General features: G+C 36.8%; 2 protein-coding genes across 2 annotated transcripts; one reads left to right on the plus strand and one right to left on the minus strand.

The window, feature by feature from the left end:
- Positions 1-13,276: 13,276 nt before the first annotated feature.
- Positions 13,277-67,688, minus strand: LOC140165133 (uncharacterized). Its single transcript, XM_072188568.1, has 14 exons — positions 67,362-67,688; positions 64,823-64,919; positions 63,945-64,088; positions 62,762-62,869; positions 61,441-61,575; positions 61,025-61,119; positions 59,380-59,449; positions 57,023-58,915; positions 55,572-55,682; positions 54,511-54,585; positions 31,909-31,963; positions 28,517-28,625; positions 13,687-13,870; positions 13,277-13,319 (listed from the first exon to the last, which is right to left on the minus strand). The coding sequence occupies exons 1-13, from the start codon at positions 67,433-67,435 to the stop codon at positions 13,696-13,698; spliced, it is 3,141 nt and encodes a 1,046-aa protein (XP_072044669.1). The 5' UTR covers positions 67,436-67,688; the 3' UTR covers positions 13,277-13,319; positions 13,687-13,695.
- A 112-nt stretch (positions 67,689-67,800) lies between these two features.
- Positions 67,801-114,860, plus strand: LOC140163839 (unconventional myosin-XIX-like). The gene is made up of 24 exons (XM_072187154.1): positions 67,801-67,977; positions 68,651-68,701; positions 72,056-72,166; positions 72,576-72,684; positions 73,460-73,605; positions 74,125-74,238; positions 74,659-74,720; positions 75,465-75,538; positions 78,062-78,131; positions 80,398-80,500; positions 96,932-97,129; positions 98,821-98,908; positions 99,531-99,720; positions 100,348-100,537; positions 101,080-101,190; positions 102,202-102,378; positions 103,447-103,539; positions 104,243-104,305; positions 105,281-105,400; positions 108,673-108,851; positions 110,611-110,803; positions 111,716-111,845; positions 112,814-112,935; positions 114,342-114,860. Exons 1-24 carry the CDS (start codon positions 67,906-67,908, stop codon positions 114,765-114,767), a joined length of 3,192 nt encoding a protein of 1,063 aa, XP_072043255.1. The 5' UTR covers positions 67,801-67,905; the 3' UTR covers positions 114,768-114,860.
- The last annotated feature ends 29,319 nt before the right edge of the window (positions 114,861-144,179 follow it).

Raw genomic sequence — 144,179 nt, forward strand, 5'->3', positions numbered from 1 at the left:
GGCTATCTTGAAATTACACTAAAATATCACTGGTGAATTTTTCACAAACATATTTTCTATGATTTAAGCAAAATAAACGGGTTTTTTTTAATTCTCAAAAACACAAATTCCAGGTCGGTTGGGCCCATAGAGAAGGGTTTTAAGTAGCCTTTGATACTATTAGTTAGTTTTTTTTAATTTATTAATTTTGCAACATTTTATAAAACTTAACTAAATATTAACAAAAACTGATGCTAAACTTAAAATTTGTATCCATCATTGAAAATCAATCAATCCCTGAAATTAAACCTGTTATTAAAACCCCAAGCCACGATTGATGGGTTGATTTGTCTTTAATACACAGAATAATATTTTCCCTCAGCTACGGTAGCACCCAAATCTGCTATCCTAAAATATTCTAAAAGCACAGAGTAACACAGGGCTACATTTTGTATACTGCATGGATGGAAGCCAGAGGATGATTTAAGCACTTCCCACCATGCCACTGTGTTGACTTGCGGTTAGCACAGCTGTGTGAGTGAACATGACACGACTGCTCGCACATAGCATTGACGGCCATGGTTAAATTTGAATTTGGACTGATATATTTACAATAAAAAACGCATTCACAATGCTGGTCGATTTCACATTTTATGTTACCTACAGAAGGTGTGAATTATCCTTCATGCATACATCACTTTAGATCTGAAATCGACCAACTAATAATGACACACGCACAATTCTTAAACAACATCTTTTGCACAGAATTCAATGGGATTTGAAAAGTAAAGTGGCAGTTGAAACTCTAGTGATAACACGTTTGCAGTGCATGATGGGGCTTCCTTAAATCATCCTCTGGATGGAAGCGAGGTTTATGACCAATTCGTGTGTGCAAAGTGTGTGTGTGCACTATCTATGGTGTGCAATGTACCATGAACAAACAATTACGTAATAGTATTGACTTTTGTTGAACCTCATCACTCCAACCAGAGAGTTTCTCTGCTCCTGGTAATTACTGTTTATAAGTGGTAATTTTCGCGTACAGTTATTTTCGCGATTTGGAGTTACAGAGACATTTTGCAATTGTTATTTTTATGATGCTATGTCTTGCCCTATACTTGCAATACATTATTATATATATTCAGCGAGGTGTTAATTTCGTGGATGGAACTCTATTTGCGAAATCAGCGAAAATAAAACCCTCGCGAAGTGCGCTTGCTTTCTGTGAACTTGTTTTCATTAAGGTAGTGCACTTGCTAGCTGTTTAAACTTTCATTGAGTAAAGAAACAGCTTATTTTCAAGGCAACTTTTTTTTTTGGGGGGTTGACTTCATTTGAAATCTACACCCCCTGTGTGAGAGACTAAAGTAATGTATTCCATACAGGGTGTATGTCTTTCAACTGACAAGACAAATTTTAAGGGGGCACCTTTTGGCGACAAAATCAGTTAATGTTACAAATGCTTGGCGTGAAGCTGAAAACTTTGGCATATTGAAGCTAAACTGGTGAAATATGGTACAAAAAATGGAATAAAGTCATGCAAGCCGCAAAAATTGGCACTTTTTAGGTTAAAATGGCAAAATATTAATGTCAATTTGGTCAGAAACACAAAAAGTCTTAAATGTCGGGTGCCACCCCATCCCACAGGTGGGGGGGTAAGACTTTTCAAAGGGGGGGGGGGGAAGCCGTCCCCCCTCCCCCTGGCTACGCCACTGAATGGCTTTATCGAGTTGCGCGCCAAGCGCGGCAATTTGGCATTTTAATACTAAATGGGCCAAACTAGGGTTAATTTTGGTCTAAAATAGACCAAAAGGGAGATGCAAATTGTAAATTTTGTCACAACATATCTGTCAACTGAGCAGGGAGGGTCTGATTAGCCACCCTGCGACTTGTTTCAAATCAAGTTGATGTACCTAGCTCTTTTTCTTTCCTATTAATAATTAGGGCTTACTCAACAAGAAAGTTGGTTGTCATGGTCATCACTTGGGCTGTCAATCATGATGATTATAACTAGTACCCACCACCAACTTGTGGGTGATGGGAGAACCCCCCACCAACATACATATGCGTATACATAATGACAAATTGCATTGAACTGGAAGAGAATGGAATTCCTGATTGCACAAAAGGCTGGAAATCCCGACAAATTATTAATAAAACGATCTGGAATTCCAGCACCTCAATGGACAAAAATGTGGATTATTTTGTTGACCAGAGGCAAAAAAGTCTGGAAATCCAACCAAGGATAAACACAATAAACCTGGAATTCCAAAACCCTCTATGCCTTCAGACTAACAAAATGGTGGAAAAATCTGGAAATTTTGTTGACCAGAGGCAAAAAAGTCTGGAAATCCAACCAAGGATAAACACAATAAACCTGGAATTCCAAAACCCTCTATGCCTTCAGACTAACAAAACGGTGGAAAAATCTGGAAATTTTGCGCCAAGCATAGGCAAAATAGGCTGGAATTTGGAACAGCATAAGTAGAATAGGCTGGAATTCCGAGCCCCAAAGACCACCAAAAAATCTGGATTTCCGTTGCCCTCTATAGGGGGGGTGCATGTTTTATCTGGAATAGCCCAATACACGATGACAAAACTGATGTTCAAGAATTGTGGCACTATTTTGATAAAGTAATGTTAATTAAACACTATTTGAACTTCAATCTTAAACATGTAAATACTAATCAGTTTTAAATTTAAAGACTTGTTGATAGTTCATTTGTTCATATATTGTGAGTTCCATAACTTATATAAACTTCTGAAAATGAAGTAAAATTCCTTAAATTTTGTGAATATATACCAAATATGAAATACAATATGGTATCTTATTGCCACAATATTATGTCTATACTTTAAAATTATTCTGTATATTTTATTTAGTAGGAGAAGAATGATATGACCAAAGTGCAAAACCGTTTCTGTTTTAAAAACTACATATTATTATAATACATTATCATACATGTTTAATTATAGTTATGTATATTATGTTTAAAATTTATTTTAAAGAGGTGTTAGTTTCCGAATTTGTAGTATCAATAAAGTGTTCCTAAACTCAATGAACTCTGCTTTCACCTTGTTACACACCCTCTCCTCTTTTATAATTTAACCTCAAGCTTGGGGTTTCCAATCGTGGTGTTTCATACACCCACATTCTAACCGGGGAGCTCAACCGAGGAGTCTTATACAAACAAGTACATAATTGACTTACTGTGGAGGTATTCGTATCACAAAATGAAGGGTGTTAAGTGCGCTTCAGACTCCGAGTATTGTACGTACAATATTGTATGTACAATATGTACGTTATTTAATCTATTGCCATTCTATTTCCAGTACTGTTTAAGTTCTAACGAATGTTTGATGACGAAAAATCGATAATATGTTACATACAATATCTAGCAGAAATATATTATCGATTTTACGTCATCAAACATTCGTTAGAACTTAAACAGTACTGGAAATAGAATGGCAATAGATTAAATAACGTACATATTGTACATACAATATTGTACGTACAATAAAAAGTCTGTATACTGCTTTATACCCCTTGGTCATGTTTTTTATGTTGGGCACCAGTTGCGTTGCATGTGTATTTTTCAAACAAATCACATGCTTTTACAGGTTTGGTACTATAACTTCAAAAGTTTACATTAGAACCCAATAAAAGTATATATATTCTGAGAGCATATACTCAGACGATTTTAGAAACGATACAATGGGAGTCATTATACAAGGTGACCCATATAATATACAGGGTGTAAGAAGCAAAATAAGGATGAAAATATTAATTCAGTTAGGGGTGTCACCCCTCGACGTACATTAATAATGTAAAGTTTTGACACATGTTTAATATAGTTAACTTAATTGCCCACCCAGCCATATGGGACTTTTAGCGGTCAAGTACTTCAATTATGTAGATACAGGGTGGTCAAAAATATATCAATATTTATATGAATTTCTTCAAAACACCCCTTATCTGGCAGTGGAGATGCAAATTTTCATGATTGAGGCATCTAACTAGATGTAAAATAAGCTCAACAAATCCAGTTTTGAAAGTTAAAAGAGAATTAAACAAAGCGTTTTAAGTAAAAATGGACTTTTGGATCAAAATTGAGCATGAGGGCGCTCTTTCAGATTTGTCGCAAACTTTCTATGTTTTACTAGTTTTTAGTTTACTGAAGTAAAGAGGATCACAATCAAGGTCTGCTTAAGAAATTTGAACCATTTATCATGTTTTGTTTGTCCGTGGCACCCTTTTGAATGTTGCCTACATTAAATCCCTATTCAAATACATAGAGGTCAACGAACTTTATTAATGAAGAAACAAGTAATTAGTAATTTTTAATTATCTAATTAACAAATTAATACTGAGGCAATGAATACTAAACATGATATCACTTGGCTGAGATCAAGTACAGAAACAAGTAGAAATCCATTGTACAGCATTGTGATCCTCCGCCACATGATCACCATTGTACAGCATTGTGATCCTCCGCCACATGATCCTCCGCCACATGAGCCACCCCTGACTAATTAGACTTAACGAGTTATAGTAATTAGTACAAATGAAAATCATTAATTTCTGTTTCAGAAATTGAAAGACCAATGTCTAAGGAAAAAAATAGTACTAAACAAGCTCATAATAAATATCAAATAAACAAGCTACATGCATGTAAACGCGTTTTGATGAGTAAGAATGCTACAAAGCCACCCTTTTTAGGTGCCCAGTATAAAAAACATGACCCCTTCTCTGACTCAAAAACAGTTTTGAAGCTTACTCAACCATGGAGCTCCACAGTTGGATCAGGCTTGACAGTTAGTATGCCTGTAAATATGCAAAACTCCAGTTGAACTGCGGATACAAATGCACCCCACACATACACCCCCCACACAAAAGGAATACAGCATGACATTATTTATGGCTAAAGCCATGAGGTAAACAGAAGCACTATCATGATAAAAAGGTACAACACGAAACTATCTTCAGTAGATAGCAAGGTTTGTACTTAAACTATATACAGTATATAGCATAAATTATCTTCAGTGGATAGCATAAACTATCTTCAGTAATAAATAGCATAAACTAATCTTCAGTGGGTAGCATAACATATCTTCAGTAGATAAAACAATCTTCAGTGAATATTATAAGCTATCTTCAGTAGATAGCATAAGCTATCTTCAGTACATAGCATAAACTGTCTATAACAGATGGCATAAACCATCTTCAGTAGATAGCACAAACCATCTTCAGTGGATAGCATAAATTATCTTCAGTAGATAGCATAAACCATCTTTAGTAAATAGCATAAAACATCTTCAGAAGACAGCATAAACTATATTCAGTAGCTAGCTTATCTATCTTCAGTAGATAGCATAAACTATCTTCAGTAGATAGCATAAACTATCTTCAGTAGATAACACACGCCAACTTCAGTAGAAAGCATAAACTGTCTTCAGTAGATAGCATAAAACATCTTCAGTAGATAGCATAAACCATCTTCAGTGGAAAGCATAAATTATCTTCAGTAGATAGCATAAACTATCTTCAGCGGATAGCATATAAACTATCTTCAGTAGATTACATAAACTATCTTCAGTAGATAGCATAAAATATCTTCAGAAGATAGCATAAATCATCTTCAATAGATAGCAAAGTGTGTTTAATTCATCTTTAGTTTTAGGGCGTGTTCACATTACACAATGTGGGTTCGTACCTAGGTAGTGAAGTGGTGTCGATCCACATCGAATCCACATTGAGTTCGCGTTCACACTAGCAAGCTAATCTACATCGAAAGTGGGTTATGACGTAAGTGGAGCGAATCCACATACCCGGATGTTACATGTAGAACGACTCACATGTAGTACCACGCAGCATAGATACCAAATTTCGTAAAGCCATCACCTCAGAAGCGATTTATAGACCTTTTTCTGATGATGTCACCTATCGATATTGGGGTCTGAGATGTAAACAAACAACACGTGCGTTTCTCACGTGTCCACGGTGTAAAAATACCAAATTCCAGCGTATTTTCTCCTCTGTTTTGTCATATTTCACTTTAGCTTCCATAAAATAATTGTTTAAACGGGAACTGTATACTAGTTACCTTTGTTCCAGTTTGTTTTGATGCCATAAAATACAAAAGATATATACGGAAAAAAAGCGATGCTATTTAAAATTCAATCCTAATTTTGTTTCACAATTTTGTTTACTTTTTACACCGTGAAGAACTACACGCGTATCTGCGAGCTGGCAATTCAGCGCGGGACGCCTAGCGTGGCATAAAGTTGATCGCAGCTGACGGGCGCGTAATTGCGTTTGGGTGCGGATGACTCGAATGCTGGACCCCAATATCGATTGATTGGTGCCGTCTTCAGTTCGTTTTGTTCCATTGCGTTCACCATTTCGGTCCGGTATATGTGGATCGACTCCACATTATCGTGTTCACATTACTTAAATTTAACCCACCTCCTAGGGTGAAACTACCTCAACCAGGTAGTTTCGATCCACATTGTTGATGTAGGGTCGAATCCACTTACTTTGTGTTCACACTACACTGGGAAGTGGTTTCGATGTAGGGTCGACTCCACGTCCCTACATCAAAAGTGCCTGATGTGATCACGCCCTTAGTAAATGTCTTCCTCCTCTTTTCCAGGAAAAATGATTCTTTTAATTCCCACATTCCCCCTAAAACTAATCTATAGTAGATAGCAAAGTGTGTTCACTTCATCTTAAGCCTCAGTAGATAGTATAAACTATCTTCAGTAGATAGCATAAACTGTCTTCAGTAGATGGCTTAAACTATCTGCCATAGATAGCAAAGACGTGTTTAGTTCATCTTTAGCTTCAGTAAATGTCTTCCTCCTCTTTATCAGGAAAAATTTAATTTAATTCTCACATTCCCCCTGTACTGCAAAAATATGACCAACCCCCTGTCAGCTCCAAGCCATCTATCTGATCCGAGGAATAAAGTGCATTAAATTTAACAAGATACCTGAGGCGGCTATAGAAAATACAATTCTTGCATCGCAGTAACTTACTCTTACTGTGTACAGCTACAAAGTGTAGCTGGTGATAGCTCAATACTGTACATTACCCTTAAACTAGAGTCCGAAGTTTTCCGTTTTACGGAAAATGGAAAAAAATCACGGAATCGGAGGTACAACACGGAAAATGACATTTTTGTATGATGTGACAAAAATTGTTAAAAGATAAGAGAAATAAATGTTAAAAACAATAATGAGTTGTGTGTGTCAATTTTTCTGTTTAATAATACCAAAATAAAGGTATATTACCAAGGCATGAACCCCATATATCCCTCCAAACATCGTAATAGTCGGCCTATTATCGTGAGAATATTCCAATCAGAGCATATTGATCGCGATATTGAACACTTTATTGTGACAATAATATCATTTTAAGCTTTATTCATGACACAGATTTACAAATTTTACAACACGGATTACAACACGGAAAATGGATTTTAGAAAACGGTAAACTTCGGACTCTACCTTAAACTAATGACACTTGAATGCAGAAATAAAGTGCATCAAATTTAACAAGATACCTGAGGCGGCTATAGAAAATACAATTTTCACATCGCTGTACTTACTCTACTGTGTACAGCTACAAAGTGTAGCTGGTGATAGCTCAATACTTTACCCTTAAACTAATCAGTCCCAGAACAACGCCAAATATGGATTAAAAGACCTTTGACCTTGGATGTACAACAGCATGTTATGATCTAATGGGAAACTGTGCACATCAACAAACACCATTTCTATCAAAAAGGCAACGTCTGATATAATTTGAAACCACATAAATAACTAGAGTTGGTTCTTCTCTTGGATTTGGACCAAGCTTTAGAATATCGAATGTTGCGTTTTGAAATAAAACAAACCAGAAATTTATCACCCATTGTAAAAGATATGACACATGTACCGAATACATGTACATACATTGGCTAACCTTGTGGATTTCCTGGCCCAGACATGCTAACCACAAAAGGAGATTATACGATTAACCTAGTGCAGCTATTGTCATAGCAGGGTATTATTATGTAATACTCCTGATCCATATTTGGCGTTCTCTTGGACTGCTAATGACACTTGAATGCAGAAATCAATAAACAGAAGATTTCAAAGATTCTTCATTTCTTTATTAAAATATTGACTGGAGGCAATTTTTACATTTGCATTGATTTGAAAATTATGAGCAACAAATGTTAACTGGAAGTACACTTCAGGTGAGCAGTAACCAATTCAAACTGAAAACTCACTATTGGCAAAGGGAGTGCACAGAGTTGCCATTTAAATACAGACTATTAAAAATAGCTGCTTGGTATCCATCAGTTCCAGTGCTTACAGATATGATACACATTATGAATCTGCAATTCTATAAAAGATGCACATAATTTGTAAATTTGTCGTCTGCATCACAAACTGTCATATCTCAAAAGGCTGCCTTGTGTGATTTTTATTATCATTGTTGTATTTCATATTCACTTTACATTTCAGCATGCTTCTATGAACAGACATCAGATTGTAAAATTGTTTTAATACCTCAAAATTAATACTTAAAAAAGTTAATTTTACAGTGCATCACATCACAATTTAATGACAATAGTAAGAAAAATTACACAAGGGAGCCTTGAATACGACAGTATGTGATGCAGACAACATATTGTCATAAGGTCATAAAAATATAAATTTTGGGATCCAATGTTCATTTGGAAGAAATTAATTTGTACATTAACATCAATAGGGTCATAGAGCTATAGACCACTTGACATCATTGTTTATCAACAAAGGCGAGGGACTGGTTTATCGAGATGCTTGACCGAACCGCCACACTGTTCAGTGGCTTTCTTGTACTTTATGAAATGTGGTGGGTGATTTAAAATGCACGTGCCCTGAACAAACTACGATGCGTACGCACACCGCAGGGCAAAGAACAATGGAAATTGCCATAATTCGCGCGCATACTGCCGGGCAATGACGTCACATGTCAAGTGGTCTATAAATTCTGAATTCAATATTGCATTTGGAAGCAGCACACTTTTCAGTAGACGTGAAAACTGAATGCGTACAAATACAGCAGATACAGCGTAGTTGTTCTACTATGCGCCCAAGCTATAAAGTGGGTCCCAGAGGGCAAGTTTCTCAAAACTCAGCTAGGCAAGGCCAAGTAGGTTATGTGAATTTTCATGTATTTCCCTTTATTCTTTGCATCATTAAAGCAAAAGATTAAAATGATCTCAATTTTGAACAATACCATTTTACATGAGGGATGACGGACCACTTCGCGGCTAGCTTCATTGGCAGATAACAATGAAAGAAGATGGAAAAATATAAAGAAAATGAAAAGAATTCTGAGCTTGTTTTGCCTCATAAAACATTTTTACTGTATCTGATTTCAACAAGTAAGGTGTCATTTTCAAGCTAAAAAGCAGCAGTTTATCCTAGTGTTTAAATCTCCATTTTCATTTCTGCTGCGAGGTGGTCTGTTTCGATGTGATGGGTCACATATAGTATTATTGGTATTATTCCAGCTTGGTCACTGCCCTACAGTAAGTTGAGCTTTGAGAAACCAGTCCATGTTTTTACCCTGTAACTGCTATCACACAATTCATTTTTTAATCTTTGGATGTGCTGTAAGAATTATTGCTTGGTAACGATATTTTTGCAAAAAAAACAAAGCATTGATAGGTCTAATTTGATATTATGGTCTGCATCACCTTTCATAAAATCATTCAAGCAGAGTGAATAACAGTTTTGCAAATATGGCAGCGTATGGTAATATATAATGTTACATACAGTTACATATGTACATTGATGCAAGAAAAGATAGTTGAATACAGGGCATATCCAGGGGGCATGATGTGCTCCCCTGCATATTGACAAAAAGATCCAATTTCCAGGAAAACAAAACCCACGAAAGTCTAAACTATAAAAAAAAAAAACTCCTCCTGATCTTCTTGGGTATAGCCAGCAACGCACCAGGATTTTTTTTGGAAGAGGGGAGGCTGAGGGGAAGAAAATTTTAAGGAAACAAATATACAGAAATTTGCCCTAAATTTGGTTTATCCTGTGTGTAAAACTGCACAGAATTGGCGCAGCACAGAAATCTTCTATTGAAAGATATCTTACACCCAAGGATACACTAAAAATTTAACTCTTTCCAATTCTTATTTTGATGAGGGAAGTGTGTGTGTGCTTTTTTTTGGGGGGGGGGGGGTAAAGCCTACAATAGATATTTTCAAATCAAAGATTTTTGAAGACAGCTGCTTTGTTTATGATGACCCAGTTTATAATATTTTGGGTCATCCAGTGGCGTGCGCAGCACATTGAAAGTGGGGGGGGTTAGGTTGTTCAGTTCCCCTGAATGGAGTCTGGTTTAGGTGTGTAAGGTGCGGTTTTAGCGTTTTCCCCCAAATTTCCCCCGAATGACCAACATGCCCCCCCCCCCTTTGCGCATGCCACTGGGGTCATCACGCAGTCGCTAGTAACGCTTTGTGTAATGCTCGTCACTGATGCGGCAAGTGCATCTGTGAATTTTGACGCTTGCTTACTCTTTATTACGCTCCTTATGCATCAGGTTTTACTGTTGTTGATTTGAAAATGTCTAAGATACATATCAGATCATACAACATTAAGTATAGAATATCCAACCATTTTCTCTCTCTGTATTAGATATATAAAAATACTTCATAGTTTGATCATAAAAGAAATATATATTCTCAGCCTTTTGACTTAAATTTAGATTAGAATAACATAAAACTATAGTTTGATCAGCTCATAATCGGTGGAACTTATAACATCGCTGATTAATATCAATATAGTTTACTTTGAGAATTGTCTTGTGACATCTCGCCAGAAACATCACAAATTATTAATTGAAATCCTATAATTTGTATACTTTCTTTAACACAAAAAATATAGACCAGACAGGTCAACTATATCACTCTTTAACTCGGTATACTTCCATGACTTTTTGGCATAGTGGCGAAAGCCTACCAATTTCTGCCGATTACAAGCTGATCAAATTGTATATGGTTGTCACTCATTTTAGGTGAGTGAAACATGTTTCACACCTGGTAAATTGCTTGAGTTTGCAACTTTTTGCACCAAATTACATTCATTCATTGATTTTTAGATCATACTGATATCTTTTACACAAATTTTAGTTTAAAAGCAATAATTTTAGTATCGTACTGCAGTTAACAAAGTGCTACTCACTTTCATATCAATTTCTGCTTTCATATCAATTTTACTTGTGCTCATAGTTAATATGTGACACGATCTGGTCCATGGGGGCCAAAGGCGGCAAATTTGAAACTGAGATAAAGGTAAAAATATGGAGTAAAAGAACACTAAAATACATAAGAAAATAGGCATCACAAAACTTCATAACTTTAGAACCAATTATGCTAGACCTTTGGCATTTTACAGTAACTCAATTTTCAAAAATGCCTCCTTTGGCCCCCATTCAAATCGTGTCACATATGTCCACTGAAACATGACAGAACTTTTTTTGAGTTGTTTTATATGCAGACAGCTGACAAAGTCAATTAACCCATAGACCCGTGTGTTCACTCAGTTTCACAAAATAGATTTGCTTGGGGTTCCCTGGGAGACCCATTCTTGTGGTGTAGCATCATAGAGGCACAAGGGGGGAAATGCCCCCCCAAAAAAAAAAAAAAAAAAAAATTGATAAAATCCCATAGGAAAACTGCTGAAAAACGGCTTGTCCTCCCGTTGCCACTCGATCATGGTTAGTGCCCCCCAATAGGATGACTCATGCTATATCACTGACCCATGCTTGAGAATGACCAAAATCTTGTCCAATTTTTGAGTTGTAAAAATTTTAACTTTTTGAGTTGTGACAAGTTTCAGAGCCAGAGTATTACCTTCTGTCCTAATATAAGCCCATCCCTTTTTGCAGTCTCACATCTTTGTGAGGATAATACCACCGTGGTTAGAGTATTCACTAAGCAATTTGATTGAAGTATAGTATGGTGGAACACTCGGCATATTTGTTGCTCTGCAACAAATACACAGGCATACAATACTATCCAAAGATTGCATGCACATGCCTTACACTGTGTACACACTTAGTAGTAGGTTGCATGAATACAATGGATACATTCTACCAGGGCCAAGAATTACTTGAAATATCTATAGTATAATCTCATACCCTCTTTCTTGCATGGAGTCCCACATCTTTGTGTGGACTAATACCTACCATGGTTATGGTAATTTATGATTTAAGTAGCTCTGTTTTACAAAACCAATTGCAAGGCAGTGGTTGATCACTGCATGTTGCTTTATATCCATAATATTTAAGCAATAATTTGGTGACTGACATTATGGCTTGATAAACAAATCTGATGAAGTATAAACAACTGGCAGTTACATAATTTCAGCTTTGTCATATAATGTACATTTGATACAACTGAGTACTGCATCACATAGCTCCCTATATACATATTATATTGACTCATTTTGCTGCTCTTTCTTGGAAGTATACATGTGTAAAAGTCATTTTCTGGGAACATTAATTTTTGGTGCTTTTCACACTAAAAATGGGCAAAAATTTTCTTTTATATACACATGTATATATCTATGTATACTACAATCAGCTTGTAACAGGCGAGAATTATTCAATTTTTATTACTGTGTGAGTCAATAAAGTCCCCAACTTGGGCCCCCATAAATTTTAAAATCGCATGTTAGTCACACAATACGCAAAGGACTTTTTACTTTGAAGACCTATATGGGCAGCACACGATGCATTAAATCACTGATATTGCATTTGAGTTTTTACATTTTGGAGTTGTCCAAACTAGTAGATTCTTAGGTCAAAAAAAAAAAAAGAAATTGTTTGTTTGTCCATAGATCACTTTCAGAAGTTGGATTGGTCATACAGGAAAAGTTTTTTTTTCTTGTATCTTTTTTTTTTTCAAGTACCAAAAGTGTGTTAAATGTGAAATACTTGTTTTTATGTAAAACTGACCACAGAATTTCCACCAAAGACAAATTCAAGGTAAACCCTTTCAAAGTTCAACAATGTTTTAGTTGTGTAGACGCTGATGATGATAATACGAAATATCGAAATTGTCAGCCAGGTACGACTGGACAGGGGGAAACATGCAGGAAATGGTATTTTACAACATTTCTTTTATATCTTCAGTTTTTCAGACGAAAAGTTCATGACATATTTGGGAAAATTGTGAAAAAAAAGTTCTACGGTCGGCACTACTGAGATGTTCGGTTGGACGAGGACAAGCAAACAATTTGGTAACTGATGACATCATATGATGAGTTTCCATGGTTATCCATACCTAAGAAAAACAAACAAACAAACAAATTAAATCTTATCAGTTTGATAATTGAAACTTTAAATTGTCAGTCCAAATATTTTACTTTTTGAAAGAAAATAAATGTACTTGTCAGTCAGTGTAAATTTTATCAAATGATTTTAAATTATCTACCTTTAAATCCCCTTCCAGGGTCAGAATTTTGGCGAGATTGCAAGAATAGATTCTTGCAAAGATTTTCGTAAACAGATTTTTGTGAATCAAATTTTAGTCTCGCATACTTTTGTAGTTTACACAGTAGTTGATTGGCAAGAATCAAATGATTCCTACAAATTCACTCTGCAAGAATCAAGATTGATTCCTGCATGACGCATATTTGTATCAAACTCACCTGGTCAATTCAGATTAAGTTGATTCCATGATCTCTATAGAGCAGTTTCTGTGCAGGTGCATCCAGGAAGAAAGCCATGTCGTCTCGCTGTGGTATGCCACTGCTGTTTGGAGGATAATGTTTATTCTGCGCAAATACTTGGTGAGAGGCATTCTGGTGAGCACACACAGCACTTCTATGGTTTCTGGTAATAAAATTGATACAGAAATTAAAGAGAAAGTTACACGACTGTAAGAAAGAAAGCCATGTCATCTTGCTGTGGTATGCCACTGTTGTTTTAATATGAGGATAGTGTTTATTCTGTGCAAATATTTGGTGAGAGGCATTCTGATGAGCACACACAGCACTTCTGTGGTTTCTAAGAATAAAATTGATACAGATATAGAAGAAGAAAGTTACGCTACTGTAAGGAAGAAAGCCATGTCATCTTGCTGTGGTATGCCACTGTTGTTTTAATATGAGGATAGTGTTTATTCTGAGCAAATATTTGGTGAGAGGCATTCTGATGAGCACATACAGCATTTCTTTGGTTTCTATAATATAAATTGATACAAAAATTAAAGAGAAAGTTACACGACTGTAAGAAAGAAAGCCATGTCATCTTGCTGTGGTATGCCACTGTTGTTTTAATATGAGGATAGTGTTTATTCTGTGCAAATACTTGGTGAGAGGCATTCTGGTGAGCACCCACAGCACTTCTGTGGTTTCTAATAATAAATTGATATAGAAATTAAAGGGGGTAACCCTATTGGTTTTGGATATGGATTGTCTTTAAAATTACATAATAATATCAAATATCGCCCCTTTATGCTGCTTTGTGAAAAAAACGAGAGCATTTTCAGCGTAAATGTGAATAAATAGCCAAATTTGCAATCCAATACCTTGGTATACGTGAATTGCATTCTAGGCAGGCAAGCAACAACAACAATTCCCGTTTGTATGACGAATGCTGACATGCTGTACAATTTTGAATGCCCGGTCCGTATTGAACGGAAAATATTTGTTGTTGTTTTCGTATCGTTTCAGAAAAAAAAGGAAACAAAATATATTTCCCTTGCAATATGTACATTTCAAATGAATATAAAAGGTTTTGGTTAAAAATAGAGAGGAAAAAAATCTTCCGATCCCGGATTTTGAACCGGGTACCTCACGGGTGAAGCATGATGCGCTAACTAATTGAGCTATTCGGCCCACTACGTTCGACGTGGAAGTTTTATAATTATATACGGCGCACCGTCTCCTCAGCAGTTAGTGTGGTTCGCTTTTTTCACAGAATGTGTATGACGCGAAACCAAAGTAGCTGTTGAGGAGACTCATGATTCGCAATTCATTCCGCACCCACAAATCCAAGTAAGTTCTAGTATTTACAAACTGGTAACCTGTAAAAGCCGCTGTGTTTCATGATTTCTCCGAAATACATCGACTTGGAGCGCCAAATTTCAGGATAGTAATGAGAAAAATAGTATCTATCATGTGATACCCAAACCTCATCAACAATGAAAAAAATCGGGAGGATGATGCTGTCGATCGGGTTACGGACCTTTAAAGAAGAAAATTAAACTATATGGTAAAAGTGGAAATGTTCACAGAACTAAAATTTTCACACTTTTTGAACTCGACACAGTTACCGAAAAAATAAAAACTTGTGAATTTGTCTTTATGCATCAGGGTCTATGTAAAAAGATACAAAATTACATATTTAAAAACAAGTAAAGTATTCAAAATTGGCAAAGCACGATAAAATGACATACAAGAAAATGACCACTTTTACAATTCAAGAAGAAAGCATACATATATTGTAACTGTAAACACGATAATTTCATGTGATTATTTTTTGTGCGGTAAAGATTTCAACAACAAAATTTTTGTTTTTAAGGTTGGTCTGAACCCTGGAATTATGGAAACTTTCGGGCCTCATAACTTCTAAATTGTTGGTCTAAAGTATATAAAAGTATACATATTTAGAATGGCAAGGACTTGATAAGTTCATTTGTGAGGTCAAATTTGGCCCAAAATGGCACTTTTGGCCCAAAATCCACAAAATAATGGTTTTGGCCCACTTCTTTTTCGTGCATCATAACAAAAAAATTCTTGGGCCAAAATCTTTTTTATTAATTTTTAAAAACTAGATCAAAATATCTAGGACCCGTTTTTTCATTTTTTTGAATTTCACCAATTTCACCAAAAATATTTGAAATTTGGGCCCAAATCGGGCTTTTTTTATGATTTTTTTGAAAAATCAGCATTTTTTTTACCATTTTTGGCGAAAATTTCTCAAAGTTGGTCAAAATTCAAAAAAATGAAAAAACGGGTCCTAGATATTTTGATCTAGTTTTTAAAAATAAATAAAAAAAAAATTTTGGCCCAAGAATTTTTTTGTTATGATTAACGAAAAAGAAGTGGGCCAAAATTTGACCTCACAGATGAACTTATCAAGTCTTTGCCATTCTAAATATGTATACTTTTATATACTTTGGACCAACAATTTAGAAGTTGAGAGGCCTGAAAGTTTCCATATTTCCAGGGTTCAGACCAACCTTAATTGGGCTAATTTCAAGATTTACACAAACCGTTTCATGCATTTAAAAAAAATTGTGCAAGTTTAAAAGAGCACATAAAGTTAAAAATAAGGTTAGCACAAATTTGTCAAATAAAGCAAGTGAAAATTAAGGAAGAAAGTTTATGGTGTATCTGTAAACATGGTTATTTTGTGCGATTATTTTTTGTGCTGCAAAAATTCTTATTTTTCCCCTTGTTTTAAATTTGGCCAATTTCACATTTTCTACATAACCTTGCACACAAGAAGCTTAAGACACATAAAGTTTAAAAACAATTTCAAACATGTTTGCATGTTTTCAATTTTGCAAAATTCAAGTTTTTAACATATAAATTTATATTTAAAAATTCCATTTTTGCAACATTTTAAATTTCAACCATTCTTAAGTTAGAGGGTATCAAAAGTGTAAACATTTATTTAGCATAAAATTTTCCACTTCATTACAACTTCTTCCACTGGTTTTATTTACCACTAGCAATTGTGTGTGGGTGGTGAACTGTGCCTGCCTCTGGCACTTTTCTAGATCCGGAATGCATAGGTACAGTACGCGAATGGTATGCTATGCGTATAGACAATGGGACTATCCATATGTTGGTTTAGATTCAAGAAAATGGATTAACTTTTGAACTGGATTGAAATTTAGGTGCATTTCAGCGTAAATAAAATTGGCCCAGACAGTGTTTGAATACAAAAGTCTCACGTTCGTGAAGTTATAGTAGTTCCTGAAGTTAATTTAAAGGTGTAAATGATCCTTCATAGTTAGACTTATATGTAAGTCCTAGTTTAATCTAGAACTGTGCAATAAGTTAGTGCCCTTATGTGAATACCCACCATACATACCATACTTTTCGAACCAGATTCATGTGGTTTGTAAAGATTTTTATCTGGTACGCATTGGTTTATGATGCGTAACTTTACACATTTGTGCCATCATGCAGTTGCACATACTACCCATAGACATGTAACCTGATATTCAATCACAACTTGCCTGTGGTGAGGACAGATTTGTTACCAGTACATAATTACAAACCAAAATTGCTCTGAATCAATCCAGATTTAGAACATTGTATGGATTGTTTGGATAATACTAGAATAGATACATGTACATTTTATTCAAAAGTAATGAATTAAAGTGAAAGCATTAAGTGTGTGTAGTACCTACTGTACATGTCTACAGTGCCAAGATTTCAAAGTTGAATGGCAAACCACATGTGATAGCAATAACAAGTGTATAAAACTTTGAGCGGTGACATAGAAGCACATTGGACATTTGGAAGAAGCTAAAGACATAAATTTCTGCAAGATCAAAGCTCTGTCAGTGAAGTCATTGAGTCACATAAATTGTAGGTTGAGAAGCATATCTGGATGGCAAAGACCAAGTAGGTATAACAAGAAAGTGTGATACCACTAATACCACAAGACAACTGAGGTGGAAATTATATTACAGGGTGGAACTGCTATTGTGGAATCTAGTTGGATATAGTTGCATATTGATAATAACAACAGACTACATTATCTCTGCAATGCAATGGCGCTACTTTGGAACTATACAGATGGGTGCTTTTTTTGTATTGAAGAATTTGTACTGTATCCAATTCGACTATAGCCATTTTAGCAAAGGCTTAGTGTGTGAGCTCGCTCTCAACAAACAAGTAAAAACGATTATTCCTTGAAATATTTCTCTGACAAAATTGTACGACTGCTTACATCTTGTAGGTCTCGTGTGTACTCTGCAGAATCTCAGAAAGACTACCTGAATACAACATTGTGCGGCTTGTGATTGGTCAGTGGAAACAGGTGGGTCATGCATAGAACTACAATTTTTATGGGGTTGTATGCTTAAAGCACCTGACGCGATCAAATGTACATGTGCTGTCCGAGAATTTATTATGTGAATAGTACGCTCCGCTCTTCATGGATACTAATCTCTTGCGCTCTGCTCTTCACAGACAAAGCCACAATCGAGTCTTTAACAAAGACTAATTCAACTAATGAGCTTAAACAAGTGTAATTCACTCATCAGCAGCTAGCCTAGAAGAGCTACCAAAACAGCTTATCTACTGTAAGTGTGTATGGAATCAACTTTGGAAGTAATCTGAAATACAATCGATCAACCTACACCACTAAATGAGGTTTCCATGTGTAATGTGGATCAAAAAATTCACGGTAAAGCTGGATCACTTTGGAGTAAGACTAAATCCAAACTGGGATTCTCTTGATCTTGCCCATGGATAATATCATACATATATAGAGCAAGTCGTAAACTACAACATCGATAAACAGGTATGATATCAGAATTTCTATGAACCACAAAACAGTGAGTTGGTGGCAAAAAAGCAAACCACAGAATAATTCATGAGATCGCGAATCCTTGCGAGTGCAACTATTTTCATTTGCATTGTATGTCTATAAAAGGCCAGCAGTTGCTTTCACTAAGGAATTGATACCTAATAAAACATAAAAATTAATCAAGTCCAAGATTGATATTGACAGCCATCTGTGTTCAGCTCAAATAAATTCTGTTTTCTGCATGATAGCGTTTCTGACTGTTTCACGATGCTATGCCGATTATATAATCACCTTCTCTTATCTGCCTTTGTGATACTCTGCGTATATTTACCAGCATCGGCAAATGAAACCAACGATACTGTCAGATGCTATGGCCACGATCGCCATTTCATTCTCCCCAGAAATAGCTCACTTGCAATTCAGACGTATGAGAATGAGACCTGTAACTTTGTGGTGTCCTCATCCAATTACCAAGAAATTACTGTGAATATTCTTTCGTTATCATCAAGGTCTTCTTTTGATTACCTTGTCCTGCAAGAATCTGGAGCCCAGTGCTTCAATCGATCTTTTGCCTGGATTGGATCTATGGTGACAGATTCGTGCGCGGTAGTTCTTAACTGTAGTATGATCCGTATTGACATTACAGCATCATCTAAGTTGGACATATGGGAGGGCAGTATGATTTCATCTTCAAGTGATGTTGAACAGTTTGATCCAGCTCATCTACCTGCATCAGCGAGCTTCAATTTCCACCAGTGTGAAAATGTCCACATCATTGATGAGATCTACCACATTCCATATAATGACATTCGCTACACAACACTACAAGAGTTATGCCCATCTCTCAAGATAACATTAGAAGGTGATCCATACTTCAATCCAGATGAGCTACCTGGATTTGATCTTGGACTTCCAGATGAAATCATTCTTGCTGAATTCCCAGAATGTCCGGATAACTGCTTCTGTACCCTACACTTCCAGGTGTTTCTCATTGACTGTCCTGGTGTATTTGTGCAGAAGAAATATCTATTGGTTGGCAGATCTCCTGCATCAATCGCAAACTCAACCGCTATAGATATCTCTGGCAGGCAACTTGCTCACTTAGAAACCAACAGCTTCTTCAATCTACCGGATCCGGATGTCATCATTTTGTTGCTGAGCAAGAATGAGATAAACACCATTGGAGCAGGTATTTTCAAAGGTTTAAGAAACATTCATACTTTGGACTTGTCATTTAACCAAATCTCAAGTTTAAAAGATGACTCATTCTCACATTTGTATGAATTAAAGCAATTATTGTTAAATGTAAATAAGTTGACTTACATTTCACATAGTTGGTTTGACAATTTAGTGAATGTACAAGTACTAAATTTAGGGGGAAATCCTATCCGGGAGGTAGAACCAGATACATTTTCAGACATGCAAAATCTACAAGTCTTGTCTTTATCTCATTGCCATCTATCCAAAATGAAAAACCTCGCTAACAATCTGCTTTTATTGGATCTTGCATCAAATACTTTCCCAAATTTTCCCACGGCTGTGCCACAGAATTTAACCCATTTATCATTCGATAGCAATCAACTATCCATTCTTAATCAATCAATATTTGATGATCAATCCTCATTGGTGTCACTAGTCCTATCAAAAAATAACATTTCTTTTATACCAAAACACCTGTTCAGTGATCTTCATAGTTTGAAACGCTTATACTTGGACTTTAATACATTGAATCAAATACAAAGCGACCTTTTCATTGGAGTTACAAAGTTAGAGATACTAGACCTAGGTAACAATGACATTGAATCATTACAGTCCACAGTATTCAGAGATCTTTTTCAATTACAAGTGCTTTGGCTGAATGGCAATTACATTAACCTGATTCAAATGGACCTTTTCAATGAATTGACAAAGTTGACGGTACTAGATCTGGGTAACAATAACATTGAATCATTACAATCGGGAGTATTCAGAGATCTCCAATTATTGCAAGAGCTTTGGTTGAATGACAATCAACTAAAGGTGATTCAAATGGACCTTTTTAATGGGTTGACAAAGTTACAAATACTACGTCTGAATAACAATAGCATTGAATTGTTACAATCGGGAGAGCTTTGGCTGAATGGTAATAAACTCACAGGGATTCAAGTGGGCCTTTTCAATGGGTTGAAAGAGTTAGGGCTATTAGACCTGCATAACAATAACATTGAATCATTACAGTCGGGTGTATTCAAAGATCTCAATAATTTGCAAGGGCTTAGTCTTTTTGGCAACAGACTAAAGGTGATTCCGGTGGACCTTTTCAATGAATTGACAAAGTTAGAGAAACTAGGTCTGGGTAACAATAACATTGAATCATTACAGTCGGGTGTATTCAGAGATCTCCATCTATTGCAAGAGCTTTGGCTAAAGGGCAATAAACTTACAGAAATTCAAGTAGGCCTTTTCAATGGCTTAACAAAGTTAGAGCTATTAGACTTGCATATTAATAACATTGAATGGTTACAGTCAGGCGTGTTCAGAGACCTTCATCAATTGCAAGAACTTTCCATGAATGGCAATAAATTCAAGGACGGGGTTCAAATGGGTCTTTTTGATGGACTAACAAAGTTACAAATATTATATCTGGGTATCAACCACATTGACGCATTACCATCAGGTATATTCAGAGACCTTCATCAGTTACAAGAACTTTCATTGCATAACACCAGGCTTAATGTAATACAAATTGACATTTTCAATGGGTTGACACAGTTAAAGATATTAAATTTAGGTAATAATACCATAAAATCATTCTCATCCGGTATATTTAGAGACTGTCATCAAATGCAAGAGCTTTGGCTATATGACAACGAACTTAAGGTGATTCAAATTAACCTTTTCAATGGATTGACCAAGTTAGAGATATTAAGTCTGGAAGAAAATAGCATTGAATCAATGGAGCTGGGTGTATTTAGAGACCTTTATCTATTGCAAGAGCTTCGTCTGCATGGCAACAAACTTAAGGTAATTCAAATGGACCTTTTTACTGGGTTGACAAAGTTAGAGAAGTTACGTCTGAACAACAATGAAATTGAATCATTACCATTAGGTGTATTCAAGTATCTTACCAAGTTAGCCATATTAAGTTTGGAAAACAATAGAATTGAATCTTTAGAGCTAGGTGTATTTAGAGACCTTTATCTATTGCAAGAACTTCGTCTGCATGGTAACAAACTTAAGGTAGTTCAAAGGGACCTTTTCAATGGATTAACAAAGTTAGAGATATTAAATATGCATAACAATGAAATTGAATCATTACCATCAGGTGTATTCACATATCTTCATTTATTAAAACAAATTTGGTTGAGTGGCAACAAACTTAAGGTGATTAAAACTGACCTCTTCAATCAATTGACAAAGCTAGAGAAGTTGCACTTGTTTAACAATAGCATTGAATCACTACCTTCCACTGTATTCAAAGACCTCACTAACTTGAAAGAGCTTAGTCTCTCCAACAATGGCTTGACTGAAATACCAGAAGACATTTTTCACCAATTTAATGGAATGTCATTACAGCTATTAGAAATGCATTCAAATAAAATTAAGAAACTTTATCCATATCAGTTTTCAAACTTGAGAGAGTTAGTAGTTCTGAACCTTTATAATAATGAATTGAAGATAATCCACAGTAAATCACTGTCTGGTCAGTTCACTAAACTGAAATATCTAGGCCTTGGGAAAAATGATCTAAGTAAGGTAACAAAAAAGTCTTTCACAGGTTTGACTTTGCAAAACAATAGTTATGTTAAAATAGACAATCCAGCCACATGTTGTTTTCTCAAAATACCAAGTAAAAACCATTGTCTTTCTACAGATATGGAATCTCCTTACTTAACATGTAAACAGCTTCTTCCTTCCACCATGGTTAAATTCTGTACATGGATTTTCGGTTTTACTGCTTTGTTTGCAAACAGTGTGGTTTTTGTTTGGGGATGCGAAAAGATCAGATCTAAATCAGCAGATAAAAAGCAGGTGAAGCAAGTTGTTTTCATCACCAACTTAGCTCTAGCAGATTTACTTATGGGTCTGTATTTGTTAGTTATTGCATCTGTTGATCAATACTATAATGAGTATTTTCCTTCATATGCTGAACTTTGGAGAAACAGCAAACTTTGCAAATTTGCAGGATTTCTATCAGTCTTATCAAGTGAAGCATCCCTCCTTTTGCTTGGACTGATAGCTGTTGATAGACTTTGGACTTTTCGAAAAATATTTATAATACGCAAGCTGTTCGGCAAAAGGACACAAATATTGATGACATCAATTGCATGGATTATTGCTCTTGCATTAAGCATTGCAAATATTTTCTTTCACAATGATAAATTGTATCAATATTCGGATATATGCATTGGGTTACCATTAACTAGAAGCAAAATATATCTGGAGGGATATACAAATGTTACAATAACATACAACTTTGATAGGCCAGATGATCATGGAAAGTTCAAAACTTTCACAGAAATTGACTCAAAATTAGGAAGCTATTTCTCAATTGGGCTCTTTCTTGGACTCAACTTTTTGTTATGTTCGATGGTTGCAATGTGTTATATCCTTTTATTCATATATATTTGTAAATCAGGATTCTCCTTGCTCAAAACTGAATTGAAAATGGCCATAAAGATGGGTACCATCGCACTGACTGACCTCATGTGTTGGCTTCCCATTGTCGTCTTGGGTATTCTAGCGCAGACTGGAGTAAAAGAACTCCCCCCTGAATGGTTTCCATGGATTACAGCTTTTGCTTTACCAATCAATTCTGTACTCAATCCATTTTTATATGCCACTGTTGATCGTGTATCTAATCACTTTGTTGATCGGTTAAAGGCACAACCCAATTTTTACAATGAAATGGAGACAATGATGTAGTAGGTCTTAAAAAACTGTTGCATTGCTGTCACCTGACCAACCCTAAAAACGTTTTGTTTTGTTTGCCCCCTAAAAAAATAATAATAAAATTTGGTTATTCTCCAGTTCGGTAGTGATGTCAATGTTTTTTCACGGTTGTACCGCAAGCGTGCTGACAAACTGCCCCCGTACGCGTGCGTGAATACTCAGGGCATTTAACTTTACGTGCGCGATTTGATACTGTGGCAAGCGAAATACGCACATACGTCACTACCAAACTTCAGATGAACCAAATTCCAGTAATATCGTGCTACTGTACTCCTCACAAAAAAGAATTGCTGTAACATTTTTTGTGTCAATGCTTGGAAAATGCTAATTCTCTAATTTAGTCAATTCATTTATTGTGAAGGATCAATCTGAATGGCATGATTCATGTAAACATCTCAAAAAAAGTAACTAACCCCTCTTAAATAATGACCATTATCAAAAACGGGTGATTGTATTATAAATCTGTAAAATGCGTTGGAAGCAGAATTTATTTCTGCATATATTGACACCTCAATTGTAGCAATTGACTAAATATTGACGTCACAGCGTACATTTAAATCAATGTAACCCAAGATTTGAAAGTTGCAGTAAATTGTATTGATTTTGTATTCAGTGTAATGGAAGGAAATCTGTGTAATGATATCTGAGTGTTTTTGTATTGTAAAAATTTGTATGTAAGTGCAACTTTCAAATCTGGACCTCACTACATTAAATTGAACACTGTATCATTATTTTCTGGACTATCATATCAAATGAGGTGTCAAAATGTGCAGAAATAAATTCTGCTTCCAATGCATTTTACAGATTTGTAATACAATAGCCCCTTTTTGAATAATGGCCATTATTTAAGGGGAGTTAGTTACTTTTTTGAGATGTTTATGTGTGACATGAGATCTCTATTGGGCTATTCCAGTTGAAATCCATACCCCCTATGGAAGACATGACCATAATCTTCCACACATGGAGTGTGAATTTAAAATGGTGTTACCTGGATGGATGACTCCTTTTGAAATCTACACACACTCCTGTGTGGGAGATAGAGGTCATGTCTTCCATAGGGGTGTATGGGTTTTCAACTTGAATAGATGATAAAACTTAGCATTTTGCACTCCGGCTCATTATACAGTGTTTGAAAGCTATGTATACATATTTGAATGAGCTGTAAAAAAGACAGAAAATCAATTTATACAACAAAAAAAATGAAGCCTTATTTGTTGACAATGATGTACTTATTACTTGTTTAGTTGAAACAAAAGCCAATTTTTACATTTTAATTTTAATTTTTTTTTTAAACTATAAAACTATATTTAGTTATTGGTGGGTATCTTCTGTAGATAGCAAGATGTACAATACGTACATTGTATATAACTACCTTCAGTAGATAGATTAGTAAGCTGTAGGTATAAAACCATAGACTAATACTAGAGACTGACCGATCAGATCGGTAGCTTCCATATCGGGCCGATTATTAGCTTATCGGTAGTGATCTGCATCGGCCGATTTTTCCTTCATCCGCCGATGTAATGCACCGATCACCCAATATCATGAAAGTAATTGTTGAAGCTTAACAAGTATTCATTTATTGGTATATTTCTTTGAATTAGACTAGTTAAATCAAGCGAAATTTAGCAAAAGAACAAGCTTTGTAGGCGATAAACATATATAAAATCATACCGTGATTCAGGCATGCAGCGCAGCTGAGATAATCAGGTAATTCCCCGCATGCTGCATGCACATTACAATTGTAGTTCTTACTTCCGGGTTACTCACGTGCGTACGGGCCGCGTGCAAAACTCAACACTTCCGGGTTACACACGTGCGTGTCAGATTGGAAAGAGCTACGGGTCGCGTGCAAAACTCGACACTTCCGGGTTACACACGTGCGTTTCAGATTGGAGAGAGCTACGGGCCGTGTCCAAAACTCACACTGACTTGAACGTAAACACAATATTAAAATGGGGCGATCGAATGATTCGATGGACTGGGACATCAGGGGGAAACGGTAAATTGAGCTTATAATAATCATGGTCAAATTCAGTATTTTAAATGCATATGGGAGTGTGTTTTTTTGTGCTCAGAGCATACATAATTGTGGTAATACTTATGCATAAGTACCCTTTCAACATACGGGTGAAATTTACTCACGGTGATGGCAGCCATTGTTTACAATTGGGGAACTGGTAATCGGCGATCGGCGATCGAATCGGCAGATTAAAGAGATAATTGATCGGCCAATCGGCCGATTCAGATAAGGACCTGATCGGTCAGTCTCTAACTAATACAGACTATTCTCCAACAGTCAAAGTTCCTGTGCTTTGTATGCTATGAATTCTTGCATATTCATGAGGGCCGATTGTTCGACCCTGAATGTCTAACAATCAATTTGTGTATAAATACGATAGAGCGTTGTGTGTCTTTGCTTATACACAAAAGACCATACAAATATGTGGTATGTGCGTAGCAATTTCGCCTGTCGCACTTCATGGAACGATCGGCCCTCATTATCCGGTGATGCTGAGATTTTAGGTGTTTGTGGTTACTCTGTATCTCTTTAGTCCATATGTGACATGATCAAGGGGAATGAGTCACATGACGGCCCTGCTCAAAAATGAGTTTTACACAGGTTTCTAAAGAGGACATCTAGAGCTTTCAGAAACTGAAAACCCCATGTTGATACGACTTTTCTTTGTGAAGTTACGTCAGTTTATCAATCGCTGAAAACAATATAAAACAAAAGAATTTTAACACTTTCTTTGCCAATATCTCAAAATCAATATTAGCGACATCCGACTCATTTCCCTTGATCGTGTCACATATATAAAACTATCTACAGTAAAGTAGTATTTCTAACATGTTGATGACACAAAAGCACATACACTACAACATTGAGGTCATATTTTGATCTACATTTATGAAGAAGTTATTATTGAAATTCCATTCAAAATGAGACAATATTGGCCCATAGTGCTTGATTTAATTGCAATTTACAAATATTTCAAAATGTATATATAAAAGTTATTCAAAATTGAATGTATTTAGGTGTTAATTATAAATCATTAAAATATGATATAATATTAAACTATGACTGGATGTTTATATTTGTTTGTTGTACATAAATTGTATAAAGTTTCTATGTAGTGAGGCAGTAAGGATTTTTGTGATTAAGACCTGCAGTCAAGTTATAGGTTAGCTGAATACTTTGAAATACCAAAACATTTTGGTGGCAAAAATGCACCTTGCTATGAAAAGAGTTATGACCTTATACTCTGATCAGTTCTTAATTGGCGAGGCTCGTAACATCGTGGATTGATATAGAATTGCGTACAAACAGCTTGGCGCACCATCTACGCGAACCGCGGTTTGCCTATTGCTTGACTGACACACTCTTTTGAGAATTTACGCAGGCGTAAGTTGGAACTTTATTGATGCGCGCAGTAATAAAAACCGAATAATACTCGCCTATTACGAGCTGATCATAGTATAGAAGGTCATACAGGGCCAATCTTGCTTTCAACCACACCACAGCACACCATATGGGTCAAAACATGAAAATGGTATGTTTTTAACCAAAATGGTGCCAAATTGTTCAGCATGCAAAAGCAATTAAATAAAGGATACTTAACAATGCCAATGACTCCTGTAGAAGAGAAAATTGACCTTTGATTTTTTTACTCAGATACGCCAGTCTTGTAGAGCAGGTGCCTATTAGAGAGTCTGAATTCTCCTGTTAAATCCCTAATGTATAACATACAGTAAACACTACACAGCACAAAAAGGAAGTCCACACTTCTTTGGGGATCATAAGTTTTATTGCAAATAAGTAAATTCATAAGGTTGATATATAAAATGTATGGAGAATTTTGTTTGCTGCAGTTTGATACCTCACTTATGTAAACAGAATGAATTTATTTAATTATGCAAGTTTCAAAAGTTGCACCTTATGTTATTACTGTGTAAAAAGTAACCCTTTAATGGGTAGCAACTATGCACAATAAATTGAAAAACTGCAGTCAATGCAGGGGTCATTACCAATCAACGACACATGTTGACCGCCACTCGCTTCAGTGAGTACAACCTCTCAAGCTAAGCCAATGGGCTATTCCATTTGAAATACATAAACCCCTGTGGAAGAATGGCCTTAGTCTTCCACACAGGGAGTGTAAATTTCAAATGTGATTACCTGAATGGGTGACTCCATTTGAAATCTACACCTAATCCCCTGTGTAGGGGATTCAGGGGCAATAACTTCCATATGGGGTGTATCATGGACATGGATTTGAACTGGAATAGCCCATTTTACATCATGTAATCCAATTGAATTTAAAACTTTTCAAATCACACTAATTTTCATAAATCTGAAAGGTTTAATTAGGGATTCAATCATGTTTCACGTTTCACAATGATGCATCTACGTCGTCTGTGTAGTTTATTTCACGAGGGCAGCTTTAGCTTTAGCTGCCTGAGCGAAGTAAGCCACACAGATGCACCAGACACGAGTTGTTAAACGGTGATGAACAATGATGAAACATGATTGAATCCCTTTCAACAACGAAAACAAGCTAAAGATCATCTAATTTACACAATTATTTCATTAGGACTGTCCGTTATTAGTCATTGCCATTAAACTTTACCAGAAAATCGGTGATTTCTCTGTTGATATCAGCAATAAAACTAAAGAATAAAGCAGCAATGTTTAGCTGCTCCCTCCAAAAATACAGAATTCAATACTATCAATAGAACGTGTTTACACATATAAAGTTCCAGGCATGACAAATTTTACGCGCTCACCCCTACACATTAACTTGTGTTCGTGTACACACTCAGGAAAAGTGTGGATTCATCACCGATTAACAACGCTTGGCTCTTGTACAAAGGTATAGGAAGAGTTGTTGAATTCTTTTGACAAAGGTGATGTATCAAACTCTAGCTAACAATATTCTTCATACAATCTTATCGATATTAATATTTTGAATTGATCATTTAAATATTATGACTCCTCATCAAACAAGTGTGGACTTCCTGTTAATGTGTTTTTTACTAATAGCTCCCTACCTGACTAAAACATCTGTTATGCTGTCATCCTTGGTAAACTGATGATGTAACATGTCTGATGCCCGGCAGAATTCTGATTGCATAGGAGTAACAGGGTTTTCCAAACTACCTATACACAATGCAAACAAAAATCAGTTACAGGTCGATAATCAGTTCTAAGTGTCATTAGTCCAAAAACCCAGTAACTTGATTGTAAACCGTACCCCTTACCCTAACCTTCACCCTCACCTAAGTCCTAATTCTAACACTAAACATGACCCAACCGTAACATAAAATGCCTTAAATCCTAACTTTAACAATTTTTGAACTAATGACCCTTTGGACTAATCCCCCAAAATCAAGTCAACATCCTATTCTGATTTCACACACACTGAAGGCATCCAACTGCACACAATGAAGTCGCTGAGTTAAAGGTGTTCTCGGAGTGTTCACTCGCATACTAAAGTGGTACCCATGCTTGTCACAGCATCTCAAATTTTGATCCTAAACAGCGTATTCTGGGGTTGCAAATTTCACCCCTTATTGGCGTAAGATATTAGAAATTTTACCCCCTAAATGGTGTAAGACACTAAAATGGACCCCTAAATGGCATGTGTATGACAATTTTCTCACTTAATATGAGTAGGCCTGCCAATAAATTGAGAGATAAAACTGGAACCATACATATTCATTTTCTTTGTTTTGGTTTAATACATCTCCAGAACCACCTTTGCAAATAAGTGACCCTTAATGTCGAAGATGGGTTGAAATGACAGCAGGTCAAAATTTGACCCTTTTTCGACGTTTTTTGTGATGAGCATGCGTACCAAATAATATCCCAAGTGAACCCACCGGGAAGGTGTGTCACCTGATTGACAGCCTCACACCCCCACTATATGCAATACAGATTTTGGCATTGGGTAATAAGGTGAAAGCTCATATTTTTCTCATACCCCCTATGGACCGTTGTGTTACACATTTTACTTCTGGAATCCAAACTGCTGAAGCAAGCTCCGTCCGTGGACACTTTCAAAAAACTTTTTGAATATGATCTTATTGATATGTGTATATTCTGTGTTTTGTTTGTGTCCTAACCCTAACCTGCCAGGGGCTTTTTGGCGATGGGAAGGGAAAGAAGGAAGGAATAAAAAGAGAAAAGAAAGAAAGAAGTTGTTTGCTCTGGGTGGGATTCGAACCTGAGACCCTTCGCATGCCAAGCAGATGTTCGGCGACACTTTGCCACGGGTCTTGGGCTTCGCTGGCCAGCGAAACCGTGCCTAAATATCACTTGGGGCGATTGCATCATCACACCACGTGGGATGCACGCACGAACATCGCATATATCAAGTAATATTTTGTAGTACTCGGGCGGGTTAGGGTTAATGACACTTTTTAGATCGTATTTTGCGCTAGATGATGATTCTTGTACATACTACCTAGTTTCGCCTTTTCTATGCCTGTTGTTGTTACTTTATCTTGTTGTTTTCGGGAGAGTGGAATCAGTCATCTGGCTAGTCTGCCCTGTCTGTTGTTTGGTGTTCTCCTCATTTAGACAGCCCTGTGTTTCTGATTCCTCTCTCTCGAGAACTTAACGGTTGTTTAGGCTGGGGCTACCTTCCTGTAAGCCTACACAAAATTCAGCATCTCAAATTTTGATCCTAAACAGCGTATTCTGGGGTTGCAAATTTCACCCCTTATTGGCGTAAGATATTAGAAATTTTACCCCCTAAATGGTGTAAGACACTAAAATGGACCCCTAAATGGCATGTGTATGACAATTTTCTCACTTAATATGAGTAGGCCTGCCAATAAATTGAGAGATAAAACTGGAACCATACATATTCATTTTCTTTGTTTTGGTTTAATACATCTCCAGAACCACCTTTGCAAATAAGTGACCCTTAATGTCGAAGATGGGTTGAAATGACAGCAGGTCAAAATTTGACCCTTTTTCGACGTTTTTTGTGATGAGCATGCGTACCAAATAATATCCCAAGTGAACCCACCGGGAAGGTGTGACACCTGATTGACAGCCTCACACCCCCACTATATGCAATACAGATTTTGGCATTGGGTAATAAGGTGAAAGCTCATATTTTTCTCATACCCCCTATGGACCGTTGTGTTACACATTTTTACTTCTGGAATCCAAACTGCTGAAGCAAGCTCCGTCCGTGGACACTTTCAAAAAACTTTTTGAATATGATCTTATTGATATGTGTATATTCTGTGTTTTGTTTGTGTCCTAACCCTAACCTGCCAGGGGCTTTTTGGCGACGGGAAGGGAAAGAAGGAAGGAATAAAAAGAGAAAAGAAAGAAAGAAGTTGTTTGCTCTGGGTGGGATTCGAACCTGAGACCCTTCACATGCCAAGCAGATGTTGGCGACACTTTGCCACGGGTCTTGGGCTTCGCTGGCCAGCGAAACCGTGCCTAAATATCACTTGGGGCGATTGCGTCATCACACCACGTGGGATGCACGCACTGGAACATCACGATATATCAAGTAATATTTTGTAGTACTCGGGCGGGTTAGGGTTAATGACACTTTTTAGATCGTATTTTGCGCTAGATGATGATTCTTGTACATACTACCTAGTTTCGCCTTTTCTATGCCTGTTGTTGTTACTTTATCTTGTTGTTTTCGGGAGAGTGGAATCAGTCATCTGGCTAGTCTGCCCTGTCTGTTGTTTGGTGTTCTCCTCATTTAGACAGCCCTGTGTTTCTGATTCCTCTCTCTCGAGAACTTAACGGTTGTTTAGGCTGGGGGCTACCTTCCTGTAAGCCTACACAAAATTGCGACCATCCACCACGAAGTGGTAGTAAAGGCGGCTCTAGATCATTTTCTGTTTATTGCAGATTTTAAAAGAATGCACTTTCAGCTTTAAAATGACACCTCAACCAGCTTCATCAGACATATGAAAGTGAAGTTATAGTTCATCAAAGGTCAACTTTCTTATATATTTTACATATAAATCCATATACTGTTTTTGATTGTATCTCAAAATGGATAATGCCGACTTTACGACCAGTTTGTGGTGGATGGGCACAATTAGTCTATTGTCTACACTTCATTGGGGGGTTAACCAGCTTTATTCCACTAGCTGTATAATCCCCATCTTGATGCTAGGCTAACTCTAAGTATGCTAACATGAAGGTAATACCCAGGGTTGCCATACCCACGGTTTGGTAGCCCAATTAGGTGACTTTTGAAGATTGACGAACATAGAAAAGAATGTTTTGTATTTTTTAAAAAGGGTGACTTTTCAGCATTGGCTCCTGTGACTTACTGCAGTTTCCTGTCCCATAGAAACCAATGGTTAAGAGAAAAATTGGACGACTTTTCGATTATTTGACCCGTGATTTGGGCTGAAATTTTTGGGCAACTCTGGTGATACTACAATGTATTACTTACTTTGTAATAGTTTGTCAAACTGGTCATACTGAATAAAATTGTAGATGGAATCTCCCTGTATGGTGCAAATAAACAATAAATCATGATTATGAAAATATTAAGTTCTTATTGACAGCACCTGCACCCTCTTTGCATAGATTCAGTGTGTTATTGCTTTGTTTTTTGTGTCTTATTTAACCTGGGTAAATGATTCAGTGTTGAAACACTGCTTTCCCATGATGCCCTGCAGCCAAAGTAGGGTGTACAGGCATTACCCTGATCAGAACTGGCTGTCATCACCTGCATCTGTCCCACAAATTATTTGAATGCAGTATTAAAATTGAATATGATGTTGCCTCCACAGGGGTTCGGAACCGAGGACCTCTCACACCAAATTTAAAGACCTTAACTACTGGACCATTCTGCTCTTTATTTTGTAAAATATTCAAAATGCCACAAAAACATCTTAGTACATCCATTTATGTTGATAATTGAATTAATTCACTTCCAAAAGTTAATGATCTAGAAAAGTAAATTAATGAGCAAAATAATGGTATGCAATTAGGGATTCAATCATGTTTCACTGTTGTTCATCACCGATTAACAACGATGCGTCCGTGTTGCCTTCGTGGTTTGGATGTGAGTTGTTCAGTGATGAACAATGGTGAAACTATGATTGAATCCTTTCTATGAAACAATTTGTTAAAGATGTCTAATTCACATGATTCTTTCATTCGGAATGTCCGTTTGTCATTGCCACTCAACCTTACAAGCAGATTGGTGATTTCTCTGTTGATATCAGCAATAAAACTAAAGCATAAAGTGGTAATGGTTAGCTGGCTCCTACCTCCAACATAAGAGAGTGCATGTTTATGCATGAGTTCAAGACATGACAAATTGAACACGTTCATGAGTAACATATACGAGTAACTTTGTGTTCGCGTATACGCTACTGGACTGTGGATTCATCACCGATTAACAATGCTTGGCTCCTGTACAAAGGTATAGGAAGAGTTGTTGAATGATTAGTATCCGTTCATGTGACAAGCGTCACTCGAAAGTTGACATTTTTTGTGTGCAAAAGTGATGGGTACTGATCGATAGGCTTGATGCTCTGAAAACAGGAGTATGGTAAACACAGAGTATGTGTGCAATACACTTTTTTCGCAAAAGCATATAGGTACAAATAAAAAAGAAAGAAAGAAAAAAAAAAAAAAAGAAAAAAAAAAAGAAAGAAAGAAAGAAAGAGGAAAGAAAGAAAAAAAAGAAAGAAAGAAAGAAAAAAGAAAAAAAAAAAAGAAAGAGAAAAAAAAGAAAGAAAGAAAAAAGAAAGAAAGAAAGAAAAGAAAAAAAGAAAGAAAGAAAGAAAGAAAGAAAGAAAGAAAGAAAGAAAGAAAAAGAAAGAAAGAAAGAAAGAAAGAAAGAAAGAAAGAAAGAAAGAAAGAAAGAAAGAAAGAAAGAGAAAAGAAAAAGAAAGAGAAGAAAGAAAAAAGAAAGAAAGAAAGAAAGAAAGAAAAAGAAGAAAAGAAGAAAGAAAGAAAGAAAGAAAGAAAGAAAAGAAAGAAAGAAAGAAAGAAAGAAAGAAAGAAAGAAAGAAAGAAAGAAAGAAAGAAAGAAAGAAGAAAGAAAGAAAGAAAAAAGAAAAGAAAGAAAGAAAAAAGAAAGAAAGAAAGAAAGAAAAGAAAAAAGAAAGAGAAGAAAAGAAAAAAGAAAGAAAGAAAGAAAGAAAGAAAAGAAAAAAAAGAAAGAGAAGAAAAGAAAAAAGAAAGAAAGAAAGAAAGAAAGAAAGAAAGAAAGAAAGAGGGAAAGAAAAAAAGAAAGAGAGAAAGAGAGAAAAAAGAAAGAAAGAAAGAGAAAAGAAAGAAAAAAGAGAAAAAGAGGAGAGAAAGAAAGAGAGAAAAAAAAAGAACAACAACAAAAAAACCGCCTGATTTATTAGTGGGGCGGCACATACAAGGAGGCTCCTTGTAGTCAGCACTGAGAAGAAAAGATGAGGGATAGGGGCGGCTTGTAGGGCGGCACATATCAAGTACGAGATGTAACCAGTCAGGAGAAAACGGGAGATAGAGGGCGGCTTGTAGCCAACCAACCATGATAGAGGGATAGAGGGGCGGCACATAACCAGGAATGCAGATAGAGGGCGGCTCGTAGGCAACCAACCATGATGAAGAGATAGAGGGGGCACATACCAGGAATGTAGATAAAGGTGACTTGTAGCCAACCAACCATGATAGAGAGATAGAGGCGGCACATACCATGAATGCAGATAGAGGGCGGCTATTAGCCAACCAACCATGATGGAGAGATAGAGGGGCGGCACTTACCAGGAATGCAGATAGAGGGCGGCTTGTAGCCAACCGACCATGATGGAGAGATAGAGGGGCGGCACATACCAGGAATGCAGATAGAGGGTGGCTTAATTGTAGCCAACCAACCATGATGGAGAGATAGAGGGGCGGCACATACCAGGAATGGAGATAGAGGGCGGCTCGTAGGCAACCGACCATGATGAAGAGATAGAGGGGCGGCACATACCAGGAATGCAGATAGAGAGGCGACTTGTAGCCAACCAACCATGATAGAGAGATAGAGGCGGCACATACCAGGAATGGAGATAGAGGGCGGCTCGTAGCCAACCAACCATGATGAAGAGATAGAGGCGGCACATACCAGGAATGTAGATAGAGGGCGGCTTGTAGCCAACCAACCATGATAGAGAGATAGAGGCGGCACATACCATGAATGCAGATAGAGGGCGGCTTGTAGCCAACCAACCATAATGGAGAGATAGAGGGGCGGCACTTACCAGGAATGCAGATAGAGGGCGGCTTGTAGCCAACCGACCATGATGGAGAGATAGGGGGCGGCACATACCAGGAATGCAGATAGAGGGTGGCTTAATTGTAGCCAACCAACCATGATGGAGAGATAGAGGGGCGGCACATACCAGGAATGCAGATAGAGAGCGGTTTGTAGCCAAGCCAACCGACCATGATGAAGAGATAGAGGGGCGGCACATACCAGGAATGCAGATAGAGGGCGGCTTGTAGCCAACCAACCATGATGGAGAGATAGAGGGGCGGCACTTACCAGGAATGCAGATAGAAGGCGGCTTGTAGCCAACCGACCATGATGGAGAGATAGAAGGGCGGCACATACCAGGAATGCAGATAGAGGGTGGCTTAATTGTAGCCAACCAACCATGATGGAGAGATAGAGGGGCGGCACATACCAGGAATGCAGATAGAGAGCGGTTTGTAGCCAACCGACCATGATGAAGAGATAGAGGGGCGGCACATACCAGGAATGCAGATAGAGGGCGGCTCGTAGGCAACCGACCATGATGAAGAGATAGAGGGGCGGCACATACCAGGAATGCAGATAGATGGCGGCTTGTAGCCAACCAACCCGGGTAGAGCATACCAGGAATGGAGATAGAGGGCGGCTTGTAGCCAACCAACCATGATGAAGAGATAGAGGGGCGGCACATACCAGGAATGTAGATAGAGGACGGCTTGTAGCCAACCAACCATGATAGAAAGATAGAGGGGCGGCACATACCAGGAATGCAGATAGAAGGCGGCTTGTAGCCAACCAACCATGATGGAGAGATAGAGGGGCGGCACTTACCAGGAATGCAGATAGAGGGCGGCTTGTAGCCAACCGACCATGATGAAGAGATAGAGGCGGCACATACCAGGAATGCAGATAGAGGGCGGCTTGTAGCCATCCAACCATGATGGAGAGATAGAGGGGCGGCACTTACCAGGAATGCAGATAGAGGGCGGCTTGTAGCCAACCGACCATGATGAAGAGATAGAGGGGCGGCACATACCAGGAATGCAGATAGAGGGCGGCTTGTAGCCAACCAACCATGATGGAGAGATAGGGGGGCGGCACATACCAGGAATGCAGATAGAGGGTGGCTTGTAGCCAACCGACCATGATGAAGAGATAGAGGGACGGCACATACCAGAAATGCAGATAGAGGGTGGCTTGTAGCCAACCGACCATGATGAAGAGATAGAGGGGCGGCACATACCAGGAATGCAGATAGAGGGTGGCTTGTAGCCAACCGACCATGATGAAGAGATAGAGGGGCGGCACATACCAGGAATGCAGATAGAGGGTGGCTTGTAGCCAACCGACCATGATGAAGAGATAGAGGGACGGCACATACCAGAAATGCAGATAGAGGGTGGCTTGTAGCCAACCGACCATGATGAAGAGATAGAGGGGCGGCACATACCAGGAATGCAGATAGAGGGTGGCTTGTAGCCAACCGACCATGATGAAGAGATAGAGGGGCGGCACATACCAGAAATGCAGATAGAGGGTGGCTTGTAGCCAACTGACCATGATGGAGAGATAGCGGGGCGGCACATACCAGGAATGTAGATAGAGAGCGGCTTGTAGCCAACCAACCATGATAGAGAGAGATAGAGGGGCGGCACATACCAGGAATGCAGAGAGAGGGGGGCTTGTAGCCAACCAACCATGATAGAGAGATAGGGGGAGGCACATACCAGGAATGCAGATAGAGGGCGGCTTGTAGCCAACCAACCATGATAGAGAGATAAATGGGCGGCACATACCTGGAACGCAGATAGAGGGCGGCTAGGCTTGTAGGGCGGCAGATATATAGAGAGAAGTAGTTTGTAGGGCGGTACAATTAAACCAGAAGGATGGTTTGTAAGTGAGACACACTCCAGGAGGGCGGTTTTTAACCAGTCAGGAGAGAAGAGAGCGATAGAGGGGTGGCACATACCACAACTGCAGCTTCTAAAAGCCGGGGGATGTATAGACAGGGGGGCTTGTAGGGCGGCATAAACCAGGAGGGTGAATTGTAACCAGCAAGGAGAAAAATAGAGAGATAGAGGGGCGATTGAAAGGTGGCAGATATAGAGGAGTAACCGTATATAAGGCATAATTATATATTGGCCCTTATTGAAATAATTCACTATTTCAAGAATAAGACTTATTTTGCTATTTGGTTGCTTTTATCATTTAAAACTAATCAAGAAATTAGCTGAACGCTATAGAGTAAAACCTTTTTTGCCATGAAGCGGTTATTTAAGGTTAGCAACAATTTCAAAACTTGCATTGATCAATTCATAGCGAGTGTGTAGGAACTCAGATATCACGTTTGTTGGTCCTGTGGTTCTTGAGTTATGTTGTAAAGAGGGTTAAAACAACAACACTTTTGTAGAACGTACATAACTCATTAACAACAATAAGTTTTCAAAGTACATTATTTGTAGAATGAACTTTTGCAAAATATCGAAGTGTTATTTTTCAATAATAATATTGATTTAGATAATGAAAATCGATTTTGTGCCTGCTTCGACCAACAATACCTAGTCTACCCTTAAATGTCAAAGACTTGCGAGCTGCACATAGCATCTGGGCAGCCGGTCACCAACGTTTTCATCGTTACAGAGAGGCTGTACCGTTCACGAAAGTTTACCCAAAACTTATATTTAGTTTTAACTGTAACCACCATCAGGTATGTACATCTTATGTTGTTATTATACAGAATATAATCAGCACGGATAATTACAGATCGATATTCATTGAATTGATGTAGAAACACCATCTTGGTGCTGTACGTTTGGTAGTACCATGTAATGATGATCAGGGATTTAGCACAGGTCTCCTCAGTCAAGTGGTTACAGTCGTGTGTCGTGGGTGTGGCCGAGTCGGATAAAACAAAGGCTCATACTGAAAGTCAAGTCTAGTGACACTCACTACTGAGGTGCAGGTGTTCTGTGCATGGAAAATTGGGATGGATGATTTAATTAAATTGATGGTAAAATTTAAACATTTTGCAATTTGGGACCAGTGCCATTGGAGGTGGGGGGCGGGGGGACAAAAATTAACAATTAATATTAATATTTTGAGTGAACTCCATGTATACTGCGCCAATAAAGTATCCTTACACTTGGAAAAATAATCACAATTTCGGTTTTTTTTTTCATTGATTGCTTACAATTTCCAAACTGAACAATCTAATCATGCACATTATGACACCACCTTGAATCCAATGTGACTTCAAGAAGCAGAGCTACCAGCATTTGATTAGACGAAGGTCTAGTTTCAAAAGTGACAAGCTGGGCTATTCAAAACTCCACAGACTAGACATCTGGTTTGAGAGTGGTGGATGGCTAATGTATGCGTTTGGCTTCAATTTAAAACAAAAGGAACAAAAGAAACCTGATACAAAAGAACTGACAAATAAAATAAAAGTTATGAAAAGTACAGAGAATCAAAAAAAAAGAAAGAAATAAAAACTGCTTTAAAAAACGCTTCATTGAAGAAACTGTATTGTCTCTTTGTTGCGCTTGTTGGAATCTTTTTTGCGCCATGTATAGGCCCGTTTGTCACTTTTAATTGATTTCAATTGATTGTTTGTAACTTTACTTCTTGAGGTCACATTGGATTCAATGTGGTGTCATAATGTGCAGAATTAGATTGTTCAGTTTGGAAATTGTGACTATTTTTCCAAGTGTAAGGATACTTTATTGGCGCAGTATACGTGTTGGATCAATCTAATCTGCCTGTTTACTTGCTACTTTTAAGTTTAAGCCATAATGTGCGATCTACCTTATTCTTCAAAGCAATCAATGAAAAAACCCGAGAAAAAGCTAAACTATATAGGCCTCCATAGTGTTCTGAATTGTCTCAAAGAATGTTACTGTATGATTAGATCTGTCAAAGCTAACCCGATTTTTTATTTTATTGAGTAAGAACTGTAACATTTTTTAATCATAAATCATGATATAAATTTTTAATATTCATGACATATAATAGTGACAGCTATGTTTATTTCTATCCTATTATTTAAAAAAACGAGCAGGATTCAGAATCAGAGCCTGTGGAGACCGTAGAACATGGCAGAGAGAAGAAGACTCTCTGGATGTGCATATCGAAGACAAAGAGCTAAAAGGCAGAATGAACAGGCCAAACTAGCCGCTTCGCTTCAAAGGTACCTTCGTCCACGAGTTGAAGGTAGGAAAATGATAAAGAACAGACGGTTTATCGCATCATGAACAGTAAGGCGTAAGATCTATTTTAATCGAGCCAGTGGCGTATCGTCATAGTTCTATGCCCAATAGAACTGCATGTTAAATGGCCAATCAAGTTGAAAAAGCCCACAGGAAAATTACTGAAAAACGCCTTAGTCCCCCCGCATCGGGCCCAGTGCCCCTCCCCATGCATGGTCAGTGAATACCCACCCCACAGGATGGCTTACGCTACGCCACTGAATTTGGCCCTCTAAAACGTGCAATCTCGAGATTTGACCAGTCATGAAGAAATCTTCTCTTCTCATTTGCTATATCTGAAATTTTATGGTTGAAAAGTCACTTCTTTTGTCGACCAATATTAATTTTACAAAGTATTCTAGTGTTCTTAAATATCGTATTTTTAGCTGTCATTTCAAAACGGATTGATGTTGGCGTAAAAAGTGGGAGAAGGAAGCAAGATAATTCAATAAAGATGAAATCTTCATATAATAAAATCGGCCCATCCTAACTTTAAATCAAAGCCTACTAATAAAAACATGCATCAGTGCAAAATGCAATGAGTCATATTTTCGCCTTTTTATGGCCCTTGGAATAGCTTGTAATGGGGTTAGGGGCAGATTTTTTTCCTGGTGCGCTAAAACAAGCGCCCAATGGCTAAGCTAACCGTCAGGCCTTGCGTTCATTTTAGTTTGGTTACTCAGAATCCGAAAGCAGGTGTGGTGAAATACAAAGATATTTAGGTTAGCTTTTGTGTGATTTCCTATTACCGTATATTTTGCCACTATCCAGTTGAAAATATTTGTTCATCTTTAGTAAGGATTGTCAAGTATATGCCCAACTATCATATTATAGCAATGTTATCTCAATGTTGAGCGTAATGGTGACGCATTGTCCTATACTTTACAGAAACGCATAACGACTACCGTCGCCTTGAAGAGAATTTGAAGAACCTTCATCTACGCAAATTGTCAGATGTGAAATCGGACGGCGGCTGTTTTTTTCACGCCGTTAATCACCAATTAAAAGAAAGGTTTCAGGATAAGAGCTACTCCACGTCCCTCGTACTTCGTCGAAAGGCTGTGGCATTTGTTAGAGAATTGGTATGAGAACATTATTTAATTATAAATTTACTCTTAAATGTGCGACTTAAATATGGTATCATGGTAAACTGGCTTAGCCGGGCTAGATGCCCAGAGCTAGTTGTCTCAGCGTTCACCATGCTCACTGCATGGATGAAGTACATTCATTCAATGTGCTTTATTTTTTTTTAAATCTTCGTTATTGTGTAAGTAATTATCCAACACACACCCTCCCCACCCCCACCCCCACACACAAATTATTCTCTCCATTGTTGCCCTAATTTAACTCCTGTTCGCACTTTCGTGCTAATAACCTTTTTTTTTTCAATTTTACTTTCGTACATTAATATGTAAACAGGATAAAACAGATCCTATGTTCGATGTTTGGAAACTGACGGAGACAGATTTTAAGAAGATGGAAGGTGCCTGTAAGTAATAATAAGAAATTATATTAAAGACTTCATAATCTACTTCACTGTCCCCTTTTTCCTTTTTTTGCTTTGACTTAGCTCATTAATATGAACTTATTTGCACTGCCATTCATTCACAAGAAATATAATTTTACATTAGAAAATCATTATATTATTCCAATTAGACAAGTGGGCTGAGGAATGGGTGATATATGGGATGTCCAAGATGCTGAAGACTGATATTCACATCATCACTTCGTGGCCAGATGCTTTAACAGAGAGAGAGTTTTTAACGAAAGTGGAATATGCTGACAATAACAAAGGGTCGCCAATACTCCTCGGTCAAATAGGAGAAACGCACTACATCAGTGTTGGTTAGTACTTGTTTTTCTTTGTGTCTCCAAAAATCAAATTGTCTATTAGGGCAGTAATGAAAAGTTAGATCTTAAAGAATTAAATGATTACTGAATGCAAAGCATGCATTTTCAAACAATACTTGCTTAATCATGTTAATGTACAGTATTAAGCCAAATATTAAGGGACCAGTTTCACAGATAGTGTGTTTATTTTATTCAAAAAGACTGATTTCAATACAATTTTGGGGTTGGGTGTCATAAACTTTTTGTTGCCGAAATAGGGGTTGCGCAATTTTATTGACGCAGACTTTTTGTAAGTTTGACACCCCCCTTCCGAAAAAAATGATAACCCCTAAAGTAGATTCAAAAGATAACCTCTGCCCCAATAATAAAGCTATATTTGTTTGAAACTGTTCCACGGAGGATGTATCATAATAGCCTAATAGAGTGAACACAATTGGTAACTTAATTCTTTTGCTTACTGTATTGTGGTTCTTGAGATATGAGTCTTTTTATGCAGATATTTCGTTTCAGCAATTTTACATCATAACGCATGGACCAAGAACTATAAAAGTTCGACTCGACTGTGATATTTGAATTCTTCGTCAAGCCCGCTTCAAAATAGTCCAAACCATTTTCGTCAGATGTTATTAATACTATTCATAGGACACAAAGATTCGGCCGATTCACAACAGCTAACTGTAGCGTTATATTGTATATTCTCCATCTTGTTCAATATTTATATTAACTTTCAACAGTGGCGTAGCGTCACATGGGCACGAGGGCACGTGTCTCCCCCCCCCCCCATCGATTACAAAATTCAGAAAACCCCATATGAAAATGGTCAAATATACGGCTTGTGCCCCCATCAGACCGGTGCTCCCCAATCATGGTCGTTGCCATACCCCCCCCCCACGCCACTGACTTTCAACAAGTTCAAAGTGAGCCTACATAAGTTGTGAAAACATTTTTACCCCGCAATAAGGGGGGCATACAAATTGGTTCCGGTCACGGCCTCCGAAGAGAATGACATCCCCCTAATTGTCAAAACCCCACGTTCAATATTTCAGAACCAGTTACACCACCAGGATCTGAGTCTGAAGAGTTGGAAGGAGCAGGAGGAGCGATGTCAGGTAGGAATAACTATATAAAACACAATCAATTTGTAATATTTTTGAAATATAGAATAAATGAAAGTATCCAGTATTATATTTTGTAACTTATACTTAAGCGATCAATTTTCAATAATTGTTATATCCTCACGTTTAATATTACAGAACAGGGTACACCAACAGGCTCTGAGTCGGAGTCTGAGGAGTTGGAAGGAGCAGGCAGAGCGATATCAGGTACAAATAACTATATAAAACATAATCAATTTGTAATATTTTTAAAATATAGAATAAATGAAAGTATCCAGTATTATATTTTGTAACTTATACTTAAGCGATCAATTTTCAATAATTGTCAAATCCTCACGTTTAATATTACAGAACAAGGTACACCACCAGGCTCTGAGTCGGAGTCGGAGGAGTTGGAAGGAGCAGGCAGAGCGATATCAGGTACAAATAACTATATAAAACATAATCAATTTGTAATATTTTTAAAATATAGAATAAATGAAAGTATCCAGTATTATATTTTGTAACTTATACTTAAGCGATCAATTTTCAATAATTGTCAAATCCTCACGTTTAATATTTCAGAACCAGTTACACCACCAGGATCTGAGTCTGAAGAGTTGGAAGGAGCAGGCAGAGCGATGTCAGGTACGAATAACTATATAAAACATAATCAATGTGTAATATTTTTGAAACATAGAATAAATGAAAATATCCAGTATTATATTTTGTAACTTATACTTAAGCGATCAATTTTCAATAATTGTCAAATCCTCACGTTTAATATTACAGAACAAGGTACACCACCAGGCTCTGAGTCGGAGTCTGAAGAGTTGGAAGGAGCAGGCAGAGCGATGTCAGGTACAAATAACTATATAAAACATAATCAATTTGTAATCAATTTGTAATATTTTTGAAATATAGAATAAATGAAAATATCCAGTATTATATTTTGTAACTTATACTTAAGCGATCAATTTTCAATAATTGTCAAATCCTCACGTTTAATATTACAGAACAAGGTACACCACCTGGCTCTGAGTCGGAGTCTGAAGAGTTGGAAGGAGCAGGCAGAGCGATGTCAGGTACGAATAACTATATAAAACATAATCAATTTGTAATATTTTTGAAATATAGAATAAATGAAAGTATCCAGTATTATATTTTGTAACTTATACTTAAGCGATCAATTTTCAATAATTGTCAAATCCTCACGTTTAATATTACAGAACAAGGTACACCACCAGGCTCTGAGTCTGAAGAGTTGGAAGGAGCAGGCAGAGCGATGTCAGGTACGAATAACTATATAAAACATAATCAATTTGTAATATTTTTGAAATATAGAATAAATGAAAGTATCCAGTATTATATTTTGTAACTTATACTTAAGCGATCAATTTTCAATAATTGTCAAATCCTCACGTTTAATATTACAGAACAAGGTACACCACCAGGCTCTGAGTCTGAAGAGTTGGAAGGAGCAGGCAGAGCGATGTCAGGTACGAATAACTATATAAAACATAATCAATTTGTAATATTTTTGAAATATAGAATAAATGAAAGTATCCAGTATTATATTTTGTAACTTATACTTAAGCGATCAATTTTCAATAATTGTCAAATCCTCACGTTTAATATTACAGAACAAGGTACACCACCAGGCTCGGGGTCTGAAGAGTTGGAAGGAGCAGGCAGAGCGATGTCAGGTACGAATAAAAATATAAAACATAATCAATTTGTAATATTTTTTTGAAATAAAAGAAAAAATGAAGGTCAATAATATATATATTGTAACTTATTGCCGTCTTTTATTATTACAGAGTCCGATACACCACAAGATCAAAGTACCATGAAAAACGACATATGCAATTATGTTGGAAAAACATGGAATAACGACATAGATAAATACAAGTGTATGACTGATATACATGTTCCAGAAACAGATGGTAAGAATGCCCGTGCATCGGGATCGGGTCAGTACGGAAGACGATTTCAGGTGAAATGGCTTAAACTATTTCCTGGCCTCTGCTACAGCCCCAGTCAAGACGCCTGTTATTGCAAGTACTGTGTATTCTTCCCGGGTGCTGAAGTAAGAGGCAAACTTGTTACAGACGGATTTACCACATGGAAAGATGCGATGGCAAAATTTCGAGCTCATTTCCATGGTATACAGCAAGATCGAACTAAAAGAACCAGAGGTAGGTAGTTTTAAGACATTACTTAAAAGGGCATTTCGTGATCCACAGCCTCATCCCCCCACTTTTCTCAAAAAAAGTTGAGATTTTTATATCACTGGAATACTCTGGCTACATAATGTTTACAGGGCGGATTTAGGGGGGGGCGAGCCGCGCGCCTCTATTTTTTTGCCTAGCAAAGGCGCCGCCCAACTTAAAATACAAAAAATGAAAGAAATTTAAAAAATGAACAAATTCGCCATGAACAGCAAACAATGGGCCAAAACCGTTGAGTTTTCGAAAGGGTAACCCCCTTAACACCATTTTTTCGTCGTTGACCAAAAGGCGCCCCCTCTATCAAAAATTCCTGGATCCGACCCTGGTTTATGTACAAAATATTTCCTGCAGATTAATTCGTTTAACAAAGATATCGTGAAATTTGAATTTCGTTCTGGTATACCAGAACGAAAATACAACGCATTGTCTATGGGGCAGTGTAATACACATAATCATGCATAACTCGCAAACGCAAAATCGGAATCAACTGAAATTTTAGGAATAAGCTTTTTTCGTGGATAAAGGATATGTACTGAAAATGTTATAAAAAGAGGATGCTAGGATCACGAAATACTCCTTTAAGTATTAATTAATGGTAGTTTCAATTTGAAATTTAAATTAAATTACCGCAAGAGGCGCGAGTGATCGGGGGATAGCAATTAGGTCTATACCATTGAAATAGGTTCTTGTACTGATTATTTATGCTTCTCTTATAGGTTTCGATGCCCACAAACGTAGCTATGAATACTGGTCCAGTTTTGTGTCAATCATGAAGGGGAGACAACTTACAGTAGAAGACCAGTGTAACCAGATCATTTCGGAAACAGTGCTGCGCAATAGACAAGTATTGAGATCAATTTTTGATGTAGTGGTAACACTAGCTCGCCAAGGTTTGGCGTTTCGAGGACACCGAGACAGCAACGTCGATCAGGCTGATCCCAAAAACAACTATGGGAATTTCTATGAAATTTTACACCTTCGTGCAAGAGGTAAATGCATTTTATTCTCTGATCAGTTCGTAATAGCCGGGACTCATAACATCGTTTTGATACAGAATGGCATACATACAGCCGGGCGCACCTATGGGCGACTAGCGCTCGTTTTTGTGATTTTTGTGAAGTTGGGATTAATCATTTTAGAAATAAATAAGTGCTTTATACAAGCACAGAATGAAACTACATTATCTTGAAATGAGAGTATAAACTGATCAGTATAGATACCAATATTTTGCCGGACATGAGAGCACATCAGACATATCGGATTGCATTCTGAATACGAAGATTGCCCTAATGATATCAAATAATTAGGATTGCATTCTGAATACGAAGATTGCGCTAATGATATCAACTAATTTAGATTTTTTGAAATTCGCGATGTAATACAAATTTTATGGCAAATTAATAAAAATTGATATGTTTGATATTTAACAGTGAGTCCTCGAAGTAAAATTAAAATTTCAAAAACCCTCGTATTTCAATGCAATTCAATATGTCTAATGTGCTCTCATGTCCCACAAAAAATACCGTGTAAACGTTGCTATTTTTATGATCCGATCCTTTAAAAGGGCATTTCGTGATCCACAGCCTCAGTCATCCCCCCACTTTTCTTTTTAAAAAAAGTTGAGATTTTTATACCACTGGAAACCTCTGGCCACATAATGTTTATGTACCAAATATTTCTTGCAGATTAACTCGTTTAACAAAAATATCGGGAAATTTGAATTTCGTTCTGGTATACCAGAACGAAATTACAATACATTGTCTATGGGACAGTGTAATACACATAGGCCTAATCATGCATAACTCACAAACGTAAACTCGGAATCAAGTGAAATTTTGGGAATAAGCTTTTTTCGTGGATATCTACTGAAAATGTAATAAAAAGAGGATGCTAGGCTCACGAAATACTCCTTTAAATTGATATCATTATTTTTAAATATGAATTTAAACTGAATTCACGTTGAATCATTTTTACGTATGTTTCTATTATAGGAGGAGATGAAGTACTAAAGGACCACCTGAATAATTATACAAAATCCCCAGCATATATCTCAAGTGGAATACAGAATGAAATGATCACTATTGTTGGAGATTTAGTACAGTCGTCTATTTTGGAGGAGATACGAGAGGCAAAATACTTTTCAATAATTATTGATGAAGTTGCCGACCTAAGCAGGAGTGAGCAGCTAGCCCTTGTGCTACGCTTTGTTGACGCAAAGTGTAAGTTTCAATAAATGTGATGAAAAAGATGATTTTGCTTCATTGCGCAGTCGCACCAGAAACGCTAGCGGTGACCAGCGGCAAGCCGATATATCGATCACTCCACCGCTTGCCGCGGCGGCAGCACCGCTATAGGAGTTGAATTCAAATCAAGTCGGAGCGGTGCCGCTCCGATGTTTGAGAACAAAATACGATTTTGGATTTGTGCAGAGCGGCTTTCATAGTCATGCCGCTGCCGTTCAATGATGTGCCGCTCCGCTTGCAAACAAATACAAGCGGCATGATGAAGCATCACGCCGCTCAGCGGCAATCGGCAGAAAAACCAGCATTATGTTGTATCAATAAAACAACTCATCTGCAATTTAGGAGACTCTATAATCTTATTATTTCTTTTTCATCAATGTAGTCACTATCCGGGAGGAGTTCATCACATACTTAAATGTGACTGGAAAAACGACAGGAGAAGCATTGTCAAACATCGTTGTAGCTGAAATAACCAGGTGTGGACTAGATATGGAGAATGCAAGGGGATTCTGTGCTGATGGCGCAGGTATTTTTAAACATTAATGTCGTCTATTTAGGCCTATTCAATCGAAATGAAAAGGATCGAATAAAAGATGTGTCTTTCCACCTAAAATATGATGGACTATATTACCTGAACTATGGTTTTATTAAGAGTCCATAGGGTATAAACAATGATGATATTTTTAATTCCATTGGTGAACACCGTTTGTACTTTCTCTCACATTTTGTGAATGTATTTCATCAAATAATAACACAAAATATGATGTAACATTCTTAACAATACCATTTTCTTACGTTGCTTCGGGTTTGAAAACGTCATGCTGAAACAGTCACATGTGTACAAAACTTACAATAATCTGTAATAATTTATGGTCATAATTTCTATTCGACAGGGAATATGAGAGGGGCTGTGAAAGGATGTGGACCTCGCCTTCAGTACAGATTCCCCAAATGCATATATATCTGGTGTGCAAGTCATCGCTTAAATCTGGTTATTGTGGCATCAGGAAAAGTGTTGCAGATCGCGAACATGATGACAATGGCAGACAAGGTATGGCATACTTGCTTGTTTTTCCTTATCAACTACCAATCTGCGCATTCATGCATCGCATTCATGGATCGCAGTTGATGCGATCACGCAATCAGCCTATCAGCTCATAATAGGCGGGAATTATCCATTTTTTTACTACGCGTGTTAATTAAGCACAAGCTTACGATTGCGTAAATCATACGCTGAATCACGGCATGTTGCCTATGGGGATCGACGCTAAGTCAGGTACTGCGTGAAATAGCGCTAGCGTGCTCAATAGGAACTTCGCGCGTAAAATGAGCGATGTCGCCAGGTCTGAACGCTGTACAGGCGTCAGCTGAATTAGAGTACGCTTAGAGGGCACATGTATGGTAAATTCCAATCTGTTTGTAAATTCACATTCCGGTAAATCTCATAAGCCTTTGCGAGTACACCTGAGATTTCGTCATTTATGGGATTCACCGAAAAGGTCACTACACAAAAGCGCACATTGTAGGTCCTGCGCACAAACGGTGTGAATGTCATTCTAAATCATTACACGATATTATAACGTTACGAATCTCACCTATTATTACGAGCTGGTCAAAGTAAAGGATAATTCGTCGGCCTGGCCAGTGAATCAAAGCGTGGCTACCCATCGCCGATGCATGAGGTCTCGGGTTCGAATCCCGACCAAAACAAACAACTTCTTGTTTAATCTTTTCTCTTTCTCCTTCCTTATTCCTCCCCGTTCACCAGAAAGGACCGTTACTTAGAGTTAGGGGTAAACATTAAAAAAAACTTTATTGTCTTCCTTTTGAATTTTGCTATCGTATATCAATCATGGTATTTTTAATTGTTACCGTTTCATTTCAGATAGCAAAGTTTTACTATAATTCACCGGGCAATCAGAAGAATCTGACTGATAAAATAAACAGCAGAGAAGAATTATCAGATGAACAATCAGAATCAGGTGAAGGAGATGATCAGGGTGATGAAGAAGGAGATGATGAGCTCGATGACCAAGGTGATGATCAGCGTGATGAAGAAATGGAAGTAGGTGACGAGGAAATGGAAGTAGGACATGATGATGTGAATCTTGATCCGGATATGAACGTGCAGAGTGATGAAGATCAACACAACAAGACACAAAGGAAGAAAAGGGAGAAGCTTAAACTGATGTGTCGGACTCGTTGGGTTGAGCGTCATGATGCATTTGTAACGCATCTAGATTTGTTTCCGAATGTAAGAACATTTATTTTCTTTTGTTTCATACGTTTGTGATTTATGGTCTGGTTCACATCAATTTTCGAATAACACTTAATTGCATTGTTATTTTGGTGGAATAGCAAGGTAGCAATGCACAAAATAATTTCAAAATCTTATATTTGGGTGTGATATGATTTATGGATTACGGATAATCTTTTTTTCTTTTGTAGGTTGTAAAAAGTCTCACAGATATATCGCAGTCGAGTACATTCAATAGAGAGGCAAGATCAGAAGCAGACGCATTGTTACACGGATCAACATCTTTTGGTCACATTGTCACACTTGTTCTCACCAGCAAAGTGATGGCCTATTTAAAACCTTTGAGCGTAGGGCTTCAGAAGGCCTCACTTGATGTAACAAGTGCCATGAAGCAGGTGTCACTAGTAAAACGTTCCCTTCAGGAGGTATGTATGATACAGAATTTTCTTTATTGTTCATTTCCAGTGAATTCAAATATCGTTATTAACCCACAAACTGTGTATACATGTTTATCAATCTTTAAAATGTTAGAATATCAGTAGATTCTGTGGAGGTTAGTCGTCGGTTTTGTCAGAAGAATATTATAATAATAAAACGTAGAACGTTAATTTACAGCTTTGTATGTTTATTGGTCTTATAACTGATTTCAAATCCTAAAGGTGCGAGACAACATGGACAAGACCCACGAGGAATGGTATAGGGAAGCCGTGGCAATTGCAGCCAGCGTTGGCGTAGAGGAACGCATGCCACGGCTTTCCAATCGCCAAACCCGGCGTGACAACCCAGAAAGTAGAGATCCCAAGGACTACTACAAAAAAACAGTGTTGATTCAGTTCTTGGATCATGTACTGATGGAAATGGATGAGAGGTAGCAATGTTATTAGGTCTACTACTAGCTTCTACTTTGGACACTTCGTGTTTCGCTGTTATACTAATTGCATGATGTATGCTTTTGGGAATGCCATTCTATTAACTATTGTTGTTTCTTCTTTCAGGTTGTATATAGTTTTAGATTTTACGGTACCTCATGAGGTTTGGCACGCGCTGCGTTGCAATCACAAATGCTGGCCTGAGTGCGTTGTACATTCAGAACGACCGTAATCATCAGGTGCATGCAAGTGTTGCTTACGATCGCTCACAATTACTACAGAACTGGATTATAAATTGTATATTCTTCAGTTTCTCTTTCAAAAATTAAAGCTGAAGTGTTAGACAAAACATACCTGTTAATGATTGTGTGCCAACGATGACTAAGTATCCTATTGAATATTACCATGTTAAAACATCATCCATCGTATTTATTTTTATAACTTTTTATTAAAGAAATTACTTGCTATAAAGTTTTACATTAATGTTATATGTATACTAAACTTAATAACTTTATGCTTGCTTTTAAGACTTTACGTTTCTTGATGTGTTGAAATTATATATTTTAACCTTATTAAGAACGGTTGTTTTAAGCATGATTAGTTCAGCTCCAATATTTCGTTTGTTGCTATTAACCTTGAAATAACCTTGTTGTTGTTATTATCGCATTTGGTAATTCTAACCCATTGTATTCTTACACCTTTCAACAATCACATTTTTTTGTAATTTTTCAAATTTTCAACTTGTTCATTAACTAGGTTTGACGTATTCATATCTTGGCTTATACAGTGGCATAGTCAAAGGGCATGGGACCAGTATCCCCCAGAATATTATGTACCATGGTTATATTGGCATACAATGTGTCCCGATGCACGCAATGTGTATTGATCACAGTAATAACATTCTGTGTTCATACATTCGCAAATTTACTCCAGCATGTTCCGAACACCTGGCTACGCCACTGGCTTATTAGTATCGATATTTTTATACAGTGATTCCGAAACACTCTCTTTTTAATACCTCTTACCAGATTTTCACCGCTACAAGAACAAGCTCTGTTGGCTTTCCGGCTAGTTCCCAGCTACTTTTTGAAGACTAGGGCAACACCAGAAGATATCCAATATTTTCAAGACGACCTTCCATCGCCACGAACGTTGGAGGCCGAGCTACATATGTGGGATGTGAGTATTTGTTGCATAACATTTTGAATGACCTGTTAGGATTTTTCAGTCCTGAATTCAGTATTTACATAATGGAATTCGGTAAATATCATAATCATGATTGATGAGTAGGCAATTATATTTTCACATCTGGGAGCACACTATTCTCTGACTGTATAATCTTTCCTTTTAGGTGCTGTGGAAAAACTGGGCTGGCAATGTCCCCACTACAGTTGCTGACACAATAGCATTAGAGGAAGTCAATATGGATGATTTCCCGAACATTACTTCAGTCTTGACACTGGCCGCGACATTACCTGTAACAAGTTGTAGCTGTGAAAGGTCATTCAGTGCTCTCCGTCGCCTGAAGACATTCAACAGGACCACCATGGGGGACGAGAGGCTGAATGGCCTTGCATTGCTGTATGTCCACAGGGAAATATCAATTGACCTCGACGTTGCCGTGGACCGGTTTGCGAATGCCAGACCACGGCGGATGCAACTGCATCAGTTTCTACGTCATTAACTCGCAGTAGCGTAGCCATTGGGGGAGGGGAAGGAAAAATGAAAGAGAAAATCGCCACTCTGACAAAAAATGAAAGAGAAAATCGGGAAGGCAAAGGAAAAAATGGGCATGGAGTCCGTCTTCCACCAAAATTCACCCCGATCATGGGCCAAAATAGTGTAAAACACAAACCAACAAGGGCGTTGTTTTGCAAACCGGTAGGGGAGACCGTGGTAAAGTGGACCAACATTTTTTTGTCTAGCCCAGACAGGATTACGAAGCAAGGCAAGGCAAAACTTTTAATAAGTTTTTATAATCTTACCTTAGGACTACAACTAACAAATGACATTAATGAAGTTGATCAAAAATGTAGCTTTATCAAATGGTGTGAACTTGGAACAGGTTCATTGGGCCGGGGTAGAGTTAAGCGTGGAGGGGATTGCCCCCTATCACAAACAATGCTGGTTTCATGCCGTGTTCTAAATACATGAGCTTGGAGATTGAGGGCAGCATATAAAGAAGTTAATGGGGGTGTTTCGCTTTATCCCATGGTCTACTTTGCCCCGGTCTCCGGTATATGTATTATATCCGGCCAATACTGGGTCAAAACTGGAAATTTTGGCACGGTGGCTCAGTGGTTTAAAACGGCCTTGGACTCATAATCTGAGAGCTTGCTCGACATGCGTGGGTTCGATTCCCCGTCCCACCACCGTGTTGCGCCTTGGGCAAGGCGCTTTGCCTCGCTTGCCTCACCCCACCCAGGTGCAATGGGAAGCTGTTAGGGGTAGTCACAGTCGTTGTACTGATGGACCCTGCGCCACTTGTAGGCTGCAAACGTGGTTCCGACATATTCTAATAACGGCGGAATAAATGTAAAGCGCTTTGAGGCTGTTTACGGCATAAAGCGCTATATAAATATCTACATTTTAATTGTTTTCGTCTTTGCCATAGAATTTTTTATTTTACAACCTCACCCCCTCCCCCACCAGGAAAGCAATATTATGCCTAATCTGACATTGTGTTGGACAAAAATATAATTATTGTTTTTTATTTGACCTAGAAAATTAATTTCACAGCAAAAATCTCAGACTTGCTTTGATTCATACAGGCGTGACATTTGTCTTAAAAAACTTTAAAATTTACTTGTTTCGATTGTTGGACAATATCATGAAGATATATATTCTACAGCTTTGACCGATTTCTTTGCTTAAAAAACATTCATGAGATTCGCGGCAAGTGTCAAACCTGAAGTAATGTTCGGAAAACATCCTGGGTCACTTTTGCCCTGTGTGACACCTTTCCGTAGTCCCCGTGCAGTAACTATCTTCTCTCCTGTACCGGAGCACCAACAACATGAACAAGCCCAGAAAGTGAGCTGTGACATGGATTTCAAAATTGCTCCAATTCAGGTTGCACGATTCCAGATAATCTAAAGCGTCTGGAAGTCTCAAGCTATACACGTGCTACTATATGATCGGCATCCTGTTGCATCCAAGGACTACCAATTCAAGCGATGCAAATTCTACAAACTTGAATGATTCAATTATTGACACCATAAATTACACAGAGAAATTTGCTGTTTTAAACGTAAACTTTGCTTTGCGCCGGTTACCGGGTATTTTTTAAAGTGAAGAATGATGACTTTCGCGCAAAAGCAAATACACGCAACGCTGCGTGTGAACTGTTATACACAACTGGCCGAAATTGATATTCAGCCACCGTGAATATGCCACAATAAAATCCTCAGTGGCCATTTCATATAGGCAATAGAGAACTTTTCGCGATATGCGAGTCAGACACAACGAGCAGTCAAGGCCAAATTTACCATTGGGCCAGGGCCCCAAAATGTCCAATTATTTGAGGGCCACCAAATTGAAGATTTCTCTTTTAATAAACAAATCATATTTGCCGGAAATATGTCATATAATTGTAATTTACAGTATGGGTTGAATTTTGGCACCATTTGAGTTTCTGCATCTCTGTAATAGGCCTATATAAACCTATATAAAAAAAACAACGGCTTCCCGTGCACTGGAAAGGCATTGGATTTCTTAACAATTAAACTTTCTTCCAAACTTTACTTTGTTATAACCTGAATGAGACTTTAAGGATTGTTTTGATACCCAGTCATGTATCTATCGCCTGATAAAACACGAGAGCGCTTTATTTTTGTGGGGAAAAACTCGTTCCATTAAGACTTAAATTAACGCTATCTCTAGTATCATATCATGTATCAGCTGATCAGTCGATAGATACACGACCATAGTCTTAAAAAAAACAATACTTCTAAAATTCAAAGAGCGGGTTGAGGTTTTGTGAGCGCCTGACGCAGCGTGCAGGCGAATGCACAAGTTGTGAAATATGAAATGGCCATGACAAGTAGGGCTATGTAAATTACATCCAGAAGTGACTTCTTGTTGATTTGTTTATGAATGAAAATGAATCGTTTTAGACACATCATTCGTATGTTGTTTGCCGATATATCACGAGATAACAATTATTATTTTGTTATAGTGAGTTTCTACAAGCGAATAATTTCATTTTCTATTTCGCTATTAATGCATATTGAATGTATTCTTGTGAATCTTGTGCCATGACGATTAAAGAAAAAACATTGATATTAATGATAACCTGAGTGAATTTGGCCTATTCTTCCTGGAGTATGTTTATGATATATACCCAGCAAAAACACATGTTCTTTAAACGTTTACTCAATATGTTTAAAAACATTTAAATGTCGGGTTCATTATATAAAGATCATCAATATGTTTTTAAAACGTTATTGTTAACTATTTGGGGAAACATTTTTGCAAAATATTTTGTCAGCGGCTAAATAACATTCTATTTTGCATCACGTTTTCAAAAATGTTTTATGAATGATATTAATACGTTATAACTTTTATATAACCCGACATTTAAACTTTTTCTGTAAAACGTTGTGTGTGGGGGTAAAGAAGTACAATGGGGGGGGGGGGAGGGGGGTGTGATAGGGTGGGGAGGGCAGGGGCGTCATTCTCCAACCTCGCTCCAGGGCGGCTAAATGCTAACTCAGCCCCCCGGGGGTGTGGCCTCCTGGATACGCGCATGTCTATGGACTAAAGAGATACAAACTCCAACCAGTCAAAAGTCTCAGCATTATCAGATAATGAGGGCCATTAGTTCCATAAAATGCGTCAGGCAAAACTGCTATGCATGTACAACATATTTTTACGGTCTATTGCATACATGAAGACATGCAACACTGGTGTGATTGTTAGACACAGCACAATCAAACGATCTGCCCTCATGAATATGCGAGAATTCACAGCATACAATGCACAGGGACTTTGACTGTTGGAAAATAGTCTGTATTAGTCTGTGATTGCATCTTACCATTGAAGTACTATGATAGGCACATTGTTTCAATATTGGTTCCAGCTCTCCCAGTTCTGTTAACACAGATCGCCACTATCAGGGAAGAAAAAAAAGTTTGTTATATTTATTTACGACAAATAGGTTATGCATTTAAAATTATTCACCACCCTACACTACAAGATTCCTATTGCTGCTGCCCAGCTACTTTGTGGCTACCCACACAGGTACTGGTAGAATTTGGTTTTTATGCATTTCAATTGGAATAGCTCAATCTGACCTTGAACTCCAAGAAAAGGCTACTTCTCAACTACTGAGAAACTCAACAGATAAAAAAAAATGAAGTTTGAAAAACAGGGTTTTATCAGTATGTCTATGGAGAGCTATTTACAAGTGTGCACCCTACACTGACAACAGGTCACTCTATTCGACGTCGAAGTGATGTAATAATTGGATTAACTACCATAGCAATAGATGAATACAATTTTTGAATAGATCACCCTACACTACAAGCAGGTGGCACTCATCACCTGTGTATGTCTGCAATCATAGATTGAATACAATACCATTCTTTTCAAAGACACTTATCTTACAGGTGCGAGTGATCAGCATTACTTTGACATCTATGGTTCAATACATAAGTAGGCCCCTTCTGCATGAACATTGTAGTGCAGGGCGATCTATTCGAAAATTTTATTCATCTATTGCTATGGTAGTTAATAAGGGGTGAAATTTGCAACCCCAGAATATGCTGTTTAGGATCATAGCTCAATGTCATCGGTATACTACAATCGTGTCATGATGAAAATTTCCATCATTGGGCCGGTTTCTATCATGATCGTGTCGTAATTGCCAATGAAAATTACCCGTGTGTACGCAATTTGTATTTGTATAATTTATGTTTACTCAATGAGCTTCGTAACTACTGTAGTGTGAATTTATTACGACACGATGACGAGGTGCTGGCCATGTGGATGCTCTCATCATTCATGTATCATAATCATGTCATAATCGGGTAATTACGACACAATGACGAAAATATACTAGTGTGGATTGGGTCTTAGAAAAGGAGAAAAGCTTACCACATTATACAAGGCTGACTTGTCTTGTACAAATGAGTTTTCAGCTAAGAATACTAATACCATGTCTGAGTGAGCCTGCACATACAGACTGACATTGACCATACCAGACACCTGAAAACAAAAGCAAACAAGCAACAAAATAAGAAAAGTTTTTTACATCAATACACAATTAAACAATGAAAAGTCAGATGCATATAAATCAATCTTTAAATCAACATTTAAAACAATGAAAAGCCAGATGCATAAATCAAAAAGAGAACAGTTAGGTATCAAAAAGAACAAGTGTTTCTGTGGTACTGCAATATACTTCTGATAAAAGCTTTCAGAAACTCTGATGCAAAGAAATCAGTCGTGAAAAAATTGTAACAACCTCATTTGTGACATGATCAAGGGGAATGAGTCACATGTCGACCCTGGTCGAAAATGAGTTTTACATATGTTTCTAAAGAGGACATTTAGAGCTTTCTGAAACTGAAAACCCCATGTTGATACGATATTTCTTTGCAAAGTTACATTAATTTATCAAACGCTGAGAACAATATAAAACAAAAGAATTTTAACACTTTCTTTGCCAATATCTCAAAATCAATATTAACGACATCCGAATCATTTCCCTTGATCGTGTCACATTTGATTACACTTCCACCAAACACAGTGGTGTTGAGGAGACAGATCAGAAAAATGTATTACAAGATTGGTCAGACATAAATTTGGAATGCAAGCAACCTCACATTGGGAACCAAACTGAAGCTGTTTCAATCTTTGGTAATGTCAGTATTATTATACGGCTGTAAAAATTAATGATAGCCATAACAGGAAGTTGGACACTTTCCAATTCAAATGTCTTGAAAAATATTGAAGATTAGATGGCCATATGTCATATCAAACGATGAATTACTAAAGAAAACCAAAATGAACAGAATAAGTAAAGAAGGAGGCTGAAATGGATTGGCCATGTGCTCAGGATTGATGACAATATCCACTGCATGACAGCACTTTCCTGGGCTCCCGAAGGCAGAAGACAAGTTGGTCGCCCTAAAACAACGTGGAAGCGGACAGTGGAAAATGAAAGGAAGAAACTGGGGTGGAGGTCATGGAATGAAGCCAAACCCATTGCTAGAGACAGGGACAGCTGGAGGAGACTTGCAGCCTTATGGGCCACAGGTGCCGAATAGGATAGGTAAGGTATGTAAGGTAAGGTCTGACACTGTGAAAATGGATGGCTTCTGACAACATTATTGACTTATTCTTGTAAGAACGCATACAGATTTCACCCCTAAAAGTCAGTAATGTTGTCAGAAGTTGTCCATTTTCACAGTGTATTTTTTGCGTCAACTTGAATCAACATTGTACTTATTATAACTTTGAAGTTATTGTGAATAACTTTATAAAAATAGTGATGAAAAACAAAAATGATATATAGTTCACAAGATTAATTATTTCATGCTTACTTGGTTTACGGCAGCATTTCCTATCCTTCTTCCATGCCCAAATGACTTGGCATCACCTTTCTCGTCAACTCTCTTCATAGGACTTAACTGTTCTGGACTGGCGAACTTGTGATCTCCTTCACCATCCATGGGAAGCCTTGTGACATTGGTCTCGGAATCACTATATTGCCCATTTTGAGCTGATGGCTCACTTGTCAGTTCTAAACTAGTCCTACCATCACTCTCATGTGCATCAATTTGAACCAGCAATGTCTCACCCGTTGAACTTGCACTAGTCACCTCCCCACTAGTGCTCAAATCGAACTCAACTGGTGATTTGTCCTTTACAGATGAGTCTTCACTTGGACCAATTTGAGCGGATGACTTTTCACTTGCAGATTCTAAACTGGTCCCAGTATCACCCTCTTGCACATCAATTTGAACTGGCAAGGTCTCATCCGTTGAACCTGTACTATTAACCTCTCCACTAGTGCTCAAATCAAACTCAACCAATGCTTTGTCCTTTATAGATGAGTCTTCGCTTGACACTGTATTATCTACTTCTTCTGTGTTGGTATCAATACCATTTGGCATGGAAATAGCCATTTCATGGTCAGTCTTAAGAGGTAAGTCCTCATTCTCACTTTGAATGATTGATTTGATATCATTGAGTTCAAGTTCTTGAATCTGTTCAGATGCATTCTCAATAAGTTCCGCCATATTTGCATCTGCAACTTTTGTATCATTATGTTCTGTAACATGTGCATCATGTGGAGTATCGCTATTATTATGTAATTCTGTAGAATTGTCTTGATCATCTTGATCCGATTTGAGGTCATCACTACAGTTAGCATCTTTACATGAATTGTTAGCACCATTGTCATGGTTACCATTAAGACATGACTCATCATTATCATCATGACATGACTCACTAACATCATGAGATGACTCAACATGACTCGACTCACTACCATGTGACTCTTCTACACTATGAGGAAATTTATCAACATGACCAGATATATCATCATCATCATGACATATCTTGTCATCATGTGATGATTGGGCAACATCATCATGGTTAGCAACAGGATTGTTGGTAACATCATCTCTAATTGGAGTGGAGTCTTCAATAACTTGTTCTTCACTTGTAACACCAGTATCATTCTGGTCATTTTGAGTATTGTGACATCCATCAACCTCTTCACTTTCTACCTCCAAATCTTTCTCACTGTTCACCTCTTTGCTAACATCGACTCCATGTTCAACTTGGTCACCCTCAAGCTTTTCAACCTTATCTAATCTGACTTCCACACAATTTGGTTTTTGATGTTCACAGTTCGTAAGTACATTACAAATTGAACACCCCCGATCATCAGTCAATTCATCCCTAGTAATTGACTCATCATTTGTGTCCGAGTTGTCAAGTTTACTTCTGCTACCGCCTCCAAGCACATTTTGTCCTATATTAACAGCAAGCTCACATGTATCATACCTCATCCTGCCATCATTGTTTGTTTGTTCATTCTGTGATGCCTCAAAATCATCCTGAGTTCTCACATCTCGGGCAATCACTGCACCATTTCTTACTATATTCTTAGATGTTTCAACACATTTGTTAGGATCTAATGTATTAGGGGCAAGATTTATGGCACTTGATTCATTTTCATTTGGAATATGAGTTACTTTTGCACATGTGGGATTTGCTACTTCCGGCGAACTTTGACAGTTTTTCTGAAAAGTAGTGTCCTCGGACTGATCCACAGACTTCTTCTTTAACTTGTTGGTTGGAATTCTTTTTGATGACTTGTCAGTTTGTTTAACAAACAACCGATGCTCTGTTTCTGTGAGGTAGACCGACATTAAGCGAACTCCATACGGTAAACTGTAACCAACTGTGACCATATTGGATGGCAGCTGTATGCAAGGAAAAATATCAACAATTTATAGGTTAATAACTGCATATTACTTCTCGGCGTAAAATACTTTCTAAAACTGGTGATATTGATACCCACAGCAGCTGAAGCAAGTAGCCCATCATGCATTGCAGTGTACTTGTTTGCTCCATTGCAAATGTATACAAAACAATAAGTAAAGCTATGGATAGTTTCAAAATACTTAAGGGGTCATATTTTTTCAAACAAAGTCTTAGCACCCCTGTTTTAAGCGAGTAATTGAAAGTTAAAGTGAGGGATTTTGTGTGCGTTTTCTATGGCAGTTCTATTATGATACTGCAAAGCATGATGGGATAGACCATTCTGTGCTCTGATTGATACCTAAAATCAAACTCATTTGACCAATGCACATTCTACTATCTGCCATATATTTGTCATTATTTGAGGCAAACAAAAATTGTCATTTACATAAAAGTTATTACTTACATGACTCTGGTTTGGTTTGATTAACAAGAGATGAGATGTAAGGTGGGATGTCAGTTGACTGCATAGCACACTAGCAAAATATAAACAATAAGAATCATGAATAATTAGCCTTTCTACACAGGGAACTACATATTTTAAATGCATAAACAATGCTTCTATGCTATTTCATTTTAAGTCCCCTAAAAAGAAAGGTTTGTTTCTCACATGTTTTGTAAAAACAAAAATTTTGCCGCCCCTTCCTCAACAGCCCGAAAAGGTTGACCCAATTTTTTTTCCGGTGTTTTAAAAAGTGAAGCGAGAAAAAAAAAGGATTATAGGCGCTAGCGCCCTAAAAAGCAACACATGTTGATATATATATAGTACCATTTTCCCCTCCTCTCCCTCTCTCCTCCTTTATTCCTCTCTCTCTCCTTTTCCTCTTTTTTCCTTGCGCTAGGGCGGGGGCCCAAACAGGCAATTTTGCCAGGGGGGCATTGCCCCCTGCCCCCCGGCAGCTCGCCACTGAGGGCTGGGTGCTTGGATGGCTTTCACATACTTATTTGTGTGTGTTTGAGAGACAAGCCTTTTTTTGGCCTACACAATGGGAGTATTACATCTGTGTGAAAATGCCACTTTACTGTATTGTTGGGAAATTTCAAAAGTGGTTCTTAGTTCTTTTTTTGCTGCAATTTTAGACCTAGGTATTTAAAAGCCTCTGAAAATATTTTGGGTTTAACACTGAAACTGCACAGTAACCAATCAACAAAACTGTCAAATTCATGAACAAAATGATCACAACATAATGACCAGTTTAATAGTTTAATCAGTAGTAAATAGGCAGGAATTGTTTGGCATTCATTTCTTGGTCAAAAAGTAAACTAGGATTACATCATCATTTTTGGAAAGTGCAGCGTGTCATACATATAAAAACACTATGCCTGTTGCAGTCATGCTGCAAATATAAGCTGTACACTATCAATGGGCGATTCCAGCTTAAATCCACACATCCCCTTTAACCTCCACAAAGGGAGTGTGAATTTCAATTGGGTTACCTGAATGGGTGACTACAATTGAAATCCACATCCACTGTGTGGGAGATCAAGATCATGTCTTCGATAGGAGGTGTATGGATTCCAACTGGAATAGCCCTATCCGCACTCTTATCAAGCCCTTCTACTATTTGGCACTGATTAACTATAGTCAGATTTAGATGTGGAAATCTTACTTGAATGTATCATTTTAAAGCTTTTAGGGGCCTGAGCTTTCGAACCTAGCAGGATCTTTATCAAAGGTAAAGGGTTTGAATGTATTATGTGAACCAATTCTAAAGTTTGTTCAGTTTATATAAGGCAAAATAAGACTCATAGCACCATGTATTAATAAAGAATGGCATGCACTCAGTTGGACGCAGTGCTTACGTTAGTTGTGCACTGCGTAATGCATGACTGACACATGTGAATGTGAATTTACTCAAGCGAGAGTGGGACTTTATTGACGCACACAGTAACAAAAGCCGAATAATTTTTGCCTGATATAAGCCGAACAAACTTTAGTATTTGGCACCGATTAAACTACAGTCCCATCAGATATGTGGAAATCTCCATTTGAATGTATTATGTGAACAACTTCTATGTTATTCCCGCAACAAATATGTTGACATGCCTACCTGTTTTTGTATAGTATACAGCCTCCTAGAAGCTGTGAGTTACTCTTCAGCCACTGTAATATATGTGAGCACCGTAGGAAAATTAGATTGCCAGTCTGGACAGGAAAGAAAAGAAAACATCTTGTTAAATCAGCAAAAGACAATGACTTCAGTTGGAGGGTCAGTACTTTGGGCACGGGTACTCAATTATATTTGTTTGTGGGCAAAAATCACTTCACAGATTTGTGTTTGAGGGTCAAATACATCTTGGTTTGCTGTGTTTACTGTACATTTCAGATCTATTCAAGGGTCAACCACAATTGGTCAGCGATTGCAAGAGTGTCATACATTGAAACTATACACCTTTAACCTAGCAACTACAAGTATGAAATTCTTGCATTCTGCCCAAAATGTATTATTTTAGAACAAAGGGTCACCTTTGGAAGTCTGACTCTTGGAATGGGTTCAAACATGCCGGGCACTGTGTTTCCATAGCGACGGATGAATGGTAAATAACAATCCCAGATTGCATCCATTCGCTTCAAGAAATCTTCTCTTTGATTTCCACATTCCTGAAATGATTGAAGAAGAGAAAAAATAGTTGTAATAAAAATTGAAAGAAACAAAACTATGATTTCAACAATAACAAAACGAAAGAGTATGGGTATCTTTATGATTTTCAATTGATCGTCAGCTTTTCATCCCACCTACATACACTTTAAATATAAATCATCAGATTTATAAAGTTTACTTCGAGTACTGTTAAATATCAAAAATATTGATTTTTAATCATTTGCCATAAAATGTGTATTACATTGCGAATTTCAAAAAAATCTAAATTATTTGATATCAGAAGGACATTCTTCGTATTCAGAATGCAATTCGATATGCCTGATGTGCTTTCATGTCCCACAAAAAATACTGTCCAAACGTCCATACCCCATCCCTTAAGCTGACAGTAAAATTGAAATTGTTCACTTAATTTTTTTTACCTGTACCTTCAAATCTGTTTCTCTCTTTTCTTACCATAGTCTTTTAGTCTGGCTTCAGCATTCTGAATGAGCCTGGGCCTATCGACCCACATGTGTCTCCGCATGGAGAGACAAACAAACAAACCATTTTTTTGCAATATGCCCACCAATATCTGCCCTATAAGGCAAAAAAAAAAAGGGTTCGTCTCAAAGCTTGCGCGCGCGTTTGTAAAATCCCACGATTTGACAAAAAACAAATGCAGAATTTTTTTTTATTTTTATAAATATGTTTTTTTTAGTTTTTTTCAGAAAAAAATCGGTGAAAATCAGACTTTTTTTTTCAAAATACCATGAAAAAAAGTCGAGAATAAAAGAAGAAAAAAATCGCATTTCGCATTTGTTTTTAAATTTCTCGTGAGCTTTGAGACAAACCTTTTTTTTTTTGGCCTAAATATTCCTGATGCTGAGCTAGTTTTATTGACAATCAACAATGACAATCAAAACACGATCGCACAATCCCACACCTTCAAGAAATGGTGACTCCCATTAGTTCACAGACCATGCCAGCATCAATACAAACTGCCCAGCAACGACCTGACCTGGAACAACATGGAACAATGGAATTTTCCATTTTCTCAGCATGGGTAAAGGAGTTGCTGCACATAGTAAAACTTTATTTTAAAACTATGATCAAAAACAGCCATATTTTCTTTATATTTGATGAGTTATCAAATCGAGAAAAATGGATATATCGCTTTTTGCATCTGAATTCTTCATGTCATCTTACCTGGAGCACCTTCTGTATGGAGCCATGATAGAATGCAAACACTGCATACAGGTGGTTTAACTTCTCCTGCACAGCATCATCTGGAGTTCTCTGCTTGCAAGCCAATGCCTGGAAGCATGATAACAATGAATGAAGGATCATGACAATGAGGGTTATATATATGCAGGCAGTGGTGATTAGATTGAATCTTTCTTCCTTCCATACACTACAAGATTCTTTTTGCTTGGCCGCATACACATGTACACTGTTGCCAAAGTACCTGACTGATACACGTAAAGTACCTACATAGTACCAATGCTGTTACTGTACAGGACTCACCAGCAGTGGTACTGCCCTGGTACTGCACAGTACCAGCCGAGCAGCTTGGCGATGGTGTACATTTGTACCTGCTCAGGCGGACCCAATTGGAATCTTGTAGTGTATGTGTTGTACCTCAATGTATTGAGTATCGCACAAGTTTTATGTGCACAGTATGAACACATGTATGTACGATCCTGGACCCTAGGATTGAGTGCAGATATCAGACCCGCGTTTGGTCCCCTTCTCTTTTCAAATAGCTCGGACACTTCACATGCTTAGGGATGACTCTTCCTGTGTCCAGGACCACAAGCTTTATGTGACTTTTGAGTCACAAGATACCTCACAATACACTGAGCATACGAAGCACATACTTCCAGCGTGGTTACCACTTTTACCAAGTTCTTGTTCACTTCATCTAAGCAAAACATATCTCGGGCATTGAATTTGACTTAGAAAATGAGAAACATATGAGCTTTCTTCTGATACCAAAATCTCAGTTTTGATGTTGAGAAATGGGGGATGATTGAGACAATTTGGTGATCAACATCAACATGATCAGTATAAGCAAAATCTTCATTAGATCACAATTCATGGGAACTCTAAATATACTGTAAAGGTTCGCCTAATGGCGCTATGCGCTTCCTTGACAATCTAAAAGTGCCCTCCTGTAAAATTCCCACACTCCTGCAAATAAGGTCACAGAACCTTAATTTTGTTGGGATTTCAGAGGAGGAGCTCTCTATTTGTACATGAAATTTGTCCCAAGGCAAAGCAGCACAAGTGCGCCATTAGGCGAATCTTTACTGATGTGTGAACTGTGAATATCAATTACAGCATTCACCATTCACACTTTTGATTAATTTCTAACATTCCAATTACTCACCAAAGTAAAGTTTCCCTCATGTTTGGTGGCAAATTTGAGTTTTTTGAGTCGGTAAAGCCGAGGCGACGATCCTGCTATAGTCTGCATTAGATTCACCATCCCCATTAATTGACCACATAGTAAACATCTGCCATCAATGCTTAACTGAAAATAATTTTTTTTTAAAAAGAAGTTTATTAATCATTGGGTAATTGTACTGAAACTACTACATGTACATGTGTAGTATCATCAACTTGGGTATACATCTTTTTCTTCGTGGTACCTGACGACGGTCCTAAGTCCATGTGGAGCCACAGTGAGGGTAACATGGTCATGGACTAGTTTGGGCTCTTTGCCGGATGTGATCTAGAACTTGGGTCTTAAAAGAGTTGATTGAGCTGTTGATAATGTTGTTGGTATGTATTAGTATTAATTAAAGCATGTCCCCATATTTTACTCCAAAATACAAATGTAGGAGTGCATGGAGGGAGTTAATCCAAGGAGGGGTTATAGTGTTTGGCAAGGTGCTTCGGTATCCGACTACTCTTCCTGATTAGAACGACACATACATGTAGGTCATGCATCGCTATGCAGCTTGATCGGCGAATGAGGAGCCGATGTGATGAGGATGTGATTCAATTAGCCAATCAGAGCCCCACTTCTGTGTTTATGCTATAAACAGACCACTGAAGATTGAAGAACCTTGCCAAAAATTATAGTATCATAGTACAAGTCCCTGACCAGTATTGTTGTTTAACTGTTACACGTAGGTCAAAACTGAGTTAAATTTAGGTACCAGAGAAGTCCTAGAGGAAGTAGAAAACTAAAATTTGCAATCATGAGGTGGATATGCTTCTTTCCAGGAAATTTCTGGAGAAAACAAAAAGCAATATACATACCGAATGAGGATAGAAGTAAATAATAGCATCTTTGGGATCATCTTCTTCTTGTTGTACCACAGAGTGATCATAGATGAAAAACGTCCTGTCACTGGGCCTGTAGGCAAATTACGTTTTCAAGTTTTAAGAAGACAGTTGTCATTTGTTTATGATGACTCAGTTTATAATCGGGTTTATAATACAGCACCCTTAGCATACCTGCCAACATTGAAAACCTAGAAAACAGAGTACATGGCGAACGTAGGGCACGAAACACCCGTAGTATCGCCGCTGACGGCGGGGGGTCCAGGCTAGAGGGTTTCTACACTGTAAAAACCCTTATAAGCCCCTTCACAGAAGACACATTTTATAGAAAAACAACATTAAAGAACAAGGTGAAAATGAAGCCCAAGGCTTTTATACATTTTGAGGAGGGATTTATACTCCATATCTAGCAACAATTTCAACACATATTTGATGACTACAACCTTTGAAAAAAATGTGAAAAAACATTCTGGGACCTGTTTTTATAAGTTTGAAAAAAATGCTTCCTTTACACAGAAAATGTGCTTTTAAAAATGCAGTTTCCTATACTTTTGTACATCACGATCATTCGTTGAAGCGATTTTTTGGCTTTATAACAAGGCCTACATGACTGATAGGACATTGATATGATGCACAATACAAAAGTTTTTGGCAACTTTAAAGAACCTCTAGACCTATTCTGAAGGTTTGCATTTGAGGAGGGATTTATACTCCATATCTGGCAACAATCTCAACACATATTTGATGACTGCAACCTTTGAAAAAATGTGAAAAAACATTCTGGGATCTGTTTTTACAAGTTTGAAAAATATGCTTCCTTCACCTACAAAATGTGCTTTTAAAAATGCAGTTTCCTATACTTTTGTACATAACGATCATTCTTTGAAGCGATTTTTTGGCTTTATAACAAGGCCTACGTGACTGATAGGACACTGATATGATTTACAATACAAAGTTATAAATTCAGAAATAAAAAACATTTAAAAAAAACATGTTTTTTTGACTTTGGGAGAACCACTAGACGTATTCTGAAGTGCTAGGATCATTCACAGTTAATTTGAAAAAAATTGGAAAAAAATTACAAAAAAATTACAGTTTGTTATCTTTAATATGGAAACCACTAACTAATGTTTACCTCTTCATCTATCACATTATTATACATGCATTGGTTTTCCATGCATTTATAATGTGTGCAAGATGAAGAGGTAAACATTAGTTAGTGGTTTGCATATAAGGATAACAAACTGTAATTTTTTGTAATTTTTTTGCAATTGTTTTCAAATTAACTGTGAATGATCCTAGCACTTCAGAATAGGTCCAGTGGTTCTCCAAAGCTGCCGAAAACTTTGGAAAAGAAATAAAATAAAAATTTAAAAAAAAAAAAAAAATTGTAATTTTTTTTCCAGAAAATCGAGTACTCCGATTTTCGGGGTTTAAAACTTCGAAATCGGAGTAACTCCATGAAAATCGGAGTAGTTTGCAGGTATGCCTTAGTTGTGCTTTGTGTATTACGTGCCACTAGTAAGCAAAGCGCTTGTAAATGTTTGAGAATTTATGCAAGTGTAAGGATCCTCACACTCAGTACACCTGACCTGGTGCATGTTGCTCGAGAAGTCTAGCCACAAATTTGCTCACCGATAGCTTCACATTAGAGGCTAGAGACCATTGCATTCAAAATCTGGTCGGATTCGTGAAGCATGACACCGTGTAAGCAATGGAAGTTCAGAAGTAAACAAAACCGATCACAACGGGTGATCGCATCAAAATAATGAAATTGCACCTCATCAAAATTTGACTGTTCAAAATTAGGCAAATTTTACTCAAAAGATACAGTTGACTCATAACTTTCATCTAAATTTCAACATTAACAGAATCAATAACATCCTTCGCAAAATCGTTGGACCCTGGTCATAGGGGTAAAAAATGATAGTGTACAATATTGTACAAAATATATACATTTTTATACAGTTTGTCCACTTTGAATTATGAAGTAAAGTATGCAGTTTTGGTGCGCCGTAATGTCAAAAGGAATTAAGGGCTGTGCAATAATTACGACCCCGGGGGAGGCCGGGGGAGGGTAACATTTCCGAACGGCTCACCAAAAATTGCTTGCCCCCCTCGGCAAAAAAAAATCGCTTGACCCCCCCTCTCGGCCCGCCAAAAATTCTGCCAAATTTTTGGGATCCCAATTTGCAAACCTTAAATGGTCTAGATACCAGTATTAACCATCGCATACACACATGCGATGTTAAGCATGTGCATAATGACCTTGTGGACAATAATACACACTTAATTTGTGAAAGGAAGTCTGCAAAATATTATACTTCTGGGTAAGCTTATCATGTAATTATATTTTTTATAAGCTTATCAATTATGATTTTTAAAAGCAAAACACTTACTGCAACATTGACTCTAAATTGAAAAAATAATCATGATTAAACATTAACACTCTTTAAACATCATACTGATATGAATGATATTCAAGGAAATGCCACTCAAAATACAGTTTTCTTACCTTCCAACCACAGGCCCAAATCCAAGTTCTGCCATTTCAAGAGCTGCTCTGGCGTCTGTGTTTACCTTTTCCATCTGATCGCCCCTTCGCACGGTACACAGTACACTCACACAGTGTCACAATCACAGCTGTGACCTTTGGTCTCAAGTCATGGTCGTTTCCTGATTGGGTTTCTAGACAATTGAAGCAATTTAAAAATGTGGAAATTGAAATCCAGGGCCATGTAAGTAAAGAAAACCCTTTTAATTCACGATATTTCCTGTGAGGACATTAAAATGTTACTTTGCCCAATGCGTGACATGTGATGTCTGGCAGTGTCGGTCAACGAACTTTTATCTCTGACCAATGAAAAAAGTTGTTTCATTTTGAGGAGTGCTTGATAAAAATAACAAGTAATTTGATTGGTCGAGACCAACCAATGTTTACATGCATGTAAAACCCAGCGAAGTTCGAAAGAATCAGCTGATTAGAAAATACTTCAAAAAGTAATACATAATTTAACACTTTACAGATATGTTTACTTGTTTTCGACTGGAAAAATAGAATGTCAGGAATCTTGCAACCCGTTACGTCGTCACACTTGAATGTTCTTGAACCGAGTGCATGCAAGAAAAAGGTAAGCTTACTGACTACTGAGTGAGCATGGTGAGGGTGTTTTAAATTTACTCATGTTCATGTGGTTATTGTACTGGACTATAATCAAATTCAGTAAACCTTTGACGAGCGCGTATTTTAAGTATACATCGCGTATTTACGCACTTGTCTCTGATTGGCTGCTTTTATGGAAATTTATGAATGAACTGTGCGCCGTACGTGTTGTTAGCTCCGAATTTGCAACATCGCGCTCGTCAAAGGCTAAAAAAAAGGTTTGCTGCATTCTGTGCACTGGCATGACTGGCAAATTTATATTAATATTTTTATAAAAAATAGTACTGCTTCATGTTAAATATACTTTAACAAATACATATCTTTTTCCCGTATTTATTACGTCCTCTTATAGATTCAGATTCAGATTTTTATTGGTCAAAAGGTAGGCCTATAGGACGAGTAAAAAAAAATACATGTTTCTCGTCCGCGCCCTCCTCCTTTTTTGAAGATTTTTCAAATTTCTTTTTATTTTGTAAACTTTCAGTTATAACTTGTTGAAAAAGATGTTTCAGAAATTAAAACTTATTTTAATGTCCAGTGTCCAAAAACATGCAGAATTTCAGGACTATACATATGTAGGAGTACACAAAATATGTTAAAATACCGTACCATATTTTTTTTAATTGATTCATATAACACAGGATGGACCAGGCTGTGTGCCACCAAAACCAAAGGAGAGGAAGTATAGAAGAGTAAGTGTGCTGCCTATATAATCCTTTCAATTTATAGTGATAGTCCCAACCTGTGGGACATATACTGAGAGCTTGTCTCTACTTTTTTTATCCTAGTAGAAAAAGATAATTTTTTATTTGTTTTTTTAACTTACTGTATCATACTTTTTTTGTTATTTTCCCCACTGCATTGTTTCACATTTACCTTGTTTTTACTTTTTTTTAAAAATTTGTCGCACAATTGTGACCAGCTTCAACAAAACCCCGAACATGTACATTGTGCAAGTCGCCACTTAGACATGTTTTTGAGTTATACTTGTAGTCCTTTAAAGATTACATTCCAATTTTTAAAAAAATTTTGGAATTCCTCATTTCATGGAAATTGACTGTGGGGACTAAGCGGACTTTCGAATCCTGGAAAGAGGTTGATTTAATCAATAAATATAACAATTGAGTTATGATATAATTCCTAAATTTCTATTCAGTCCTGTATAAGGCAGGAAACTAATTGGCCAGGGGCGGCGGAACGATTTTGAAAGTGGGGGGGCCAGTCAGGGTGATGTAAAAAATCGAAATAATGGCTGCACGTCGCGCTTGCGCAACGTAGGGGGTGTCTGAGGGGGGGATGTGAGAAACTTTTGCAAAATGAAGGCCCAAATGAAACCATTTTATGGACTATTTTGGCACTATTATTGTGTACAATTTGAGTTTGAAAAAGCAACATACAATAGGCTATTACTGAAAACACCAAAGGGGCATACTGGTTCTAAAGTTATGAAATTATTTGATGTCTATTTTCTTTGTATTTTGCTCCATATTTTTACCTTTATCTCAGTTTCAAATTAGCCGCCTTTGGCCCCCATGGACAAGATCGTGTCACATTTACAAAATTATCCATATCTTGAAAAGTATTGATGTTATAAATTTAATAATGATTTTGGTATCATTTTAAAGCTTATTTTCTCTAGTGTTTATATTTTATTCAAATCATGAAATGTCAAAAATGTGACTTCCTGGTTTTGTCAGAGTGGGTCACAATTTAGTTTTGTCATAGAAGCTAGTCCTAAATCTAAATACATTGTACATGTAATTGGTGGATGCAAAGGAGTTACTAGACTCGGTTTAGAGAAGAACGGCAGTCTTTTGCTTTGATCGATACCAGCGCTTTGTTAATATGAGGAGCTTTGTGTTCCCTTCAAGAGTGCCACTTGCGCCGACCACCATTTTGACCCGTAATCAGATTAACAGTTTGTTGTTATGATTGTCAGATGATTGAACCAGCCAATCATAAGCCCACTTCTGTGTTTACACTGTGCTGTGCATGCCAGGGTTGTAGCTACGCTGGGCGGTGGCGGGCGGACCCGCCCGGCAGTCTTAATTTCCACCCGGCACTCAAGTTAATTTTGAGCCCAAATACCCGGCACTCCAGTCTAAAATATTTCAAAATCAATGAACAATCAGTATAAAAATTAGCAATTCTTATCAAAATTTCAATTTTTTTACCATTACATATAAACAGGGTGCGTGCAGAACCTTGAAAAGCCAAAAAAGTGCTTGAAAGTACTTGAAAATCAAAATGCCTTTTTCAAGGCCTTGAAAGTCCTGGAATTTTGTTGAAAAGTCCTTGAAACTTATGGAAAGTCCTTAAAGAAAAAATATGTGCTGAAACAATAAAAAATTATGTTACAAATAAATAAGAAAAGAAGTTTGGAAATAAATCTGTCTTGTAGGCCTATATATTTTTCATTTTGTAGGCTATATATACATTAACTCTTTTTGGACTCATATATTTCCAATTTTAAAATGAAAATTCCTTAGAACCCTGACTAGATGACTCGACTAGATAAAGGTACCCATTTAGCATGCATGTGGTCAAATTTTTATCTTATTGAGAACACCTTTTCATGCCCAAAATTGATGGATTTTAGTCCATTATCGGACCAGCATGTTATATGATTATGTCGGTTTTGCGTTCAAAAACTCATCTCTTTTTCCTCAATGAATATTACCCAAGTAAGAAGTATGTCATGTGCATTAAGGAACGATGACATTTGAGATGATGCTGGACTGATGATGCTGATGATGTATAGGCCTATATGTATACTCTAATATCAAGTCATGTTTAAGTCTAAATGGAAACAAACTTCGGTCAAAGGTTTGATATGAAAATTTTAGCTGTATCCTTTGGCTTTGTGTAGCCGTCGTTGTGAAGGTGGGGTGGGGGTGGGGAGGTTGGGTGGGGGTGAGTGAGTGTGTGTAGGCCTATGTATTTCCTTTGGGATAGGCCTACTATTTTAGTCGAATTTGTAGTGACATCACTCTGTATGTTTAACATACCGAATTTTACAAATTACTCTTATCATAAAATGTATTCTTCAGGCACATTCATTAGTACCCCCCCCTCCATGTGGGCCCCTCCCACATACTCGAGAAGAGGGGTGGGGTCAAAAATTTGATGAATCATTGTTTTTATATTGTGCATTATATATATCAATTTCAATCATGTAGGCCATATTATTAGGCCAAGAAAACAATTTGAAGAATGTCTCTCATGTACAAAAGTATAGGAAAGTGAATATTTAAAACCACTTTTTTAGGATGAAGGAAGCATTTTTTCAAAAAAAGTCCAAAATAGGTTTTTATGTCAAAAATGGTCTCTTTTGGGGTGCTAAATCTGCTAAAATGTTTGTCGTCCTGAAATTTTAACCAAAAGCACACTGACCATCAAGGCCCAGGATGGGGTGCCAGTTGGTGGGGGTGGGGGAGGCAGTGGATGCAAGCACAAATGGTTAATTATTGTCTATTGGTCATGTAATAAAGCCAAAAAACATTTTTTAAGAGTGTCTCTTGTGCATAAAAGTATAGGAAACTCGAAACTTTAAAGCATGTTTTCTGGAAGAAGGAAGCACTTTTTATTAAAAGTGTAGAACAAGCCAGGAGCTTTGAAATGTTTTTTTTACCCTCTGACTTTGGCTTTGGGGGCTTCGTCCCTCAACCCCCACCAGGGCTTCGCCCCTGGACCCCCGGCCGTGGTCGTGAGCGCTCGCTGACTCTGCCATAAGTGTCCCTATTTCTAGTTTTCAAAAGTTGGCAGGTATGCACTGGGCTGATGCGACTAGACCACTGGGTATTTTTCTACCTTTTTACACACACCTATCTCTGGGTCGTTCCGTTCAAAGGTACTTGAAAATTAATTTTTGGGTACTTGAAAGTCCTTGAAAAGTCCTTGAATTTGAAATAGAGGTGGCTGCACGCACCCTGTATAAATTTCACCCGGCACTAAAATTTGCCTAGCTATAACCCTGGTGCATGCTCTCAAAATGTAAACAAACTGCCATTCTGAATAAACCCTGACCAAGTATTTCTTTTCTTCAGGGAGTGTGTGTGTGGATCCACGATGATGATGAAGTCTGGTGTAAGGCCACTATAGTGAAAAGCCCAGGAGTAAATGCATCCATGGTAGTACAACACAGCAGGACAGGGCAGGTATGTAATTTACGCTGTAGAATTTTGAATGTATTGCACTGCACTATAAGCAGGCTGCACTCATCACTCAAGCACACTAATCGTACAAGTGTGAGTGGACTGCGCATAATATAAAATTTCTATAGAATTACGATCCAGGTCTTTATTCCTATTTTTTGATAATATGGTACAATGTACAATGCAGATAAACAGCTTAACGTTTAGTGCACTGCAGGGCGATACATTTTAGTAGTGTAAACTGGTTGCTATGGTAATTTCAAATCCTGTTATACAATGTATCAGTACTTCTACAGCGAATCATAGTGCTATCAACATGGGGTATTTATACATAGACAGGGCATTCAGCTCTTATCCTAATCCTTCATCCTAATCCTAACTTTGGTTTCTTGTTTCCAAATCTTTACCTCAGGAAGTGGATGTTAAGGTTCATCCCAACTATCCATTACTATGTGGTGTAAGCAATAATTGGAAAGAAGTGGATGATCTCACTAACCTCAACCCACTACATGAAGCTGCAGGTGAGTGTACTCGTCCACCCTCTATTCCTCACAAACCTACTCTCCCCTCATTGCTTCGTATTCCGGGCAGATCCAAGAAGAGAGTCGTGTTGGGCATGGTTGGTCTTCTTGAATCAGCTATGGCAAACATCTGGCAACACCATGGTACTGATAGATGATGATGCACATTACTTTGGAAAGACAGCACTGTTGTCACTGATCTAGCTAGCTACGTGTACAGTGGCTGGAAGCATGTCAAGACATGGACAGCAGTGTGGGATACGCATTCCTCGGCTTGGTCATCACGCAGTCATAGTCAACAACGAAGACCGGATTAAGGGCCCATACCTAATTTCCCCAACTTGACTGGGAATCCCTCATTCAATGGGAGCTTTTAAGCACTGTGGCCGCAGTAAGCTACAGCTTGGCTGGGGAAGGCTGCATACTGGTAAATAGGTATGCCCTAAATATTTTCAATAGGGTTATGGAAGTAGGGTTATGGTTATAGTTTACCAGTCATACAAGTGTAGAACCAAACAAACGGAGGACGTCCGTGGGATGTGCCAGTGGAATAGATTCTTGAGACTGGTTCAGTGAGCTCTTAACTTGGCAGTGATAATTAACCTCATAAACCACATGAGGCTAAGGAAGCATAACCTTTAAGTCTGGTGGCCACCTCACCCCCCCCTTAACCCAATCCTAGCCCCATCATGAACTAGAGAAGTTTAATCTGATCACTTAAATTTTTTATGATGTATACACATGTAACTTTTCTTTATGTTTATTTCCTCATCAGTGTTGGAATGTTTACGGAGCAGGTGCAAGAGTGACCGATATTGTACTAAAGCTGGGATCACATTGGTAGCTATCAACCCATTCAAGGAGATTGCAGGACTCTATGATATAGACACTGTACACCAATATAGGAATAGAAATGCAAAGGTTTGTATTGCGTTTGCTTGTTGGTTGCTTGTTTTCTTTACTAACTTCAGAGCTGTCAAACAGGACTGATTTTCAGTATTTTGTACTGATTTTACTAATGCTAAAGAATGAAATATATTTCTATTGTAAAGTTTGAAAATACTGGTTTTGTATAGGAATTTGAAATACTGATTATCATAATCAGTATTTCAAATTCCTATACAAAACCAGTATTTTCAAACTTTCCATAATTTATGGTCTTGGGGTTGAGAATAATGAAACATGTTTTTGAAGGTTTGTAGCTCAGACAGTTACATGTAGATTGTTTTGTAAGCTGGAAGAGAGAATAAGGAAAACTTGGCATAAAGTTATAGCTTATTCTCATAATATAAGATCAAATATTTTTAGACTCTTACTACAATTTTTTGAAAAGATAAATATTAGTTTGATGGGGATGGGTGCAGGAAAGGTGGTTTTAATTGTTACTTTGCTTTACGAAATATGTTTGCATCATTTAAAAATAGATTTTGTGTTTTTCAGGAGCAAGCGCCACATATATTCTGTGCAGCGGAGAAGGCATTCAGCGCTATGTCAAGTGGTGTAGGATTTGTCAATCAGTCAATAATTGTAAGCGGTGAAAGTGGTGCTGGAAAGGTATGTACATCATTAACTTGATTACTGTAAAAGTTGACATTTTTGCTCTTCAAGTTCCAAGCAGCTACTGTGAAAATAACAAATATCTTCATTATAAGCCGTTTAAATGTAAGGAACCTTATAATCGCAAATGTAAACACATGAGTGAAACAATAAAATTGGCAAAACGCGAATAAAAATTATGCGCAAAAATACCACTCACCAGTACTATGAAGGGGAGAAAGTGTACATAGCTGAATCACACTGAGTAACACGATTGTTCCTTTGCGGCAAAATGGAACTCTGACACTATTATGTATGAAGAAAGATAGGCTTGAAGAAAAAAAGGGTAAACGTTGGGACATTTTGAGATATCCTAAATTACATAAAATGCAATTGAAATCTGAATTAATTATTCTTGAAAACATGCTTACTTTTCAGACGTGGACTGCCAGATGTCTCATGAAATACTTAGCAAGTGTTGCAGTACCGTACAACCCAGGGTAAGCAGTGTACCGTCCACTGATTAAAGATATCAAGTGAAAAACTGTTTACATAAACTTAAAATGATGTTACTAATAAATACCATGTGAAAATGGTTTTAAGTTTTGCAGATTGAAGTTTCCTGGATAGGATTCTGTCTCATCAAATGCGAATAGACAAATGCCTCTACAAAGAAACTGTGATGAACTCCATACAATTAGAATCAAAGGCAAACTCTGCTTCACAAGTTTAAATTCAGGTTTTGACAGAAAAGAGCCAACTATAAGTAAAGACAGAATTACAAAGGCTTTTTTGCATCTGACGTCACTGTCAATCCAATTCCCTATGACCCTTAATAGCACGTAAAAGGAAGGTTGATTCATCTGGTGCCGATCGGGGGAAAGGAACCGTAGCAAATGGTGACAAAATTACATACTTTAACCAGGCAAAAAGCAACTTTGGCATTGTTGACATGGTGTATTCGGGAAAGAAAGTTTCCTACTATGGAGACATATCTTTTGAGACGGTTTGGATATCTGAAGGTGTCAAATTAACCATGAGGCGCCCTGTTATTCCGCCTCATTCTGGAACTCATCATCACAACGCTTGTTAACAAACCGTGCCCGAGTTTGATTGACAGATGACGTCAGATGCAAACTAGTCTTTTTAATTTTGTCTTTCAATATATCTTTATCATATTTTAATGATTGGCTTTTCACATAAATATTACTTAAATTTGTTTGTTTGTTTTTAATTTCATACAGCCGTTTTGAGCCAAGCCCAGCTGACTGTATAGAGAGGAGAATTCTGCAATCTAACCCCTTGTTAGAGGCATTTGGTAAGACCACTGATAATCGGATCGGATATCGTATATTTGCGATATTGGTAAAAAAAAATTTTTTTTGGAGAACCACTTGACCTATTCTGAAGTGCTAGGATCATTCACAATTAATTTGAAAAAAAAATGTGGAAAAAAATTACAGTTTGTTATAATTAATAATTATGCAAACCATTACCTTGACTATGCCATAGTCGATTTTTGATAAATAAAAATATGTTATTTGATCATTATGAACGCATTCAGTTGAGCTTGAAATTATACTGATATTATTTTATTACATCAAAATACTAGTAATACTGGTTATGAAATCTTTATATAATTGTGACAGTAACAATAAAGTATATGTAGGCTTATTGAATGCAACATTGAATGGGCTTATTGAATGCAACATAATGGCACTTCAATACTGAGCAGTTCTGATTTTAGAATCTACCAGTTTAATAATCGCGAAAGCCCAAGTTAAAAATCGACTATGTACATTGAATCTTTAACAGGACTTTGACCGGGGACTTAGTCTCTAACACACACTGTCAATCATACTTGTTTATCAATCCAATTTAACCGCATGTACGTACAAGACGGACCCATGCACCTAGTACACAAAGCGCTGCATAGTTGTGTACAATGTTGTTATCAATGGTAATGGTACATGCCCGGAGGATTTAAACCATAACAAGATCTGGGCGACCAATCACACGCCAGATCTATTTAAAGATGCATTACATCATGGCCAATTTTAGTAGGCCAGAAATCTGACAATCTCATCCATAGACAACCATGTTAAACATGTTAACCGCAATCGAAAGTAAGTAGTCCACTTGGGAAGCTAACAAACAGAGGGAGTACAGTGAATAAAAGGATCAGATGTGAAAATCTATCAATTGTGCACAAATTAATTAAATCAGAGTTTTAAGAGTATGCACAATGGGCAAGTGGACTACGGAGAAGTCTAACCATTACCTTGTGTTTACCTCTTCATCTATCACATATTATAAATGCATGGAAAACCAACGCCAAAAACTTAATAAAAACTTATTATAAAATCGATATCGGATTAGTAGAAAATGCCATTTCGGTTGAGCCCTACCACCGAATTGATAAGGAGAAACATGTTAAAAGCTCTGCCGTAATGAATGAGAAAGTCAAACCTTCTATCAATAATTAAGAATTTCCAAGTTGGCTAAGCATATTAAAAAGTTCTGAATGAAATTTATGAAATGACTTGGACTCAACAGTCAAGGAGTTGGAATTGGAATCAGCTGGACAAGGACTATTACTCAGGGACTCAGACCTGGACATGGATGTGGTGGACTTGATTGCAACATGTTCATTGTTCTCAAAAGTTGTGTCAGATTAAACCTCTTCAATATCGTAATCTGCAAATGTCAGAATCCACTTTCCCCAATCAGGATATGTGTAGCGCCTCCTAGGCCTATCATCTCTTGTGTTCTCATTCACAACTGATATCAGCCTTGGAGGATTTGACTTTTCCAGGCTCTTCAAGATTTTCTTCCTGTAAACGTAAGGCAATTGTTCCCACACAAATGTTTCAACGTCATAAATGGGTACATTGTGTTGACCTCTAAATTCTTTATAGACTTTTTCCACAATAACGGTATTATCTAATTGCGTGTTTCCGATTGTCAAGGCAATTTCTTCAACTTGAATTCAGTAGTCAGACATTTTAAATGTTCCTTCATATTGACTACATATGTTCATCGAGTTTTTCATTGCTTGTAGACCTTTCCGGTTGTTGGTGAAATGAATAAGGTGATATATGACGTTGTTATTTCCTCCTCTTATTTCAAATATAGAAGCATTGCGTTGGTTTTCTCCTTTAAATGTTGAATATAACTTCTTGAACAAGTCTTTGCATTTTCTGCTGGTTTGTTCTCGCCCATTCTTCCAATGTTTCGTACAAATTGTTCAAGAATCGGATACTGTTGGCGTGCTAGAAGCATTATTCCATATAGAGCCGCTACCATGTCAATATTTCTGGGTGTGCTGCAAAATCTGTTTACAAAGCTGCTCATGAAATTAATCAACACTTCACTATAGTCATCCAGATATTGGTGGACATGTTCCATTGGAGTTTGTGACCATCCAAATGGATCAAGAAAAGTAAGTCGTCTTGACAATACCGGCCTAGAGGGCGGTTCAGAATCTTTAAATTCACAATTGCGAATGTGACATTTGAGAGGAAAATCCTCATATGTGATGTCAAAATAAGCTATTTACTTGCTCAAATCATGCAGGTAACCTCGACAGACATGTGAAGCATTTTCAGCAAGGTGCATGCTTTACTTAATTTGACTCTTTATACGTTTACCAATATGTGTAAGGGTTATGTGTAATCAATCCAGTAAAAAGTATATTACTGGTATTAGGAATATCACATATAATATTAAAGTGTCAACAAAATTGATGATATTAAACTGACTAATAAAAACTGATGATTTGTTTTATAATTCTTTAAATGATAAAAACTGATGATTTGTTTTGTAATTCTTTCAATTTCAGGTAATGCAGCAACTTCAAGAAATCAAAATAGCAGTAGATTTGGGAAATATATACAACTTCAGTTTGACAGGTGAGTAATAGCAAGCAGTCTGTGGCAATTGAGGGAAACCAAAAATGACTTTATTCTTCAATATTGGATCTCTCTTCACAAAAACTTCTCAAATGGCTAGAAAAAAATTGATGTTAATATACAAGCGTATATATGCATAGAACTTCCTTGAGCATGGCCAAACTAGATGCTTTCTGTTAGAGGCTGCATGATATTGACAAAACATCTTTACGGTGACAGCACAGAGGAGAAAGGCTGTACAACCCGTCAAACTCTCCGCATCACCCGATAATGAGGGCCGATTGTTCCATGAAATGCGACAGGCGAGACTTCTACGCAATTTCCGCGTATTTTCAGTGTCTATTGCGAAAGCACACAATGCTCTATCGCGTGTATGCAAAGGCACGCAGTGCTGGCATGATTGTTAGACACGGCACGATCGAACAATCGGCCCTCATGAATAAGCGAGAAATCGCACTATACAATACATAGGGACTTTGACTGTTGATGCATGGTCTGTAGTAGTCTGTGGTTGACAGGCTTTAGAGAAAGGGCTCTTTCTGTGTTATTTTGAAAACTTGATCAGGATCAATGGATGAAAAGTAACTGTAATTGTGATAAATTTTAACTCTATAGGGTCTTCTGGTAACAGCAATCTTAACTGAATAAGCAAAGCCACTTTTTGTTCACCAGTGAGCTGCACAAGTTATGATTAATATGATTTGAATCCCTTTCAACAGCAAAAACAAGCTGAAGATCATCTAATTCACATGATTATTTCATGAGGAATGTCAGTTGGTCATTGCCACTCAACATTACAAGAAGATTGACCAGGTTTAGTTGATTTTTTCACACCTACATTTTGAATTCATTATTTTGGAGAAAGCAGCTAAACATTGCCGTTTTATTCTATTGTTTTATTGCTGATATCAACAGAGAAAACATTAATCTTGTAATGTTGAGTGGCAATGACTACCCTGACATTCCTCATGAAATAATTGAGTGAATTACATGCAGACAAGCTTTAGCTTGTTTTCATTATTGAAAGGGATTCAATTAGGATTCAATCATGTTTCACCGTTGTTCATCACCGTTTAACAACGATGCGACGCGTCGTCTGCGTGGTTTACTTCGCGAGGGCAGCTTTAGCTGTCCGGCTTAAGTAAACCACGCAGACGCCGACGCGAGTTGTTAAACGGTGATGAACAACGGTGAAACATGATTGAATCCTTTCAACAACGAAAAGAAGCTAAATATCGTATAATTCACGATTATTTTACGAGGAATGTCAGTTAATCATTGCCACTCAGCCTTACAAAAACTTCGATGATTTCTATTTTGATATCAGCAATAAAGCTACAGAATAAAACGGCAATGTTTAGCCGCTACCTGAAAAATACTGAATTCAACTTGTAAGCTGGCATACGCACAAAGGTTCCAGGCATGACGAATTTTACGCGCTCTCGCGTAACGCGTAGTCTCGCGTGCGTTCGCGTATACGCTACAGTAAAAGTGTGGGTTCATCACGGTTTAACAACGGTTGGCTCCTGTACAAAGGTATAGGAAGAGTTGTTGAATCATATTTCACCGTTGTTTGTCAATGTTTAATAAATCGCATACCGAAAAATCCCGTCTACAAGCATGTAGTGTTTTTCATGAAAGCTAAATTAATTCGAAGCAAGCGTTAATATACCAATTCTAAGATTGGTCTTAAAAATAATACTTGTTTGTATATGCTTGGATCCGTAATTTACTTGCTCAAACTCCATAATGGCGCCTGGATTAATGAAGCTTTCATCAGAAGCACTCTATATGCTTATAGACGGGGTTTTACAGTATGTTACATCTGCTTGGTTTACTTAGCTCAGAGTAAATGACGAGGATGCATCATTGTTAAACGGTGATGAACAACAGTGACACATTATTGAATCCCTAATTCAACAACTAGTTGCTTGAAACAAGCAATTCTAGTCACTGCATGCAAGTGCTTGCAGTTGTTGGGGATTAAGCATGAGACGATGGGCTATTCCAATTAAAATCCATACACCCCATATGGAAGACCTGACCTTAATCGCTCACACAGGGAATGTGAATTTCAAATTGGGTTACATGTGTGATTCCATTTGATATCTACACCCTCTTTGTTGTGGATGACTAAAGTCATGTCTTCCATAGGGTATTGATTTAAACTGGAATAACCCAATATGAGAACACTATATTCCGAAATGTGTGAAAGCTGAATAAAGTTGTAATTATAATACTAATACTACTTTGAATGATATTCCAGGGGGACTCATATTGTCGGAGCTTCAATTCAAACTTATCTCTTGGAGAAAACCAGAGTAGTTCATCAGGCTGAGAAGGAGTGCAATTTTCACATCTTTTATCAGGTAATTTTGAAACATCCTGAGGTCCATTTCACTAACTTTACGAAGCTTTGTAAGTCTCAAAATCAATCGTAACTTGCGATGCATCGTAAAACCCATTTCATTAAAATGACTTCAAATTACTTAAAAGGGTATTCGTAACTTACAAACGGTTATTTGAGTTACGAAGGGTTAAAGTTTAGTGAAATACTCCCCTGGAAGTTTTGTTTTGCTATGTTCAAGGAGGAATGTCAGGGCATTAAAAAGTGGGTAGACAGGGTAGACTATGTCCAGGGGCCCGAGGGTTCAGGGGCACCGAGCAAAAGTGAAAATGGGCTGATAAAGGAGATGTTAAAAAGGCCTTGCTATGCCTCTTATGACAGTCTGATTTCATCACATGCTAGTTCTACCTTGGTTGAATGACTTTTACTCCCCAATTCGTCATCTGCATCACACATACTGTCGTATCTCAAAAGGCTGCCTTGTGTGATCTTTATTATCATTGCTGTATTTCATATTGTTAATATATTTCGGCATGTTTCTTTCTTTCATGAATGGACATGTGATTTGTGATATTGTGATAATAACTCAAAATTAATATACAATATTAATTTACAATAAGATGACAATAATAAAAAATATTACACAAGACAGCCTTTTGAGATACGACAGTATGTGATACAGATGATGAATTGACAACGACACGCATTACAAAGCAAGCACACTACAGGATAGCTTTTTATTTCCTGTTTGTCTTTTAATATTTCTATCCTCTGTGGTATGAGTCTACTGACATAACATTGTAACTTGTGCTTACACATCTATTACAATAATTCTATTACCTCTGCGACCGATTATTCAAAATCACACACTGATTTTTTGAAATGCATCATCTGAAAGACCTGTAAGTGATCAGATGCAGTATAAGCGGTAAACATGTTTTTAAATAATGGGCTCTGCTGCGCCTCACCCATTATTTACATTTTTAGTGCCTCGACACAGTATTTGGGTGTAAAGGATAATGTATTATCCTTTGTTTCTTAAATACAGTCATTATCTGTTCCAATTCAAATGACAGCTCATGCATATCTTTCTGTGTAAGATTAGGCCAATGGTCATTGGAGGGGCATGAAAGCTAGCACTATACAGCCCTGTTATATTGATTCTTCAAAGTAAAATCCTAATACCTATTACTATACACCTAAAGGTCCAGTGAAATGAATGAGTCATCACTGGAGCTGGAATAGATAATAATATGGTTTTAAAAATAACTACAGGTGAAGCTAAGAAAAAAACTTGCTCAAACTTCAACTTAAGGGCTGGGGTATGAACGTTTGGACAGTATTTGTTGTGGGACATTAGAGCACATCAGAGATATCGAATTGCATTCTGAATCTGAAGAATGTCCTTCTGATATCAAATAATTTTGATTTTTGAAATTAGCAATGTAATACACATTTTATGGCAAATGATTAAAATTGACATTTTGATATTTAACCATACTCGAAGGAAACTTTATTAATCTGATGATTTATACTTAAAATGTATGTAGGTGGGATGGATGAAAAGCCGACGATCAATTGAAAATTTTGACCTTTTGTATTGAAGATATGAATTTTTTTTTCCCCAAAACACACACAAAAATGAGGTCTTTTTGGGGAAAAGAATCCATATCTTCAATACGAAAAAGGTCAAAATTTTCAATTGATCGTCGGCTTTTCCTCCCAGCTACATACACTTTAAGAATATATCATTAGATTTATAAAATTACTTTGAGGACTGTTATATATCAAAAATGTGAAAATATCAAATTTTAATAATTTGTTATAAAATTTGTATTATATCGTGAATTTCAAAAAATGAAAATTATTTGATACCAGAAAGACATTCTTCGTATTCAGAATGCAATTCGATATGTCTGATGTTATCTCATGCCCCTTAAAAAATACTGTCGAAACGCTCATTCCAGATCCCTTTAAGCTGATGAGAAGTTCAAAAATTAAAAGGGCATTTTGTGATCCACAGCCTCATCCTTCCCCCACTTTCCTCAAAAAAGTTGAGATTTTTATACAAATGTAAACCTCTGGCTACATGTGTATGTACAAAATATTTCTTATAGATTAATTCGTTTAGCAAAAGTATCGCCAAATATGAATTGCGTTCTGCGGAATTTCAAAAATGTGGACCTCCTCCCCCCCCCAAAAAAAAACACAGTGAAAAGCTGTTTTTGCCTTGATTGCTTCTCAGGCATTGAGAATCATCTAAATTGCTTCATGTGTTAAATAGGGAGAGTTTGTAGTAAACTTTTATTCAGCATTCTGCAAAAATGATATGTCTTAGATAGTCCTAAATTTAATTTACATTGAGATATTGTTGAAAGGGAAATTCAGATATCCTTTATTCTTTTGTAAATCAACAGAAATATTGTAATATTTTAACACCATTGTGTAACTTACATGTAGTTTGAATTATATGAAACTTGAAACAACAGCTGAAACTTATATACATGCTTTGACCTAGCGGCATTGCAACTCAATTTGTTGCCTTGCATTTCTAGCATCCTTCCTGGCCTGCCAATAATCTGATATCTCATCATAAATTACATACAAAAATGGATTTAATGATGAATTGATAGGCAGTATGAACCCTATTATCCATACATACATTTCTGGGGGAAGCTTAATAAGGTTACACTGTGCAAGGATGCATGTTATACACAATGGTACCCAACAAACGAGATCTGTAAACACAAGGGTAGACATTTTTTTGGCCATGCGTATTTCTTCATCATGGGTTTGAGTTCGCGCTGTCTCTTTTGATTTATTTCTTGCAATCACAAATATTTGTATGTAACATGCTGCTACCACCATAAAACACAATAGATTAACCCCAATGAATATCAAAATGGAAATGATAGGGGCAATATGACTGCCAGTAATTTCAGCAGTGGTATAAGTGACATTATGTCCATATTGTTGTTGATATATGCTTACATCTTCTGGAACATATATTGGAGTGCCGATCCTTACAATGAGTTTTAGATTTGTTTTAGCATCAAAATGAGTCTTATTAATTTGAATACTATCATTGTTCCATGTGGTCAAGTGTCTGCGAACTATTGGAATACCAATGCATACTTCAGAAATGCTAAATGCATCACCTTCCTCACTTGCTAAACCAATAGAAAGACCACTCATCAATATGGCTGCTAACCAAGCAAATGCAACACAAATTCTAGCCCTTGTAGTTGTTAACTGGTGGCCACCAAATGGGTACATGTATTTCACTTTTATAAGACGATCAATGCTTATCAGGGTAATAAAAAATACAGATCCCTCACTAGATAATATTGATAAAAAGCCTGCTAGTTTACAAGTAAATCCTTGTCGCCATTGAAATGCATATGATGGAAAGAACTCATTATAGTACAAGTCAGCAATAACTAAAATGAGCATGTTGATGCCCATTAGGAGGTCTGATAATGACAATTGCGATATAAATAATGTTTGAACTTTGTTTGCTTGTCTTTTTTGTGATCGCAGGTAATAAGCAATTCCATTGCATATTAATGCAAATAGTCCAATAAACCATACTGAAACCCTGATAGATACATCTGGTAACATTCTGTTACAAGTTAAATACTCTGGGCGTGGTTCTTGAGAAATGCATTGTGCATCTTCAATAAAGCAACAGGATGAATATTGGTTGACTAATATCACAGTTGAATTGCTGAAATTGTTGAATGATTGATGAGTTATTTTATACATGTCATTTCCCCTAAGGTCAATAGTTTCAGCTTTGGATTGGAAAGCCTTAGAATCAATTTCTTGAATACTATTTTGAGAGATGTTTAGAAAAATAAGCTCTTGTAAATGATAAAAGACATGTTTTGGTAGTTCAAAAATTTGGTTATTGGAAAGAAACAGAGACTGTAAATTTTCCAGTCCACAAAAGGTTTCAGATTTGAAGTTTTGAAGTATGTTGTCACTGAGATCTAAGACTATCAAATCTGCTAGGTTTCTAAATGAAGGTAGAGTGAAAAGAACATTTGTACTTATGTTCAAATAGATCAATTCACAAAGATTTTTAAATGCACCAAAAGGAATAGTCTCCAAACTGTTTTCAAACAGATCTAAACTTTTCAAATTTACAGTTGCATTAAATAAATCTGTTGAAAATTGGGCAATTGTGTTCTTGCTTATATCAAGTACTTTTAATTCAGTGAGAGACTGGAAAAGCAGGGATGAATTTATCTTCAACTGATTACCGCTAAGTTTGAGTGATTTCAGTTTGTCCAATGTCTCAAAAGAGTCACCTGGCAATGTAGCCAAGTTATTGTGACTCAGGTCAAGGGTCATTAGATTGTGCATTGAAGAGAATATGTCATCTGGTAACATAACCAAGTCATTATGACTTAAGTCAAGGGCCAGTAGTCCTTGCATCCTGGAGAATATTCTATCAGGCAATGTGGTCAAATTATTATAGCTCAGGTTTATGGTGCTCTTTTCTGTGTCCCCTAATGCTGTGAACATTCCATCTGGTAATGAAGTAAAAGTGTTATGACTCAGATCAAGGGTGCCTGAGGATAAGTCATGTAGTGATGTGAACGTTCCATCTGGTAATGTGGTCAGGTTATTGTGGTTCAGATCGAGGTTACCATGTATTGTATGTAGTGATTTGTATATGCCATCTGGTAATATGGTCAAAGTATTATGACTCAAATCAAGGGTACCTCGAAATATTCTCTGAAGTGATGAGAATATACCATCTGGAAATGAGGTAAAAGTGTTACGACTCAGATCAAGGGTAGAATAGGATATTGTCTGTAGTGATGTGAATATACCATCAGGTAATATGGTCAAATTGTTATGACTCAGATCAAGGGAACCAAAGGATATGTCCTGTAGTGATACAAATGTTCCATCTGGTAATGTTGTCAGGTTATTATGATTCAGATCAAGGGTACCACCATAGGATATTGTCTGTAGTGATGTGAATGTGCCATCTGGTAATGTGGTCAAAGTGTTATGACTCAGATCAAGGGAACCAAATATTGTCTGTAGTGATGTGAATATGCCATCTGGTAATGTGGTCAAAGTGTTATGACTCAGATTAAGGGTACCTTGGGGTTTTATTTGTAGTGATGTGAATATTCCATCTGGTAATGTGGTCAAAGAATTCTGACTCAGGTCAAGGGTACCTTGGTATATTTCCTGTAGTGCTGTGAATATACCAGTCGGTAATGTGGTTAAAGTATTATAACTCAGGTCAATGATCTGATCTAATATTCTTAGTGACATGAATATTCCATCTGGTAATGTAGCGAGTTTATTGTAACTTAGGTCAAGGTAGAAAGATTCATTTAGTAAGCTGAACACATCCCTTGGTAGGATGTCAATGTCATTGTGGCTGAAGTCAAGATAATGCAAACTAACTGATGAATGAAATAAGCCAGGTGTCAAGTTAGTCAAATGGTTATAACCCAAGTTAAGTACTTCTAATTGTGATAAATTCTGAAATATGGACATCGGAAGTACATGAATGCTGTTATGGTCTAAGATTAAATATTTCAGTGTGCTGAGATCTGCTAGTGCATGTGACTGAATGTCATTTAAACTGGTGTTAGTAAATGATAGACCCAAGATAGTTGGTTCATAGGCTATTAAATCGGCACTGGTCTTATTAGTACTGTCTGTAATGCACAAATACCGCCATTGTCGATAACCTAATGTACATGTGCAAGACAGAAGGCACTCACATTCACACTTGATTATGTGAGTAGTTACTTGAAAGGAGATAAAGTCTTCTGGTCTATCAAACCAGTAATCTCTGATTCTATATTTCTTGTTTTGTTTGATTTGCTCAACAACATTTTCATATAAAGTCAAATTACACGTAGCAACCATATCAGGTATACTTTCAAAACAAGTTGACATAGTGTCATCTTCAGCACGTATCTCAAGCAATATGTCAGTGTTTTGAAAGTGAAACCTGAATTGGCTTCCACTGATAGCTGTCATGCAAGGAACATTGGTAGCTGGCACTAACACATATCGACCTGCACAATGCTGGGTTTCATTTCCTAATATCTCTATATAGAAATAAGAGTACACAGTGTTCAGACCTGAATGTAGCATTTTAAAAGAAAGAGCTGTACTATTTCCAGTAGTAACAAGCACACTGCATTTGTTTGGACCAGTAAATGCTTTGAGTTGAATGGGATTGGTAGAGACTACTAGAGGTTGATCAATATCACATGCAGCAGTTATACTCAGGGTAGGTGGAGAAGGTGTAATATCGTGTGTAGTAGGCCTAGTAGTTACACTCAGGGTAGCGGGAGATGACGGTTCAATTTGTTGTGTAGTAGGCCTAGTAGTTATACTCAGTGCAGCTGGAGATGAAGGGGTAATTTCTTGTGTAGTAGGCCTAGTATTTATACTCAGTGCAGCTGGAGATGAAGGGGTAATTTCTTGTCTAGTAGGCCTAGTAGTTACACTCATGTCATAATTATTTCTAGTGCTTGCAGAAATAAACTCGCCATATGCAGCAGTATATGATTGAGGCAAATTTGTTGGTTTGGTTTTATCATTTGGGCTTAGAGATGCATCCTCAATATCAGATTGTTCTGTTTGAGTGACAAACTCTTTCATCATAACAGTGTGAGTTTCCAGAGAACTTGGGTTAGCATCATCAAGGGGTCCTTCACAATTGATGTTTGTGAACAAAATCATGAAAACAACTACAATGAATGCTCGCTTGCAAAGCATTGGGTTTGATGATTCAGTTAATGTTTGAAATTGCTGAGTGCGCATGATTATTGTAATGTACACTGAATTTGTAAAAGTGTAGTAAAAATATGTTTTTGTTTCTCAATTCCAATATCGCTTATTATGGTTTCCTAGAACTGAAGTGATTAAACAAACAAAAATTAAAAATGAGCATATACAGGTACTCAACAAATAAATATATAGAAATAAATATGAATACAAGTACCTATGCTTTATGGCTTATTCTATACTACATTCAAAAATATACCATGTACTGTAAAAGTTGAAATATTTGTGAAATGTATTTTTTGTGCTTTGCCAATGCACTAGTTCTAAATTTGTGATTCCAAGCTTTGATCCTTACATTAAACTATACACAAAAGGAATATATTTGTGTGTTGTTATTTTCACAGTAGCTGCTTAGAATGCAAAAAGCACAAAAATAAATCAAGCACAAAAATGTCCACTTTTACAGTACATGAAAAGAAACTGATTTGTCAAAACTGTAACTGCTGGAATGTCCCGTACTTGGCTCTGGATTTGATAGATGTTCAGTAATCTTGGAACACAGGCTTGATTTCTGCACAGCTGTGAAAGAAAACAAAAGGAAACAGAAGGTGTCATTCATCATATACATTGTACATTTGTATGTGATTCATTGAGCATGAGTAGCTAGCTACCCAGGCAGAGTAGCAGTTTACCATAGGCCCGTGGTAACGTGGTTAGCATGGTTTTTCCACATTGACATGCAGTGGCGGTGCTAGTGGGGGGTTGCAAGGGGGCATTCCCCCCACATATTTTTCTTGCCCCCCAGTTTCCCCCCCCCCCTATTTTGAGGAAAAAACCCAAAATTACGTAAATTTCCACTCTTTGCGACAATTTGGCCCAAACTTTGTTGATTTTCTTTCTGTAAATAATGTAAATATAACACTCAATCTAAATAACTGAACCAATGCATAAACGATGACTCAAGATTATCTCTAGACACCTCTTCAAGGACTCAAGACTTTGACTTGGACCAATTTTTCCACTACTGAGATTCAGATTGTCAGAACCCAAGGACTTTGTCCAAGTCAAGCAACTATAGTCAAGGGGTTTTTCTTTGGCTTTAATAATTTTAGTAAAAATATGTAGAAAACATTCATTTTCACCCTACTGGTATATATTACCCCCATCCACCCACCCACTGGAGCAACCAGTGGAGTCAAATGTAGTTCAGGCATTTAGTTAAACGTTTTGTGAAAATATCTATAGCCCATGACAGACCCAAGGGAATGAATATGAGCCAACCAGTGCATCACACATAAGCTGTTTAGGTAATAATGGATTTCTGTTGTGATGGTTATATGATAAAGTTATACAACACCCCCATTGTTTACTTTTCCTCCTAACTTTCCCATACCGCCTGACAGACCCAGTGGGATGAAACTAGTGTAACTTGTGCTATCAACTGTAGCTCTTATAGCTTTCATTTATTAACCCTAACACTGGACTCTGCTTTTTGGGATCGGAAGTCAAAGAAGATCCGAAAAAGTCAAGGAGAAGAAATTTTGACTTGGCTTTTGGATTCGAACCTTTGACCCTCGCATGCCAAGCACACGATCACGGACCGGTAGCTACACGGGTTATTGCTGCCCGGCCAGCAATTCCGTGCGCATATAACACTTAGGGACCCTGGGATTCATGCATGCGCAGATTTTTTCATCGTAAGATTTTGTAAGATTTTTGGGTGTTAGGGACAGTATAGTCCTACATGTAAATGTTGATTTCCCAGCCCCTGGCAGACCCAGGAGTAGGTCCCTGGAGTAACTAGTGCTATAAAATGTAGCTTATTCATTGTAGCTTTCATTTGTAAAAGGTTTGGTCAATATACCTATTGAATGTACAATATCATGCAAAGGTGTACCCTTTTCTCCTAAATGTTGATTTCCCCACCCCAATGACAGACCCAGAAAAATGAACCTGGGCCTCAGTGCCATCACATAAAGCTTAGATAAAGCATTATAATAAAGATAAATAGATTTTGTACATTAAATTTATATTTAGCTGGAGCGGGCCACTGTACGTGTAATGCTTATATTAGGGATGACCAATGAACCATCAACTTGATTAGAACACTCCCATAGACATGCAGGGAGCTCAACTGTGCACTGCTTGCACATACATTTCTAAATTGATCTCATTCTTTTATTTTTCAATATTTTTCTGTAAGATTTGGGGAAGCTACTGCCAATTATATGTTGTAACTATCTTGCAAATTACAGCAACATAACTTATTTTGTTTTTCTGTAAGTGCGAGTCAAAATTCGTCCATCGCCACAGTGCGCTTAATTGCCAGTGGCTGAGTTTAGCACTGCTCAAGAATGGCACAAAATATTCAAATCAGTAAGATCAGGTGAAAACGTGGCCTACTGAGCTGTAATTTGGCAGAGTTGCCAGTAATACCTCTATCATACCCTCTGTAAAAAGGTTAAAAAATTGAACAAGTAGATCTCGAGTTACAAATTAAATCACCAGCTTCCCTTTGGAATTTTTATATTCCTTTCAAATCATGTTAAGAAGACACCTTTCTGAACATAAATGTGAAGTTTCGTGCTCATTCGATGTATTGTTCACCTGATCTTAACCCTAAACGTTTTCTTATATTTAGGCCTATAACATCTACAACTTGCTGCTGGCTATACCTTGTTTAGGACTTTCAAAAGAAGTACCTGAATGTGCAACCATAACTGTTTCAAAATAGCCCGCGATAGTCATGCAGGTAACTCCGAGGTCAAGCATTGAATTGGTTTGAACAAAGATACTCATAATGTATTGAGTGCTACTTTGGTTTGAATGAGGAATACTACAGGAATACACATGAGCATGATGAGGATAATCTCTATTGTTGTGAATGAGTCAATGACCTTCAAAACTTAAGATTTTGTTTACATACACCTACTAATTGGTCATATTAAACCCAATAACATTGAAATTCTTGGTTGTGAAAAAAAAGTTCACCTACTTTTTGATTTTGATTTTGTGCCATATCGGCTATCTTGGATGATTTTTGGCAAATGTCCTCTAAATGCATGATTTCAATGCCTTGGTTTGAAAAAATAAGTTATGCCAGTGACTAGTTAAGTGCCATTTCATAAGAAACCCCTTTGATACTTTCACAATATGCTTGTTTCATGTTTGCAAATATGTTAAAATAAAGAAATATATAAAGGTAAATATATGCTTATGCCAATTTTGCTCCCAACTGCTATTTTTGGACCTTGTCATTTTATTTCGTTCCAATGACCGGTCAGAATGGGAAACTTTGATAATTCATAATTCGAAAAGTTTTTGACCGATTTTGACCATTTAACCACCAAAATACTTTTGTTGATTAGTTCTACTCAGAAAACAATCTTTTGTAGCAATAGGGTCAACATGAAATTTTGATGGTTATCCCTACTTATATGGATATAATGAGTTAGTTACCATGGTAACTGACACTGATATCTAATACTTGTTTGGAATTAATTTATTAGTTTGATGGAGAAACTGACACTCTGGCACAAGAAAAAATATTGTATGACATAGCTGATTGCGATGCTTTCATCTCTTAAAAATCACTGAAAATTCATTTATTTGGGGCAGCAAATTTCAAGATATCCCCCACCCTCCCACAGCAATCACTTGGCTTCACCCATGCCCCCGGAAGAAAAAAGTGAGTGCTACCATGCATTTGAGAATTGCAAATATGCAGCTGCATGGGGTTACCAGAAGGGAGGGGGTGTGAGCCCTCAATCAAGACTTCATTTTGCCTCTCCCCACACTCATTTTCACCCACTACCCCCTCATTATGAAAGTTTAGTACCGTACGTACACTACATAGATCTGGGTAGCGATATTTTTACCTAGTCAACATTGTATAGGAACCTCATTAAACAATGAGGCAAGGTTCATTATTGATTGGATATTATATCTGTATTCATTAGTAATAATGTAATAACAATAATTAATAGTAATATTGTGTATTCATAACCTCATTAATAAACGCGATGCGTGCGATCCAATCAAAATCAAATCAAATCCAATGTGAAAACGCGAACGCAAATCGAGGTCATTAATATCTCACAATTGACCGCAAAATGCGTAATTGTTCCAATGTCGCACACAGTTGACTTCTCGCGCGCCGTGTTGTCGTCCAACGAACTGCTGCGCTGATACGCACTTTTGTTATTGGTCGTTTTGTTTTAGCCTGTTCGATTTTGGGAAAGGGAAGATGTAAAAATTGTTTATTTTTACAAACTTTTGAGGAAAATTTTGTGTTATTTTGTAAAGTTAAAAGATCAAAGTGACGGTTATGAATGAGGTTAATAACTTTGCATCGGTTACATGTCGGGCATTGTGAAAAATCTAAACATTTTGCTTTGGACCTTGGAATATCCCTCGGGGCTGCGCCCCTCGGGATATTCCTCGGTTCCAAAGGCAAAATGTTTAGATTTTTCACAATGCCCTCCAAATAACCGATGCGCAGTTATTAACCTCTAATTATATGCATTTTTCCATAATCAATAAGTATGATAAACAAACAACTTACTGGTAGAATGACTCATACATGTATATCATAATGATGTAGCCTGTGGACTATTGGTAGCATCTTTGATTCTTACAATTTTCTTTAATGTTTTGTAGAGGAAATATATCAGTTAGCGATGAATGCTGAGACACCCCCTCACCCAACATTACTTTGGTCGTTGGGTCCAATATGAGGTTCCTATACAAATGTAAGCCAGAAAAACAAATATTGTATCCAGGTATAATAAACTTAGATCTGCACTTACCAGAAAACTTGCTTTTGAGTCTCACTAAGGTCAAGTTGTAACCCTCAATTGTCTAGGATGAACAACAGTCCTTTCCTGTGTGAGAAAATGATAATAATTTTCATAATTAACCCTTTGTTTCCTGATTTTAACACCTAACTGCATATTTCCTACTATGTTGAGGGGGACCTATGGATTCAATCTAATTATGAAAGATATTAGTGCCACCAAACATGACAGAGATTATTGTTGACATATGGCAAAAAAAAATCAAAATTAACAACACTCTTTTATTAAAAAGTGGGCAATTTTTAGAAACTACATAAACTACATGTATATGTATATGTTCAGACAATGCATTTAAATGGTAAAATCTAAATTTGCCCCAAACATTCCAGGAAGCTGATCAAAGTCTTTAGTATGCAGTGGCGATGCAAGGATTTTTTTTTGGGGGGAGCAAAGTAAATTTCAAGGGAACAAAATCAACAAAATTGCCTAAAAAAGTGGAAATGTTTGTAATGAGGTTTTAAAGGGGGGGGCAAGAGTTCTGACTGGAGGGCATTTGCCCTCCCCCATGCTCCCCTCATTGACACTGCCACTGTAAGTACAGGGTGAGTAAAAAAAAGTGCAATAGAGAAAAGAATCCATTTTTATTTAAGAACCGATTTGAACCTTTTAGGTTTTAAACATTTTATAAATTATATATCCATTAGTGACCTTGTGTGAAAAAACAAAGGAATTAGCATTTACCGTTTTGTTTTTATGACACATTTTATAGCGATACCCAATTTTAATATTTGTCCAAGAAACATCTAAAATTTGAATGTCAGCCCACTCTGTGTAAGGTAGATTTGGAACAACTGCTATTTTCTTAACCTCATTGGCATTGAAATAAAATGGAGCACCCAAATTGTTATTTTCCTTGGTCTTGTTTAAGGAAAAGAAACATTATTTGTTGTTATTTTCATTTTACCTTTACTTTAAAGATGTTTATTCTCTATCAAAAACATACACATTTGTAGGCGGAGTTTTTCAAATGTCGAAATGATGTGCGTGCAAATTGAAGTGGAGTGAATTATAAAATATCCAGTAAGTTGGATTGGACATATTGGGATTAAAAAAAACTGGAGTTGAAGTTGAGTGAGGTATGAAGGACTTAAAGTAATGTTAGAGAGTTTGTTTGGACAGAAAAAAATTGAAATAACGCAAAAATCAACCTTATTTAAGTTAAAGTCAGTTTCAGAGCTGGTACCTTTATCGTGCATTGTGTGCTCTCATTCAAAATACATGGTACCTCGTGGACAAATAATGAAATTGGGTATCGTAGCAAAAGGACTCATTAATATTAAATGGTAAGTGTGATTGATTTCATTTTTTCACAACAGGCGACTATTGAGTGTGGCATTTATAGAAACTTTCAATAATTGGAAAGTTCAACGTGGTTCGTACATAAATATCGATTATTTGCTCTATTGCACTTTTTTTTACTCACCCTGTATGTAGTTTTAAATATTTTTTTGAATCTTGAATCGATACTAGCTAAATGTGGCAGCCTGTGGCTACCATTGTTACATACATGTATTAAGAATGGGGGGATCTAGGGATCCAACCTAATTAACTATAAAGTAACAAACAACTATCAGTCAAGGACAAATTTAAAACAGAAATTGCAGGACAAATTTAATCATGGGCCACGTGGACACCCCAAAAAATGTTTGCAGTTGGAAGCTTACATGCTATCATAAAAGTGTATTATTGTTTGGTATTTGTGACCTAATTGAAAATCTTTATGTGCTATATGGTAGATTCTATATCAACCCCATTTATTCCAGCTCCAACATGTTGATGTATATGGTGGATATAAATTACCATTTTGGTAAATACTTAAAAATGTGTGATCCCAGTAATCATAGGAGGAAAAATGTATCATGACACAGCCACTGTATGAGCTACTAAATTGTAATTGAATACTACTACCACAGTGCACCAATACTAAATATTCACTACAAAATTTCTAGTTTCCCAAGGTAATGCTAGTAATTAGCACCACACTCGCACCAATCCGGGGGTGTGGAGAGAAGGATTTTTACTCGGCAAACCTGGATACCAACATCAGACATATTCAGCTGCTGATTGGCTAAGTCCACACAACTTTGTAATTGAAGCTTACGCATCCCAACAATGTATTGAGATGCTGATTGGATAATGGCATATATGACCATACAAAGAGCATAAATTAAATATGACCATGCAAAGAGCATAAATTAAGCTAATCAGTATTTGATCCATCAGCTATAACCAAGAGAAAATCTAGGCTACAATACGCATGTGCAATGAGTAGCCGCACCCTTTCTCCCTGGGCTGAGGACTGATAGTTTTGTGCTACAAACCACCTAAAAAATACTGTAAGTGTAATAAAAAAATGTTCTACACATTTCTGAAATTTCTTTTCCCACATTTGCATCAAGTTGTACTCAATATAATCCATACAATGTACATGTTCTTTTAAAATATATGTTGGTATATTGAAAATAAAATCACCTAAATAAAATAATTATTTTTCTTACACAACTCAGAAACATACAACTAAAGCATGGGTATTGTTGGAAAGTATGGGGCAACTTTTTATCAATTTTTGAGGCTTTTTTTTTCATTTAATTTTTCCTATCAAGCTGACTGTAAATGCCTTGTCAGATATGGGCAGAAAATAATTCAAAAATGTCCTGAACCCCAATTTGTAATTGGCCAAATTGACTTTTTCAAAATATTTCAAAACTTTTCAATAATTCACAAAACCAAATGGGTACAAATTTGACCCTTAATATTTATACATGCTCATCACAATTGAAAACATTTCCCATCCAATCCTCTAACAGATTTCACAGAAAATGTGTTAAAAATTGAAATTGTTAAAAAATGCTGCTTCTGCAACACAAGAATTATTGCAACATTTTAGAAATGATTATTGTACCTGAACACAAATTTCTTACTTGCATAAATATAAAGTTTATTTTGAAACTATTATTGTTTAACAATTTATTTGGTCTATAGTACTATGAAAATACCAAATAGATAAATCATTACTAATTAATAAGTTGCTTAATTTATTCACAAAAAGACAAACATTTGCACTTACCACAAAGGATGTTCTTGATCACTTGGGTGTCCTTTGGATCCAAAAGCAAAACAGAGACAAATTCAAAACAAAATGCTGTAGAGTTAGCGTACTATTTTGATCATATAAATGGGTTTGATACCACTTTGGTGCTGAATGATTTCACAAATCCAAACGATTGGAGTGATGAGTTGGAGCGTCTTGTTGTCATGAAAAGACAAGATCCTACTGACCACGCACCTACGGACGTCAGTATTTATGTGTAACCTAACCCCACACACGCCCAACCCCAGTAATCCAGGTACCAAAAACCATTCTGTGAAAGTTATACCCTGGCCTTGTTGTAATCATTGTTTGTGATTAATAGATGGCATTCCAGGGGGACACACACACTGTTAGTACAGCATAATGTCAATATCTTTAGCACTTCAGTGAAATCTAATTCTTTAAACCATCATTTCAGAAAAAATAACCTCCCTAAATTTAATGCCCCCCTTAAGCCACTTTTTTTTCAATCATGTGTCCCTCCTTTTTCCTTCAAAATTATTCCTTTATTTAACGCCCCCCAAAAAAAAATCAGTTCTGCCATTTGATTGGTTTAAAGGCCAGCTGAGTATATTCCAGTTTTCCAATATTGTGACTTTCAGAACTCTGAACCAACTGTTCTGAATCACTACTCTGAGACTCCTTTTGGCATTTTCTCTAGTCTAAATCAGCTGCCTATACAACCCTACAAAACAGCCACCCACATCACTCTATTGTGAGTACCCCCTTAGTACCTACCCTGGTTGAAATCTAAACAGCGACATTTAGCTAGCATAATAATATCACTGGTAATTTGATTTGGAAGTTTGAAACAATATACCGGTAACTTGTTGAATTTGCATGCTAAGGTTTCATCAGATTTGCCACCATGCAATTAGCTTATTAAAAATAATATTATCATGTAACTTTACCCTTGTGTTTATGATGGTAGCAACACCATATTAATCATTGTCAACATTTTATTGGGAATATAATTAAAGGTGGCTGGTCCAATTATAACATATTTTAAATTCTAACCTGTACATCAGGGTCCATCACCCAAACATTAAGATGCCTTTTGATGCAAACTTTGACTTCTAGTAATTCTTTTTTTTTTTTTAGTTAAATTGTTCCATGCAGCAGTTTGGATTCTTGAAGCAAAAGTGTGTATCACAATGGCCCTTTGAACAGCTAGTACAACTACCATGTTTTTGTTCACACCATATTGTTATGGGGTAAAGTGATGGGGTGATGAGACTGACAATGGGGTCACCCACCTTTAATAATATAATCCTATGTGATGTATAAAAAATTTTCTGACTACGCTTTTAATCATCAAGTGTAGATGACCATGCCTTTTCTATTGGTGCACAATGATGTGGAATTATCTACCTGTCTGGGTGAAAAATGGGATCTGCTGCATCTTTCAAGAAAACTTGTGTTAATTCAGCATCGAAGTGGTTACGTAATTCTCTTGGTTACCGGATCACGCTACTTTGGTATGCCTTCGAGTGCCATATACTTTATGTGGTGATCATTTCGATCGTGGTTCATTACTCTAGCGCGTGATCCCGTTGACATAGTAACATTACGTAACTTCGATACTGAATAGGTATAAAAAAACAAAACAAATCGGAAATGCACCCACCGGGGTAATTGGCATGGAGAAGAAGAAATATTGTCATAATTTTTTTTTTCAGGTTTATATAAATTTGTTTAAAATTATATATTATTTATTCATTGTTCTTTGCAGCTATTACATGGTGCTACCACTGAAGAACAAACAAGATGGGGTCTGACTAAAGGAAGCTCGTCACCAGACTTGGTCCCGTTTGACTTCCTCCAAAGTGCTGAAAGACGACAAGATGAAACAAGCTTAGATCTGGCCTCTACCAGAAATGCTATGTGCAATGTGGGCATATCAGATGAACAACAGCAACAAATATTCCAGGTACAGTATGCTATTCTAGTTGAAATCCACATCCCTATGGAAGATATGAACTTAATCTCCCACACAGGGGATTGTAGATTTCAAGTGGGGTCTCCCATTCAGGTACATTGTAACCCTACTTTAAATTCACACTCCCTGTGTGGAAGATTTTAAGGTCATGACTTCCATATTCTTAAATAAGCGCAGCATATGTGATTGTTTGATAGGCGGGCATAAACAATATTAATGTCCATTTTTATGCCTCCACCGCGAGGCATACTGTTTTTGCAATGTCCGTGCTTCCGTCCGTCCGGATGCTGTATCTCGGGCATGGATGGGCAGATTGACTTCAGATTTTCAGGATAGGTGGGTCATGGTCAAAAACTCGGGATACTTTTTTTTGGGTGAGGTTCAAGGTCATATACTGAGGTCAAAGGTCATTTGAGGTCAAATTACTAAAAACTGTCGTATGGGCATGAAACTTGGTGGATATAGTCAACATTTAGAGCCAAATTTTTGGAAGGTCATTTCGGGGTCATCCGGGGTCACCCAAGGGTCATCTAAGGTCAAATTACTAAATATTGTCTTATGGGCATGAAACTTGGTGGGTACAGTCAACATTTAGAGTCAATTTTTTGGAAGGTCATTTTGGGGTCATGCGGGTCACCCAGGGGTCATCTGAGGTCAAATTGATAAAATTGGTCATATGGGCATGAAACTTGGTAGGTACAGTCAACATTTAGAGCCAAATTTTTGGAAGGTCATGTTCGGGGTCATCTGAGGTCACCCAGGGGTCATCTACGGTCAAATAAATAAAATTGATCGTATGGGCATGAAACTTGGTGGGTACAGTCAACATTTGGAGCCAAATTTTTGGAAGGTCATTTCAGGGTCATCCAAGGTCACCCAGGGGTCATCTGAGTTCAAATGACTAAAAATTGTCATATGGACATGAAACTTGGTAGGTACAGTCAACATTTAGAACCAAATTTTAAGATGGTCATTTCGGGGTCACTCAGGGGTCATCTAAGGTCAAATTAATAAAATTGGTCGTATGGGCATGAAACTTGGTTGGTACAGTCAACATTTAGAGCCAAATTTTTGGTATGTCATTTTGGGGTCATCCAGGGTCACCCAAGGGTCATCTGAGGTCAAATTACTAAAAATGGATTTATACACATTTAAATCGCCCCATGGTGGAGGCATCCCATTCGACGCCTTGCATCGAAAACTGTGACGTTTCTAGTTCTGGTCTTAAACAAGTCGCGCTAGAACTTACGGATGATTGCGAGTCTGAAATGCGCACATATGCTTGCGCACTATTTACGAAAAGTGCAAGAGATGTACGCAGTGTTCGCGAGCATCCAAACACGATGGACTAAGCAAATAAATGTTGTCTCTCAATTGGTAATTGGTAAAATTTTAAAATGTATAAGAAAATGGTAGTATAAAATGATTGTATTTTTAGTTATGGAGAAAATAGCAGCACATAGAATGTTGCTTGCATATGAATGGGGTTCATTCATTCACATATTTTCATTGCTCAACATACGTTGTTGATGCCCTCGGGCATAAACAATGCTATTGTTAAGTCATGAAAATATGTGAATGAACCCCTAAAAGATGTATTGCAAATCTTCTTTGAGATTTTGTTTGCCCTTCCAGTATCTATGTCTGTGCTTATGGTTTGGTTTTGTTGTTTACTCTGACAGATATTGAGTGGCATCCTACATTTAGGTAATCTCCGTTTCTATAGCGATGACGATTTGGACCCATGTGATATTGATGACTCCGATTCTGGTATGTATACAATTGCATAATTCTGCAGAATCCACATGAACAAAAATAATTTTGAGGATTTCCAGTGGGTTATCTCCATTTAAGAAAATTGACAATTATTTGAGCTGCAGTATCATATGCTTCCAGTATGTTATGGTCTGCTGGGTGTTTCTACCCTGGCTAAAGTTTGTTCAGCTTATAATTGGCAAAAAAATGAAATTCATAACATTGTGTATTGTTATTGAATGGCATACACCCTGTTCGGCACAGTACTGTGTGTTGCGTGATGTGTGACTGGCACATACTTATGTGAATTTCAACGATGGTAACATTATTGAGGCCTGCATAGTAACAAAAACTGAATAATTTTCGCCAATTATAAGCGAAACAAATTTTAAAGTTACCCAGGAATCTTCCAGGCTTTACTTACTTAACAACCCCCCCCCCCATTAGAATGATAACTACATCAAAACTAGACTTTTACTTACATTAGCTACATGTGTATAATAATTTCTATTTTAATAGCAGCACAAAAGTGCAGAAGATATTGAACACAACCTTTTGATTTTAGCTCTAAATCAACTTTGCTAACAAAAATCTTGTTTTGGTTAGTTGGTTAATCACATCATATTTTGTTTTGCAGATTGTGCTCATTCCTTAGAGTATGCCAGTCAACTTCTTGGACTAGACTCCAAATGCTTAGTACAAAGTGTGATCTTCAGACAAATAACAGCCAGTCACAGCACCAAGAGAAAGAGTGTATTCATGAGACCAAGTACTGTGAAGGAGGCTAGTAATCGTAGAGACTGTATTGCCAAATTGATTTATGCAAGGTAAATGTGCCATTGTATTTGTAGAGACTCCAACGTAACCTTGCCACTTTTAGTTTAATTCATAGAGAAAATGAGAGAACTGAAAGATTTTCCTGCTGACTCACTTTGAAAATTACTTTCCTTGGACAGATTCATGCAAAATTGTAGGTGTCATGCTAAAATGGGCCAAAATAGTTCATTAAGGCCTAAAACATAAAGAAAGATATACCGTAAAGATTCAGCTAATGGCAGGCATGAGCTCCTTGCCTTACGGTAAATTTCACATACAAAAAAATAGAGAGCTCCCTTCTCTGAAAATCTAAAGGGTCTGTGCCCTTATTTGCTGGTGGTATTTTTAGTGGAGGGAATTATAGTTTGTGCCCAAAATTCCAGTTATGTTTAGGAGTCCATAATATTGTGCCATTAGGTGAATCTTTATGGTACATCACAAAATTAGTCCATTTTCCTGGTATATTGAGCCAGGGGCAACTAGCAAGAAGTATTTATGTCAAATATCAGATCATGTATCAAAGATTGTCCTCAAAAATTATACTATCATGTTATAATAATAATAATATGTATAGAATGTTTTGATGTAATCACTGGTTTTATTTCTTTTCTTTATAAAAAATCTTTGCTTGTTTGTAGATTATTTGATTGGTTGGTGTCATCTATCAATCGTACCACATGTGCTGGCAAATGGTATTCCTTCATTGGACTTCTCGATATCTATGGATTTGAGAGCTTCTATAGCAACAGCCTAGAACAGCTATGCATAAATTATGCAAATGAGAAGTTACAGCAGCACTTTGTCACTCATTTCCTAAGAGCTGAACAGGTAAGCTGAATTTTTGTGTTATTCTTTTGTATTTTGATTTTTTTTTAATTTGGAAAAAATATTTTAAATGTTTCTTGTCAGATATGCTCAGAATTTAAATATAGAACTAATTGACTGCTATTGAATTCTTGAAGTTTAAGTGATGTCAGGTGTGTGGGCAGCCCAGATGGTTAAGGGGGAGGAAGGGGTCAAAAGCTAATTTGCAGGAAAATGTGACCCAATCAGAGGGCATTTAGAGAATTCTCATCTTTTTGTCCCATTTGTCCCAGGACCCTCAGCTCCTCCAACCTAGTTTAAAACGACAACACCCATTAGTGATGTGCTGAACTATGGACCCTTGACACAGTCATCTCCAAATATTTGAATCTCAAAACAAGCTTCTACATCCAAAGTAAATGTGTGAAAGAAAAGTATGATTCATTTTGGTAGCAAGATTGTGGATCTTTACAGTTGGTCAATTGTAAGGTTCTCCTCTTTGTATAGAATTCATTCATTGAATTGTCATTTTTTGTAAGTTTTTTGGTTCTTTCGTTCACCAACAGGAAGAGTACCAGACAGAGGGTATACCTTGGAGTTTTTGCTCTTTTACTGACAACAGGCCTTGCTTGGATGCCATTGAGGGCAAAATTAGTGTCTTCACCCTCATGAATGAGGTAAATATTGGCACAAAACTCACCTATATTTGGGTGTTATTATCAATTGATGCCCAATCATGCAGTATTATATTTCTACTGCACAGATAAGAAAAGTTCAATAATACTCATAATAATAATGCTCCCTCACAAGTTCTCATTCTAAGGGACCGTTCACAAACACTTGTTAGGGGCCTGATGCCAAAAAATTTATCATAAACATTTTTCGCCCCCCGCCCTTTACAGATCTAAAAATTTCTGGGCTCCCCTTTTGACATGAAAATTATGAGAAAAGCATATAAACTCAATTTTCCCAGTAAGATTTGTGGTCATTTTTTTCAGGGCCCCCCCTTAGGAGGGTCAGAACTTTTAAAGGCCCCCTTTTTGCATCAGGTCCTCCCTAACAAGTGTTTGTGAACAGTCCCTAAGCAGTATAGAGTACCGAAGTAATGACGTCACAGAAAACTTTTTTTTTGCATTTCAGCGTTTTGAATACCATGTATCGGTGGAGCATGATGAAAAACATCCACAGTCCAAATTTGGTGGGAATCGGATCATGAGGGCCCGAGATATGGCCGCATGAATATCTAATTAGCCCCATTGAAATCAGTGTAAATAGGCTTGGTTCCAAACAGTTATGAACCAGACCAATTTACACTGATTTCAATAAGCTAATTAGGTATTCATGTGGCCATATCTCGGGCCCTCATGATCCGATTCCCACCAAATTTGGACTGTGGATGTTTTTCATCATGTTCTACTGAAATATGGTCATGAAAATGCTGAAATGCAAAAAAGAAAATTTTATGACGTCACACTTCAGTACTCTATGTTCTTTAGCCAGGGGACTTGCAAGCTCAAGCAATTGTAACACAAGAATAAATTTATGTGATTGCAGGTCCAACTTGCACCGGCAAATGCTATAAATGTGATGGAGTTAAACCTTACTGATTAAGCCAAATTGACCGTGTTAAAAAGGTTTGTACAAGTTTCAAAAACTATTCTGACCCTATTTTTGTTATCATTGTACAGGAGTGCAATTTGAATAGGAAATCTAATCCAGTGAACTTCAGTCAGCGAGTACTCGAGGTGGTGAAGACCAAGTACATATCTAAACCACACAGGTCACATCAGCAAGCTACATTTGTTATACAGCATTATGCTGAACCAGTTGTGTATGATGCCACTGGGCTGATTGACAAGAACAAGGTAATTGGGGATGGATGTGTGCATATGCACACTGGGTGTATAGGGGGGTGTATATGGGTGTGTGTTTGGTCAGCGAGTACAGGAGGTGGTCAAGACCAAGTACATATCCAAACCACACAGGTCACATCAACAAGCTACATTTGTTATACAGCATTATGCTGAACCAGTTGTGTATGATGCCACTGGGCTGATTGAGAAGAACAAGGTAATTGGGGAGTGGTGTATGTGTGCATATGCACACTGGATGTATAGGGGGGTGTATATGGGTGTGTGTTTGGTCAGCGAGTACAGGAGGTGGTCAAGACCAAGTACATATCTAAACCACACAGGTCACATCAACAAGCTACATTTGTTATACAGCATTATGCTGAACCAGTTGTGTATGATGCCACTGGGCTGATTGAGAAAAACAAGGTAATTGGGGAGGGGGTGTATGTGTGCATATGCACATGTGGTGTATGTGGGTGTGTAATTGGTGTGTGTTGGGTGAGCGAGTACAGGAGGTGGTCAAGACCAAGTACCACACAGGTCACAACAACAGGTTACATTAATCCAGCACTATTCTGAGCCCGTTGGGTATGATAACACTGGGTTGATTGAGAAGATTAAGGTGAGTGTGGGCAGAGATAAATTGGGATGTGACAGCTAAATAGCAATATAAAAGTTATGTAAGTTACCCTTCTGTTCCATATCCAGGAACACTACCACAATTGTTACTGGCTTCTTCACATACAAATGCTTCACATTTAAGCAATAAACTTGTTGCTTGCTGCAAGAACAGTTTGATTTTTTGATCCTGCTATAAGTGTTTAAATTGTTGAAAAGGTATTTTATTGACAAATCCCTGTACAAGTGACATTAACTTAATTTACTTAATAAATGTAGCTTGTTGATGTGACCTGTGTGTTTACTTTATAATACTTCAAATCAGCCAAGAATCCTGCAATCCTGGCCAAGAATACAGTAAAATAATCTTTTATTCATGAGCCTCCTCTAAATTACATGTCCTGATAAATTAAAAGCACTATAGCCATAAAACATGCCATATATTTTTCTTATGTGTACTAGGATCATACACCACAAGATTTGGTGGAGTTGCTACTGGGAAGCAAGAATGATTTTGTCAAGCAGTTAGTCCAGATTGAAACCAGCAATTCACAGGTATGTAAAAGAAGATTATCAGAAACAGTAAGGTACATAATAAAATTTCAGTTACTGTAAATGCACAAAAAAGTAAATCATTATTATCTTATACTATTTGGTCTTGAACTTTTATGATTTCTATTTGTCCTTCTTCTCTGAGTCTTTGACTTCATAATCATTTTCTGATATAAAATGATACCTTCAGGTGGTAGATAGTCTGACACAAGGGGGTGGGTTAGATGAAGGGAGAACACTTCAAGGACAAAAAATGAAATTTCTTTGTGATGAATCTATTCTCTTTTTTTCGTGGGGGGTCAAATAATCTCTAACCAGCATCCATAGACTAATTCAGACTTCATCAACAGCTCCTGCTTTGTATGCTGTGAATTCTCGGCTAGTCGTGAGGGCAGATCGTTCGATCGGCATGTCTAATAAACCATGCCAGCATAACATACCTTCCTGTTTCGCAATAGAGTGTTGTGTGTCTTTTCGTTTACGCAAATGACTGTAAAAATATGTGGTATGTGCATAGCAGTTTTGTATGTCACACTTCATGGAATGATTTTCCCTCATTTACGGGTGATGCTGGGACTTTACCTGTTGGTGAATAGTCTGTATTACTTCGTGCCATCATCTTCTATAGGACACTGAGTTTGAATGATTTTGATGAGACGGATATGCTAACACACTCACGTTTCATTTCATCAAATTCATGATATAGATGGTGCAAAAGAAGAACAAGACTCACAAGCCTGCAGCCAAAACTGTTGTGAAAAAGTTCAAGGTATGTTCGCCCATGAAACTTTGTAGACACAAGTTTCTTTATAAATAGAGAGGGAGGCCTATCTGCTGTGTCCTAGCAGGACATCAGTCAATATGACACATTGAATATCAAATGCGAGGATCCAGAGGATACATGCCTGAGAAAGATACATGCCTGCCAGCTTGTCTGAGCTCCATTTCCTTAAGATTTTCTTTAGAATGAAAACGTAATGATTTGTAGTGGTATAGACGCAAGTGAACACTTTGAAATGAATGGGTAGTATCGTTTTCTGTTAGTAATTTTTGAATAAATTGTAGGTGGACCCTTCAGTTGTTTAACATTTCACTTATCAGTTACACAGATACTTTTAATACTAACATCTATCACAACATTTTTACAAACTAGAAAATGCTGAGAGTCATAAGAATTTCTTCACTTGAGGCTTGAGTTCATATCCATTTTTCTCAATGTGAGATATAGGCAGGCAAATTTAACTTATCAAATGTAAAGAAAAGAATAAGAAAATAAGTATGTGCTACTTTGATCATAGTATCAAACTGCAGCTTATTTTGTCAATTTAAAGCTAGCATTACAGGGCAGATGTCAGTGACCCCTAACTCAAATTAAAACATTACATCTGAACTCTTTAAATGTTCTTCTTATATAACACTGTGAGTTTGTCTTACATTGTAGCACTCCCTCGATAGCTTGATGTCAACCTTGAATCAGACCATACCACACTACATACGATGTATCAAACCAAACACAACGAGCCAACCTGATGTCTTGGATTCACAGTATATTGTCAGTCATATATAACACTAATGAGTTATCTTGCATTCTAGCACTCCTTGATAGCTTGATGTCAACCTTGAATCAGACCATACCACACTACATACGATGTATCAAACCAAACACAACGAGCCAACCTGATGTCTTGGATTCCCAGTATATTGTCAGTCATATATAACACTAATGAGTTATCTTGCATTCTAGCACTCCCTTGATAGCTTGATGTCAACCTTGAATCAGACCATACCACACTACATACGATGTATCAAACCAAACACAACGAGTCAACCTGATGTCTTGGATTCACAGTATATTGTCAGTCATATATAACACTAATGAGTTATCTTGCATTCTAGCACTCCCTTGATAGCTTGATGTCAACCTTGAATCAGACCATACCACACTACATACGATGTATCAAACCAAACACAACAAGTCAACCTGATGTCTTGGATTCACAGTATATTGTCAGTCATATATAACACTAATGAGTTATCTTGCATTCTAGCACTCCCTTGATAGCTTGATGTCAACCTTGAATCAGACCATACCACACTACATACGATGTATCAAACCAAACACAACAAGTCAACCTGATGTCTTGGATTCACAGTATATTGTCAGTCATATATAACACTAATGAGTTATCTTACATTGTAGCACTCCCTCGATAGCTTGATGTCAACCTTGAATCAGACCATACCACACTACATACGATGTATCAAACCAAACACAACAAGTCAACCTGATGTCTTGGATTCACAGTATATTGTCAGTCATATATAACACTAATGAGTTATCTTGCATTCTAGCACTCCCTTGATAGCTTGATGTCAACCTTGAATCAGACCATACCACACTACATACGATGTATCAAACCAAACACAACAAGTCAACCTGATGTCTTGGATTCACAGTATATTGTCAGTCATATATAACACTAATGAGTTATCTTGCATTCTAGCACTCCCTTGATAGCTTGATGTCAACCTTGAATCAGACCATACCACACTACATACGATGTATCAAACCAAACACAACAAGTCAACCTGATGTCTTGGATTCACAGTATATTGTCAGTCATATATAACACTAATGAGTTATCTTGCATTCTAGCACTCCCTTGATAGCTTGATGTCAACCTTGAATCAGACCATACCACACTACATACGATGTATCAAACCAAACACAACGAGCCAACCTGATGTCTTGGATTCACAGTATATTGTCAGTCATATATAACACTAATGAGTTATCTTGCATTCTAGCACTCCCTTGATAGCTTGATGTCAACCTTGAATCAGACCATACCACACTACATACGATGTATCAAACCAAACACAACAAGTCAACCTGATGTCTTGGATTCACAGTATATTGTCAGTCATATATAACACTAATGAGTTATCTTGCATTCTAGCACTCCCTTGATAGCTTGATGTCAACCTTGAATCAGACCATACCACACTACATACGATGTATCAAACCAAACACAACAAGCCAACCTGATGTCTTGGATTCACAGTATATTGTCAGTCATATATAACACTAATGAGTTATCTTGCATTCTAGCACTCCCTTGATAGCTTGATGTCAACCTTGAATCAGACCATACCACACTACATACGATGTATCAAACCAAACACAACGAGCCAACCTGATGTCTTGGATTCACAGTATATTGTCAGTCATATATAACACTAATGAGTTATCTTGCATTCTAGCACTCCTTGATAGCTTGATGTCAACCTTGAATCAGACCATACCACACTACATACGATGTATCAAACCAAACACAACAAGTCAACCTGATGTCTTGGATTCACAGTATATTGTCAGTCATATATAACACTAATGAGTTATCTTGCATTCTAGCATTCCCTTGATACCTTAACGCGGCTGTGTACTCTAGCCATTGTTTCTTTCTCAAAATTGAGTTTTTATGATATGTTTGTACCTTGTTATGTTTTTTATAAATACAAGGAATGAAAATCCAGATTTGTAAACTCCAACTGCAATATTTTAAGGATTTTATTTCACTATTCCACTCGTGTTTGAAATTGAAAAGGAAAGAAAATCTTTGTTGTACCAGCAAGGTACATCGCGCAGCAACAACTCATCGCGTTGCGTATCGCGCAATTTGTTAACGCACAAATACGCGACGTACACGCTGACGCTTATCTGCTTTGCTGGCGCATCTTATGGAAACACCACGGAAGCACTGATTTCACAAAAACCTAGTGGTCAAATGGCTCCGTTTTAGCTGATAAAATGTGGGTTTTTTCAAGTTCTTTACCCCGATTTAAATATCAAGTTATGACTGGATTTCGCTCAAACTTCTCAAGGGGCTGTGGATTTACCCGATGTTCACGTAATATAAGTTTCAAAAACGAAAACTGTCGCATTCTCCTGTGAGATTCGATGAAAGTGCAAAATGTGACCACTTTAAACTTCAACGGCCATTATTTCAATGTTCATTTTCTCGGTAAAATGACGATTTAGGTACACGATAACTCAATAAATACAGCATCTATAGGTAAGCAAATATGATCATCGTAAAAAGCATGATCGACTCAAGAAACGGTTTTCTCATTTTTTTATATTTTGGTCTATTTCCGATTTTGGGCATCATTTTGTGCAAATAGGCGTTTTGAATTTTAAAAGTTCATTTTGATGCCTTATATGGTCAATATCTCAAAAATTAAGGCCAATATCAAAAAAAATTAAAAACCGTTTTTGGAATGGAGCCTCAAGATTGAGCTAAAAACAAAATAAAATATTTTGGAAAGAGTGTTTTTTGTTATGATGTACCTAACAAATATTGCCAAAAACTCACTTTTTGTGATTTTCTTCAAAATTGTTGTTTTTACCCCAAATCTGTATTTATATTAAGATTTATTGATGTCTTGCCTTCATAAAATGTATACTTTTATATGTTTTATGCGAATAATTACAAAGTTATTGCACTTTTACTACATGCATGTCTGAGAGTACACAGCCACCTTAATGTCAACCTTGAATCAGACCATACCACACTACATACGATGTATCAAACCAAACACAACGAGCCAACCTGATGTCTTGGATTCACAGTATATTGTCAGTCATATATAACACTAATGAGTTATCTTGCATTCTAGCACTCCCTTGATAGCTTGATGTCAACCTTGAATCAGACCATACCACACTACATACGATGTATCAAACCAAACACAACGAGTCAACCTGATGTCTTGGATTCACAGTATATTGTCAGTCATATATAACACTAATGAGTTATCTTGCATTCTAGCACTCCCTTGATAGCTTGATGTCAACCTTGAATCAGACCATACCACACTACATACGATGTATCAAACCAAACACAACAAGTCAACCTGATGTCTTGGATTCACAGTATATTGTCAGTCATATATAACACTAATGAGTTATCTTGCATTCTAGCACTCCCTTGATAGCTTGATGTCAACCTTGAATCAGACCATACCACACTACATACGATGTATCAAACCAAACACAACGAGTCAACCTGATGTCTTGGATTCACAGTATATTGTCAGTCATATATAACACTAATGAGTTATCTTGCATTCTAGCACTCCCTTGATAGCTTGATGTCAACCTTGAATCAGACCATACCACACTACATACGATGTATCAAACCAAACACAACGAGCCAACCTGATGTCTTGGATTCCCAGTATATTGTCAGTCAGCTAAGGGCATGTGGAGTCTTGGAAACCATCCAGATCAGTGCTGCAGGTTTTCCCACCAAGTAAGCGGGGTGAAATAATAGAAATTGCACAAAATAAAGCTGTCCTCAGTTGAGGCAGTACTGCATTAATGATTACAACATTGACTCCAACTTAACAGCCATAAATATACATTACTAAATTTTGCGGTTCTCGGGTCGGGCGGTTCTCATGATTGGCCTATTTCTTATTACCCAACACCCGTTACCCATATTAAACTACTATGAAATGCGTCTCTCAATTAGAGAATAAGCGATAGGAATTTTTATTTTGCCTATCCTCTCCGTGTGATGAGCGACAGGCAGGTCCAATATTTTGAGTGATGGGTGCCGGCGCAGCCGGTATCCACCACGATAAAACTACTGGACCTGCCTGTCGCCTATCATAGGTAGAGGATAGGCAAAATTAAAATTCTATCGCTTATTCTCATTCTTAGTCAGTTAAATATTATTTTAATAACTGTAAACAATTGTTTTAAAGCAAAAACTAAGTTACCGTCATAAAAACTCCCTCATTATAAAATGAACGAAACTTGTTTACAACTTCACGTATTCTGTTGCGGCGTACTGCTAGCGCGTCGGCGTATTCCGCACTAGTCACGCATTACAGCGCAATACATACGCCGCACCTCTACAAGCGTGTAAGGCATTATCAAGACGCATGATGACGTGGGGTCGTCTACGGCCTGATAAACGGCACCCGATATCTTGCGATTGTCCAATCAAAAATGTGTCTACGAACTAGACCACTCCCACTGACTAAGAATGATCAAGACCCAACTTGACCCAACTTTATCAATTTGGTTTGTTTTGTAGCTGTGATGCTTACTTCGGTAGTTCGGTAGGCCTACTCATAACCCATCAGATTAGGCCTATTTGCACGTGTTCCGTATTGAAATGTGTGTTGAAAATAGGCCTATTGGTCCGATGAGATGCACCTGTTATCACACTGTAATGCTTTCCGATGCGCTCTGTACTCTGCGCACAATCCCGTTGATACTCAGGGATAACGCACCGCGAGCACGCGATAGTACACCGCGAGAACGCAAAACCGCGCGAGAACGCAATAGCGCGCGGACGGACGGACACGCCGTGATTAGTATTATGATATACTTGACCAAACACTGTCAAGAGTAAGCACTCTAATTGGGTCAAGGCTTTGCAGTGACCACAAAAGGGAGAGGTGACATGATGCAGTAGTGCCTGAAAGAGAGGAACAGTATTCTGGTATAATCCACCAACCAATTTGATGGAAAATCTTGATGGATACTTGTTTGTAGTCTGGACAAGCTTTGGTCTACTCAGTAAAGCCAAACAGAACATTTAGTGTACAGTTTTGGCAGTTATTGTATATATGTGATTCTCTGATAGAGTATTTTGCTCTATAGTGCAGTCAATGACTTAAGTGCATTTGAAAATAGTTGCCATAATAAATGGCACATGTTAGCTTCTATGCAACTAAAGGTAGAATATTTTAATGTGTGTGCCATAGATGCATTAAAGCGTTGATGTTATTCATTTAACTGTGCTGAAAAGACTAATGTATACAGGGGTTGTTCTCTGATTTAAAAGTTGATCTTGGAATTTCAATTTTGAGAATATGAAAATTGGCTGGTTCCACTGTGGGGCTCCCACCAGTATATTTTGGCCTTCCTAATAATTTGCAATGAGACCATGCATCTTCTGAAATATCGTAACAGAAATTCTGGTTTCAAGAGTTTGGTACATTTTCCATACTTTATCAGGGCATTGTAATTGCAATTATATATGCACTTCATTTCAGGATTGGTTACACTGAGTTCTGGCAGCGCTATAAGATGTTGCTTTGCAACGTCAACGATGATGATGTGAGAAGTGATGGCAGTAAGAGTCTATGTGCTGACATCATCCAGTCAGTGTTTGGGGATGAAGGCAAAGAGAACCATGTGACGCAGGCACTCTATGGAAACAACAAGATATTCCTTCCAGATGGACAGGTATGGTGCATGTTCCATATTTATACCATTTTTCACCATGATGTGGCAGTGACATCAGTGCACATTTAATAAGGTGCCGCTTCAAATCGCTAGTGTTCGCTCAAAGTGCTTGACGTATGCACGCACATGATTAAAGATACCTCATATTTGTGTGCGAAACAGCTGCCTCAACTTTTTGACATCACTGCCACATCAGGTAAAAATGGTATAGTCTGCAATTTGTGGCACAGAACCATAACTAAATCACTCATCTCAAAGGGCATATATTCATTCAATTTTTCTTAAACTATAAAAATAATTAAGCACAGACTTCAGTTTGCAATAAATGCATTGCTCTCTTTCAGGCATGAGAATTTTCAGTTCAGTTTTTTTGTCAGAATGGTTTTTGTTTTTGAAAAAAAACCATAATGTACGTCGAAATCCTAACCGGTGTTCACTGGGATGTACTTCTGTTGCACAGGGTCCACTCCCCCCCAATTAAATGGTTCAAACTATAATGTACAATATTTTCAAATGAAATATTTGGCATATTTGTATTCTTAAGACATGTCCCAACTTACTCCTAATTGGAATTGGCCAGATGCAATGTGCTTGTAGGACAACAGAGCAATTTTGAATTAATTGTCTTATTAAGATATTCAAATCCCCCATCAAAGAACACCACAGTTGAATCCACAATGGTAAAAATATGTACTTCTGGTGCACAGCCCCCCCCAATTAAATGGTTCAGGCTATGCCATTGCCTCTCTACAGAAAAATGAAAACTTTGATTTTGTGTGTGAAGTTAAAATTCAGTTTATTGATTTGGAAACCTTTTGCTGCCAATCCATTTCTTCCTACAGTCTGACTATTTCTCACCCCTTGTTCTTTACAATTAAATATGTTGACCTTGCTGGTGTTGTGTGGTTTCAGTTGGAGCAACTTGAATGTGTGAGAGCTGAAGTTATAGTACAGAGTGCTATTTTTCTACAACGATGTTGGAGGCGATACTTGGAGAGAAGAGAAATGGTGATGGACTGGGCAGCCACAACTATACAGGCCGGTGAGCTGATTTAAATGAAAACTTGTAGACTCCTGGGAGCTTGAAGCTGCCCCCATCTTTTTTGCAAGATGGCTCATTCACATTGATGTAGACTGCCTTCTCAACACTGCATTCAAACCACTTGGGGTCTATGTCTAAGATCTTGACTTGGTCTAAGTCCACAGAATATACAGAAAGTTAATCATTAGGCTGGTAAAGCTGGCAATTGTAATTATAAGTTGCATAATAAATCCAGAAGTTTTAAATTGCCCATGGAACCACCACACAAGAGAAATACAGTGATTTTAGGAATGCAAGTTTTCCGGAAATTTGACCAATTTTTTGTATTTTTAATTTATTATTATTTTTTTCACATTACGGGGATTTTCAAATTAGGCGATGATATTTTGCCATAAAAAGTGCAGAAACATTTTTTTAGGGAGGGGTGATACCCCCTAGCCTATTCCTGGACAAGCTACCATTTATGTTTGGCTTGGCTGTCTGGCCAAGGCCAGTTTGATTTTCAGAAAATTTAGCAATTACCGACTTGCATCCCTGTGATTTACCTTGCTAATGTGTTTGAGGACATCATCATCATCATCAAGGCAACTATATAATATTTTGCTGTAAACCTTTGATGAGTGCATACTACCGTGATGTTGCAATGTTGGGGCTATAAAACAACGCATACAGCGCAAAGTTCATTCATAAATTTCCTTAGCCTTAGCAGCCAATCTGAGACAAGTAAATATACAATGTTTGCTTAAAATGTGCACTGCGTCAAAAGTTTATAAGGCTATATTTCATGTGAACAAAATCAAATTATTTGTAAAAACAGTGAATAACTAACACAATAGCTAATTCCATGGTGATTTATTCAGCATCGTAACGATGGGAAAAATAAATTGTACTTGAGAAATTCATGTTCTTGCTTTCGACCCTTTAATTTCAAATTCATTTCAATTTTCATCACAATTGTAATTTCACAGCCTTCCGTGGGTGGAAAACTCGCTGCGACATAGAAAAAATGCACGATGCAGCTACAGTGATACAACATGCAATGCTAATGTACTGTATCAGAAAACAAGAAGAAAGACAACTCAGTGAACAGGTGAGTGCAATATCTACTATTGGATAGTTTACAATTTTGTTAAAGGAGGTTGGACAGATTCAATTGGACTGATGTTCTACCTCACATTGAGGCCCATCACCCAAACATTCTTAATTCTCTGCGTGCTAGCCATGCGCTTCAATGGAAAAAGTTTTGAAATATTATCTCAAAATATCAAGAGCTATCTTAAGAACTACTGAATCAATACTAGGCTTGTTTGTACTCATTTTAATGCATTTTTCATGCTGATTCCAAATATGGTCATGAAAATTTACATTTCTGAAATTTTTGAATTTTTGAATATTTTTTTTAACTTGTCGTCTGCTGTCGACACCCGCGTGAAGAGAGTTAATCCAAGTTTTGAGTTACATTGCTCCAGCAGTTTGGATTCTAGAAACAGATGTGTGTCACTATCATAATAGCTCATAGAACAGTAAAGCTTCTGGAGTGGTAGCCACCAAACTACCAAATTTTTGTTCATACTGCCTCAATAAAACATATTTCAGGTCTAAATTTCACTGGAGTTATGATAAAAATATGAGCTGATACCAAAATCTTTTTTCAGAATTGGATCACCTATAAGTACACATACAAATTCTTGACACTGGTAAAAGAACAATATTAGGCTGAGCCAGGTTGAAAATCCAAGAATCCTGATCATTAACTAATCCAAAGCCACTTGTTCCAAGATTGGGTAGTCAGCTCCCACACTGTTATTTTCACCAGTCTGAGGAAACTAGCCTGGTCATTCAGAGCTTGCAATAGACCACTTAAAATGTGACGTCAGTGCCCGGCAGTATGCGCATGAATTATGGCAATTTCCATTGTTCTCTGCCCTGCAGTGTGCGTACGCATCGTAGTTTACTCAGGGCATGTGCATTTTAAATCGCCCACCACATTTCATATAGTACAAGAAAGCCACTGAACAGTGTAGCGGTTCATTCAAGCATATCGATAGACGAGTCCCTCGTCTTTGTTGATAAGCCTGTTTGTTAATAACATCGGCCCGGTTGGAGGAGAAAAAGGATCCAAATATGTTAATTTTACATTACTTTTTTTCCATCCCACTTTGATCCTAAAAGTGGACAGAATGCCCCCTCTGAAGCTCGTGGTAGTGACCCCTGAGACAAGGCCAGGGACGTGGTGTGATTTCTCCGACAATGAGACTTGGGTCAGATGCTTTTCATTTTTCCAAATGTTGACCTCAATTTGCGTTAGGAGTGTGTATCCAAGTACTCTTTGCCTCTTGACAACACCTATTCTGCAACAAAAATTGAAATGAAATTTAGACTTTAATTTTAATTCACAGTCAAAAGTAGGCATTCTACCACACAACTTTTAACCATCTTTTATCAGTTAATTTAACCAAAATGGAACAATTTCTCAATTTCCATACTTTAATCCAGAATTCATCAGACACTTTTGAAGAGGTAGAATGTGAAAATACTGAGGAGACACCTGTGCATACAGCTACAACCAATGAGAATACAGCAAATACCATCAGTACAAATGTAACATTAGGCCAATCAAACCAGTTTAAGCTAACCATGCCGGGATATTCACGACCTGCAGTTTATTCTGGGATATCAGTACTTCAAGCGTCTACCTCACCGATTAAGCAACAGCAGACGCAACGCACAAATTCTGATGATGGTTATTTTGATGAAGAAATTGATGGCATTATTGATGAGGATGATGGAACTGATGATGATGATGGTGCATCACAGACTGGTGATGGTGCGCTTATGCGTATACTCAAAACACCAGCAGTTGACATAGCTATGGCTGTAACAATTACAGCATTACTAGTTAGGGGTCCACTAAATTGGTGAAAAATGTATGCAAAATCTTAAGATCCAATCAAGCACCAGGGAAACAATTATCAAGTATTTTGAAGAAAATCATGATTTATGAAAGTAATTTTTTTATCTTTTGTAATTTTTCTTTATCTATACATCATTGTTCTTTATCTATACATCATCATTATCTGTATGGTGACTGGGATCAATATTGGAAAGGAACAGGACAATTCCACTTTGCTGCAAAGATGTGCAATCACAGGCTGTATGAAAATAATTGGCACGCATTAGTTTTGATGTTAAAGCCATATTGTAACATTTCCATAAGAAATAAAATTGTATTTTTTTCAGCAAAATGTTAGTTTTCACTGTCAGATATCAGCGCATATGTCGCCAATACAAGCCACTTTTTCGAACTTGACTCAAGTTAGTCCATTTGATGCGTTATGACCGTCCCACATGCCATGTACGTACTGTGTTATGAATATTGCGTACACGTTTGACTAAAATCAACTTTTCAGTCATGTAATTTAATTTAAATCCTCATCAAATGTTGCAATATGGCTTTAATTTAAATAGCAATGTTTGATCCACTTAAAGCAATATTGTAACATTTGCTGAGGTGGACACCCTCAATGTTTTTTCTAAATTCTTGATTTTTACAAGATTGTCATGTCTTTAATAAACTTTCAATTATCAAGGAATTAGATGTCAAAATCAAACAAAAGTAGTGATTAGTTCCGAATGCATTCCGGACAAAATGCAAATGCCGCAATGCCTAAACAAAAATGGTCGGGAAGTCTTATGAATCCTTTTGTATTAGTTGCATTATCACTGATATGCAGGTGGATTTATGCAGTTTTTTTGACCAGGGGTGATGGTGTTTCTTCATTCAATTAGAATATTAATATTTTAGTCATGTCATTTTTCAATATGAATTTTATTATTATTTTATTCATGCCATTTTTTTAATTTAATATATTGTAATTATATTATCATACTATTATATATTTTATATCTAACCTTACATCTGAATTTTATATAGCAAGCTATAGAAGAAATAATGGGCTATTCCAGCTAATATCCATACACCCACTATACAGAGAGTGAGAATTTCAATTAGGGTTACCTGAATGGGTGATTTCATTTGAAATCTATACCCCATGTGTGGGAGATTAAGGTCATGCCTTATATAATGGATGTATGGATTTCAACTGGAATATAGCGCTATATGGAGGGTTCTTTTGTAAAAGTATCTATAGATCTTAACTTGATATTTTTTATTAACTGCATGATGAATTCTACACACAGCTGCTTGGTTTTGATCAAACTGTGCAAATTTTTGCTCCATGCCTGTATCAAGATGGCGGTCAAGTCCTGATTCTCTGGTTTTAATTCTGTGGCAGAAACCAAAAAAATGAATCAATGCATCTTAAGCTGAATTTATACTCCATCACTGAGCAATTGCTATTTGACCAATAAGGTAGCTTGCTTTTCCCAATGCAAGAAAAGGAGTCCTATCTCATTGGCTAAAAACAAATCGCTATCCCTCAGCGATGTAGTATTATAGATTCAGCTTTACTAATCTTTAGGGGCTATCTAAATAATTCAATTATCATTCATGAATGTTTGATGTAAACCTCTTTATCTCTACTTTTGTAAATGGTAGCTCTTATCAGTTGACTAGACAGGCAAATATAAAGAAATACACTGAAACCTATGTATAAAGGTATATGCCCATGTATGTATCCAAACAGATATTGCCACCCTTCAGAAAAGAATGGTAATTAAATTTAGTGTTCGCCAATTCAGGAGAAAATGTTTTGAGCATTTTCAGTTTTGTTTTAGTTTTCAAGATATTTACAGAATGTTAATAAAGTTCCCCCAAATTAATCTACTGTCAGTTTGTAGCTCACTAGATATATACTGTGTCTCGTGTGAAGTTGAGAGTAACACCATGTTGGATTTTGTAGTGGCAGACTTGGATCAGTGCGTTTACGCGGTTGTGTTGCCAGCGTACAGACAAATCGCCCTTCTATGCGCGTGTATACGCCCCACAAGGTTAGGTTAGCATGCGCAATTTGAATCTGCCACTACGAAATCCAACATGGCGTTAGTCTCAACTTGAGACGAGACACGGTATACATATAGTCATAGTCAGTTTGAGGCTACTGTTGACAGAACTGAATTTTTGAGAATGGAGGTAGAATTTTTTTAACGTTCTCCACACAAGAGGTCTCGCATAGATTTAAACATTTAGTGGACTTGGCATTTAAGTGACACTAAAGAGTTAAGTAATTTGATTAGTAAGAAAGGCATTATAATAAGTCACAAAAAATGTGGTTTGTAAAGCGCATTTTAATTTATCATTTAATTGTTAAAATTACTTGGAACAGATAATTTCTGCTCATTTAAAATTGTTTATTTTTAAGATCCTGTCTTTTTTACTGAAAGACAATTAAAAAACATGGGTATAATTTTGTGTAAATTTTACCTATTTCACACCAGCAAAGTACCCCTGCATTGGTCTATTCTAAAGCCACGATTTTTCCGTGTTACAAAATTTAAATTCTGTGTTACAAATTGGACGATTCCGTGATTTTCCGTTTTACATTATAAAGCACTGAAAAGTGAATACAAGCATGTTTTTAAAAGTGTAATTTATCTTATATAATCATATGTACCTTTTTACTGTAGTCTCCCCTCAACATCCCCATTACTGAAATTAAGCATCATCAATTGTCTTGTGTGTACTTCCGATAGCTGTATCGGCCAGAATCTTGCATCGTAGGCCTAGAATAAATGCTAGAATGGATTGTTTAATGGTTGATTACTGCTAAATTATCACTTTTCTTTGTTTTCTTTTGCAAATCAACACAAGAGTTAGACATTTTACACAGTTTTTTACTATTTTGTTGCATTTTCAAATTTCCGTGAGCAAACCCCGAATTTTTCCGTTTTTCCGTATCACAGAGAAATTGTGGCTTTAGTCTATTCTAGTTGAAATCCTATACCCTGTGGAAGACATAACCTTATCTTCCACACAGGGAGTGTAAATTTCAAATTGGGTTACCTGGTTGGGAACTCCATTTGAAATCTATACCCCTTGTGTGGGAGATTAAGGACATGTCTTCCACAGAGGGTGTATGAATTTCAACTGAATAGCCCATTGTGTGTTGTGATATTTAGCTTACTTTTAATAACCATTGTATAATGGTGAACTGATCAATGTTGTAATTACAGTGCAATACTTTCTGTAGTTAAAATTGTTACAATATATTTTAAGTTTTATTTCATAAATCATCTTGTATTTCCAACGAATGTAATAAATAATAAAATATCTGCACAATGCCATGTGCATTGAGGTGGTGGTGATGGGGAATAAATTCCTCTGCATAAATACCCAAATTGTTACGGATTTGAATGCTTTTTTGTAGCTTTATAGCTTTATAGTTGTAACAAGTAGAGTCATTTCATGGTCGAGTCAAGTCATTTCTAGCAATAGCTTGGGTCGAGTTGAGTCAAGTGACTCCAGTCACTGTACAATCTCTATGGGCCCATTAGGGAACAAACCAAAAGATCGATGACGTCTTACAAATGAAATTTAGGGGGAGGGGGTAAAAATACTCGATTACGTTTGTACAAAAACATTGGTTTGAAGAATGTGTCATTATTATTAGTATGTCAAATTTTCAACATTTCTTTATTACGTTTCTAGCAGGGAGGGAGGGGGTTGGCTGAGGAACGAAACTAGTTACGTTTATATGACATCATCGATCTTTTGGTTTGTTCCCTTACAAGATTTGTGAAAAGTTAAACCTTGATGAGCCATGACTTGTTACAAGTCTGTTCTATAGACAAGGTTACATGTGCTGTCATACCAAACAGTCTACATTTGTTTTAATTGTTCTTTGCACACACATCCTGTTTAGTTTAGGACCTGTGCCATTAAAAGGACAGAATATTTGAGACATATTCATCCACATCCAAATGTGAGATTTTGTGATTCATACACACGAAGTAGTAATAATCTTTCACTTGAAATGATAAAATACAACTTTTTGATATCCCCTCCCATTTATTCTTGATTTGGCAAGTGATCAAACCAGCTATTTGGTCATGCCTAGTGGGGGGTAGATATGTTTTTCATAATGCAAGTGTAAAGTTACTGCATATCTTACCAAGTCGTAGTAGATGCATGAATATATATAGAATCACGGGTGTGGTCTCCTTGAATCAGATACTTAAAGTTGGCAAATATCTGACTACATTATGGTACTGATAGATGATGATGCACATTACTGGAAAGACAGCACTGTTGTCACTGATCTCGCTAGCTACACTGGCTGGGATGTTGGAATGTTTATGGAGCAGGTGCAAGAGTGACCGGTATTGTACTAAAGCTGGAATCACATTGGTAGCTATCAAACCATGCACTGAAATGGGCTATTCCAGTTGAAATCATTACACCCCCTATGGAAGACATTACCTTAATCTCCTACACAGGGAGTGTGAATTTCAAATGGGGTTACCAGAATGGGTGACTCCATTTGAATTCTACACCCCCTGTGAAAGAGATTAAGGCCATGTCTTCCATAGAGCCATACGGGCAGCTGTATTTGAACTGCAATAGCCCAATTGATTCATGTCATGGAATATCAGCACTTTGTTTGTTGAACACGCTGCTTAGTGTTGCATGACCTGGTTCTTTTTACATGATGAACAAGATAGGTGCCAAGGGACCTTGCTGAAAACTATAGTAAACACTATTGTTGCTTACACTGGTTAATTTTGTTAGCCAAATCAAGAATAAATTACTCACGGAACTGAGCTTATGCCATCTTTGCTGATGGCTTGATCACAGATGAACTGGTCCACTGCTTTTCCCGCGAAACTTGGTTGCTAGCGACGCATCCTTGTTACAACGCATCCTTGTTACCCATCAGCCAAGATGGCATAAGCTTAGTTCCGTAAGTAATTTATTTTGGATTTGGCTAACAAAATTAACCAGTTTGTGATCTCAACAATGCTACCAAATGAATCTCTTTGATGACTGTTGTTGCTTTATGGCAAATAATTCTTATACATCTTTACTTATCTTTCAGATGTGGACAGCTCAGATGTGGACAGCTCACGACTGGTATATCATGAAGTATCTGACAAATATTACATACCGTAAAAACCCAGGGTAAGTAGCTTGCTCACTGTTAATTGGTGACAGACCCCAAAAGGGGTATTTCAGTGATGCTAAAAAGTGGGATCTTTTGGTGACACTTTTTGAAAAAGACCTTTTCATTCAACATGGGGTCACTGAGTGAAAGTGTTGGGTTAATGTGTAAAACATGGAATTTTTTGGTGAAAAATGAGGGGTCTTCTGGTGATAGCAGGCTTAAAATAAGGGGCATTTCGGTGGCACTCTGCTACTTATAGATGTGTAATACATGTTGTTAATTGAGTGTAAAACATTTGTCACACATAATCCAAGATAGTTAAAAGCTTTATAAAGTAGTGATTATAATACTGAGATTTATTCAGCAAGAGATGTTTAATCTGATGCAATCTATTGTTACTTTGAATGATGGTTTCAGAGGGACTCACATTGTCGGAGCTTCAATTCAAAACTATCTCTTGGAGAAAACCAGAGTAGTTCATCAGACAGAGGAGGAGTGCAATTTTCATGTCTTTTATCAGGTAACTTTGCTCAACATCCTGGGGTCCATTTCACTAAACTTTACATAGCTTCGTAAGTCTCAAAATCAATCGTAACTTATGATGCTTTGTAAAATCCATTTCATTAAAATGACTTACGTTTGGTACCCTTCGTAAGTAACAGGGATTTACTACAGGGACCCTTAAGTTACATCTAGCTAGTAAAAGGGTATGCATAACTTAAGGATGGTAATTTGAGTTTAGTGAAATACTCCCCTGGAAGTTTTATTTTGCTATATAGTCAATGAGGATGGTCTGATTTCATCACATGATATTCCACCTTGGTTGAAGGACGTTATATTCCCCAGAGTTTTCACAGTTGATAAAGACACATAACAAGCACATAACAGGATCGCTTTTTATTCTCTGTTTGTCTTTTAATGTTTCTAATCTTTGTGGTATGAGTCTAACATGACATTGCTATTATGTAACTTGTGATTACACATTTATAAACAAATACAGTTAGTATGGTTTTAAAAATGATAACTACATTTAAGATTGTGAAGATTATCATTCATCCAGGTAGTAATAACTATATTGAGATATAATCTGAACTAGTGCACTTACTATTTTTTGAGTGGCAATATTTCACATTCTATCTCGAATGTATCATCAGAAATTCAATTGGCCTGATGATACATCCGGGATAGGATGAGAAATATTTCCACTCATAGAAAGAAAGTTCAGTAGATCAGATTATAATCTCAAATTCATGGTAACATTTAAGATTAATAAAAAAACTTGCTCAAAGCTGATGAGAAGTGAATAATTAATGCAGTATGGATTCTTATCAATTAATTATTTAGTAATTTATTTTTTATGATGCTGTTTTAAGACTGATAGGAAGTCTTAACTTTGACCCACCAGTTTTTATGGCTTAAACATTCCAGTGATCAAGACTAATGTGCTCCACTGCAAGGCTATAATATAATTCAACTGCTGGTTATATCATTATGAGCATATTATGGCATATTGCCAAATAGATTTTAGGGATGTACCCAAGATAATTAAGCGTGGGTTGCAAAATTTCCAAAATGGAGACCCCCCCGCCATAAAAAAGAAGTGAAAAAACATTTTTTGCCTTGATTACTACACATGCTCGGTGAATCATCTAAAGCGCTTCATGTGTTAAATAGGGATAGTTTATAGTGAACTTTTATTCGGCATTCTGCAAAAATTATAACAATATAATGTCTTGGATAGTCCTAAGGGAACAAACCAAAAGATCAATGACGTCCTATAAACGAAACTAGTTTCGTTTAGGGGGGAGGGGGTAAAGATACTTGATTGCGATTGTAAAAAAACATCGGTCTGATGAAGAATATGTCAATATATATTTGTTTGCTTTTCCGCATCAAAATGTTGATTTTTTTTAATCATGACATTATAAATCGTTGTACTAATAAAAATATTGCAATAATCTGCATCAGACATAATCTGTATCTGTATCTGACATAATTTGTATCAGTTTATTGACATTGCGAACAAATCGTATCATCATTCATGTTCCGGGTGTCTGCATGGCCCAACTAACTCGGATAAAAAACAACAACCCAAACCAGAAACCCCAAATTAGGGGTGTTAGTTTTGGGTTCCTTTTCCTTGTGTTATGAGCCCCCATTTTCAAGATTTGAACTAGGGTATTCTCGAGACGGTATCCCAAAAAGACATGCCATATGTGTAGTGGATGCTTGTTTTGGAGTCCCGTTTGTTTTTAGTCCTTCAGGTAATCTCGAAAACGGGAGCCAAACCGGGAACCCAGATGCAACTATCCCCTATGCATGTATTTTGGGTCCTGTTTTGAGATGATTATAATGATAAACAGGCACTTAATATAGCGCATAATTACGAAGAGTCTCAATGCGCTTTACAACAAAATAAACAAGCATAAAAAACATTAAAAGAACCAACACGCCTAAGAATACAGTCAAAAGGAGAGCAAAACAAGTCGAAAAGACTGAAACTCAAACATGACAAAGCAGGCAAGCAATAAATAGTAAATTACAGTTACAGAACCACAAAATATAGGCAAGCAATATAATGATATAATATGAAAGTAACCTTCAAATAAACTCATCCCAAAAAGAAAGTATCCAGTTTGATTTTATTCCATAAGTCACAGATGTGGCCTTAAATCAAAACCTACTAAAAGTATGTTACATATAAATCTTTTCCGCACAGTTTGATACCTCATTTGTTCAAATCAATGCAGAAATGGTGACGCAGTGACCATTTGAATGCAATCACCTCAATTTTAAAAGTTGCAGTAATTCCTATTGATTTGGTCCTGCTACTCAGTTATGGGCAGCGAGAGATCAAGGGCGAATCAGACTCACGTCTCACTAAGGGAATGCGCCGAAGATGTCTGACAGTCATTGATGCAGCAGGAGGACATACCAGATATTGCCTGTGAAGAGTGAAGGGCAAAACGTTAAGGAAGGAGTAAAAGAGTATCTGTATTCAATAAAACACACGAAGTGAAGTCAAACAGTCTTAGTTCATCTCTGTTATTGTGTACCTTTATAACGAATCTTGAGAAGCAGGAAAACCACATCAATTATGAATTACTGCAACTTTTAAAATTGAAGTCGTTGCATTTAAAAGGTCACTGTGTCATCAATTCTGCATTGATTTGGACAAATGAGGTTTCAAACTGCGTGGAATAAATTTATCTGTAGCATACTTTTGGTACGTCTTGATTTAAGACCCCATCTTTGACTTATGAACCAAAATCAAACTGGATACTTTCTTTTTGGGATGAGTTTATATTAAAGCAAAAAAATTACATAAAAATATTTCAATTACAAGTGGCAAGTAATAAAAAGAGAGTATGGATGACCGGCATCCACACCCTCGGCAAAAAAGAACATGACAAATAACAATATTTTTAATGCAGACAAAACCTTACCTACATGTTAACAAACATCAGAATACATAACATAAGAGCATACATTTCAACAAACTATTTGAAACCACTAATGATCAATATCTGAAAGATCATTATTAATTATGAAAACAAAACCAAATATTGTGATCAAGCAAAACAAACAAAGATACAATATATGCAAAATATAATGCAAAATGAATCAAAATATGAACCAATATGAGGAACACACCAAGGCAAGAATAAATAGGGAACCCTTGAATAAAGAAGAGGTCACCAGTACATATGAGCAACATTAAGATGCAAACAAAAGTATAATGATAAACAATTCAACAACAATACAACAATTATAATAAAGCATTAATAAAACCGGTTATCAGGAACATACAAAAACAAAATATTATATGGAACCCTGGAGGAGCAGAGGTTGCCAGTACATGCATCCTCAGCCTAGATCCTCAGCATCTGGCTCTTGAAACAAGCAGGGATCCCGAGCACAAACGATGGCGAATGGTGAACTTTATTGTTGTAGGACAGTTTGCAGTCTTTTTTTATATTTTTATGTTTCTGTTCAGTGGTGTTATATGTTATCAAGTTTGAGAAGTTGTTAGAAAATGAGTAGGCATACTTTTATTTACCCATACACAGCGATAGTACATGTAGGGTAGGGGTAACACTATGATTATATACCCCATTTAGTACTATACCTTTAAATACACTACCCAAAATTGTCAACATTTCAAGATTATGTGTCTGGCAGGGAGGGAGGGGATCGGCCGAGAAACAAAACCAGTTACGTTTATAGGACATCGTCGATTTTTTGCTTTGTTCCCTAAATATAATTTACATTGAGATATTGTTGAAAAGGAAAGCCAAATGTACTTTTGAAATTTTCTTTTGTAAATCAACAAAAATATGTATAAAACTTCAAACAACAGCTGAAACTTAAGTGCTTGACCTAGCGATGTTGCAACTCAATTTGTTGCCTTGCATTTCTAGCATCCTTTCTTTTCTGCCAATAATCTGATATCTCCCCATAAATTACATACAAAAAGGGATTTATTGATGAATTGATAGGCAGTATGAACCCTATTATCCATACATACATTTCTGGGGGAATCTTAATAAGGTTACACTGTGCAAGGATGCACGTTATACACAATGGTACCCAACAACACAGATCTGTAAGCACAAGGGCAGACATTTTTCGGGCCATGCGTATTTCCTCATCACGGGTTTGACTTCGTGCGGCCTGTTTTGATGTATTTCTTGCCGTTTGAAATATTTGTATGTAACATGCTGCTACCACCATAAAACACACTAGGTTAACCCCAATGAATATCACAATGGAAATGATAGGGGCAATTTGGCTTCCAGTAATTTCAGCAATGGTGTAAGAGACTTTTTGTTCATATTGTTGTGGATCTATGATAACATCTACTGAAACATACACTAGCCTGCCATATACATCTAATTCTGTCATCTTTGTTTTTGTATCAACAATAGTTGTCATAATTTGAATGCTATCATTCTTCCATTTGGTCGAGTGTCTACGGACTATTGGAATACCAATGCATACTTCAGAAATGCTAAATACATCACCTTCCTCACTTGCTAAGCCAATAGAAAAACCACTCATCAATATGGCTGCTAACCAAGCAAGTGCCACACAAATTCGAGCCATTCTTGTTGTTAGGCGACGGCTGCCAAATGTGTATTTTATTGCTAGTAAACGATCAATGCTTATCAGGGTAATAAAGAATACAGATCCCTCGCTAGATAATATTGACAAAAATCCTGCTAGTTTACAAGCAAATCCTTGTCGCCACTGAAAGGCATATGATGGGAAAAACTTGTTGTAGTATAAATCAGCAATAACTAAAATGAGCATGTTGATGCCCATGAGGAGGTCTGATAATGACAATTGTGATATGAATAATGTTTGAACTTTGTTTGCTTGTCTTTTTTGTTTACGCATGTAGTAAGCAATTCCATTACATATTAATGCAAATAGTCCAATAAACCATATTGAAACCCTGATAGATACATTTGGTAACATTCTGTTACAAGTTAAATATTCTGGGCGTGGTTCTTGAGAAATACATTGGGCATCTTCAATAAAGCAACAGGATGAATATTGGTCAACTAATATCACAGTTGAATTGCTGAAATTGTTAAATGATTGATGAGTTATTTTATACATGTCATTTCCCCTTAGGTCAATAGTTTCAAGTTTGGATTGGAAAACCTTAGAATCAATTTCTTGAATAGTATTAAGAGAGAGATTTAGAAATACAAGTTCATGTAAATGATGAAATACATGTTTGGGTAGTTCAAAAATGTTGTTATTGGAAAGAAACAGAGATTGTAAATTTTCCAGTCCACAGAAGGTGTCAGATGTGAAGTTTTGAAGTCTATTGTCACTCAGATCTAAGACTATCAACTCTGCTAGTGTTCTTAATAAAGGTAGAGTTAAAAGAACATTTCTACTTATGTTCAAAGAGATCAATGCACTAAGATTTTTAAATGCACCAAAAGGAATGGTCTCCAAACTGTTTCCAAACAGATCTAAACTTAACAAATTTACAGTTGAATGAAATAAATCTGTTGAAATTTGGACAAGTGTGTTCTTGCTTATATCAAGCACTTTTAATGCAGTGAGTGACTGGAAAAGCTGGGATGAACGATTACATCTTAGGTTGAGTGGTTCCAGTCTGTACAATGTCTTAAAACAGTCATCTGGCATTGTAGCCAAGTTATTTTGACTCAGGTCAAGGGTCAATAGTTCATGCATTGAAGAGAATATGTCATGTGGTAACATAGCCAAGTCATTATGACTTAAGTCAAGGGTCAGTACTTTTTGCATCCTGGAGAATATACTATTAGGTAACATGGCCAGATTATTATAGCTCAGGTCTAGGGTGCTGTGGTCTGTGTCATGTAGTGATGTTAATATTCCATTTGGTAATAAGGTAAAAGTATTATGACTCAGATCAAGGGTACCATAGTATATTCTCTGTAATGATTTGAATATACCATATGGTAATGAGGTCAAAGTGTTATGACTCAGATCAAGGGTCCCATATATTTTTTTTAGTGATGTGAATATGCCATCTGGTAACGAGGTTAAGGTGTTATGACTTAGATCAAGGGTACCAATGGATATGTCCTGTAGTGATGTGAATATGCCATCTGGTAATATGGTCAAAGAATTATGGCTCAGATCAAGAGTACCTTGGTATATTTCCTGTAGTGATGTGAATGTTCCATCTGGTAAAGCACTTAGGTTATTATGGTTCAGATCAAGGGTACCATCTATTGTCTGTAGTGATGTGAATATGCCATTTGGTAATATGGTCAAAGTATTATGACTCAGATCAAGGGTACCAAGGTACATTGTCTGTAATGATGTGAATGTTCCATCTGGTAATAAGGTAAAAGTGTTATGACTCAGATCAATTGTACCATGTTGTATTTCCTGTAGTGATGTGAATATGCCATTTGGTAATATGGTCAAAGTGTTATGACTCAGGTCAAGGGTACCATAGGATATGTTATGTAGTGATGTGAATATTCCATCTGGTAACGAGGTAAAAGTGTTATGACTCAGGTCAAGGGTACCATGGGATATGTCATGTAGTGATGTGAATGTTCCATCTGATAATGAGGTCAGGTTATTATGGTTCAGATCAAGGGTCCCAAGGTATATGGTCTGTAGTGATCTGAATATTTCATCTGGTAATATGGTCAAAGAATTATAACTCAGGTTAAGGGTACCGTATATTTCCTGTAGTGATGTGAATATACCATTCGGTAATGTGGTTAAAGTATTATAACTCAGGTCAATGGTCCGATGTATTTTCCTTAGTGACATTAATATACCATCTGGTAATGTAGTGAGGTTATTGTGACTCAGGTCAAGGTAGAAAGATTCATGTAGTAAGCTGAACACATCCCTTGGTAGGATGTAAATGTCATTGTGGCTCAAGTCAAGATAATGTAAACTAACGGATGAGTGAAATAATCCAGGTGTCAAGTGAGTCAAATAGTTGTAACCTAAGTCAAGTACTTCTAATTGTGATAAATTCTGAAATATGGTCATGGGAAGTACATGGATGTTGTTATGGTCTAAGATTAAATGTTTCAGTGTGTTGAGATCTGCTAATGCATGTGGTTTGATGACATTTAAACTGGTGTTCGCAAATGATAGGCCTAAGACAGTTGGTTCATAGACTATTAAATCTGCACTGGTCGTATTAGTAATGTCTGTAATGCACAAATGCCACCATTCTCGGTAACCTAATGCACATGTGCAAGACAGAAGGCACTCACAGTCACACTTGCTTATGTGAGTAGTTACTTGAAAGGAGATAAAGTGTTCCGTTCTGTACCTATAATAGTCTCTGATTCTATATTCCTTGTTTTGTTTACTTTGCTCAACAACATTTTTATATAAAGTCAAATCACATGCAGCAACCTTGTCAGATAAACTTTCAAAACAAGTTGCCATTTTTACATCTTCAGCATGTATCTCAAGCAATATGTCAGTGTTCTGAAAGTGGAACCTAAATTGGCTTCCACTGATAGCTGTCATGCATGGAACATTGGTAGCTGACACTAACACATATCGACCTGAACAATGCTGGGTTTTATTTCCTAGTATTTCTATGTAGAAATAAGAGTACACAGTGTTCAGACCTGAATCTAGCATTTTGACAGAAAGAGCTGTACTATTTCCAGTGCTAAGTAACACACTGCATTTGCGTGTACCAGTAAATGCTTTAAGTTTGATGGGATTGGTTGAGACTACAATAGGTTGATCAATGTCACATGCATCAGTTACACTTCTCATGGCAGATGGAGAAGAAGGTGTAATATCTTGTTTGTTGGGCCTTGTAGGTATGCTCAGTGCAGCAAGAGATGAAGGTGTAATTTGTAGTGTAGTAGGCCTAGTAATTATCCTCAGAGTAGCAGGAGATGAAGGTATAATTTGTTGTGTAGTAGGCCTAGTAGGTATGCTCAGTGCGGCAGTAGATGAAGGTATACTTTGGTGTGTAGGCATATTAGTTACACTCAGGGCAGGAGGAGATGTCATTGCATAATTATTTCTAGTGCTTACTGAATCAAAATCATCATATTCATTTTGTTTTGAATATGCATCATGAATATCAGATTGTTCTGACTGATGTTCTGTTTGAGTGACAAACTCTGTCATCATGACAGTGTGAGTTTCCAGAGAACTTGGGTTATCATCATCAAGGGGTCCTTCACAACTGACATTTGTGAAAAAAATCATAAAAACTAGTACAATGAATTTTCGCTTGTGAGACATTGGGTTTGACGATTCAGTAAACAATGTCGGAAGCTGACTTTGCTCAGTGCGCAGGAGCATTGTATAAAGTAAAAATATGTTTTTGTCGTGACCTGGTCTCAATTTTAATACTATATAAATATGAATACATGTGGTCATGTACCTGTGCTATGGCTTATTCTACACTATACATACAAAAAATACCATGTACTGTTAAAGTTGAAATATTTGTGCAATTAATTTTTCCGCTATAAAATTTCTTGCACTGTTTCACTCGTTCTTAAATTTGCAATTCTAAGCCTCCTTACATTTAACTGTATACACAAAAGGAATATATTTATGTGTTGTTATTTTTTCATGGTAGCTGCTTGGAATAAGAAAAGTGCAAAAATAAATCAAGCACAAAAATTTCCGCTTTACAGCATATGAAAAGAAACTAATTTATCAACACTATAACTGGTGGAATATTCCGTGATTGGCTTTGGCTCTTGGGTCTTGGTCCTTGGTATCTTGAATCACAGGCTTGGTCTCTGCACAGCTGTGAAAGAAAACAAAAGTAAACAATGAAAATAATTAATCAAGACAAGTCAATATCATTTTAACATTCTACCATAGGAAGAAATAATGAATTAATTTTACAGTACTACAAGACAGTGTCACCTTATTGTTCTATTAGAGGAAGAATTAATGAACTACTGAAGTCAGTGTCACCTTAGTATTATATCCAATACTCAAATGCTAGTTCATACGGCTGGTAATAAACAATTTCCAAAAGTTTAAACTGACTTTCAGCACAAAAATTCAACTAACCTTGAATTTTCGATGTGTGACACACATCTTCATCAGAAGAAGATTTTTTATTTTATTATGTTTTTGGGCAAACTATTCTTGATCATTTACTTGTGAATTGATTAAAACAACTCAATTATGACAAGCTTAATTTCATGTTTTTCTTCCTCTAATGGAATATTAAAGTAACACTGACCTGTAATAATTAATTGATTAATTCTTACTTGGATATAATAATTTCCAAAAGTTTAAACTGACTTTCAGCACAAAAATTCAATTTACCTTCAATTTTTGAGGTGTGACACACATCATCATCAGAAGAAGTCCTATGATGTCATGATGGACTTGCCCTTTTTTTGACCAATTCATTTAAAAAACAGTGTACCTAAAACCATCCTTATAACTTTTGAAGTACCTTTAATTGTGTGATATAATGAACTAGAGTAACCACCAAGGCATAAATGGCTTTGAATCGTAAAAAAAAACTAGTAACATCACCTTCTGGAATTATAATATTTTTAAATACAAAAGTATGGTTTATAGTTGAATGCTATGCAGTGATCATCATGATGATGATGAGTGATCACAATGACATAATCACCCAAACATGAAACTTACATTTTATTTGTTTCTTCTTGATTTTTCTTCCAGAGAGGTAGTCCAATCAAGTATCATAACACAGGGAAATATCTGTCTGCATAGAAAATAATATCACACTAAAGAAATAAATAACTAAACCAAGTATAGATAACTCTAAGGCATCAGATTCAGAACCCGTATTCAGATTGTCAGAACTCAAGGATTTTATATTAGTCCAAGTCAAGCAAGAATAACAAGTAGTTTTTCTTTGGCTTTATTAATTGTAATTGATGCTTTACATCCTAATAATGTATTGAGATAGTGATTGGATCATGGACAATGATTGGATAATATCATATATGACAATATAGCATAAATTAAATAAATCAGTATTTAGTCTGTCTGCTATAACCAAGAGAAAATCTAGGCTACAATACGCATGTGCAATGAGTAGCCGCACCCTTTCTCCCTGGGCTGAGAACAAATTGTTTTGCGCTACAAACCACCTAATACTATAAAGTGTAATGAAAATGGATCACTTTAGTAAAATGTTCAACATATTTCTGAAATTTCTTTCATATTTGCACCAAGCTGTACTCAAACTAAACCATATATGTTTCTCTATTAAGGTATATGTTGAAATATTGAAAATGAAATTGCCTAAATAAACAATTATTTTTGTTACACAACTCAGAAACAGACAACTATAACCAAGAAGATGGTTAGAAAATATGGGGCAACTTTCATCCATTTTGCCTATAAAGCTGACCGTAAATAGCCTTGCCAGATATAATAATGATAATAATGTGAATTTCTAATGCGCACATCTCCACCAAATCAATGGCGCTCAAGGCGCGATACAGAGATTATCTTACACTACAATAATAACAAATTTCATTGTTAGTTGTGATTTCATACGACTAGTCCAATAAAATATCCACTTACTTGCAGACGTTTTGGAAACTGTCAGTTTCCTTTATCGATGCTATTCTTGTAATGACGATCTTTATACAGCTGATGTTGACTGCTGCTTAGCAACTGAGTTGCCAGTTGATTTTTTGTCCGTTATCAGATCGTCAAAAGCGTGACTTAAGTTGTATTGCCCCTCATCTCTGTTCATGGTGTTGCCCCGCTTTCTGATGGTGATCCATCTTTTATATCTGTTGCTCTCTTTGCAAGTAAGTGGATATTTTATTGGACTACACAACTAACAATTCTACTATGAACAGTGCTGATGAATTTGTTCAAGAATCTACGTGATAATTTTCATTACAACTTAATCTACACATGAACAACAATCAATAGGTGAACAAAAATATGGTGATGCACATCAGTAAAATGCTTCTTTCATTAAATGAGTTTTTAAAGAACTTTTAAACTGTGCTAAAGATGTACTTAATTTAATGTGGGTTAATGGCAGAGTATTCCAGAGCCGTGGTGAAGCAATTGAAAAAGCCCTGTGCCCCCATGAATGTTTTGAACGGGGTTCGCAGAGAAGTGATTTGTGTCTGGAACGGAGCATACAAACAGAAAAGATTTTTTTTTTAAATGTCCTGAACCTGAACCCCTATCTATATAGGATGGTACAATGTACCCCCTGGGGTGAATTATATGGGGTGGTGGTGGGGTGGCTCACATTTTGGGCACCTTTAATGCACTCACAAAAAGGTGTAGAAAAATAGGAAAACAGTGAAATATTCAAAATTTCTTGTTCAGTGCACTGGCATCATATAATAAAACAATATGTTTGTAAATTTGGAATTTCTCAAATATCTGATGTTTGTAATGGAGGGGAACGATTTTTGGCACTTTGAAAAGGGGAAAGTCATCCCTGGTACACATATTATTATCTTGTTATATAGTTTGATTCACTTAGACTTTTCAACATATTTAAAAAATATTCCACATTTCACAAAACCAAAGGTATACATATGGCCCTTGGTATAAATACACGCTCATAACAATTGAAAACATTTCCAACCATTCCTCTGTCAGATTGACAGTGTTCACAGAAAATGTGTTTAAAGTTGTACAACTTGAGATAAAATGCTACTTGATCATGTAAGAATTATGGTAACTTAATTGGGTAGAAATTATTATCCCAGAAATTATATGCTCGACCCATTGATTCTTTTATTATATTACATTTACATACTGTACCTGAACACACATAAGTTGATATCTTATTTGCATATAAATTATAAAGTATTGAAACTTTCATTGTTTCACAGTTTGTTTGGTCTCTATTGCTGTGAAAATAACAAATAAATGAATCATCACAAATTAAAAACTTGCTTAGTTTATTCATGAAAACAGGCAAAATGTTTACTTACCAAAATGTGTGCTCCTGATGATTTGGTGTCCTTTGGATCCAAAAACAAAATATGGAGACAAATTCAAAACAAAATGCTGTAGAGTTAATAGCGTTCTATTTTAATTGTATAATGGTGTTTTTATACCATTTTGGTGCTGAATGATTCCTAAATCCAAATGATTTGAGTGATGAGTGAACTAAAACAGGCGTCTTCCAGTTGTCATGGAAAGGCGAGATGCAAATGATCACACACCTACGGACATCAGTATTTATGTGCAACCTAACCCCATGCACGCCCAAACCCCAGTAATCCAGGTACCACAAACTGTTCTGTGAAAATAATACCCTGACCTTGTTGGAATCAATGTTTTTGATTAATAGCTGGCAATCCGGGGGGACACACACACAAGTTCAAGTTCATGGGTAGTGCTGCAAATTGTCAAGACCATAAGCACTTCAGATCTTACAACATTATCTAATTCTTTAAACCATCATTTCAGAAAAATCATCCCCTAGAATTGACCCCCTCTAAAAATATATAATCATATATATATATAACCCTAATACTCATCCTCCCTATACTTTTGAATGCTTCCGCTGCAACTGAGCAAAATTCACCCTTTTTTTAGTCACTAATTCTTCAACCCTTTTCCCCCTTTTTTCAAAATTCTCCCCTTGGAACCTGCTTATTTAAAAACAAAATTAAAAACAACAACACACAGAACCACTTAATTGTTCTGAATCACTTTCCTGAGACTCCATGGGACATTTTCATTCTTAATCAGCTGCCTAAACACCCACCCACCTCACCCTATTGTGAGCACCCCCCCCAGTACCTACCCTGGTTAAAATCTAGACAGCGACAGTAGCATGAGTTCGAAGTTTGAAACAATACACTGGTAATATCACCTGTAACTTTACCCCTGTGTTTAATGATTGTGTTTTATAATGGTATAAACACTATTCATCTTTGTCAAAGTTTGAAACAATACACTGGACATTAATTGGGATTACCTGCCAAAGTTTGTCAGATATATGCAATCAATTTGTTAGAAACGATAATATTTAAATGTAACTTTACCCTTGTGTTTAGTGATTGTGTTTCATGATGGTATAAACACTATTCATCTTTGTCAAAGTTTGAAACAATACACTGGAAATTTATTGGGATTACCTGCCAAAGTTTGTCAGATTTATGCAGTTAATTTGTTATAAATGATAATATTTACATGTAACTTTACCCTTGTGTTTAATGATTGTGTTTTATGATGGTATCGACACTATAAATGCTTAAATTGATGTTTTTCTTACACCCAATGATACAGTTTAATAATTTGATGCAATTTAATTATTTTAATGTGATAATTTTTATGGTATGGGTATTAGTACACCCATCGAATGTGTGTCATCAGCCCTCAGGAACCCATGGATTCGATCCATGTAGGGTATGAGTGGGAATATGAGTGATTTGGAGTGTGGTGCGTATTATCTGGGGTGACTGTGTTTGGGAGTAAGAGGTGCACTTAAGAGTGAGTAGGGGTGCGTGTGGGGGTGAGTGTGGAGTTAAGAATAAGGGGTTTGCTTTTATGATTATGTGCAATATAATATTTTATGATGTTTTTCTTTTGCTTAGTTGATGCTTGTTTGATTTGATGTGTGGCGCGTATTGTTTGGGGTCACTGTGTTTGAGAGTAAGAGGTGCGCTTAGGAGTGGGGGGATGGGATGTGTGGGTGTGTGGTGTGATGGTGTGAGTGTGGAGATAAGATTAAACAGGGGGTTAGCTTTCATAATTATGTGCAATATAATCTTTTATGTTTCACTTATGCTTATTTCTTGTTATAATGTATTTTAATAACTTTTATGTGTAATAAATAGTAAATAATTTTGATGTTTTAAGATTGTTAAAAGAAACGAAATTTGGCTATTTGCCACGATGTTATTTTGAATAAATATGAAATGAAATGAAATGAAATAAATCTTTGTCAAAGTTATATTGGCAATGTAATTAAAGGTGTTTTCTCCCGGTTTTCTCCCACATATCAATGCTTATCACCCAAACATTCTTATTCCAAGTTTTAGTTTAGATTTCATTTTTATTGCAAAAGGAATGAAACATTGATTTCATATATGAAATTTGTTAACACTTTACCATTTTGAATTGAAATAAATATATATGCGTATTTCTTTCAATTCAAAATGGTAAAGTGTTAACAAATTTCATATAAGAGATCAAGGTGTCATTCCTTTTGCATTAAAACATTCTCAATTGGTATAGCAAATGTAAACGAACGTGACGCTTCATGAGATGCGGCCTCAAAAACATAAAATGTCGATTTTGGACCATTTTGTCATTATGGTAAAGTGATACACTTTGCCATTTCTACTATACAAGTTTACACTTTCCCCGATACCGGACTACTATAAAAGAACAAAACTTGTTACTTCGTTTGTGCAATGGCAGCGTGGCGTAGCGGATTAGTCCTCCGCCTGTTAACCTTTTGACTATTGACTGATGTGCATGGTTCGAGTCCCAATGGTGGTCTATATTTTTTCTTTCAGTGTATTAAATTGTTGTTTCTTTTTTTTTTTTTTTTTTTCTCATCGCAAAAGCGTATTTTATTATAAATAATATTCAGAAATGAGTTGTTTCAAATTGTTACATCATAATCTTTCTGATTCGCTCGGATGTGCCTATACTCAACAAACACAAGTTTTAGAGAAAACATAAATTTTACACGTTAGGTTATATCATAAAGGGTACAAAACGTTTTAATAACATTCAAAAAAACATTTTGGAAAACATACTGCAAAACATTGTGGTATTGTACGAAAAATGCATTTGTAATGTTTTTGAGTTATGAGACAAAAACGAAAATTGACTCAGTATCATACAGAAGAGGGCCATAATTACAAAAGTTGTGTCATGACCACTCCCTAAATAACTCAACATTTTTTATCAACAATTTTATTATGATTCAAAAGGATATTATCTACTCTCAAATCGTGTGCAATATGAAGCTCATACAACATTCTGTTTTTGAGTTATGGACAAAAACGACATTTTAGAGCAATTTAGAGCCATAATTAGGAAACGTGTGTAATTTATATATATGGGGTGTTTTCAATGACCACTCCCTAAATAAACCAAATTCTTTATCAACAATTTTATTATGATTGCAAAGCATATAATCCACTCTCAAATCGTGTGCAATATGAAGATTATACAACATTCTGTTTTTGAGTTATTGACAAAAACGACATTTTAGAGCCATAATTAAGAAACGTGTGTAATTTAGCATATGGGGGTGTTTTCGGTGACCACTCCCTAAATAAATCAAATTTTTTATCAAGAATTTTATTATGATTGCAAAGCATATAATCCACTCTCTAATCGTGTGAAATTTGAAGCTCATACGACATTCCGTTTTTGAGTTATGAGACAAAAACGAAATTTAGATGAAATATTTTGCATTCGGTAGAGACAATCAACGAAAAAAGTCCTTGGAACGCTTGGCACTCTCTGTCGAAATTCCGTGCAGAATTTCTTATGTTCATGGAAATAACCTTTATTGTGTTTGGGAAGAAACATGGCATCTACAACAATGATTTACCCTTCCCCTCTCCCCACCAAGTAATGTTGGAACACATTGGGGAACCGCTGAAGACATTGGCATTTCTCAACATTGCACAGGGGAGAGGGGTGACAGTTTTCCGTTATTTACACGCAAGCGTTCCAAGACTTTTTTCGTTGATTGCAGGTATCTTAGGGAAGGCCGGGTATCCGAGTTACCAGGTATTTAATTGTCCCAAGTCTGTTTTAAATTCACATGAAATTAAATTGACAGAAAACTAACCAAACCATTACATCATGTTTGTCGGTACCACTCCATCAAGTTGTCAAAATCACTGAGGAAGTGAGGATGTAAAACTTTAAACACAAAAACTTCTTCACCATTCCTTTGATAGAATCAGGGATGCAAGTTTTCCTGCTTTTGCAGGAATTCCTGCTTTTTTGAAGTCCAAATTCCCGCACTTTTCTTTATTTCACACACTTTTCAGGCTTTTTCCTTCAGGTCAGCTTACATCCCTGTAAAATTTACACCTTATGAATTGTCTTATTTTGTTGATTTCAGGCAATGCCGCAATTTCAAGATATCAAAATAGCCGTAGGTTTGGGAAATGCCTACAACTCCAGTTTGATAGGTAAGTAAAAGCACTTTGTCGAAAACTGTTACTTTGGCATTACCCAACTGGCCTAATTTTGAAAAGGGTTCTGTAGAAATGAATACTGACCCTAATCAATTTTATTTTCTGAGCAAGAAAAAATTATCTTGTGGAATATTTGTGAAATTGTTGGGGCTTCAATTCAAACTTATCGCTTGGAGAAAACCAGAGTGGTTCATCAGGTAGAGAAGGAGTGCAATTTTCACATCTTTTATCAGGTAACTTTGGAACATCCTGAGGTCCATTTCACTAAACTTTACGAAGCTTTGTAAGTCTCAAAATCAATTGTAACTTGGTACCCTTTGTAAGTAATAGGGATTTACTACAGCTGGACCCTTCGTAAAGTTACGCCTAATAAAAGGCTATTCGTAACTTATGAATGGTTATTTGAGATATGAAGTTTAGTGAAATACTCCCCTGGAAGTTTTGTTTTGCTATGTTCAAGGAGAATGGTCTATTTCATCACATGCTATTCCACCTTGGTTGAATGACTTTTACTCCCCCAGAGTTTGTCATCTACATCATATACTGTCTTTTTTCAAATGGGCTGCCTTGTGTGATTTTTATAATTATTGTTGTATTTCCACAGACTACTACAGACCATTCGCAACCAGTCAAAGTCTCAGCATCGCCCAATAATGAGGGCAGATTGTTCCATAAAATGCGACAGACGAAACTACTACGCACATACTGCACATTTTTACGGTCTTTTGCAAATCGCGAAGACACATGAAGCTCTATAGCGTATACTTGAAGGCACAAAACATTGGCGTGATTGTTAGACACGACACGATGGAACAATCGGCTCTTAAGAATATGCTAGAATTCACAGCATACAAAACATGGGGGCTTTGACTGGTTGCAAATGGTCTGTAGTAGTCTGTGTATTTCATAATAATATTTTATATTTCAGCATGTTTATAATTGTAATATTGTGATAATACCTCAATGAAGTTTAAAGTGTATCTCATCGCAATTAGAAGACAATAATTAAAAAAATCATAAGGCTTCCTTTTTAGATACGACAGTAGTATGTGATGCAAATGACAAGTTGACAAAGACACACATTACAAAGCAAGCAACTACATAATGGCTTTTTATTTTCTTATTGTCTTTAATGTTTGTGATATGGCTATGAGTCTAACATAACATTGTAACTTGTGCGTACACATCTATAAATAAATACAGTTATTATCTGTTTCAATTCCAGTGACACCTCATGCATATTGTTCTGGGTAACATTAGGCCAATGTTCATTTAATAGCCAATGTTCATTGGAAGAGCATGAAAGCTAGCACTATACAGCTCTGTTATTGATTTTTGAGTGAAATGCTAGTACAATGCATCCAAAGACCCAGGGGAATTAATGAGGTGCCACTGGAGCTGGAATAGATTATAATATGGTTTTAAAAATGATAACCACATGCAAGGCTAAGGAAAAACTTGCTCAAACTTCAAAGCCGATGAGAAGTTGAAAAATTAGTGCAACATGCATTGAGCAATTAATGCAATATGCATTTTTCAATTAATTGATAATTTATTTGTTTGTTTATAGAGAATTGCAGTTTCATACATAGTGGTAATTAAATGAAAGTAATTTAAATTAAACTTCAATACTACTTGTATTCTACTTGGCGGAAGCACTTTCAAGGAACTTCCTTGTCATCAACTGATGCTGTTAACTCTGATGTTTTTCTTGGAAACAGCTAAAGACCAACCTGATCAGGTGACATCACACTTGATGATGTATCGAAGTCAAAAAAAAAAAAAAAAAAAACGAGTAAGAAAATGCACCAAATAGACTGGGACAACGTAAAAGTAATGGAGAAAAAAACAAAAGACTTTCCCCGGAGAGTCCTGGAAGCCATCCAGATCAAGAAGCAAGGACATTCACTAAACCGAGACACAGGATTGGAACTAGATCCTGTGTGGGACAACCTGATCAAACCCAGCGGCACCAAGGGCAGGACTTTACCTCACCGAGTGTGATGTCACCTATTAAGGTTGGTCTGTAGCCTTTTCCAAGAAAAAAATCATTTAACAACATCGGCTGATGACGAGGAAGTTCCTCGAAAGTGCATCCCATAAGCGAAATATACAAGTAGTGTTGATGTTTAATTTTAATTACTTTTATTTATTTGTTGTTTTATGAAATATGGGAAGTCTTAACTTTACCTCGCCATTTTTTATTGTCTTAAAACATTCCAATAATTGGGGCAAATTTGCTATACTGCAAGGCTGTAATACAATTAAACTGCTGATTGTATTATGTCATGAGCATGGCATATTGCGGAATAGAATCACAGGCCCATACCCAGGATGGTTTTAGAGAATCATCTAAAACACTTTTTTATGTGTTAGATATTATTGTAACCTGTCATCGGCATTAAATACAAAAATCATAATGCCTTGAATAGTCATTTAATAAATTCAATTTACATTTGTGACCGAACAGCACGAATGAGCTGTTAATGTCCTAACTTGTATTCTGAGTTACAGTCACAGAATTAAAACCAGAGAACCAGGACTCGACCGCCATCTTGATACAGGCATGGAGCAACAATTGGGGGTATTCGGTTTCCTTGGAATGCGCTCGAGGCATTCGTTTTCATGCAAGTGCGCCATGGATGATGGGCGCGTTTGAGAGACGCACTTTATGCGAGTACGCGAGTACCAAGACGCTTGAGATGAGACGCAGAATTGTTTTCGTTCGTCTCTGCACACCGTCGGCAAGGACCCGAATACACCCAATTTTCTCCCATAGCTGACGGCACGATTGTATGTGGCGGTATAGGGAGTCCTGGTTCTCCTTCTCTAATTCTGTGGTTACAGTGTAAAATGTGCACGAAGGTCGTATTCATTGGTACCTCAAGTTGCATCGACAAGTATCTCATTTAGATAGTCAAACACCTTTTAAACCAATCAATAATCCCATTGTTGAAGAGGATAATAAGCTTCTACTTTAGATGTATATAGAATTCTTATAGCTCTGGTCTTTGTTTGCTTTGGCTTAATCCTGTTCAAGTGGTGGGTTCAATGACCGCCAATTATGACTGTTTGATATTTGATTACCAGCAATGTGGAAAAAGAGACACGTGTAGAAACGAAGAAGGTACCATTTTGTTGAAGGAGTAAAGTTCAACAAACCATAATCCCGCTTCTGGATATCGTTTGAAGTCAAATTATATACCATTTTAAAGCTTATGATATATATTTTCTAAACACAAAATGAAACAAAATTGACCAGGGGGGAATTTACGGCTCATTCGTCGTGTACAGTTACATTTAAAGATTGTTGTTAATCAATTGTACTTTTGGAAATTCTTTTGTTAATCAACAACAAAAAAATGAACACCTTGAATAAAACTTGGTTTGAGTATGAAACTTGAAACAACAGCTGAAACTTATATAAGTGCTTGACCTACCGACTTTGCAACTCAATTTGTTGAGTAGAGTTTCTAGAATCTTTCCTTTTTTGCCAATAATCTGATATCTCCTCATAAATTACATACAAAACTGGATTTATTGATGAATTGATAGGTAGTATGAACCCTATTATCCATACATACAATTCTGGGGGAAGCTTAATAAGGTTACACTGTGCAAGAATGCATGTTATGCATAATGGTACCCAACAACAGAGATCTGTAAACACAAGGGCAGACATTTTCTTGGCCAAGCGTATTTCTTCTTGGGTTTGAGTTCGCGCTGTCTCTTTTGACTTAATTCTTGCGATCACAAATATTTGTAAGTAACATGCTGCTACCACCATAAAACACAATAGGTTAACCCCAATATATATCACAATGGAAATGATAGGGGAAATTTGGCTTCCAGTAATTTCAGCAGTGGTATAATTGACATATTGGTCATATTGTTTTGGATATATGCTAATATCAGTTGGAATATGCAATAGCCTGCTGAATCCATATTTGAATGTTCTAGTAATTGGTCCAGTAACAAAAACAGTCTCATTAATAATTTGAATACTATTATTCTTCCATGTGGTCAAGTGTCTACGAACTATTGGAATACCAATGCAGACTTCAGAAATGCTAAATGCATCACCTTCCTCACTTGCTAAGCCAATAGACAGACCACTCATCAATATGGCTGCTAACCAAGCAAGTGCAACACAAATTCTAGCCCTTCTTGTTGTAAATTGGTGACTACCAAATGGGTACATATATTTCACTTTTATGAGACGATCAATGCTTATCAGGGTAATAAAAAATACAGATCCCTCGCTAGATAATATTGATAAAAACCCTGCTAGTTTACAAGCAAATCCTTGTTGCCACTGAAAGACATACGATGGAAAGAACTCATTGTAGTACAAATCAGCAATAACTAAAATGAGCATGTTGATGCCCATGAGGAAGTCTGATAATGACAATTGTGATATGAGTAATGTTTGAATTTTGTTTGCTTGTTTTTGTGTGAGCGTAGGTAATAAGCAATTCCATTGCATGTTAATGCAAATAGTCCAATAAGCCATATTGAAACCCTAATAGATACATTTGGTAACATTCTGTTACAAGTTAAATACTCTGGGCGTGGTTCTTGAGAAATGCATTGTGCATCTTCAATAAAGCAACAGGATGAATATTGGTCAACTAATATCACAGTGGAATTGCTCAAATTGTTGAATGATTGATAAGTTATTTTATACATGTCGTTTCCCCTAAGGTCAATAGTTTCAAGCTTGGTTTGGAAAGCCTTAGAATCAATTTCTTGAATAGTATTATGAGAGAGATTTAGGAATACAAGTTCATGTAAGTGATAAAATACATGCGTTGGTAGGTCAAAAATTTGGTTATTGGAAAGAAACAGAAACTGTACATTTTCTAGTCCATGAAAGGTTTCAGATGTGAAGTTTTGAAGTCTGTTGTCACTCAAATCTAAGACTATCAACTCTGCTAGGTTTCTAAATGAAGGTAGAGTGAAAAGAACATTTGTACTTATGTTCAAATAGATCAATGCACTAAGGTTTTTAAATGCACCAAAAGGAATAGTCTCCAAACTGTTTCCAAATAGATCTAAACTTAACAAATTTACAGTTGAATTAAACAAATCTGTTGAAAATTGGACAATTGTGTTCTTGCTTATATCAAGCACTTTTAATTCAATGAGAGACTGGAAAAGAAGGGATGAATTTATCTTCAACTGATTATATCTTAGGTTGAGTGATTTCAGTTTGTACAATGTCTTGAAAGAGTCACCTGGCAATGAAGCCAAGCTATTGTGACTCAGGTCAAGGGTCAATAGTTCTTGCATTGCAGAGAATATGTCACCTTCTGGTAACATAACCAACTCATTATGACTTAAGTCAAGGGCCAGTAGTCCTCCCATCCTGGAAAATACTCTATTAGGCAAGGTGGCCAGATTATTATAACTCAGGTGTATGGTGCTGTGGTCTGTGTCTGTTAGTGATGTGAACATTCCATCTGGTAATGAGGTAAAAGAGTTATGACTCAGATCAAGGGTACCTAAGGATATTTTTTGTAGTGATGTGAATATACCATCTGGTAATGAGGTAAAAGTGTTATGACTCAGATCAAGGGTACCAAATGATATGTCCTGTAGTGATGTGAATGTTCCATCTGGTAAGGTGGTCAAAGTATTATGACTCAGGTCAAGGATCCCATAGTATATTTTCTGTAGTGGTGTGAATATACCATCTGGTAATATGGTCAAAGTGTTATGACTCAGGTCAAGGGTACCATAGGATATGTCTTTTATTGATGTGAATATGCCATTTGGTATTGTGGTCAGATTATTATGGTTCAGATCAAGGGTACCATATATTTTCTGTAGTGATGTGAATATTCCATCTGGTAATGAGGTCAAAGTGTTATAACTCAGATCAAGGGTACCACCGTATATTTCCTGTAGTGATGTGAATGTTCCATCTGGTAAGGTGGTCAAGTTATTATGGTTCAGATCAAGGGTACCATCTGATATTGTCTGTAATGATGTGAATATGCCATCTGGTAAGTAGTTCAAAGTGTTATAACTCAGATCAAGGGTACCATAGGATATTGTCAGTAGGGATGTGAATATACCATGTGGTAATTTGGTCAGGTTATTTTTACTCAGATCAAGGGTACCTTTATATATATTCTGTAGTGATGTGAATATTCCCTCTGGTAATGTGGTCAAAGTGTTATGACTCAGATCAAGGGTACCACCGTATATTTCATGTAGTGATGTGAATATACCATTTGGTAATGTGGTTAAAGTATTATAACTCAGGTCAATTGTCTGATCTATTTTACTTAGCGACATGAATATTCCATGTGGTAATGAAGTGAGGTTATTGTGACTCAGGTCAAGGTAGAAAGATTCATGTAGTAAGCTGAACATATCCCTTGGTAAGATGTAAATGTCATTGTGGCTCAAGTCAAGATAATGCAAACTAACTGATGAATGAAATAAGCCAGGTGTCAAGTGAGTCAAATAGTTGTAACCTAAGTCAAGTACTTCTAATTGGGATAAATTCTGAAATATGGTCATGGGAAGTACACAAATGTTGTTATGGTCTAAGATTAAATATTTCAATGTGTTGAGATCTGCTAATGCATGTGACTTAATCTCAGTTAAACTGGTATTAGCAAATGATAGACCTAAGATAGTTGGTTCATAGACTATTAAATCTGCACTGGTCTTATTAGTACTGTCTGTAATGCACAAATACCACCATTCTCGATAACCTAATGTACATGAGCAAGACAGAAGGCACTCACAGTCACACTTGATTATATGAGTAGTTACTTGAAAAGAGATAAAGTGCTCCGTTCTGTACCTATAATAGGCTCTGATTCTATATTCCTTGTTTTGTTTACTTTGCTCGACAAGATTTTCATATATAGTCAGATCACATGTAGCAACCATATCAGAACTTTCAAAACAAGTTGCCATATTTACATCTTCAGCATGTATCTCTAGCAACATCTCAGTGTTTTGAAAGTGAAACCTGAATTGGCTTCCACTGATAGCTATCATGCATGGAGCATTTGCAGCTGACACTAAAGTATATCGACCTGCACAATGCTGGGTTTCATTTCCTAGTATTTCTATATAGAAATAAGAGTACACAGTGTTCAGACCTGAACGTAACATTTTGACAGACAGAGCCGTACTATTTCCAGTAGTAACCAGTACACTGCATTTGAATGGACCAGTAAATGCTTTGAATTTGACTGGATTGGTTGAGACTAGTAGAGGTTGATCAATGTCACATGCATCAGCTACACTCATGGCAGTCAGAGATGTAGGTGTAATTTCTTGTGTGACAAATTCTGGCATCCCGACAGTGTGATTTTGAATCGAACTTGGGTTATCATCATCAAGGGACCTTTCACAACTGATAATTGTGAAACAAATCATGAAAACTAGTATAATGAATTCTTGCTTATGAAACATTGGTTTTGATGATTCAGTAAACAATGTCCGAAGCTGACTTTGCTGAGTGCGCAGAACCATTGTAATGTACTGTGAATTTGTAACAATGTAGTAAAAATATGTTTTTGTTTTGACCCTATCTCAATTCTAATATTGCTTAGTATTATGGTGTTCTGATTATTTTGTGATTGCACAAATGATTAAAAATAAGTACACAACAAAATCTGCTT

The sequence above is a fragment of the Amphiura filiformis genome, chromosome 11 (genome assembly GCF_039555335.1).
Source record: "Amphiura filiformis chromosome 11, Afil_fr2py, whole genome shotgun sequence".
Taxonomy (NCBI): Eukaryota; Metazoa; Echinodermata; class Ophiuroidea; order Amphilepidida; family Amphiuridae; genus Amphiura; species Amphiura filiformis.

What these genes read in the sequence shown, in the direction of transcription:
- LOC140163839 (XM_072187154.1), top strand. Translation starts at nt 67,906, where the DNA reads ATGTCAGGAATCTTGCAACCCGTTACGTCGTCACACTTGAATGTTCTT. An exon ending in CACAGTATATTGTCAGTCAT is followed by an intron (nt 105,401 to 108,672) that starts ATATAACACTAA and finishes CTTGCATTCTAG; the next exon opens with CACTCCCTTGATAGCTTGAT. An exon ending in AGCCACAACTATACAGGCCG is followed by an intron (nt 111,846 to 112,813) that starts GTGAGCTGATTT and finishes GTAATTTCACAG; the next exon opens with CCTTCCGTGGGTGGAAAACT.
- LOC140165133 (XM_072188568.1), bottom strand. Translation starts at nt 67,435, where the DNA reads ATGGAAAAGGTAAACACAGACGCCAGAGCAGCTCTTGAAATGGCAGAA. An exon ending in CCTATCATAGTACTTCAATG is followed by an intron (nt 31,964 to 54,510) that starts GTAAGATGCAAT and finishes TGCACCATACAG; the next exon opens with GGAGATTCCATCTACAATTT. An exon ending in ATAACAGATGTTTTAGTCAG is followed by an intron (nt 13,871 to 28,516) that starts GTAGGGAGCTAT and finishes TTTTATTACCAG; the next exon opens with AAACCATAGAAGTGCTGTGT.